At 44.3% G+C, this 144,179-nt stretch overlaps 2 protein-coding genes across 3 annotated transcripts in view; both read left to right on the top strand.

Moving 5' to 3' along the window:
* The first annotated feature begins 49,001 nt into the window (after positions 1–49,001).
* mvb12ba (multivesicular body subunit 12Ba) lies at positions 49,002–95,773 on the top strand. Of its 2 annotated transcripts, none has more exons than XM_029648182.2 (10): positions 49,002–49,245; positions 58,954–59,076; positions 68,321–68,428; positions 72,579–72,675; positions 73,543–73,672; positions 73,959–74,102; positions 82,192–82,286; positions 87,131–87,186; positions 87,452–87,511; positions 89,992–95,773. In XM_029648182.2, the coding sequence occupies exons 2-10, from the start codon at positions 58,963–58,965 to the stop codon at positions 90,076–90,078; spliced, it is 891 nt and encodes a 296-aa protein (XP_029504042.1). In that variant the 5' UTR covers positions 49,002–49,245; positions 58,954–58,962; the 3' UTR covers positions 90,079–95,773. The 2 variants fall into 2 exon arrangements, with proteins under 2 accessions (XP_029504042.1, XP_029504040.1); XM_029648180.2 differs by lacking the exon at positions 49,002–49,245 and adding an exon at positions 49,291–49,438.
* A 21,386-nt stretch (positions 95,774–117,159) lies between these two features.
* Positions 117,160–144,179, top strand: part of LOC115117078 (LIM homeobox transcription factor 1-beta-like) — a 129,389-nt gene continuing 102,369 nt past the window's right edge. Inside the window, exons 1-2 of the mRNA XM_065017199.1 lie at positions 117,160–117,749; positions 118,247–118,433. Of these exons, the coding sequence (XP_064873271.1) occupies positions 117,611–117,749; positions 118,247–118,433 (326 nt within the window). The 5' untranslated portion in view covers positions 117,160–117,610. The remainder of the gene's footprint in view (positions 117,750–118,246; positions 118,434–144,179) is intronic.

Below are 144,179 nucleotides of genomic sequence, written 5' to 3'. Positions count from 1 at the left end.
TGTCGATCAGTGGTCGCTAACCGGTCGACATTCCTAGTCGATCACCAAATATTTCTGTATAAAAGCCAACGATAAAGGCGTGCACTCCTTTTTTGAAATTGTGTTGAGCTGTTGCCGGTAGGTGCACATGATTCAAAAGTCCTGCGCCACAGGTGGGGAAAGTGTTCCCATGAGACAAACTCCACGTACCCCGGCGGACCGGCAACCCTGTGACTACATCGAGTGCACCTACTGCTCTGCCCAATCGGATAGCTCAAATCACTGTGGCTACAGAGCTCCGACTTTTCGACTTGAAGATCATTGACATCGTGATTTGACCTCGTTAACCGTCAGATAAAGACACCATCAGTCCAGTAAAATAAAAAAAGCAAATTATTTCAATTCATGCTCCACAGTGGTCAAAAAATTGTAGTCCATGCCAGACAAGTGCTAAACCAACTGATCTATTTTGTTATCAAAGCTTGAGTTTTGAAATATAATATGGACCGATTAACAATATTGGCAGGCCAATCATATAGCCAATATGCTGTGATAATGTATTAGTCCAACTGCCCAAACCTCATTCCTACAAAACTGTTTGTGTGAGGTTAATGTAACACATATATATATATATATATATATCTGAGCAGTAGATCTCAGCTTGCTTTTTGACAGTGAAAGTGATCTTGACTCAGAAAAGGTTGGTGACCACTGGTGTAGATGAAGGGGAGGAGACCGGTTAAAGAAGAATTGTTAAGGCTTGAGACAATAGAGACATGGATTGTGTATGTGTGCCATTTAGAGGGTGAATGGTCAAGACAAAATATTTAAGTGTCTTTGAATGGGGTATGGTAGGAGGTGTCAGGCGCACCGGTTTGCGTCAAGAACTGCAACACTGCTTGGTTTTTAACACTCAACAGTTTCCTGTGTGTATCAAGAATGGTCCACCACCCAAAGGACATCCAGCCAACTTGAACACAACTGTGTAAATCATTGGAGTCAACATGAGCCAGCATCCCTGTGGAACCCTTTCAACACCTTGCCTGACAAATTGAGGCTGTTCTGAGGGCAAACGAGGGGTGCAACTTAATATTAGGAAGGTGTTCCTAATGTTTTGTCCACTCAGTATAGATGCATAATACATGCTATCAGGTCATAACAAGGTCGACAGAGTAGGTCTTTAATCAGAAACAGTTACTTCTACTTATTTTGCATATTACCTACCTTCTCTCTCTCTTTCAGGTGAGATCATGGCCAGTATATTACCTACCTTCTCTCTCTCTCTCAGGTGAGATCATGGCCAGTATATTGCCTACCTTATCTCTCTCTCTCAGGTGTAACCGTGGCCAGTATATTACCTACCTTCTCTCTCTCTCTCTCTCTCTCAGGTGTAACCGTGGCCAGTATATGCCTACCTTCTCTCTCTCTCTCAGGTGTAACCGTGGCCAGTATATTACCTACCTTCTCTCTCTCTCTCTCTCTCTCAGGTGTAACCGTGGCCAGTATATGCCTACCTTCTCTCTCTCTCTCAGGTGTAACCGTGGCCAGTATATTACCTACCTTCTCTCTCTCTCTCTCTCTCAGGTGTAACCGTGGCCAGTATATTACCTACCTTCTCTCTCTCTCTCTCTTTCTCCTCTCTCTCTCAGGTGTAACCGTGGCCAGTATATTACCTACCTTCTCTCTCTCTCTCTCTCTCTCTCTCTCTCTCCTCTCTCTCTCAGGTGAGATCATGGCCAGTGTATTACCTACCTTCTCTCTTTCTCTCAGGTGAGACCGTGGCCAGTATATTACCTACCTTCTCTCTCGCTCTCTCTCAGGTGAGATCATGGCCAGTATATTACCTACATTCTCTCTCTCAGGTGAGATCATGACCAGTATATTACCTACCTTCTCTCTCTCAGGTGAGATCATGGCCAGTATATTACCTACCTTCTCTCTCTCAGGTGAGATCATGGCCAGTATATTACCTACCTTCTCTCTCTCAGGTGAGATCATGGCCAGTATATTACCTACCTTCTCTCCTTCAGGTGAGATCATGGCCAGTATATTACCTACCTTCTCTCTCTCAGGTGAGATCATAGCCAGTATATTACCTACCTTCTCTCTCTCAGGTGAGATCATGGCCAGTATATTACCTACCTTCTCTATCTCAGGTGAGATCATGGCCAGTATATTACCTACCTTCTCTCTCTCAGGTGAGATCATGGCCAGTATATTACCTACCTTCTCTCTCTCAGGTGAGATCATGGCCAGTATATTACCTACCTTCTCTCTCTCAGGTGAGATCATGGCCAGTATATTACCTACCTTCTCTCTCTCAGGTGAGATCATGGCCAGTATATTACCTACCTTCTCTCTCTCAGGTGAGATCATGGCCAGTATATTACCTACATTCTCTCTCTCAGGTGAGATCATGACCAGTATATTGCCTACCTTCCCTCTCTCAGGTGAGATCATGGCCAGTATATTACCTACCTTCTCTCTCTCAGGTGAGATCATGACCAGTATATTACCTACCTTCTCTCTCTCAGGTGAGATCATGGCCAGTATATTACCTACCTTCTCTCTCTCAGGTGAGATCATGGCCAGTATATTACCTACCTTCTCTCTCTCAGGTGAGATCAGTATATATGGGAATATGACACTGCATTGTACCTTGTAATATTAAAGCGATAATGTATTTCACATTTTCCCACAGTGCTTTACAACCCCCTCAGACTCATCCCTCTTGTCCCACTACCAACCAAGCAAGGGTTTCTCCAGGAACACCAGTGTAAATTGTTTGGTAGCAAACTTTTGCTCGTACAGAATGGCATACATTTAGCTCGTTACAAGTATTTTCCATTTCCCTGATGAAAGTTTAGAAATTAATATACAATTACATCAAATTAGAACCAATACTATGAACATTTGGTTTGGAAAGGCCATTGACACCTTTCAGTTATATTTATTTCTCCCATCAGCATCAACACTGCTGGAGTAACAGAACCGTGGATAAATTGGATTATTGCTGCAAAAACCGACCACATAAATCTTAGGTAAAAATCCACGTTTTGATTTTAATTCACAAGTAAAAACTTTACGAGTTAAAAGTGACTCCCCCCCCCCCAAAAAAAAAATACAATTACAACTGAACACTTGTAGAAGTTAAATAAAATACACATAAATGGCAGGACACATACAGCTAGAAATCAGCTCTCAGGGAAAAAGCCTACACGGTGCCGCCGCGGATCACAGAATGAGGCTAGTGCTCTCTCTCTCTCTCTCTCACGCTTCTCTCTCTCTCTCTCTCTCTCTCTCTCTCTCGTATCCCAGAATGAGGCTAGTGCTCACCACACACAGTAGCCTGGATTGACGACCCTATTTGTATATGTATTTATTATGGATCCCCATTAGCTGTTGCCAAGGCAGCATCTACTCTTCTTCAGGCCCAGCAAAAGGAATGCAGTTATATAACTTCATGTCACGACTTCCGCCGAAGTCGGTCCCTCTCCATGTTCGGGCGGCGTTCGGCGGTCGACGTCACCGGCCTTCTAGCCAATGCCGATCCAACTTTTCAATTTCCATTTGTTTTGTCTTTGTCTTACACACCTGGTTTCAATTCCCCAATTACTTGTGCATTATTTAACCCTCTGTTCCCCCATGTCTGGTTGTGAGTAATTGTTTGTATGTAGTACGGTCCGTTAATGTGGGCTCTCTTTTTGTATATGTTGAGTAAAGTATGTCTATTTACTCATATCTGCTGTCCTGCACCTGACTCCTCTACACCAGCTACACACAGACTGCATTACACTTAAAGAACATTCCAAAACATTCACAACACACTAAGTGTATGCCCTCAGGCCGCTACTCTACTACCACAGATCTACAACACAAAATCTATGTGTACGTGTGCGTATGTTATCGTTGTGTGTATGGACCTGTTGCCAGGTCACAGACCTGTAGGTTAAACAAAACTGTTATGTGTTGCTCCTGGTTCCCACCTTCACCCCCTTTCTAGGAGGCAATCAGAGCAGGTACGGCCCTGCTATAGAGGTTTAGTTCTATCTCGTGAATTTAAATAAAGTTGATTTGGTTGGTTTCGGGTGTAGCAGGTTGAACGTCACATTGACACAATGCCGATGACAACGTATGTAGCCGAAGGGTTAGGATGTTGGTCATCTATAGCTGACACGACAGCTCCATGTTATAGTGTGTATTATACAGTGCATTCGGAAAGTATTCAGACCCCTCAATTATTTTTCTCCACAAAGATGAACAGAGCAAAGTACAGAGAGATCCTTGATGAAAACCTGCTCCAGACCACTCACGACCTCAGACGGGGTGAAGGTTCACCTTCTAACAGGACAACAACCCTAAGCACACAGCCAAGACAACACAGGACAAGTCTCTGAATGTCCTTGAGTGGCTCAGCCAGAGCCCGGACTTGAACCCGATCGAACATCTCTGGAGAGACCTGAAAATAGCTGTGCAGCAACGCTCCCCATCATACCTGACAGAGCTTGAGGGGATTTGCAGAGAAGAATGGGAGAAACTACCCAAATACAGGTGTGCCAAGCTTGTAGCATCATACCCAAGAAGACTCGAGGCTGTAATCGCTGCCTAAGATGCTTCAACAAAGTACTGAGTACTTTGCAAACGCAAACATTTGCATTGTCATTATGGGGTATTGTGTGTAGATTGATGGGGAAAAAAACAATTTAATCAATTTTAGAATAAGGCTGTAACGTAACAAAATGTTGAAAAGGTCACAAGGTCTGAATACTTTCCGAATGCACTGTAGGTTGATATTGGGAAAACATTAAACAAATTGTTACTTCAGAAGTACATGGTACAATGCTAAACTGGTTACCGATCAGTGGAGGCTCCTCAGAGGAGGAAGGGGAGGACCATCTTCCTCAGTAAATTTCATAGAAAATACACCAATTTGAAACATTTTAAAAAGTAATCCTTTTTTAAATAGGACTATAGTAAATATATTCACGTCACCAAATAATTTATTAAAACACACTGTTTTGCAATGAAGGTGTACAGTCGCCTCGGCAGCACTCTGAAGGGGTAGCACCATGGTGTAGCTGGAGGACAGCTAGCTTCCGTCCTCCTCTGGGTACATTGACTTCAATACAAAACCTAGGAGGCTCATGTTTCTCACCCCCTTCCATAGACTTACATGGTAATTATGACAACTTTCAGAGGATGTCCTCTAACTTATCAGAGGTCTTGCAGCATGAACTGACATGTCCACCCGATCAAAGGCTCACAGAATTAATATTGTACTGAAAGTATAAGCTACAGCTAGCTAGCACTGCATAATATGTGGTTAGTATTTGACTTAAAGAGAGAGAGAAAGACAATAGTTGAACAGTTTTGAACAAATTAATTTATTAAAAAATTAAGGAGAAGCAAGAGAGAGAGAAAACTATATTCCCTTGCATTTTTTTCACTTCCACTTTCACTTACTTAGCTAGCAAATGCAGCTAGCTAGTTTAGCCTACTCAAACACCTGGCTCAAACAGAGAGATATGCTATGTTAGCTAGCTGGCTATCACTATCCAACACCGGAACTCTTCCAAGTCAAGGTAAGCGTTTGGTAGTATTAATTTATTGCCACTAGGTCCCGCAGGTGTAACTGCTAAACTGCTTGCTGACTATACACTGTAATGCATGATTGTAGCGGGTTTACTAACACGTTACTTCTATTAGCTATGTTGACTATGGTGTTTGCTAATATGGTGAACAACAATGTAGGCTATGTGTTGGGGATTAGCAGTTATGACATGAATGTTTGGCTTGGAAAGGTTTTTTCGCCAGCTCAAAGACAGCTAATGTGTTGTGCACTGAAGTCCACAAGCAACGGAAAAAGGTGAGAGGAGGAGAGCATGTAGATGCAAGTAGGAATTATACAAAGAGCAGTGGCTGCTATGAAAGTGAACTGTGTTTACGTGTGATCAGGGGTGTATTCATTCCTCCGTTTCTTAAATGGAAGCAAACGGAACAGGGATTAACATACCTATACCATACCACATACCATACCTTTGAGATATCAGCTGATGTACGAAGGGCTATATACATAAATTTGATTTGATTTGATACCTAACTTTGTCCAATAGAAACTCTTGTTGGCAACTTTTGGACTAGATAAAGGCAAGGTTGTGCAAGGCGGTCACGGTCTGTCACCTTGATTACTAAAATGTTTCTCTCAACTTGTTCACCTACTTTGTAAACTTGTATTCATAGGATAGGTTGTAGCAACCTCATGATGGATATTGGGAAAATTAGAGTATCATGTAGCAGCCTAAACCTATCGATGTTACAATGAACTGGGTGAATGGAATATGAATGACAGTCATCCAATAAACTGTAAAAGAAATAAGACCATACTCATGAAAAAAAATACTGTCCTCCCTCATCTTAAACGACACCGACCTCCACTATTATCAACGTAATTAAAACAGTACAAATTATTTTTCTATCATACGTGTATATGTTTTTTCAGTGTACTACGGCTAAGGGCTGCATCCAGGCACTCTGCGTTGCATGCCTAAGAACAGCCCTTAGCCGTGGTATATTGGCCATAAACCACACCCCCTCGTGCCTTATTGCTTAAATACACCCCACTGTATCTTGTCCATATGCCAAATAAACATTATAGTGAGAACGCACACACCACTAATTAATTCAAACACATCTTCAATGCTCTCCAGGGTTGTGAATCACCATCAATGCTCTGTTGACTACAGCTAAATGTGAGGTGGAAAGATATATTTACAACCAAACACAGTAAGTCGGTGTCCCAACAGTTTCCTTTACATACACAGGATGTGGTGTTATGCTGTAACCAGTGTACCGTGTCACGCTAGTGTCACCATCCTATTAATTGAAGGCAAATAGTCCATAAATATGTTCAAAAATCAAATGTATTTATACGGCCCTTCTTACATCAGCTGATATCTCAAAGTGCTGTACAGAAACCCAGCCTAAAACCCCAAAACAGCAAGCAATGCAGGAGTAGAAGCACGTTGGCTAGGGGGAAAACTGCCTAGAAAGGCCAGAACCTAGGAAGAAACCTAGAGAGGAACCAGGCTATGAGGGGTGGCCAGTCCTCTTCTGGCTGTCATGCAGATGAGCCATTGTTTATTTGACTCACCACGCTGGATATACTGTAGGCAGGTAATGTGCTGAACAGGCTAACATAGCTAACTATTTTGGTCAATTACATACCAAATAATTATTGAATCACAAAGCATAACAAAAAAAAGGTACAAGGCATTTCTTGCCTCTTTCGGTGTTGGTGTTTGCACAACTTGTACAGCCTCAGGTTCCCTCGAAGTCAGATCACCTCCACCAGTATCTCCCTGAGAAATACATGTTTGTGTGATGTTAACGTACCAAATTTTATAACTAGATGCATTTTGGGGGGGTCCTGTGCTGAAAATACTGTTGACCACCTAGAATTTCTTATCTACAAAACATCTAGCTAGCTAGTTAAAGTTAGCTATTTGAAATAAAGGCACTGGGCATCTTGTGTGGTTCATGCAGTGTAGCTACATGATGCTATCATTCGATTCCTTGGAGTACAAAACAGTTCGTATACAGAGGATGTTAGCTAGCTAGCTAGCTAAGTAGACGTGTTAGCTTGCTTGAACACTGAACACAGTGGTCAGGAGCAAACGTAGCTAGCAGGCTAAAAACACAATCCAACACTTACCAATCAGTCCATGAGAACAGTGGCCGTTTTGGCATCATTCTTCCAACTTTCAAAATGAATTCCCATATTTATTAGGTTTCTGGATTGGTCATGAGCAGCCTTTTTCTAGCTTGATTCAGATCCAAGAACCAAGAATGCTTGTTTCTGTTGTCCCTACTACAAGGACAGTTTATCTGCAAACAAGTTAGCTAGCTTGTTGGTTTCATCTGCTCTTTGTTTGTTTCTGTCGGCTTTAATGTTAGCTTTTATTAATTGCAAAACTGGCAAAATTGCTCAAATCTCTGAAGCTGGAGTCCTATATCTCCCTCACTAACTTTAAGCTGACAGAGCAGTTTACCGATCATTGCACCTGTACACAGCTAATCTATTAATAGCCCACCCAACTACCTCATCCCCATATTGTTCTTTTTTTGGCTCCTTTGCACCCCAGTATCTCAACTTGCACATTAATCTTCTGCACATCTATCACTGCAGTGTTTAATTGCTAAATTGTAATTATTTCGCCACTATGGCCTACGTATTGCCTTACCTCCCTAATCTTAATACATTTGCACACACTGTATATAGATTTTTCTATTGTGTTATTGACTGTATGTTTGTTTATTCCATGTGTAACACTGTGTTGTTTGTGTCGCACTGCTTTGCTTTAATCTTGGCCAAGTCGCAGTTGTAAATGAGAACTTGTTCTCAACTGGCCTATCTGGTTATATAAAGCTAAAATAAAAATGTTTTAAAAATGTAAATTACAATTTTGAAGCAAATTGAATGATGTTTACTTTAGGGGAAGCTTATCTTACCCCGAGCCTAATGGACGCGTTGCCGATGCCGACATCAATGTGAAAGTAACAGGAGTATAAAACAGCTGGCCCTTGAAGAATACAAGTACAAATGCCAACATCAAATTCAAAGCAATCAGCCCACTGCCTAAATGGCTGACCGGCAAAGCAAACTGTCTGGCACCGTCTCTGCTTTCTTAATAAAATGAGAGAAAGACAAACAGGCTGGCAGCTTCTCTCCGAGCGACGCTCCGCATGGTCCTAAAGCCATCCATCAATACTCGAAACAGTCATTGCATTTTGAAATCGGGCTTGGAATGATTGTAGTCAACTTTGATTTATTATAGCATATCCATACATTTTTGGTCTTGAGCCTCTCAGAAAATTGTAAACGTAGGATTTTTTTATATTTTTTTAACTGTGTAATAACACGTTCATTAGATGTCCATCGCCTCAGTTTAATCACACAACCACCACAATAATGCTAATAATAGCTTTTAGTTTTTAAGCTAATGGATCACCACCAATTGACACTCGTACTTGGATCAGGATGAAAACGTGAATTTAAAAGTGGCATTAAAACACATTCACACATTGAACTGTACAAACATGAAATATTTTAAGTCAATCATTAAAGATGTTTCAGCTTTTGGCTGAAGCAACCTCCCCTCAATGTATCAACAACTCTCCTAGTATACCACTGGTGTTCAACATCCACTGCTTTTTTCTGTGTTTCAAATGTACTTTAGCCAGTTACCTTATTAACATGAAACATGGAGATATCAAATCAGGGGCTCCCGAGTGGAGCAGCGGTCAAAGGCACTGCGTCTCAGCATCTCAAGAGGCGTCACTACAGTCCCTGGTTCAAATCCAGGCTGTATCACATCTGGCCGTTATTGGGAGTCCCATCGGGTGGCCCAGCGTCGTCCGGGTTAGGGTTTGGCCGGTGTAGGCCGTCATAGGAATTTGTTCTTAACTGACTTTATCCTAGTTGAATAAAAGGCTTCCTTAATTAAAATATGCCCCAAACACTGTAAACCATATTTAAAAGCTCTGCTGCCAAACCAGAGAGGCACGCATTGCGCTCTGGTGCCAATTATTCCTGGCCTCTTCCTGTTTCCAGAATGTGGGATCTGACTGCTCTCTACATTTCCGTAACATCAGAACTGAACATGCGGGAGTTCTACTGAAAGTGGGATCCGACTGCTCTCTACATTTCCGTAACATCAGAACTGAACATGCGGGAGTTCTACTGAAAGTGGGATCTGACTGCTCTCTACCTGTCCGTAACATCAGAGCAGCCAATCAGCAGCTGTCTTCAGGTTGTGGTAGACTACTTCTGCACAGGAAGGACAGTTGATAAGGGATACGTTTGTATTTCTGTCTCTTTAAAACCGTCTCCTCATCCACTCTGGTGACAGATCTAAAGCCTCGGAGAACAATTAAGGTACTCTCTGTTCTATTATAATGGACTTAGACAGTGTGGTGTGTTCCTATATCGTGGACAGTTTCTGAGGTGGGTATTGTGCTTCAAGGAGATGTCAGAATTCACACAGAATTCTCGATGCCGCCATCAATCTGACTGTGAACCCCCTAGAGGTTGGAAAATTTTCTTGACCCTACTCCTAAATTCTCAAAAAGGTCTGACTGGATAACTGTGCTTTTTCAGTCAAGAAAATAATCACTGGCCTTCAGCAACATACCTATGATGGACTAGGTTCAGGTGTCAATGATGACAATGACTTGGTCGCAGTCAGAGCATGGATGAACCGTACTCCTGCTGATGCTTCCTGGGGTGATGGGGAGTCGGTGAACGGAGGCGCTGGAGACTAGACAGGTGGGCCAGTAACGGAGGGTTGCCGGTTCAAAGCCCAGGCCTTTCGGAGATGAGCCGTGTGTAGTTTCAGGGTGTTGGGTACTGTGTCATCAGAATAACAAGTATGTTATGTCAGTATAACTGATATACACGGAATGCACAAAACATTAAGAACAGCTGCTCTTTCCACGAGACACTGACCAGGTGAATCCAGGTGAAAGCTATGATCCCTTATTGATGTTACTTGGTAAATCCACTTCAGTCACTGTAGATGAAGGGGAGGAGACAGGTTAAATAAGGATTTTTAAGGCTTGAGACAATTGAAACATGAATGGTGTGTGTGTGCCATTCAGAGAGTGAATGGGCAAGACAAAATATTTAAGTGCCTTTGAACGAGGTATGGTAGCACTGTAGGTGGCAGGAGCACCTGTTTGTGTCAAGAACTGCAACACTGCTGAGTTTTCCACGCTTAACAGTTTCCCAAGTGTATTACGAATGGTCTACCACCCAAAGGACAGCCAGCCAAGTTGACACAACTGTGGAAATAATGGAAGGTGTTCCTAGTGTTTGGTATACTCCGTGTATAAATATCTATCCCATTTCAACGCAAGGTGCTTAAAGTTGGACTTTTTTATTTATTTCTACAAGTCAAAAAACACAGGATACGTGGTAGTGTCTCCTCCATGGGTTGAGGTAGGATACGTGGTAGTGTCTCCTCCATAGGTTGAGGTAGGATACGTGGTAGTGTCTCCTCCATAGGTTGAGGTAGGAACGTGGTAGTGTCTCCTCCATGGGTTGAGGTAGGATACGTGGTAGTGTCTCCTCCATGGGTTGAGGTAGGATACGTGGTAGTGTCTCCTCCATGGGTTGAGGTAGGATACGTGGTAGTGTCTCCTCCATGGGTTGAGGTAGGATACGTGGTAGTGTCTCCTCCATGGGTTGAGGTAGGATACGTGGTAGTGTCTCCTCCATGGGTTGAGGTAGGATACGTGGTAGTGTCTCCTCCATGGGTTGAGGTAGGATACGTGGTAGTGTCTCCTCCATGGGTTGAGGTAGGATACGTGGTAGTGTCTCCTCCATGGGTTGAGGTAGGATACGTGGTAGTGTCTCCTCTATGGGTTAAGGTAGGATACGTGGTAGTGTCTCCTCCATGGGTTGAGGTAGGATACGTGGTAGTGTCTCCTCCATGGGTTGAGGTAGGATACATGGTGGTGTCTCCTCCATGGGTTAAGGTAGGATACGTGGTAGTGTCTCCTCCATGGGTTGGTAGGATACGTGGTAGTGTCTCCTCCATAGGTTGAGGTAAGATGCGTGGTAGTGTCTCCTCCATAGGTTGAGGTAGGATACGTGGTAGTGTCTCCTCCATGGGTTGCGGTAGGATACGTGGTAGTGTCTCCTCCATGGGTTGAGGTAGGATACGTGGTAGTGTCTCCTCCATGGGTTGAGGTAGGATACATGGTGGTGTCTCCTCCATGGGTTAAGGTAGGATACGTGGTAGTGTCTCCTCCATGGGTTGGTAGGATACGTGGTAGTGTCTCCTCCATAGGTTGAGGTAGGATGCGTGGTAGTGTCTCCTCCATAGGTTGAGGTAGGATACGTGGTAGTGTCTCCTCCATGGGTTGAGGTAGGATACGTGGTAGTGTCTCCTCCATGGGTTGAGGTAGGATACGTGGTAGTGTGTCCTCCATGGGTTGAGGTAGGATACGTGGTAGTGTCTCCTCCATGGGTTGAGGTGGGATACGTGGTAGTGTCTCCTCCATGGGTTGAGGTAGGATATAAGGTAGTGTCTCCTCCATGGGTTGAGGTAAGATACGTGGTAGTGTCTCCTCCATGGGTTGAGGGTAGGATACGTGGTAGTCTCTCCTCCATGGGTTGGGGTAGGATACGTGGTAGTGTCTCCTCCATGGGTTGAGGTAGGATACGTGGTAGTGTCTCCTCCATGGGTTGAGGTAGGATACGTGGTAGTGTCTCCTCCATGGGTTGAGGTATGATATGAGGTAGTGTCTTCTCCATGGGGTAAGGGTAGGATACGTGGTAGTGTCTCCTCCATGGGTTGAGGTAGGATACGTGGTAGTGTGTCCTCTATGGGTTAAGGTAGGATACGTGGTAGTGTCTCCTCCATGGGTTGAGGTAGGATACGTGGTAGTGTCTCCTCCATGGGTTGAGGTAGGATACGTGGTAGTGTCTCCTCCATGGGTTGAGGTAGGATACGTGGTAGTGTCTCCTCCATGGGTTGAGGTAGGATACGTGGTAGTGTCTCCTCCATGGGTTGAGGTAGGATACATGGTGGTGTCTCCTCCATGGGTTAAGGTAGGATACGTGGTAGTGTCTCCTCCATGGGTTGGTAGGATACGTGGTAGTGTCTCCTCCATAGGTTGAGGTAGGATGCGTGGTAGTGTCTCCTCCATAGGTTGAGGTAGGATACGTGGTAGTGTCTCCTCCATGGGTTGCGGTAGGATACGTGGTAGTGTCTCCTCCATGGGTTGAGGTAGGATACGTGGTAGTGTCTCCTCCATGGGTTGAGGTAGGATACGTGGTAGTGTCTCCTCCATGGGTTGAGGTAGGGATACGATGGTAGTGTCTCCTCCATGGGTTGAGGTAGGAGGATAGGATCGGGTGGGATAAGATGTCTCCTCCATGGGTTGTGGATCTCCTCCATGGGTTGAGGTAGGATACGTGGTAGTGTCTCCTCCATGGGTTGAGGTAGGATACGTGGTAGTGTCTCCTCCATGGGTTGAGGTAGGATACGTGGTAGTGTCTCCTCCATGGGTTGAGGTAGGATACGTGGTAGTGTCTCCTCCATGGGTTGAGGTAGGATACGTGGTAGTGTCTCCTCCATGGGTTGAGGTAGGATACGTGGTAGTGTCTCCTCCATGGGTTGAGGTAGGATACGTGGTAGTGTCTCCTCCATGGGTTGAGGTAGGATACGTGGTAGTGTCTCCTCCATGGGTTGAGGTAGGATACGTGGTAGTGTCTCCTCCATGGGTTGAGGGTAGGATACGTGGTAGTGTCTCCTCCATGGGTTGAGGTAGGATACGTGGTAGTGTCTCCTCCATGGGTTGAGGTAGGATACGTGGTAGTGTCTCCTCCATGGGTTGAGGTAGGATATGTGGTAGTGTCTCTCCTCCATGGGGTAAGGGTAGGATACGTGGTAGTGTCTCCTCCATGGGTTGAGGTAGGATACGTGGTAGTGTCTCCTCCATAGGTTGAGGTAGGATACGTGGTAGTGTCTCCTCCATGGGTTGAGGGTAGGATACGTGGTAGTGTCTCCTCCATGGGTTGAGGTAGGATACGTGGTAGTGTCTCCTCCATGGGTTGGTAGGATACGTGGTAGTGTCTCCTCCATAGGTTGAGGTAGGATGCGTGGTAGTGTCTCCTCCATGGGTTGGTAGGATACGTGGTAGTGTCTCCTCCATGGGTTGAGGGATAGGATACGTGGTAGTGTCTCCTCCATGGGTTGAGGTAGGATACGTGGTAGTGTCTCCTCCATGGGTTGAGGTAGGAGTGTCTCCTCCATACATGGTGGTGTCTCCTCCATGGGTTGAGGTAGGATACGTGGTAGTGTCTCCTCCATGGGTTGGTAGGATACGTGGTAGTGTCTCCTCCATAGGTTGAGGTAGGATGCGTGGTAGTGTCTCCTCCATAGGTTGAGGTAGGATACGTGGTAGTGTCTCCTCCATGGGTTGAGGTAGGATACGTGGTAGTGTCTCCTCCATGGGTTGAGGTAGGATACGTGGTAGTGTGTCCTCCATGGGTTGAGGTAGGATACGTGGTAGTGTCTCCTCCATGGGTTGAGGTGGGATACGTGGTAGTGTCTCCTCCATGGGTTGAGGTAGGATATAAGGATATATGGGTTGAGGTAGTGTCTCCTCCATGGGTTGAGGTAAGATACGTGGTAGTGTCTCCTCCATGGGTTGAGGGTAGGATAGGTAGTCTCTCCTCCATGGGTTGGGGTAGGATACGTAGTGTCTCCTCCATGGGTTGAGGTAGGATACGTGGTAGTGTCTCCTCCATGGGTTGAGGTAGGATACGTGGTAGTGTCTCCTCCATGGGTTGAGGTAGGATACGTGGTAGTGTCTCCTCCATGGGTTGAGGTAGGATACGTGGTAGTGTCTCCTCCATGGGGTAGGAGGGTAGGATACGTGGTAGTGTCTCCTCCATGGGTTGAGGTAGGATACGTGGTAGTGTCTCCTCCATGGGTTGAGGTAGGATACGTGGTAGTGTCTCCTCCATGGGTTGAGGTAGGATACGTGGTAGTGTCTCTCTCCATGGGTTGAGGTAGGATACGTGGTAGTGTCTCCTCCATGGGTTGAGGTAGGATACGTGGTAGTGTCTCCTCCATGGGTTGAGGTAGGATTGGTAGTGTCTCCTCCATGGGTTGAGGTAGGATACATGGTGTGTCTCCTCCATGGGTTAAGGTAGGATACGTGGTAGTGTCTCCTCCATGGGTTGAGGTAGGATACGTGGTAGTGTCTCCTCCATAGGTTGAGGTAGGATACGTGGTAGTGTCTCCTCCATGGGTTGAGGTAGGATACGTGGTAGTGTCTCCTCCATGGGTTGAGGTAGGATACGTGGTAGTGTCTCCTCCATGGGTTGAGGTAGGATACGGTGTGTGTCTCCTCCATGGGTTGAGGTAGGATACGTGGTAGTGTCTCCTCCATGGGTTGAGGTAGGATACGTGGTAGTGTCTCCTCCATGGGTTGAGGTAGGATACGTGGTAGTGTCTCCTCCATGGGTTGAGGTAGGATACGTGGTAGTGTCTCCTCCATGGGTTGAGGTAGGATACGTGGTAGTGTCTCCTCCATGGGTTGAGGTAGGATACGTGGTAGTGTCTCCTCCATGGGTTGAGGTAGGATACGTGGTAGTGTCTCCTCCATGGGTTGAGGTGGGATACGTGGTAGTGTCTCCTCCATGGGTTGAGGTAGGATATAAGGTAGTGTCTCCTCCATGGGTTGAGGTAAGATACGTGGTAGTGTCTCCTCCATGGGTTGAGGGTAGGATACGTGGTAGTGTGTCCTCCATGGGTTGAGGTAGGATACGTGGTAGTGTCTCCTCCATGGGTTGAGGTAGGATATAAGGTAGTGTCTCCTCCATGGGTTGAGGTAAGATACGTGGTAGTGTCTCCTCCATGGGTTGAGGTAGGATACGTGGTAGTGTCTCCTCCATGGGTTGAGGTAGGATACGTGGTAGTCTCTCCTCCATGGGTTGAGGTAGAATACGTGGTAGTCTCTCCTCCATGGGTTGGGGTAGGATACGTGGTAGTGTCTCCTCCATGGGTTGAGGTAGGATACGTGGTAGTGTCTCCTCCATGGGTTGAGGTAGGATACGTGGTAGTGTCTCCTCCATGGGTTGAGGTAGGATACGTGGTAGTGTCTCCTCCATGGGTTGAGGTATGATATGAGGTAGTGTCTTCTCCATGGGGTAAGGGTAGGATACGTGGTAGTGTCTCCTCCATGGGTTGAGGTAGGATACGTGGTAGTGTCTCCTCCATGGGTTGAGGTAGGATACGTGGTAGTGTCTCCTCCATGGGTTGAGGTAGGATACGTGGTAGTGTCTCCTCCATGGGTTGAGAGGTAGGATACGTGGTAGTGTCTCCTCCATAGGTTGAGGTAGGATACGTGGTAGTGTCTCCTCCATGGGTTGAGGGTAGGATACGTGGTAGTGTCTCCTCCATGGGTTGAGGTAGGATACGTGGTAGTGTCTCCTCCATGGGTTGAGGGGATAGGATACGTGGTAGTGTCTCCTCCATGGGTTGAGGTAGGATACGTGGTAGTGTCTCCTCCATGGGTTGAGGTAGGATACGTGGTAGTGTCTCCTCCATGGGTTGAGGTAGGATACGTGGTAGTGTGTCCTCCATGGGTTGAGGTAGGATACGGGTAGTGTCTCCTCCATGGGTTGAGGTGGGGATACGTGGTAGTGTCTCCTCCATGGGTTGAGGTAGGATATAGTGTCTCCTCCATGGAGTGTCGGGTTGAGGTAAGTGGTAGTGTCTCCTCCATGGGTTGAGGGTAGGATACGTGGTAGTCTCTCCTCCATGGGTTGGGGTAGGATACGTGGTAGTGTCTCCTCCATGGGTTGAGGTAGGATACGTGGTAGTGTCTCCTCCATGGGTTGAGGTAGGATACGTGGTAGTGTCTCCTCCATGGGTTGAGGTAGGATACGTGGTAGTGTCTCCTCCATGGGTTGAGGTATGATATGAGGTAGTGTCTTCTCCATGGGGTAAGGGTAGGATACGTGGTAGTGTCTCCTCCATGGGTTGAGGTAGGATACGTGGTAGTGTGTCCTCTATGGGTTAAGGTAGGATACGTGGTAGTGTCTCCTCCATGGGTTGAGGTAGGATACGTGGTAGTGTCTCCTCCATGGGTTGAGGTAGGATACGTGGTAGTGTCTCCTCCATGGGTTGAGGTAGGATACGTGGTAGTGTCTCCTCCATGGGTTGAGGTAGGATACGTGGTAGTGTCTCCTCCATGGGTTGAGGTAGGATACGGTGGTGTCTCCTCCATGGGTTAAGGTAGGATACGTGGTAGTGTCTCCTCCATGGGTTGGTAGGATACGTGGTAGTGTCTCCTCCATAGGTTGAGGTAGGATACGTGGTAGTGTCTCCTCCATGGGTTGAGGTAGGATACGTGGTAGTGTCTCCTCCATGGGTTGAGGTAGGATACGTGGTAGTGTCTCCTCCATGGGTTGAGGTAGGATACGTGGTAGTGTCTCCTCCATGGGTTGAGGTAGGATACATGGTGGTGTCTCCTCCATGGGTTGAGGTAGGATACGTGGTAGTGTCTCCTCCATGGGTTGGTAGGATACGTGGTAGTGTCTCCTCCATGGGTTGAGGTAGGATACGTGGTAGTGTCTCCTCCATAGGTTGAGGTAGGATACTCCTCCATGGGTGGTAGTGTCTCCTCCATGGGTTGAGGTAGGATACGTGGTAGTGTCTCCTCCATGGGTTGAGGTAGGATACGTGGTAGTGTCTCCTCCATGGGTTGAGGTAGGATATTGAAGGTAGTGTCTCCTCCATGGGTTGAGGTAGGATACGTGGTAGTGTCTCCTCCATGGGTTGAGGTAGGATACGTGGTAGTGTCTCCTCCATGGGTTGAGGTAGGATACGTGGTAGTGTCTCCTCCATGGGTTGAGGTAGGATACGTGGTAGTGTCTCCTCCATGGGTTGAGGTAGGATACGTGGTAGTGTCTCCTCCATGGGTTGAGGTAGGATACGTGGTAGTGTCTCCTCCATGGGTTGAGGTAGGATACGTGGTAGTGTCTCCTCCATGGGTTGAGGTAGGATACGTGGTAGTGTCTCCTCCATGGGTTGAGGTAGGATATGTGGTAGTGTCTCCTCCATGGGGTAAGGGTAGGATACGTGGTAGTGTCTCCTCCATGGGTTGAGGTAGGATACGTGGTAGTGTCTCCTCCATGGGTTGAGGTAGGATACGTGGTAGTGTCTCCTCCATGGGTTGAGTAGGATACGTGGTCTGTCTCCTCCATGGGTTGAGGTAGGATACGTGGTAGTGTCTCCTCCATGGGTTGAGGTAGGATACGTGGTAGTGTCTCCTCCATGGGTTGAGGTAGGATACGGGTTGAGGTAGGATACGTGGTAGTGTCTCCTCCATGGGTTGAGGTAGGATACGTGGTAGTGTCTCCTCCATGGGTTGAGGGTAGGATACGTGGTAGTGTCTCCTCCATGGGTTGAGGTAGGATACGTGGTAGTGTCTCCTCCATGGGCTGGATACGTAGGATGTCGTGGTAGTGTCTCCTCCATGGGTTGGAGTGTAGGGTTGAGGTAGGATGCGTGGTAGTGTCTCCTCCATGGGTTGAGGTAGGATACGTGGTAGTGTCTCCTCCATGGGTTGAGGTAGGATACGTGGTAGTGTCTCCTCCATGGGTTGAGGGTAGGATACGTGGTAGTGTCTCCTCCATGGGTTGAGGTAGGATACGTGGTAGTGTCTCCTCCATGGGTTGAGGGTAGGATACGTGGTAGTGTCTCCTCCATGGGTTGAGGTAGGATGTCGTGGTAGTGTCTCCTCCATGGGTTGAGGTAGGATACGTGGTAGTGTCTCCTCCATGGGTTGAGGATACGTAGGATACGTGGTAGTGTCTCCTCCATGGGTTGAGGTAGGATACGGGTAGTGTCTCCTCCATGGGTTGAGGTAGGATACGTGGTAGTGTCTCCTCCATGGGTTGAGGTAGGATACGTGGTAGTGTCTCCTCCATGGGTTGAGGGTAGGATACGTGGTAGTGTCTCCTCCATGGGTTGAGGTAGGATACGTGGTAGTGTCTCCTCCATGGGTTGAGGGTAGGATACGTGGTAGTGTCTCCTCCATGGGTTGAGGGTAGGATACGTGGTAGTGTCTCCTCCATGGGTTGAGGGTAGGATACGTGGTAGTGTCTCCTCCATGGGTTGAGGTAGGATACGTGGTAGTGTCTCCTCCATGGGTTGAGGTAGGATACGTGGTAGTGTCTCCTCCATGGGTTGAGGTAGGATACGTGGTAGTGTCTCCTCCATGGGTTGAGGTAGGATACGTGGTAGTGTCTCCTCCATGGGTTGAGGTAGGATACGTGGTAGTGTCTCCTCCATGGGTTGAGGTAGGATACGTGGTAGTGTCTCCTCCATGGGTTGAGGTAGGATACGTGGTAGTGTCTCCTCCATGGGTTGAGGGTAGGATACGTGGTAGTGTCTCCTCCATGGGTTGAGGTAGGATACGTGGTAGTGTCTCCTCCATGGGTTGAGGTAGGATACATGGTAGTGTCTCCTCCATGGGTTGAGGTAGGATACGTGGTAGTGTCTCCTCCATGGGTTGAGAGGTAGGATACGTGGTAGTGTCTCCTCCATAGGTTGAGGTAGGATACGTGGTAGTGTCTCCTCCATGGGTTGAGGGTAGGATACGTGGTCGTGTCTCCTCCATGGGTTGAGGTAGGATACGTGGTAGTGTCTCCTCCATGGGTTGAGGGTAGGATACGTGGTCTCCTCCATGGGTTGAGGTAGGATACGTGGTAGTGTCTCCTCCATGGGTTGAGGTAGGATACGTGGTAGTGTCTCCTCCATGGGTTGAGGTAGGATACGTGGTAGTGTCTCCTCCATTGGTTGAGGTAGGATACGTGTGTCTCCTCCATGGGTTGAGGTAGGATACGTGGTAGTGTCTCCTCCATGGGTTGAGGTAGGATACGTGGTAGTGTCTCCTCCATGGGTTGAGGGTAGGATACGTGGTAGTGTCTCCTCCATGGGTTGAGGTAGGATACGTGGTAGTGTCTCCTCCATGGGTTGAGGTAGGATACGTGGTAGTGTCTCCTCCATGGGTTGAGGGTAGGATACGTGGTAGTGTCTCCTCCATGGGTTGAGGGTAGGATACGTGGTAGTGTCTCCTCCATGGGTTGAGGGTAGGATACGTGGTAGTGTCTCCTCCATGGGTTGAGGGTAGGATACGTGGTAGTGTCTCCTCCATGGGTTGAGGGTAGGATACGTGGTAGTGTCTCCTCCATGGGTTGAGGTAGGATACGTGGTAGTGTCTCCTCCATGGGTTGAGGTAGGATACGTGGTAGTGTCTCCTCCATGGGTTGAGGTAGGATACGTGGTAGTGTCTCCTCCATGGGTTGAGGTAGGATACGTGGTAGTCTCTCCTCCATGGGTTGAGGTAGAATACGTGGTAGTCTCTCCTCCATGGGTTGGGGTAGGATACGTGGTAGTGTCTCCTCCATGGGTTGAGGTAGGATACGTGGTAGTGTCTCCTCCATGGGTTGAGGTAGGATACGTGGTAGTGTCTCCTCCATGGGTTGAGGTAGGATACGTGGTAGTGTCTCCTCCATGGGTTGAGGTATGATATGAGGTAGTGTCTTCTCCATGGGGTAAGGGTAGGATACGTGGTAGTGTCTCCTCCATGGGTTGAGGTAGGATACGTGGTAGTGTCTCCTCCATGTGTTGAGGTAGGATACATGGTAGTGTCTCCTCCATGGGTTGAGGTAGGATACGTGGTAGTGTCTCCTCCATGGGTTGAGAGGTAGGATACGTGGTAGTGTCTCCTCCATAGGTTGAGGTAGGATACGTGGTAGTGTCTCCTCCATGGGTTGAGGGTAGGATACGTGGTAGTGTCTCCTCCATGGGTTGAGGTAGGATACGTGGTAGTGTCTCCTCCATGGGTTGAGGTAGGATACGTGGTAGTGTCTCCTCCATGGGTTGAGGTAGGATACGTGGTAGTGTCTCCTCCATGGGTTGAGGTAGGATACGTGGTAGTGTCTCCTCCATGGGTTGAGGTAGGATACGTGGTAGTGTGTCCTCCATGGGTTGAGGTAGGATACGTGGTAGTGTCTCCTCCATGGGTTGAGGTGGGATACGTGGTAGTGTCTCCTCCATGGGTTGAGGTAGGATATAAGGTAGTGTCTCCTCCATGGGTTGAGGTAAGATACGTGGTAGTGTCTCCTCCATGGGTTGAGGGTAGGATACGTGGTAGTCTCTCCTCCATGGGTTGGGGTAGGATACGTGGTAGTGTCTCCTCCATGGGTTGAGGTAGGATACGTGGTAGTGTCTCCTCCATGGGTTGAGGTAGGATACGTGGTAGTGTCTCCTCCATGGGTTGAGGTAGGATGCGTGGTAGTGTCTCCTCCATGGGTTGAGGTATGATATGAGGTAGTGTCTTCTCCATGGGGTAAGGGTAGGATACGTGGTAGTGTCTCCTCCATGGGTTGAGGTAGGATACGTGGTAGTGTGTCCTCTATGGGTTAAGGTAGGATACGTGGTAGTGTCTCCTCCATGGGTTGAGGTAGGATACGTGGTAGTGTCTCCTCCATGGGTTGAGGTAGGATACGTGGTAGTGTCTCCTCTATGGGTTAAGGGTAGGATACGTGGTAGTGTCTCCTCCATGGGTTGAGGTAGGATACGTGGTAGTGTCTCCTCCATGGGTTGAGGTAGGATACATGGTGGTGTCTCCTCCATGGGTTAAGGTAGGATACGTGGTAGTGTCTCCTCCATGGGTTGGTAGGATACGTGGTAGTGTCTCCTCCATAGGTTGAGGTAGGATGCGTGGTAGTGTCTCCTCCATAGGTTGAGGTAGGATACGTGGTAGTGTCTCCTCCATGGGTTGCGGTAGGATACGTGGTAGTGTCTCCTCCATGGGTTGAGGTAGGATACGTGGTAGTGTCTCCTCCATGGGTTGAGGTAGGATACATGGTGGTGTCTCCTCCATGGGTTAAGGTAGGATACGTGGTAGTGTCTCCTCCATGGGTTGGTAGGATACGTGGTAGTGTCTCCTCCATAGGTTGAGGTAGGATGTCTCCTCCATAGGTTGAGGTAGGATGAGTGTCTCCTCCATGGGTTGAGGTAGGATACGTGGTAGTGTCTCCTCCATGGGTTGAGGTAGGATACGTGGTAGTGTCTCCTCCATGGGTTGAGGTAGGATACGTGGTAGTGTCTCCTCCATGGGTTGAGGGTAGGATACGTGGTAGTGTCTCCTCCATGGGTTGAGGTAGGATACGTGGTAGTGTCTCCTCCATGGGTTGAGGTAGGATAGGATGTCTCCTCCATGGGTTGGTAGTGTCTGTCTCCTCCATGGGTTGAGGGTAGGATACGTGGTAGTGTCTCCTCCATGGGTTGAGGTAGGATATGTGGTAGTGTCTCCTCCATGGGTTGAGGGTAGGATACGTGGTAGTGTCTCCTCCATGGGTTGAGGTAGGATACGTGGTAGTGTCTCCTCCATGGGTTGAGGTAGGATACGTGGTAGTGTCTCCTCCATGGGTTGAGGTAGGATACGTGGTAGTGTCTCCTCCATGGGTTGAGGGTAGGATACGTGGTAGTGTCTCCTCCATGGGTTGAGGTAGGATACGTGGTAGTGTCTCCTCCATGGGTTGAGGGTAGGATACGTGGTCGTGTCTCCTCCATGGGTTGAGGTAGGATACGTGGTAGTGTCTCCTGCATGGGTTGAGGGTAGGATACGTGGTCGTGTCTCCTCCATGGGTTGAGGTAGGATACGTGGTAGTGTCTCCTCCATGGGCTGAGGTAGGATACGTGGTAGTGTCTCCTCCATGTGTTGAGGTAGGATACGTGGTAGTGTCTCCTCCATTGGTTGAGGTAGGATACGTGGTAGTGTCTCCTCCATGGGTTGAGGGTAGGATACGTGGTAGTGTCTCCTCCATGGGTTGAGGTAGGATACGTGGTAGTGTCTCCTCCATGGGTTGAGGGTAGGATACGTGGTAGTGTCTCCTCCATGGGTTGAGGTAGGATACGTGGTAGTGTCTCCTCCATGGGTTGAGGGGATAGGATGTCGTGGTAGTGTCTCCTCCATGGGTTGAGGTAGGATACGTGGTAGTGTCTCCTCCATGGGTTGAGGGTAGGATACGTGGTAGTGTCTCCTCCATGGGTTGAGGTAGGATACGTGGTAGTGTCTCCTCCATGGGTTGAGGGTAGGATACGTGGTAGGTCTCCTCCATGGGTTGAGGGTGTCTCCTCCATGGGTTGAGGGTAGGATACGTGGTAGTGTCTCCTCCATGGGTTGAGGGTAGGATATGTGGTGGTAGTGTCTCCTCCATGGGTTGAGGTAGGATACGTGGTAGTGTCTCCTCCATGGGTTGAGGTAGGATACGTGGTAGTGTCTCCTCCATGGGTTGAGGGTAGGATACGTGGTAGTGTCTCCTCCATGGGTTGAGGGTAGGATACGTGGTAGTGTCTCCTCCATGGGTTGAGGGTAGGATGTCGTGGTAGTGTCTCCTCCATGGGTTGAGGGTAGGATACGTGGTAGTGTCTCCTCCATGGGTTGAGGTAGGATACGTGGTAGTGTCTCCTCCATGTGGTAGTGTCTCCTCCATGGGTTGAGGTAGGATACGTGGTAGTGTCTCCTCCATGGGTTGAGGTAGGATACGTGGTAGTGTCTCCTCCATGGGTTGAGGGTAGGATACGTGGTAGTGTCTCCTCCATGGGTTGAGGTAGGATACGTGGTAGTGTCTCCTCCATGGGTTGAGGTAGGATACGTGGTAGTGTCTCCTCCATGGGTTGAGGTAGGATACATGGTAGTGTCTCCTCCATGGGTTGAGGTAGGATACGTGGTAGTGTCTCCTCCATGGGTTGAGGGTAGGATACGTGGTAGTGTCTCCTCCATGGGTTGAGGTAGGATACGTGGTAGTGTCTCCTCCATGGGTTGAGGGTAGGATACGTGGTAGTGTCTCCTCCATGGGTTGAGGGTAGGATGCGTGGTAGTGTCTCCTCCATGGGTTGAGGTAGGATACGTGGTAGTGTCTCCTCCATGGGTTGAGGTAGGATACGTGGTAGTGTCTCCTCCATGGGTTGAGGTAGGATACGTGGTAGTGTCTCCTCCATGGGTTGAGGTAGGATACGTGGTAGTGTCTCCTCCATGGGTTGAGGGTAGGATACGTGGTAGTGTCTCCTCCATGGGTTGAGGTAGGATACGTGGTAGTGTCTCCTCCATGGGTTGAGGTAGGATACGTGGTAGTGTCTCCTCCATGGGTTGAGGTAGGATACGTGGTAGTGTCTCCTCCATGGGTTGAGGGTAGGATACGTGGTAGTGTCTCCTCCATGGGTTGAGGGTAGGATGTCGGGTTGGTAGGAGTGTCTCCTCCATGGGTTGAGGTAGGATACGTGGTAGTGTCTCCTCCATGGGTTGAGGTAGGATACGTGGTAGTGTCTCCTCCATGGGTTGAGGTAGGATAGTGTCGTTGAGGTAGTGTCTCCTCCATGGGTTGAGGTAGGATACGTGGTAGTGTCTCCTCCATGGGTTGAGGTAGGATACGTGGTAGTGTCTCCTCCATGGGTTGAGGTAGGATACGTGGTAGTGTCTCCTCCATGGGTTGAGGTAGGATACGTGGGGTTGAGGTAGTGTCTCCTCCATGGGTTGAGGTAGGATACGTGGTAGTGTCTCCTCCATGGGTTGAGGTAGGATACGTGGTAGTGTCTCCTCCATGGGTTGAGGTAGGATACGTGGTAGTGTCTCCTCCATGGGTTGAGGTAGGATACGTGGTAGTGTCTCCTCCATGGGTTGAGGTAGGATACGTGGTAGTGTCTCCTCCATGGGTTGAGGTAGGATACGTGGTAGTGTCTCCTCCATGGGTTGAGGTAGGATACGTGGTAGTGTCTCCTCCATGGGTTGAGGTAGGATACGTGGTAGTGTCTCCTCCATGGGTTGAGGTAGGATACGTGGTAGTGTCTCCTCCATGGGTTGAGGTAGGATAGGATGCGTGGTAGTGTCTCCTCCATGGGTTGAGGTAGGATACGTGGTAGTGTCTCCTCCATGGGTTGAGGGTAGGATACGTGGTAGTGTCTCCTCCATGGGTTGAGGTAGGATACGTGGTAGTGTCTCCTCCATGGGTTGAGGTAGGATACGTGGTAGTGTCTCCTCCATGGGTTGAGGTAAGATACGTGGTAGTGTCTCCTCCATGGGTTGAGGTAGGATGTCTCCTCCATGGGTTGAGTGTCTCCTCCATGGGTTGAGGTAGGATACGTGGTAGTGTCTCCTCCATGGGTTGAGGTAGGATACGTGGTAGTGTCTCCTCCATGGGTTGGGGTAGGATACGTGGTAGTGTCTCCTCCATGGGTTGAGGTAGGATACGTGGTAGTGTCTCCTCCATGGGTTGAGGTAGGATACGTGGTAGTGTCTCCTCCATGGGTTGAGGTAGGATACGTGGTAGTGTCTCCTCCATGGGTTGAGGTAGGATACGTGGTAGTGTCTCCTCCATGGGTTGAGGTAGGATACGTGGTAGTGTCTCCTCCATGGGTTGAGGTAGGATACGTGGTAGTGTCTCCTCCATGGGTTGAGGTAGGATACGTGGTAGTGTCTCCTCCATGGGTTGAGGTAGGATACGTGGTAGTGTCTCCTCCATGGGTTGAGGGTAGGATACGTGGTAGTGTCTCCTCCATAGGTTGAGGTAGGATACGTGGTAGTGTCTCCTCCATGGGTTGAGGTAGGATACGTGGTAGTGTCTCCTCCATGGGTTGAGGTAGGATACGTGGTAGTGTCTCCTCCATGGGTTGAGGGTAGGATACGTGGTAGTGTCTCCTCCATGGTGGTCTCCTCCATGGGTTGAGGTAGGATACGTGGTAGTGTCTCCTCCATGGGTTGAGGTAGGATACGTGGTAGTGTCTCCTCCATGGGTTGAGGTAGGATACGTGGTAGTGTCTCCTCCATGGGTTGAGGTAGGATACGTGGTAGTGTCTCCTCCATGGGTTGAGGGTAGGATACGTGGTAGTGTCTCCTCCATGGGTTGAGGTAGGATACGTGGTAGTGTCTCTCTCCATGGGTTGAGGGTAGGATACGTGGTAGTGTCTCCTCCATGGGTTGAGGTAGGATACGTGGTAGTGTCTCCTCCATGGGTTGAGGGTAGGATACGTGGTAGTGTCTCCTCCATGGGTTGAGGGTAGGATACGTGGTAGTGTCTCCTCCATGGGTTGAGGGTAGGATACGTGGTAGTGTCTCCTCCATGGGTTGAGGTAGGATACGTGGTAGTGTCTCCTCCATGGGTTGAGGTAGGATACGTGGTAGTGTCTCCTCCATGGGTTGAGAGGATACGTGGTAGTGTCTCCTCCATGGGTTGAGGGTAGGATACGTGGTAGTGTCTCCTCCATGGGTTGAGGTAGGATACTCCTCCATGTTGGGTAGGATGTCTCCTCCATGGGTTGAGGTAGGATACGTGGTAGTGTCTCCTCCATGGGTTGAGGTAGGATACGTGGTAGTGTCTCCTCCATGGGTTGAGGGTAGGATACGTGGTAGTGTCTCCTCCATGGGTTGAGGGTAGGATACGTGGTAGTGTCTCCTCCATGGGTTGAGGGTAGGATACGTGGTAGTGTCTCCTCCATGGGTTGAGGTAGGATACGTGGTAGTGTCTCCTCCATGGGTTGAGGTAGGATACGTGGTAGTGTCTCCTCCATGGGTTGAGGTAGGATACGTGGTAGTGTCTCCTCCATGGGTTGAGGTAGGATACGTGGTAGTGTCTCCTCCATGGGTTGAGGTAGGATGTGGTAGTGTCTCCTCCATGGGTTGAGGTAGGATAGGTAGTGTCTTCTCCATGGGGTAAGGGTAGGATACGTGGTAGTGTCTCCTCCATGGGTTGAGGTAGGATACGTGGTAGTGTCTCCTCCATGGTTGAGGTAGGATACGTGGTAGTGTCTCCTCCATAGGTTGAGGTAGGATACGTGGTAGTGTCTCCTCCATGGGTTGGTAGGATACGTGGTAGTGTCTCCTCCATGGGTTGAGGTAGGATACGTGGTAGTGTCTCCTCCATGGGTTGAGAGGTAGGATACGTGGTAGTGTCTCCTCCATGGGTTGAGGTAGGATACGTGGTAGTGTCTCCTCATGGGTTGAGGGTAGGATACGTGGTCGTGTCTCTCCATGGGTTGAGGTAGGATACGTGGTAGTGTCTCCTCCATGGGTTGAGGTAGGATACGTGGTAGTGTCTCCTCCATGGGTTGAGGTAGGATACGTGGTAGTGTCTCCTCCATGGGTTGAGGTGGGATACGTGGTAGTGTCTCCTCCATGGGTTGAGGGTAGGATACGTGGTAGTGTCTCCTCCATGGGTTGAGGTAGGATACGTGGTAGTGTCTCCTCCATGGGTTGAGGTAGGATACGTGGTAGTGTCTCCTCCATGGGTTGAGGTAGGATACGTGGTAGTGTCTCCTCCATGGGTTGAGGGTAGGATACGTGGTAGTGTCTCCTCCATGGGTTGAGGGTAGGATACGTGGTAGTGTCTCCTCCATGGGTTGAGGTAGGATACGTGGTAGTGTCTCCTCCATGGGTTGAGGTAGGATACGTGGTAGTGTCTCCTCCATGGGTTGAGGTAGGATACGTGGTAGTGTCTCCTCCATGGGTTGAGGGTAGGATACGTGGTAGTGTCTCCTCCATGGGTTGGTAGGGTAGGATGGTAGTGTCTCCTCCATGGGTTGAGGGTGGGTAGTACGTGGTAGTGTCTCCTCCATGGGTTGAGGTAGGATACGTGGTAGTGTCTCCTCCATGGGTTGAGGTAGGATACGTGGTAGTGTCTCCTCCATGGGTTGAGGTAGGATACGTGGTGTCGTGGTAGTGTCTCCTCCATGGGTTGAGGGTAGGATACGTGGTAGTGTCTCCTCCATGGGTTGAGTGGATCTGGTAGTGTCTCCTCCATGGGTTGAGGTAGGATACGTGGTAGTGTCTCCTCCATGGGTTGAGGTGGTAGGATACGTGGTAGTGTCTCCTCCATGGGTTGAGGGGTAGGATACGTGGTAGTGTCTCCTCCATGGGTTGAGGGTAGGATACGTGGTAGTGTCTCCTCCATGGGTTGAGGTAGGATGGGTTGAGGTAGGATACGTGGTAGTGTCTCTCCATGGGTTGAGGTAGGATACGTGGTAGTGTCTCCTCCATGGGTTGAGGGTAGGATACGTGGTAGTGTCTCCTCCATGGGTTGAGGTAGGATACGTGGTAGTGTCTCCTCCATGGGTTGAGGTAGGATACGTGGTAGTGTCTCCTCCATGGGTTGAGGATAGGTAGTGTCTCCTCCATGGGTTGACGTGGTAGTGTCTCCTCCATGGGTTGAGGTATGATATGAGGTAGTGTCTTCTCCATGGGTAAGGGTAGGATACGTGGTAGTGTCTCCTCCATGGGTTGAGGTAGGATACGTGGTAGTGTCTCCTCCATGTGTTGAGGTAGGATACATGGTAGTGTCTCCTCCATGGGTTGAGGTAGGATACGTGGTAGTGTCTCCTCCATGGGTTGAGAGGTAGGATACGTGGTAGTGTCTCCTCCATAGGTTGAGGTAGGATACGTGGTAGTGTCTCCTCCATGGGTTGAGGTAGGATACGTGGTAGTGTCTCCTCCATGGGTTGAGGTAGGATACGTGGTAGTGTCTCCTCCATGGGTTGAGGGTAGGTCTCCTCCATGGGTTGATAGGATACGTGGTAGTGTCTCCTCCATGGGTTGAGGTAGGAGGTAGGATAGGATACGTGGTAGTGTCTCCTCCATGGGTTGAGGTAGGATGTCTCCTCCATGGGTTGAGGGTAGGATGGTAGTGTCTCCTCCATGGGTTGAGGTAGGATACGTGGTAGTGTCTCCTCCATGGGTTGAGGTAGGATACGTGGTAGTGTCTCCTCCATGGGTTGAGGGTAGGATACGTGGTAGTGTCTCCTCCATGGGGTGGAGGTGGTTGAGGTAGGATACGTGGTAGTGTCTCCTCCATGGGTTGAGGTAGGATACGTGGTAGTGTCTCCTCCATGGGTTGAGGTAGGATACGTGGTAGTGTCTCCTCCATGGGTTGAGGGTAGGATGGGGTAGTGTCTCCTCCATGGGTTGAGGTAGGATACGTGGTAGTGTCTCCTCCATGGGTTGAGGTAGGATACGTGGTAGTGTCTCTCCTCCATGGGTTGAGGGGATAGGATACGTGGTAGTGTCTCCTCCATGGGTTGAGGTAGGATACGTGGTAGTGTCTCCTCCATGGGTTGAGGGTAGGATACGTGGTAGTGTCTCCTCCATGGGTTGAGGGTAGGATACGTGGTAGTGTCTCCTCCATGGGTTGAGGGTAGGATACGTGGTAGTGTCTCCTCCATGGGTTGAGGTAGGATACGTGGTAGTGTCTCCTCCATGGGTTGAGGTAGGATACGTGGTAGTGTCTCCTCCATGGGTTGAGGTATGATATGAGGTAGTGTCTTCTCCATGGGGTAATGGTAGGATACGTGGTAGTGTCTCCTCCATGGGTTGAGGTAGGATACGTGGTAGTGTGTCCTCTATGGGTTAAGGTAGGATACGTGGTAGTGTCTCCTCCATGGGTTGAGGTAGGATACGTGGTAGTGTCTCCTCCATGGGTTGAGGTAGGATACGTGGTAGTGTCTCCTCCATGGGTTGAGAGGTAGGATACGTGGTAGTGTCTCCTCCATGGGTTGAGGTAGGATACGTGGTAGTGTCTCCTCCATGGGTTGAGGTAGGATACGTGGTGGTGTCTCCTCCATGGGTTGAGGTAGGATACGTGGTAGTGTCTCCTCCATGGGTTGAGGTAGGATACGTGGTGTCTCCTCCATGTGTCTCCTCCATGGTTGAGGTAGGAAGGATGCGTGGTAGTGTCTCCTCCATAGGTTGAGGTAGGATACGTGGTAGTGTCTCCTCCATGGGTTGCGGTAGGATACGTGGTAGTGTCTCCTCCATGGGTTGAGGTAGGATACGTGGTAGTGTCTCCTCCATGGGTTGAGGTAGGATACATGGTGGTGTCTCCTCCATGGGTTAAGGTAGGATACGTGGTAGTGTCTCCTCCATGGGTTGGTAGGATACGTGGTAGTGTCTCCTCCATAGGTTGAGGTAGGATGCGTGGTAGTGTCTCCTCCATAGGTTGAGGTAGGATACGTGGTAGTGTCTCCTCCATGGGTTGAGGTAGGATACGTGGTAGTGTCTCCTCCATGGGTTGAGGTAGGATACGTGGTAGTGTGTCCTCCATGGGTTGAGGTAGGATACGTGGTAGTGTCTCCTCCATGGGTTGAGGTGGGATACGTGGTAGTGTCTCCTCCATGGGTTGAGGTAGGATATAAGGTAGTGTCTCCTCCATGGGTTGAGGTAAGATACGTGGTAGTGTCTCCTCCATGGGTTGAGGGTAGGATACGTGGTAGTGTGTCCTCCATGGGTTGAGGTAGGATACGTGGTAGTGTCTCCTCCATGGGTTGAGGTAGGATACGTGGTAGTGTCTCCTCCATGGGTTGAGGTAGGATATAAGGTAGTGTCTCCTCCATGGGTTGAGGTAAGATACGTGGTAGTGTCTCCTCCATGGGTTGAGGTAGGATACGTGGTAGTGTCTCCTCCATGGGTTGAGGTAGGATACGTGGTAGTGTCTCCTCCATGGGTTGAGGTATGATATGAGGTAGTGTCTTCTCCATGGGGTAAGGGTAGGATACGTGGTAGTGTCTCCTCCATGGGTTGAGGTAGGATACGTGGTAGTGTCTCCTCCATGTGTTGAGGTAGGATACATGGTAGTGTCTCCTCCATGGGTTGAGGTAGGATACGTGGTAGTGTCTCCTCCATGGGTTGAGAGGTAGGATACGTGGTAGTGTCTCCTCCATGGGTTGAGGGTAGGATACGTGGTAGTGTCTCCTCCATGGGTTGAGGTAGGATATGGGTTGAGGTAGGATACGTGGTAGTGTCTCCTGCATGGGTTGAGGGTAGGATACGTGGTCGTGTCTCCTCCATGGGTTGAGGTAGGATACGTGGTAGTGTCTCCTCCATGGGCTGAGGTAGGATACGTGGTAGTGTCTCCTCCATGTGTTGAGGTAGGATACGTGGTAGTGTCTCCTCCATTGGTTGAGGTAGGATACGTGGTAGTGTCTCCTCCATGGGTTGAGGGTAGGATACGTGGTAGTGTCTCCTCCATTGGTTGAGGTAGGATACGTGGTAGTGTCTCCTCCATGGGTTGAGGGTAGGATACGTGGTAGTGTCTCCTCCATTGGTTGAGGTAGGATACGTGGTAGTGTCTCCTCCATGGGTTGAGGGTAGGATACGTGGTAGTGTCTCCTCCATGGGTTGAGGGTAGGATACGTGGTAGTGTCTCCTCCATGGGTTGAGGGTAGGATACGTGGTAGTGTCTCCTCCATGGGTTGAGGGTAGGATACGTGGTAGTGTCTCCTCCATGGGTTGAGGGTAGGATACGTGGTAGTGTCTCCTCCATGGGTTGAGGGTAGGATACGTGGTAGTGTCTCCTCCATGGGTTGGGGTAGGTTGAGGGTAGAATACGTGGTAGTGTCTCCTCCATGGGTTGAGGGTAGGATACGTGGTAGTGTCTCCTCCATGGGTTGAGGGTAGGATACGTGGTAGTGTCTCCTCCATGGGTTGAGGGTAGGATACGTGGTAGTGTCTCCTCCATTGGTTGAGGTAGGATACGTGGTAGTGTCTCCTCCATGGGTTGAGGGTAGGATACGTGGTAGTGTCTCCTCCATGGGTTGAGGGTAGGATACGTGGTAGTGTCTCCTCCATGGGTTGAGGGTAGGATACGTGGTAGTGTCTCCTCCATGGGTTGAGGGTAGGATACGTGGTAGTGTCTACTTCGGGAAAGAGGACATAACGAGGTGATGACATCATCCATTTCAGAAGATGGAATATGGCACCGGTCCTAAAGACATTGGTTGGTGATTAGTTTAATGTTCGTTATAGAACTCCACTTCATCTACATGTGTTGAATGTTTCCCAAGCCACTCATATAGGGAGTATGAGCAGGAATACATTGTGTTTGCAGATGGCATGATATTGTTTGCAAGTCTATCATAATCAAAAAACAACAACAACAAAATGGAAGTAGATTGTTGTTTATACCTCACTGCTGGAGGGTTGAGGGTATGATACACCAGACAAGCTATAATTTACCTTCATTAATGAACATTACAATTCTACTCTAAGTACGGACCGTCTCCATAAAGTTAGGACATTTTGAAAGCTGCTACACATGGTAATTTTTCAAACCGTTGCATACAGACAGAAAACGAGTAGGCGGGGACAGAACACAGATGACACGCATACGAGGGCTGTGACAAACGTATGCGACAAGATAATAAAGTGACAAAATGATTCCGTGTCGGACACACTTACCAGAGCAGAAAGCGTCTGGAGGGAAGGAAGACATCTTGAGTCATCTATCATCCTTAAACACAGAAGCCTCGAAAGGTGGAAAAATAAATGATGATAAATGTGCAGATACATTTAGTCAATACCTGAGTTTCTATCCTTCGCCCCAACTCAGTTTTTTTTTTATTCCAAGTTACTCTGTTCAAGCTAATGCACTTGGATTTAATCAAGGGTCTTGTCTTTGTCTTTGTGGGAGTCTTTATATATAGTTTTAGTCATTCATTTTAGTTAAGCTCATTGGTGAAACCCACACTGTGACTGAAATGACAATGAGAACCTGATGGGTTCTACCCTGCAGGCTCTGTCACTGAGACAAATCACCCAGGGCTCTTTTACATGTCTTGTGTCTCCATTACACTCAAACGCACCTTCAAAATGGCAAAGATAGTCCTCTCTACTTACTGTATGTTCAAGCAAACAATGCCATCAATTATTTCACTGCCTCGTTTTCAATACAAGAACACAAGGGCTTTTGTTTAATGTGTGTGTGTGTGTGTGTGTGCGTGCGTGCGTGCGTGCGTGCGTGCGTGCGTGCGTGCGTGCGTGCGTGCGTGTGTGTGTGTGTGTGTGTGTGTTTGTGTGATAGAGAAATGCTGTTATCAACAGGGCTAGAATCTTGTTATCTTAATGAGTAAACAAAAAGAAACAGCATGGTTTTCTGTCTACAGGTTCATTCTTAAGATTGATTGAACATCAGCTTCATGGTTTTTAACCCTTTATTGTCATGGTTCACCAGTATCAGAGCTGTTGAGAATGTCAAGCAGGTTATCAAGACTATAATGTTAAGTCTGGGTTGTGTTCAGTAGCAAAACGCTTTGCAATTGAAAACACATCTGTGTTTTTATTTGACAAGGTCAGGTAGTACCTCCCGGCTTAACTTGGTTTCAAGAAGTTCTTCCTCATGAACACTACCCTGCCATATCACCATATCTCAATATTGTTGAGCCTATGTTTTCCCAGCATGCATAGGGATTTGCACATTTGACAGGGGCTGGAAGTGTTTGTCACCGGGGCGACATTACATAGCTTGTCAACATTTCTACTCTTGCCAATATACTTAAACCCCATACACTGGGGCCTAGACTTAGCATTATTGTTGTAACTACGTCACCCACCCCCCCACCCCACCCACACCACACACAATTATCTTGAATGCATCTCAGACCATGAAAACAATTGATAGAGAGCTATGGAAGACCGAGAGACTAGGCTCATTAGAGAGAGGAGAAAGGGCCATATCGTTATTCGACTGCTCCATCATAAAAAAAAAGACAACACCAGACACAGCTGTGATACTATTCATCTCCGGACAGCCAAGAGCTGGTGCGCACATCTGGTGCCAGATACTTAGCGCAATTATTTATGATTCCCTGGCTGATTGAAAAATCCCTGTGCCAAGCGGTAACTGATGGTGCCGCTAATGTCATTATGGGGAGATTATGATGCCCGTGTGGCGCAGCAGATGGTGGCACTCACCGCCACCAAGGGGTGGGGGGGGGGGGGGTCTGGCAGAGGGCTCGACTAGGGCACCATGGCAATGCCAGCCAGTCAAAAGATACTAGACGGGTGAGTGAGCGAGCGAGCGTGCACGCTTGTGTCAGCCACAAGAGCATTAGTGAGGTCGAGCACCTGTGGTGGACGATTAGGCCTGGCCCGCAGTCGGTGTTCCAATTCATCCCAAAGGTGTTCGATGGGTTTGAGGTCAAGGCTATGTACAGGCCAGTCAAGTTCTTCCACACCAATCTCGACAAACCATTTCTGTATGGACCTTGCATTGTGCACAGTGGCATTGTCATGCTGAAACAGGAAAGGGTCTTCCCCAAACTGTTGCCACAAAGTTGGAAGCACAGAATCGTCTATAAGGTAATTGCATGCTGTAGTGTTAAGATTTCCTTTCACTGGAGTTAAGGGGCCTAGAAGAATCATGAAAAACAACCCTAGACCATTAGTCATCATCCCACCAAACTTTACAGTTGGCACTATGCATTCAGACAGATTTTGTCCGTTGGATTGCTAGATGGTGAAGAGTGATTCATCACTCCAGAGAACGCGTTTCCACTGCTCCAGAGTCCAATGGCGGCATAACTCCAGCCGACACTTGGCATTGCGCATGGTATTCTTACAGGCTGACCAGACCGGACACGTCACATGCGCGAGTGTTGCGCAAAATACATTTAGTATATCCATGTTATTCTATTATTGCACCCACACTGCTCGCGTGCGCCAACGAGCGTCTGCGTTGCCAAGGGCTAAAATAGAAGTCAGTTCTATTTCTGACGCAGATTGAGCTGCAAGTCCTGCCTCTCCCATCTCCTCATTGGTTTATAGAAGCAGGTACCCATGTGCCATCTCCTCATTGGTTATACCCACGTGGGTGATTGGAAGATGAACTGTTTTGCCGGTTGTCGTGGTAATACTATGAAAGTTTAGATGTGATCACCATATAATTTCAACAATGAAAAAGCCTGGAAGGAGGACAGATGACTAGAAACTATTTGGTTGGCCATTTTATGTGTGGATTAATTGTCGGAGTAGAGGACCTTGTGCATTTCAGGTAAAATAACAACTCAATGTTTATATCCCAGGACAAATTAGCTAGCAACAGCAAGCTAGCTGAATATGACAAATTAGCTAGCAAGTGCAAGCTAACTAGATAAATTGCCATACATGTTTAATGCTTTTCGACCTGTCCCCAAATGAAATGTTATTGCTTCAGATCTTTTTGTGGTTATTTTAACCTACGTGTCCTAATCGCGTTTGGTGTATGGGGACAAAATAGATGTATGCACGAAAGCGCACGATGGCGCACGCAGCCATTTTGGATTCCGTGTTAGGCCTGTGTGCTGCTGCTCAGCCATGGAAACACATTTCATGAAGCTTCCGATGAATAGTTGTGCTGACGTTGCGTCCAGAGGCAGTTTGGAACTCAGCAGTGAGTGTTGCAACTGAGGACAGACGACGATTTTTACGCGTTACGGCACTCGGCGGATCCCATTCTGTGAGCTTGTGTGGACTACCACTTCACGACTGAGACGTTGTTGCTCCTAGACGTTTCCACTTCACAATATCAGCACTTACAGTTGACCGGGGCAGCTCTAGCATGGCAGACATTTGGCAAACTGACTTGTTGGAAAGTTGGTATCCTATGACGGTGCCACGTTGAAAGTCACTGAGCTCTTCAGTATGGGCCATTCTACTGCCAATATTTGTCTATGGAGATTGCATGGCTGTGTGCTCGATCGTATACACCTGTCAGCAACGGGCGTGGCTGAAATAGCAGAATCCACTCATTTGAAGGGGTGTCAACATACTTTTGTATATATATATATACAGTAGTGTGTGTGTGTGTGTGTGTGTGTGTGTGTGTGTGTGTGTGTGTGTGTGTGTGTGTGTGTGTGTGTGTGTGTGTGTGCGTGTGTGTGCGCACCTTGGAGTTCTATGTGGACCAACAGATCTACCCGGCTCTTCCAGACAATGTTTCGGGATGTTACTTCAATTCTGACATGTTGTAAAGGTAGGGTGCTAATCGTCATTATTTTATCCATAGTACACATTATAGCTAACGACAATGTCAAGTGTCCCCTCAATTAATATGTTTAATTTCTCCCAAGAGAAAATCAAAGTATGCTTATACATAGAGTAGTTAACAAAATGTATCTAAAATGTTGCCTGTGTTTAAATAAAAAAACATGTAGATAGTCAAATGCAGCAACATCTTAGTTGTTGTTTAAATAAAAGTACAGTATTTTAACATGCTGAGACAGAGGAGATTCTAGCAACCCGTAACACCGGTCTGTATAAAAGCAGCAGTGTTTTAGCTTGAGACTGACTCTGACATTAGCCACAGGGTAGATTACACCAATCCTGTTAGTGCTGAATGGGATCCGAAGAATACACCTTCTGTTGATGAGATTATCAACAGTTAGTAAAGAGATTGTAAAGGATGAGTGAAGGTTGCCTGGTGTTCACATCTCTCTCCTACTCCCATGCACTCAAACACACACACACACACACACACACACACACACACACACACACACACACACACACACACACACACACACACACACACACACACACACACACACACACACAGGGCGGCAGGGTAGCCTAGTGGTTAGAGCATTGGACTAGTAACTGAAAGGTTGCTAGATCGAATCCCCGAGCTGACAAATAAAAAATATGTTGTTCTGCCCCTGAACAAGGCAGTTAACACACTGTTCCTAGGCAGTCATTAAAAATAAGAATTTGTTCATAACTGACTTGCCTAGTTAAATAACGGTTGAAAAATAAAAATGTACGCACACAATCTCAAAGTAATAACATAATACAATAATGTTCATAGTAGAGAGGGGTGGAGTCAACGTCATAGTATAGGGAGAGAGGGGTGGAGTCAACGTCATAGTATAGGGAGAGAGGGGTGGAGTCAGAGAGGGGTGGAGTCAACGTCATAGTATAGGGAGAGAGGGGTGGAGTCAACGTCATAGTATAGGGAGAGAGGGGTGGAGTCAACGTCATAGTATAGGGTAGAGAGGGGTGGAGTCAACGTCATAGTATAGGGAGAGAGGGGTGGAGTCAACGTCATAGTATAGGGAGAGAGGGGTGGAGTCAACGTCATAGTATAGGGAGAGAGGGGTGGAGTCAACGTCATAGTATAGGGAGAGAGGGGTGGAGTCAACGTCATAGTATAGGGAGAGAGGGGTGGAGTCAACGTCATAGTATAGGGAGAGAGGGGTGGAGTCAACGTCATAGTATAGGTAGAGAGGGGTGGAGTCAACGTCATAGTATAGGTAGAGAGGGGAGGGGGGAGTCAACGTCATAGTATAGGGAGAGAGGGGTGGAGTCAACGTCATAGTATAGGGAGAGAGGGGTGGAGTCAACGTCATAGTATAGGGAGAGAGGGGTGGAGTCAACGTCATAGTATAGGGAGAGAGGAGTGGAGTCAACGTCATAGTATAGGGAGAGAGGGGTGGAGTCAACGTCATAGTATAGGGAGAGAGGGGTGGAGTCAACGTCATAGTATAGGGAGAGAGGGGTGGAGTCAACGTCATAGTATAGGGAGAGGGGTGGAGTCAACGTCATAGTATAGGGAGAGGGGTGGAGTCAACGTCATAGTATAGGGAGAGAGGGGTGGAGTCAACGGCATAGTATAGGGAGAGAGGGGTGGAGTCAACGTCATAGTATAGGGAGAGAGGGGTGGAGTCAACGTCATAGTATAGGGAGAGAGGGGTGGAGTCAACGTCATAGTATAGGGAGAGAGGGGTGGAGTCAACGTCATAGTATAGGTAGAGAGGGGTGGAGTCAACGTCATAGTATAGGGAGAGAGGGGTGGAGTCAACGTCATAGTATAGGGAGAGAGGGGTGGAGTCAACGTCATAGTATAGGGAGAGAGGGGTGGAGTCAACGTCATAGTATAGGGAGAGAGGGGTGGAGTCAACGTCATAGTATAGGGAGAGAGGGTGGAGTCAACGTCATAGTATAGGGAGAGAGGGGTGGAGTCAACGTCATAGTATAGGGAGAGAGGGGTGGAGTCAACGTCATAGTATAGGGAGAGAGGGGTGGAGTCAACGTCATAGTATAGGGAGAGAGGGGTGGAGTCAACGTCATAGTATAGGGAGAGAGGGGTGGAGTCAACGTCATAGTATAGGTAGAGAGGGGTGGAGTCAACGTCATAGTATAGGGAGAGAGGGGTGGAGTCAACGTCATAGTATAGGGAGAGAGGGGTGGAGTCAACGTCATAGTATAGGGAGAGAGGGGTGGAGTCAACGTCATAGTATAGGGAGAGGGGGAGAGAAGGGTGGAGTCAACGTCATAGTATAGGGAGAGAGGGGTGGAGTCAACGTCATAGTATAGGGAGAGAGGGGGTGGAGTCAACGTCATAGTATAGGGAGAGAGGGGTGGAGTCAACGTCATAGTATAGGTAGAGAGGGGTGGAGTCAACGTCATAGTATAGGGAGAGAGGTGGAGTCAACGTCATAGTATAGGGAGAGAGGGGTGGAGTCAACGTCATAGTATAGGTAGAGAGGGGTGGAGTCAACGTCATAGTATAGGTAGAGAGGGGTGGAGTCAACGTCATAGTATAGGGAGAGAGGGGTGGAGTCAACGTCATAGTATAGGGAGAGAGGGGTGGAGTCAACGTCATAGTATAGGTAGAGAGGGGTGGAGTCAACGTCATAGTATAGGTAGAGAGGGGTGGAGTCAACGTCATAGTATAGGGAGGAGTCAACGTCATAGTATAGGGAGGAGTCAAAGTCATAGTATAGGTAGAGAGGGGTGGAGTCAACGTCATAGTATAGGGAGAGAGGGGTGGAGTCAACGTCATAGTATAGGTAGAGAGGGGTGGAGTCAACGTCATAGTATAGGTAGAGAGGGGTGGAGTCAACGTCATAGTATAGGGAGAGAGGAGTGGAGTCAAAGTCATAGTATAGGTAGAGAGGGGTGGAGTCAACGTCATAGTATAGGTAGAGAGGGGTGGAGTCAACGTCATAGTATAGGGAGAGAGGGGTGGAGTCAACGTCATAGTATAGGTAGAGAGGGGTGGAGTCAACGTCATAGTATAGGGAGAGAGGGGTGGAGTCAACGTCATAGTATTGGGAGATAGGGGGGGAGTCAACGTCATAGTATAGGTAGAGAGGGGTGGAGTCAACGTCATAGTATAGGTAGAGAGGGGTGGAGTCAACGTCACAGTAGAGATAGAGAGGGTTGGAGTCAACATTACAGTAGAGGTAGAGAGGGGTGGAGTTAATGTCACAGTAGAGGTGGAGAGGGGTGGAGTCAATGTCACAGTAGAGGTGGAGAGGGGTGGAGTCAATGTCACAGTAGAGGTGGAGAGGGGTGGAGTTAATGTCACAGTAGAGGTGGAGAGGGGTGGAGTCAATGTCACAGTAGAGGTGGAGAGGGGTGGAGTCAATGTCATAGTAGAGAGGGGTGGAGTTAATGTCACAGTAGAGGTGGAGAGGGGTGGAGTCAATGTCATAGTATAGACAGATGAAAGCATGAGGCAGGGAAATGGAAAGAAATGGAGGATCGAGAGAGAAATTGATTTAATACTGAGCTCAGTAAATGTGTCCTGTTGAGGGATTAGAGTCTAAGTGACAAGCTAATATGGGTACCCACATTCAGGGGTGTGTGACGGGTGTCATGTTTATTGTTTGGCCTACATTTCTGGATGGGGGGGGGGATCATCCATTGTGATTTGTGCGTGTCAGTCTTACTCCGCTTACAGGTGCATTGTTCTCCTGACACTATCCTTCTCCCTCCATTAGTTTTATTGATCATTTTTCTATCAATCATCATAAAGGGTTTTACATTTCTGAAGGGCATGCAGTGTAGATGGATTGGGACATTTATGCATTGTATACTATAACCTACCTATTCTACCATTTTTTCTTAGTAGGAGACATACTGTTAATAGTGCTGTAATTATAACATTACCCAGCTAGCACATTTGATTCCTTGGAAGTTGTAGGAACGTGCGTTTTTGGTTTCCCATTGGAATTGTGAACGAAGCCATACGTTTTTACGTTCTGAGAATGTTAATGAAAATTGCACCTGCTCTGGGATTGTACATTTCTAGGTTGCAGGAATGTTCTGAGAATGCTTTTCTATGGTTCCCTGAACGTTTTCCTGGGAGGTCTTTAGTAACGTTCTGAGAAAGGAAATTATAGGTTATTTGAAGGTAATTAAAATAACGTTCTGAGAACAGACTTTCTATAACACTGCTAGCCTGTTTGGGTTAACTGTTTCGAACAGTCGAGGAAAAAGTACCCAATTGTCATACTTGAGTGAAAGTAAAGATATAATTTTTTTACTAGGCAAGTCAGTTAATTACAAATTCTTATTTTCAATGACAGCCTTCCCGGGGAACAGTGGGTTAACTGCCTTGTTCAGGGGTAGATTTTTACCTTGTCAGCTCAGGGATTTGATCTTGCAACCTTTCGCTTACTAGTCCAACGCTCTACCTGCCACCCCATACTTAAGTATCAAAAGTAAATGTAATTCCTCAAATATATTTAAGCATAAAAAGTACAAATAAATTCCATATATGAAGCAAACCAGATGGCACCATTTTCTCATTGTTTATGTATTTAGCCAGGGACACACACTCAGACATAATTTACAAACAAAACATGTGTTTAGTGAGTCCTCCAGATCAGAGGCAGCAGGGACCAGGGATGTTCGGTTGATAAGTGCGTGAATTGGACCATTTTCCTGACCTGCTAAGAATAAAAAAATGTAATGAGTACTTTTGGGTGCCAGGGAAAATGTATGGAGAAAAATGACATTGTCTTAAGGAAAAGTTGTCAAAAATATAAATAGTAAAGTAAAGTACAGATACCCCAAAAAACTACCTTAAGTAGTACTTTAAAGTATTTTTACTTAAGTTCTTTACACCACTGGTTTTGAACTCCAAGCACAGGACACATGGAAATTAATTTGCTTAGGCCAGAGATCTCCAACAGGTCGATCGTGATCTACCAGTAGCTTGCAGCACACCTATCAGTAGCTCCCTAACAATTTTGGAAGTACATGCAATTTTAAGCAAAATCTGCTTAAAAAGCCAAACCTAAAACGATATCTGCTAATTTACTTTCCAGCATTATTGCCCTCACGCATTTGTTTATCACTGTCCATGTGTGTAGCCAGTTGATGTGATAACCATCCTGTGGGTTGACAGAAATACGTTCCCCCAAAACCTTCTCGATTAAATGTTAACGGCAAAGTAGTCTTACCTGGCAGAAGTATATCATGAGAAAGTATATAATTTGTATATGTCACGTGTGCGTCCTCTGGCACACACCTGTCACCATCGTTACGCGCACCTGTGCGTCGTCAGACTCACCTGGACTCCATCACTTCCCTGATTACTTTCCCTATATATGTCACTCCCTTTGGTTCCTTCCCAAGGCGTCATTGTTTCATTTCTGTGTGCTGTTAGTGGTCTTGTTCTGTATTATATTGTGTTTAGTTATTAAAACACTCCCTCCCTGAACTTGCTTCCCGACTCTCAGCGCACATCGTTACAGTATCTATTATTTGTAAACTCTGTCATTTGTGGGCCGTCATTGTAAATAAGAATTTGTTCCTAGTTTGCTAATTTTCCTAATTTGTTCCTAACTGACCGGCACATTAGACAGCACATTACTCTCGCTGCTAGATGTGCAATTAAAGGGGAATTACACTCAAATCAAAATGTGTTCGTTTTCTACAAGACCTATTAAAAAAAAGGTATTCTGGTGTGATTTAAGCATTTACATGGACTCCGAACAGCCAATGTTTCTCTATGAACGAGTGTCAATTTCAGAGTGAAAAACAAATCTAAAACCAGAAAAAATGTAACTGAGAAAAAATGATTTGGGAAAATATTCATTATATTGACAAAACATAGTGTACTACTTTCTCTTGTACACACTAAGGACCTGAGGAAGAGTTGCAGGGAGAGAAGAAGAATGTGCCTATTTGAAGCTGGCTCACACTAGAAAAGGTTGGAGACCCCTGGCTTAGGCAAACACATTCATTGTTTATTGTGTCAGTGAGATTTCAAACAATATGCTCTTCTGCTCTCCATCTATGGAATTAGTCCACTTTGCCACCAGGATGGAGTTAACATGCCATGTTTTAGTTTTTTTAACTAACACAAAGCGGTTCATTTCAGCCTATTCAAACAGACCCCATTTCAAAGCACACATTAAGATCAAGTGTGGCCAATAACACACCTAACAAGATAGAGGCCATAGAGTGTTTTGTTGATGTTGACAACGGAATGTATATGTCATAAAATAACATTCTTAGAATGCTCTTTGAACATTATACTGTTTTTTTGTGTGTTTTTTATGGAAAGTTGTCTTTAATTTTCCCGAGAACATGCATTTAAATATAACCATGAGGAAACCTGTAGAAAACATTATGTTGAAGTACTGAAATTCCCACAGAAGAACGTTGCTTCTTTAACGTTCTCTGACCAATAAGTCATTACTTTAAATAGAACAAATAACGAAACGTTATAGGAAGGTTCTAATCTAAACATGAATCAATTCTCAATTGCGGTATGGTTCTAGAAACATAAATCCCTTTACTTTCATATCACATCAAAATCTGCTTAACAGTAATATAAATGCAACAATTTCAATTTTTTTTGTTTATCACTGTCCATGTTACAGATCAAACTGACATAAGTTAATTAAAACCTTCTAATTAAATGTTAACGATTTCTTACATGACTGGTTAGGGGTGCAGTCATGGGGCCTGGGAGGGCATAGGCCCACCCACTTGGCATCCAGGCCCAACCACTAGGGAGCCATGCCCAGCCAATCAGAATTGGTTTTTCCCCACAAATTGTTTCATTTCTGTGGCTGTTATGGTCTTGACAGAAATATTGTTTTAGTTACCGCTCCTGAATGATCCCGCAGGTGAAGTATCTAGATTTGGAGGTCCATTTGGGCTGGCAGGTTTAACGAATTTGTTCTGTGGATGTTCCTAGGTCCTGGGCTGGCAGGTTTAGACAGCACATTACTCTGTGGATGTGGAGGTCCTGGGCAAAATGGCAGGTTTACAAGACCTAGTCTGTGGATGTGGAGGTCCTGGGCAATGGCAGGTTTAAAACCAGTGGTCTGTGGATGGGCCAATCAGGTCCTGGGCTGGCAGGTACTTAGCACCGTATGATCTGTGGATGTGGAGGTCCTGGGCTGGCAGGTTTACACGTGGTCTGCGTTTGGGAGGCCTGTTGGATGTACTGTCAAATTCTCTAAAACGACAATGGAGTCAGCTTATGGTAGAGAAATGAACATTAAATTCTCTGGTAGACATTCCTGCAGTCAGCATGCCAATTGAACTCTTCCCTCAAAACTTGAGACATCTGTGACATTGCGTCATGAGACAAAACTGCACATTTTAAAGTGGTATTTTATTGTCCCCAGCACCAGGTGCACCTGTGTAATGATCATGCTGTTTAATCAGCTTCTTGATATGCCACACCTGTCAGGTGGATAGATTATCTTGACGAAGGAGAAATGCTCACAAACAGGGATGTAAAACAAATTTGTGCACATCATTTTAGAGAAATAAGCTTTTTGTGAATATGGAACATTTTATGTGATATTCCATTACAGCCCATGAAACATGGGACCAACATTTGTTAATGTTGCATTAATACTTTGTTAAGTAGTAGTAGTTGCAGGCAACAGTATTTTTCAGTGACAAAACATTTGTGATGTGAATCTTCCGTTTACACACAGGTGTTCGGAGACGCAGATAGCTAATTAGCACAGGTAGTCCCTTCTGTCTTCCGTAAACAAGCGTCAAATCAAAAATCAAATCAAATCAAATGTATTTGTCACACACACATGGTTAGCAGATGTTAATGCGAGTGTAGCGAAATGCTTGTACTTCTAGTTCCGACAATGCAGTAATAACCAACGAGTAATCTAACCTAACAATTCCAAAACTACTACCTTATACACACAAGTGTAAAGGAATAAAGAATATGTACATAAAGATATATGAATGAGTGATGGTACAGAGCGGCATAGGCAAGATGCAGTAGATGGTATCGAGTACAGTATATACATATGAGATGATTAATGTAGGGTATGTAAACAAAGTGGCATAGTTTAAAGTGGCTAGTGATACATGTATTACATAAAGATGCAGTAGATGATATAGAGTACAGTATATACATATACATATGAGATGAGTAATGTAGGGTATATTAAATTAAGTAGCATTGTTTAAAGTGATGAATATAAGGCCGTGTGGGAACCCTAACCCTATGAATCAAATCAAATGTAATTGGTTACATACACATATTTAGCAATGTTATTGCAGGTGTAGCGAAATGCTTGTGGTGCTAGATCCAACAGTGCAGTAGAATCTAAAAATACACTACAGTACACACAGCTAAATGTAAAATAATGGAATTAAGAAATATATAAATGTCAGGATGAGCAATGTCAGAGTGGCATTGACTAAAATACAGTAGAATAGAATACAGTATATACATATGAGATGAGCAAAGCAGTATGTAAACATTATTCAAGTGACTAGTGTTCCATTATTAAAGTGACTAGTGTTCCATTATTAAAGTGACTAGTGTTCCATTATTAAAGTGACTAGTGTTCCATTATTAAAGTGACCAGTGTTCCATTATTAAAGTGACCAGTGTTCCATTATTAAAGTGACCAGTGTTCCATTATTAAAGTGACTAGTGTTCCATTATTAAAGTGACTAGTGTTCCATTATTAAAGTGACTAGTGTTCCATTATTAAAGTGACTAGTGTTCCATTATTAAAGTGACTAGTGTTCCATTATTAAAGTGACTAGTGTTCCATTATTAAAGTGACCAGTGTTCCATTATTAAAGTGACTAGTGTTCCATTATTAAAGTGACTAGTGTTCCATTATTAAAGTGACCAGTGTTCCATTATTAAAGTGACTAGTGTTCCATTATTAAAGTGACTAGTGTTCCATTATTAAAGTGACTAGTGTTCCATTATTAAAGTGACTAGTGTTCCATTATTAAAGTGACTAGTGTTCCATTATTAAAGTGACTAGTGTTCCATTATTAAAGTGACTAGTGTTCCATTATTAAAGTGACTAGTGTTCCATAATTAAAGTGACCAGTGATTCCGTGTCTATGTCTATAGGGCAGCAGCCTCTAAAGTGCGGGGCTGAGTAACCGGGTGCTAGCCGGCTATTTAACAGTCTGATGGCCTTGAGATAAAAGCTGTTTTTCAGTCTCTCGGTCCCAACTTTGATGTACCTGTACTGACCTCGCCTTCTGGATGAGAACAGGGTGAACAGGCAGTGGCTCGGGGTGGTTGATGTCCTTGAGTATCTTTTTTGGCCTTCCTCGCTGATATGAAAGAAAAGGTACCACAGGTGATGCATGTTGATGTTGAGATCGAGCGTCGGGGCTCTTAACAAAACGCTGGGTTATGGATGTAACCTTGGTTTTAATGGGTCGCCAAACAACCTACGGGAACTCCTTCCCCTTCACAAGATGTGATGGAGATGCTTAATATCAAAGATGTTCACAGTCACGCCACACACTTACTGTACCCATGTGACCTGTCACTATAAAAGGCCGTGTGGAATGACATACTGTCTATTACTTCACTCGAACCCCACGGAGGCGGAAGAACAACATGAAAGCTTGGCGACTTGTTACTCTTCTCAGAGAACTGAGGTTACATCCGTAACCCAACGTTCTCTTTCGTTCTTGTAACCAAACGACCTATCAGAGGCTGTGTGAAAGAGGTGGTTCGGACAACAGAGTAGGATAACTCACCATTTAAATTAAACCCAGATGAATCTCTGGGACGTCCTTGTATCCTACACAGGATGTAACGGAATATAATTACCCCAAGAGAGTAACACAAAATTAACACAACATTTCAACTGTGGTATACACACGGCAAGCTGAAAGCTAGAACTTACAACACGAGGTGCAACAGCACCAAGAGTGGAAAGCCTTTGTATAGAACATCCAATCTCACTGATGGTTGATAAGTAAGTAAGTACAAGGTTCACGGTACGCTCACTTATCTGAGTTGAGAGAGTGTGCCAGAACCACAGATCCCACTGATGGTGTGAACATAACATTGAGTCTGTAGTACCTCATGAAAGTCATGGGTGTTGCCCAACTTGCAGCAGCACAGATAGAGTCTAGGGGAGGCCCCTCTGAACGAGGCCCATGAAGTGGCCATACCCCTGGTGGAGTGTGCTACCATGCCATGTGGAGTTGTTCTACCTGCTGCAGCGTATTCATTTTGACACTGCGTTGGTAATCCAATGTGCCGGTCTCGGCTTCGAGACAGCGCCCCCTTTTGATGTTATCCCCACGAAAACTGTTCTGTTTGACAAACAGTTCTTGTTGCAGCAAAGTAGGCACTCGACACCCTAACCGGGCAAGGTGTATGCAACTCAAGACTTTCCTGTGAGGAGTGGGGAGGCAAGTGAAATGTTGCTATGATTAAGGGCTGGTTAGCATGTGATGATGAAAACACACTAGGCCGAAGGGTAGAACGCAAAACAAAAAAAACATGTTTTTAAAAAGTAATCTTGTAATGTAAAACACGTTAAAAAAATATATATTTTACCTTTATTTAACTAGGCAAGTCAGTTAAGAACAAATTCTTATTTTCAATGACAGCCTAGGAACAGTCATTCTGCCTGTTCAGGGGCAGAATGACAGATTTGTACCTTGTCAGCTCAGGGGTTGGAACTTGCAACCTTCCGGTTACTAGTCCAACGCTCTAACTACTAGGCTACCCTGCCACCCCTCCACTCTAACTACTAGGCTACCCTGCCACCCCTCCACTCTAACTACTAGGCTACCCTGCCGCCCCTCCACTCTAACTACTAGGCTACCCTGCCGCCCCTCCACTCTAACTACTAGGCTACCCTGCCGCCCCTCCACTCTAACTACTAGGCTACCCTGCCGCCCCGACATGAGTGAAGAAAAGACAGTATGTCACGCCACACTGCCTTTTATAGACAGGTTGGTTGTTTAGCAACAACCGACACGTGCAACTATGGGGCAAAACAGATGGATGGCATAGAATGTTGACAACATGTAAACTTGTTGTCTCTCAAATACATTGTTACAGTTGTTGGTTAAAAATCAAATCAAATGTTATTTGTCACATACACATGGTTAGCAGATGTTAATGCGAGTGTAGCGAAACGCTTTAGCTAGCTAGCTAGCTAGGGATTTTTTGCATGTTAGCATTGACATGAAATCAGTCAAAACACCTCATAACAAGAAATGGTATCAAGAACAAGATTAAACTAGCTGAAACGAGTCACTTACGATTCCCCACATGGCAGTTTCTTATCATTGTTGGTAGCTATCTGGCCATCCAGAACCATGGCAGTTTCTTATCATTGTTGGTAGCTATCTGGCCATCCAGAACCATGGCAGTTTCTTATCATTGTTGGTAGCTATCTGGCCATCCAGAACCATGGCAGTTTCTTATCATTGTTGGTAGCTATCTGGCCATTCAGAACCATGGCAGTTTCTTATCATTGTTGGTAGCTATCTGGCCATCCAGAACCACAACTCAAGCAGACTTTTGGGCTCCTGAGTGGCGCAGTGGTCTAAGGCACTGCATCTCAGTGCTAGAAGCGTCACTACAGACACCCTGGTTCAAATCCAGGCAATTGGGCGGTGCACAATTGGCCCACTGTCGTCAATTTTAGCCGGTGTAGGCCATCATTGTAAATAAGAAGTTGTTCTTAACTGACTTGCCTAGTTAAATAAAAATAAAATACTTCTGCCCCCCCATTGAAGCTGTCCTTCCATGTTTTACTGATGTTGTCAGCTGACCCGTCCATAGTGACAGGTCACGTGAATATTTTTATTTTTATTTTTTATTTCACCTTTATTTAACCAGGTAGGCAAGTTGAGAACAAGTTCTCATTTACAATTGCGACCTGGCCAAGATAAAGCAAAGCAGTTCGACACATACAACGACACAGAGTTACACATGGAGTAAAACAAACATACAGTCAATAATACAGTAAAAAAAAAAACAAGTCTATATACAATGTGAGCAAATTAGGTGAGAAGGGAGGTAAAGGCAAAAAAGGCCATGGTGGCAAAGTAAATACAATATAGCAAGTGTATAGTATATACAATATAGTAAGGGTGTGACGTGACTGTAAAGTTCTTTGATATTAAGCATCTCAATCACATCATGTGAAAGGGATGTTCCCATAGGTTGTTTGGCGACCTGTTACAAAACACAGTAACTCCCCCATACAGAAGATGCCTTTGTCCAACGACTCTTATGTGTAATGGAACTGAGTCATGATCAAAGGCTAGGTCTAACTCAGATTGTAGCTGAATATGGACATAAACTAATAATGGGGAAGGAAATTATTAGGACTCATCTCTTCAGTAGGTCCTATGATTGAGTGTAGTCTGGCCCAGGAATGTGAAGGTGAATGGAAAGGCACTTGAGCAATGAACCGCCCTTGCTGTCTCTGCCTGGCTAGTTCCCCTCTCTCCACTGGGATTCTCTGCCTCTAACCCTATTACAGGGGCTGAGTCACTGGCTTACTGGTGCTCTTCCATACAGTCCCTAGGAGGGGTGCATCACTTGAGTGGGTTGAGTCACTGATATGATCTTCCTGTCCGGGTTGGCGCCCCCTCTTGGGTTGTGCTGTGGCGGAGATCTTTGTGGGCTGAACTCTGCCTTTTCTCAGGATGGTAAGTTGGTGGTTGAAGCTATCCCTCTAGTGGTGTGGGGGCTGTGCTTTGGCAAAGTGGGTGGGGTTATATCCTGCCTTTTTGGCCCTGGGGTCTCCCGACCCCTCCTGTCTCAGCCTCCAGTATTTATGCTGCAGTAGTTTATTTGTCGGGGGGCTAGGGTCAGTCTGTTATATCTGGAGTATTTCTCCTGTCTTATCCGGTGTCCTGTGTGAATTTAAGTATGCTCTCTCTTTTACTCTCTCTTGGAGGACTTGAGCCATAGGACCATGCCTCAGGACTACCTGGCCTGATGACTCCTTGCTGTCCCCAGTCCACCTGGCCGTGCTGCTGCTCCAGTTTCAACTGTTCTGCCTGCGGCTATGGGACCCTGACCTGTTCACCGGACGTGCTATCTGTCCCAGACCTGCTGTTTTCAACTCTCTAGAGACAGCAGGAGCGGTAGAGATACTCTGAATGATCGACTATGAAAAGCCAACTGACATTTACTCCTGAGGTGCTGACCATCCTCGACAACCACTGTGATTATATTATCTGACCCTGCTGGTCATCTATGAACATTTGAACATCTTGGACATGTTCTGTTATAATCTCCACCCGGTACAGCCAGAAGAGCCTGGTTCCTCTCTAGGTTTCTTCCTAGGTTTTGGCTTTTCTAGGGAGTTTTTCCTAGCCACCGTGCTTCTACACCTGTATTGCTTGCTGTTTGGGGTTTTAGGCTGGGTTTCTGTACAGCACTTTAGGACATCAGCTGATGTAAGAAGGGCTTTATAAATACATTTTATTTTATTTTTAAATTAAAAGGAAAACAATATGACTACATTTTTCATCAGAAGCAAATAATTTATAGCCGACACATTTATAGTTCTTAACTACATGCACTGTTGATATGTCCGTCACAAAACAAAACAAACATGAGCAGGGAGGGAGGGTGTATTACCATATCACTTCTGTTTTGGTACACTCCCTCATTCTCTCACTGCAATGTCCACAAATGGCAGCTATTAGAATCCGCTAGCTATAATCTCAGTCACCTAAATGCTCAGTAAATCAACTCGTTGGGGGGGGGGATTAGCTAACATCCCACAAAGGATGCATTTCTTGCGGCTGTAATTCCCGAAAAAGGGGGAGAAGAGGAAAAGAAGACAGAAAGTCTAAACCAAGATTGTTAAAAAAAAAAAAAAAATCTGAATTGTTGGGCCTCACTGGGTAAGAAATCGATTAGTTAGCTTGCAAACTAGCTAGTTAGCTTAGCTGCTTAAGTAGTTAGCATCTGCTTCTCTCCGCGGTGGCCTCGAACGAGACCGCGGCTTGTAGCACTACTGCTAGCCCCCCTGCTGCTTCTGTGGTCATGAAAAGATGCTTTTGTCTGAAAAGGAGGGACACTGTGCCGCGAGTAACAGTTAAGTCTATACGAGAGATTTAACGAGATGATGACACATTTGGAGTAATATATATGGATTGTATATTGTTACTAATTTTGCTTTGCATAATTAACCTGTTAACGTAACTAGCTACCGATGGTGCATGCTAACTTTGTCTTTCGTTGTCTTTTCTTTCGGAACGAAAGATGCTAACGTTCGTTAGCTTGCTAGCTTTGTTTACTAACTTAATTAACCAGTTCTACTGTTACCATATTATGGCAAGCCGTGTTGGTTATTTTAATAGACTTTTAGTTACCTCGTTAAGTTAGAAATGTGAATGAACACGTTAGCTAAGTAGCTAGCTAGCACTGGCTGTGTTCGTTAGCTGCCTGCCGATGTTTTGCTAACGTTAAGCTATGTGCCAATGTCAAGGACTCACACAATCAGCTAGCAAGCATTCTCTTACCAAAGAGTAACTTTCGCTGCTAGTTAGCAGCGTATGTCTTTCTACTGCCATATATATTTACTAACGTTACCTAGCTAATGAACTAACTATATTTAGTTGGAGGAAGCTAGCTAGCTAGGTCTCTAGGTAGGCTAGGTTCCCAGTCAATACAGCAGGCCACTTATTTAGCTAGTTTCCTACACAGTGCATTCAGTCATACCACATTGTTGTTTTTTTTCATCCAAGGAAATTGTGCTGGCTACACACCCAATGAAGATATTTACTCTCATGCACACCAAGCAAGGTATTTTGCAATCTTGTGCCTATTTGTTGGCAAGAAAGTGTATATAGATTTATTTTTTATTTCACCTTTATTTAACCAGGTAGGCTAGTTGAGAACAAGTTCTCATTTGCAACTGCGACCCGGCCAAGATAAAGCATAGCAGATAAGCTATAATGGTATTCCTTTGCATGGGATTCGGGTCACTCAGAATATTGTTGAGGCCTCAGATTAAATAGTAAACAGCCAAGAGATGCAGGCATTTACTCTTGAGTTGAGTGAGTCTACAGCTAAGTATAATTGCAGTTTAGTCTCAAACTCTTTGTATCAGCCACCTAACTTTTAAAAACAGAAATGCATACTTCTTCCTATCTAGGCCTATTGAATGTGATTGGCACATTTTGTAAACAGTTTTGTAAGAATTTAAATGTAATAGCCAAATTGGAGTCATTAAATTTGCAAAATGCAGGGATAGCTGGTAAATTCGTTTTTGGTCTGGTATCTGTAGTCAGTGCTTGGTGCTCTGCCAAGGCATACAGAATACCTAGTTACTATATTAATTTGTTCTGGGATGTTGTTGCTGGATTTGTTCAGTTTGAAAGGTTTGATCATCTTTACTGGGGTGTACGTGTTAACTTGTCCTACATGAGGTAGGCAAGGCTAAATGCTTGAGAACCATCTCTGTGCAGAAAAGTAATTAAAATCTGATGATGGACCTTGCTAATTTTAGCTGACACTTGTTCAGCAATTCATTGGATTTAGCCTCAGACATGATTCTTACATGAAGAGAGAGGAAGTTGTGCGTCTAAGTCATTGTCTGGGATTACAAATGGGTAAATAAATATGAGTTACACATTGAAATACCTCAATATACAGATTTTAAACAAAGTAGCCACTACTTTCAATTAAGATGTTTTGGTAGCCTAGGCCTTTTTGTTTGGAATGCTGAGACATTTTGGTATTCCTCCCCTTCCATCTTGCGCGCGGTAGTTTTCTTTATGTTAATTTTAATAATATGCGAGAGGAGGGAAGCTAAATGAAGAACTGGTTCTTGAGGAAGTGACCCATCATTTCACATACCTGCTTTGAGCTAAATGAGGAACTGGTTCTTGAGGAAGTGACCCATGATTTCACATACCTGCTTTGAGCTAAATGAGGAACTGGTTCTTGAGGAAGTGACTCATGATTTCACGTAACTGTTGTGGGAGCATAACATTTGGGTAGTTTCCGTTTACTACATTTGCCCAAGCAGTTGACGTAACACTTAAATTGATGTTTGTTTGAGTTTCTCTTCAGAAAAAGGGGGCAAGGAAGCCAATTGTTGGAAAGTCCTACTGTATTAGGGTATGTAGGCTGTTTTTGTTTTCTTCATGTGAGGACCAAAGCTAGCCTAATGCAAGCTGACTACTTAACTCACTACCTATTCTAACTGTCCTTGCTCTCAAACTAATCTAGGCCTGTTAATGACACATTCCAGGCTCTCTCTGTGTGTGTGTCTCAAGTGTGTTCACTTGCTGTTCAGCTCATGTTACTGTAAGCAGAGATACCGCGCCTGGATGGTCTCTGCAATCTTGGCAGTCGTGTTCCTCCCTGTCTCCTTAGCAATGTCTTTTTTCACAAGAGGAATTCAGATAGGACTCTGCTCGGTATGGACCTGCTTCGCCCCATTAGCAGCCACACATGTGAGTGGTATGTACATAGTGAACAACAGTGTAATGTGTGGCGACCATGGTCGGACCCCCCCGCTTGTGCATGTATGGGTGAGTTGTGCATTTGAGCTTCTTGGCTAGCCCAGTGACCCACCTAACCTCTGCTGTTGACAAATGCTGGATTCCTACATGCTATACCAGGCACTAGGCATTTGTTCTCACTGTTTAGGCACATGCTTGTGTGTACGGCTATGATGTCCGGCTTCTCCTGGTTCTGTGAATGAGTGAGTTAACTGGTTGTACAGTAGCCTAATATATTTGTCACTGTCAGGTGCCTGCCACCAAGTCACTTGTCAGGTTGCTTTCTCTAGCCTGTCACCATCAGCTGCTTCAACTCCAGTGACTTGGGGGGGGGGGGGGGGTCTGTCTGTCCCCTCCTAAACCTGTGGTATACATTTCACATCAGTTGTTCCCTTTGCCTCGAACTGCTTCTGTTTACCTCACCAAGTTGACACAGCCTCTTTATGTCAGTTGTTTTGGCAAGGGAGCCGGGTAGCCAAGGAGATGCCAGGCGGGAGGGCCCCGGGTTGCCTAGGTAGCCTCCAGAGTGTGTTGCCTGCTCTGTGCAAACTCCAAAGAGTTCAGCTCTCATTAATATGCTGCTATGTTTGATGCCCCCCCCCCTCCCCAAGTCTCAATATTCAGCCCACTTAAAAAGAGAGGACAAAAGGGAAAATCCAACATAAAGTATGTGAAATCCTATTGCCTGGAATGACAGCTGGGATGAAGTACTACCACAGGCATACAGTAGGCTTGTGCATCTGGACACTGCTTCGACAACTGACATGAAAAATAAACCTAGCCAAGTGTTCACAGTTCTTCTCCCTACATTCTCCTTTTCCCCTCCGTTACGTGTCTCAGTCAGATTGGATCTGACCACTCCCTCTACAGACACCAGCGTGCTGCTCACCCAACCTCCCATTGGGTCTCTAAGAAAGGATGGGATACACAAAGAACTGTAGACGAGCTACATTTCTACCAAATCACCACAGCTTTAACTCCAATTAAAAATATACTGGTTTATAAAAGTAGGGAAATATGTGTTCCAACTAAGAGCTGTGGTTTTGGAATATTTTAGGCTTTTTTTGTGTAAACTGCTCTAGTGTGCCTTTTTTGGAATAGGTGACAACCCCCTCCCCCTAAACCTAGACAGGTTCCAGACTGAAATATGCAGCAAAAATGTTTTGAAGGCAAATACCGTTTTCATTCGTCAAGGAGCCTACGTTGTTTCATGTTTAACAAAAGACCATCAAGATTAAACTCCCAAATCAAACGCAGGGCAAAAGAAACCGCCAGATGTGGGTATCTACTGATTTAAAAAAGGGGGAAGAATATTGGCTTTCTAATGCTGTTTTTGTCTCAACTCCCATTTTGGTGAAGACTAATAACAACCTGTTGTTTCAGAGTAAACGGTGCACAGTGATATTGATGAGGAAGACACACTTGTTTCAGAGTAAACGGTGCACAGTGATATTGATGAGGAAGACACACTTGTTTCAGCAGCACGAGTCGCAGCTCAAATGGCACATACAGTCCTTCATTTAGCAAATTACCTCAACTCACAAAGGCCATTGACAATGGCTGCATATCAACTGCAGTGATATCTGTAATCAGTGGATTTCCCCCCCAACTTTTAACCACGGTAAACACAGAGGACTTTATATCCGTGGCAGACAACTAGAAAGATGCATATCCCCTCTTACTAACGGTACAGCGTTATTGCGTTAGGTAAGACATGTTTGTTGACGTTTTCTCCCTTTACGATGATGATGATAATGATCGGGACCTGTTCGCAGGGCTTTAAATTAAAAATAAATATTGGGAGCAATGATGCGCCTAACTTAGTTATGAAAACCACAGAAAATATATTTTTAATTTGATTGAGATACAGCCTATATGAATTCGATCTAGGCTATGTTTAAAGCACGTGTTGTTCCTCCAAAACTAATATAAATATTATATAATATAAAAATATTAGTTAACTATGAAAGCCTGCCCACCAAGATTAAACTCACAAAAAATATATTAGTTTACTATAAAAGCTAAAATGTTGATACGAATTTCTGTCATTGAAATATCATATTAGGTTTCTACATTGTATCAAAGCACTATTTTCCTATTGCGATGCAGGTCATTGAAAATTGAACACGGTCCCCTTTAAAAACGTTAAGTTTGAGTGATGACATGCAAGACATCAGTCATTCATTCATTCATTGATCTATGATCATTGATCTCCTGAAGAAGATATCCCCTTTCCTTTCTCTCTGTGCCACCAGATGTTTGGATGTACTGCTAAAGTTCCCAGGTTGTTAGCTAGCTAGCCAATGAGGTAACGTGACTGAACAAAGTTCAAATAAATGGTTAACAAAGTCGATGCACGAGTAGCTTTTCTTAACTTCGTTGTTGGTTAAGGGCTTTTAAGTACGCATTTCACTGTAAGGTTGGATTTGGCGCATGTGACAAATACAATTTCGATTTTTATAGAACGGCCCATAACGTGGTTTATGAATGTAAAATGCTTTCCTGGTTATCTGCTACTGCTATAGGAAGATAATGTTGCGCGGGTAATATGGGTCAGATCTTTTGAGCTTTTTGGGCTAGAAGCAACCCGTTTCGCTGTAGAGTATGGTGTGAACATTGCGCTAACGAATCTGCACTTGCTTGTTTATCTGGGGCGCTCGGAAACAACCGAACAGTGAAGCCTGACACAGACCCCAAACCGGCTGAGCGCGTGCGCCATCGTGCATACATCTATTTTGTCCCCCCACACCAAACGCAATCAGGACACGCAGGTTAAAATATCAAAACAAACTCTGAAGCAATGACATTTAATTTGGGAACAGGTCGAAAAGCATTAAACCTTTATAGCAATTTAGCTAGTTAGCTTGCACTTGCTAGCAAATTTGTCCTGTTTAGCTAGCTTGCTGTTGCTAGCTAATTTGTCCTGGGATATAAACATTGAGTTGTTATTTTACCTGAAATGCACAAGGTCCTCTACTCCGACAATTAATCCACACACAAAATGGTCAAACGAATCGTTTCTAGTCATCTTTCCTCCTTCTAGACCTTTTCTTCTCTTGACTTTATATTGCGATTGGCAACTTTAATAAATTAGGTGCATTACCGCCACCGACCTCGTTCGTCTTTCAGTCACCCAAGTGGGTATATCCAATGAGGAGATGGCACGTGGGTATCTGCTTCTATAAACCAATGAGGAGATGGGAGAGGCAGGACTTGCAGCTCGATCTGCGTCAGAAATAGAACTGACTTCTATTTTAGCCCTTGGCAACGCAGACTCTCGTTGGCGCACGCGAGCAGTGTCGGTGCAATAATTGAATAACATAGCTTTCTACATTTATTTTGCAGCGAGCAGTGTAGTCAGCTTGTTATGCCCGTTTACATCGTGACGTATTTCATTATGTACAGGGGTAAAAAAAAAAGATATTTTTATGTTATTTTCACTCTACTGAACAGACAAGTGTAGTGTTTGTAATGCAAGATGGAGGAGAGACTGTCTCTCGTCAAAGATCACATTTATTTTGGAAGTTTGCAAAATTACCTTTTTCATTAACGACAGGATAAATATATTGTTTCAGGTGATAATAAAACATGTTTTGTTACTTGTTTCTCTAAGAGCAGCTAGCTTGCTAAAAGCTAGGCTAGGTTGAAGATACCATTGTAGCTAGTGACCACCATCCAATAATTATAATTTAAAAAACGTCATTACCATCACAATAAACTTAAACGGGAGGCAACGGTCAATATAATTGGCTGAACAGCCAACTAGTACTCGTATAGGAATGGGTAACTGTTTACAAGTTGCTAGCTATCCCATAAAGCCATAATCGAAAACCAAATGTTTTTATTCTTCTGTGGTAAGTACCTGTTCTTCAATGTGATCTGGTTGGCCTGAAGACGAAGGGAACAAAATGTAAGTATGCAGTGTCCGTCCCGCAACGCAGCCTTCAACCGCCGTTGCGTTTCCACTCCGTTGTGGACGTCTCCATTGACATGCAGGACATCCGACGAGTGCTTATGGGTGTTAGTGCTCCCAAAATAAAACTTATGGTCACCCAGGAACATATTTTGGAGAGATTACATTTTTTTATGTTTAAACCGTCATACACAGACTGTCAGGTCCTCCATTTCATGTCCTATCTGTGAATCAGTGGAACCCGTTTTTGCTGCGCTGTTCGAGGCAGTGTTCTTTGCAATCTCTAATTCTCGCCAAGCATTTACAAAGCAATCTGATTCTGTTTGTTATTAAGGAGGCCAGGTTACCCTTTTTACCTCTGAGTAATTTCTGTCCGGAGCATTGGAATCAGCTTTTCCTTAATACATGTCAGGACCAATGTTGTTTCTCCAACAATCCAACTAACATTTTTGTCTTGTTTTGTTAACTAGCATTTGATCAAGTTTGCTTTCAGATAAACATCAGTGAAATCCTGCTGGTCTTGTCTATTAGGCAGTGGTAAATGGTCATAATCAGGCCACATCCTCTCTGTGAAACTGAGCTCTTCTCTGCTGACGAGGTCAAAACTAGTACCCTGTCTCCTCCTACTCATATTTGTTGCACTGTTGTGTCTGCAACTGGTGAGATGGTGTTCAAACATGTTCAGGTGCCGTTTGGCTCTAGTGGCTTTAGGTGCCTGTCTGGAACATAGGATTTAATGTTCTGTTCATTGTTTCTGAGGTGCTGTCGTGAATCTTTGTTTTGCTGTATGAAGTCAGATTAGGAATGAGGCTGTGGGATTCTGTGGTCTGCACAGAGGAAGGGAGCAGTTTGTGTAAGGACCTCGGTAATCTATTTGTCAATGCAGACTGTTGAGACCAAAGATTAATATGATTTTTTTGGATCAAATTTCTCTTGGTTTGAAACCTGTCTTCTGCAGTCTGCTGAATTGAGGAGAAGCAGAGAGAATAGTGTGATCCAAATATTTTTTGTTGTTGTAGTTTTTATCGTTTCAAAATGCTCAAACAGTAACTTCAGAAAGTATACACAGCACACCCATTGACTTTTTTCTACATTTTGTTGTTTTACAGGCTGAATTTAAAATTGATTACGTTTAGATTTGTCACTGGCTGGCCTACACACAATATCCCCATAACGTCAAAGTAGAGTTTTTCAATATTTGTACAAATGAATTAGAAATGAAAAGTCTTCGATGTCTTGAGGCAATAAGTATTCAATCCCGTTGTTATGGCAAGCCTAAGTAAGTTGAGGAGTAAAAATGTGTACCAAGTGATATATAAGTTGCATGTCAATAATAGTGTTAAACATGATTTTGACTACCTCATCTTTGTACCCCACAGACATAATTATCTGTAAGGTCGAGCAGTGAATTTCAAACACAGATTATACAACAAAGCCCAAGGAGGTTTTCCAATGTCTCGCAAAGAAGGGCACCTATTGGAAGATGGGTGTAAAAATACAAAAGCAGACATTGAATATCCCTTTGAGCATAGTGCAGTTAATTACATGTTGGATAGTGTATCAAAACTCCCAGTCACTACAAAATATAGGCATCCATCCTAACTCAGTTGCCGAAGATGAAGGAAACCGCTCCAGTAATTCACCGTGAGGCCAATGGTGACTTTAAAACAGTTACTGAGTTTAATGGCTGTGATAGGAAAACAATTAGGATGGATCAACAACATTATAGTTAAACCACAATACTACCCTAATTGACAGAATGAAAAGGACACTTTTATACAGGATTAAAATATTCCAAAACATCCATCCTGTTTGCAACAAGGCACTAAAGTAAAACTGCAGAAAATGTGGTAAAGCAAGTCACTTTTTGTCCTGAGTACAAAGTGTTATCTTTGGGGCAAATGCAACACATGAGTACTGAGTACCACTCTCCATATTTTCAAGCATAGTGGTGGCTGCATCATGTTATGGGTATGCTTTTAATTGTTAAGAACTAGTGAGTTTTTCAGGATAAAAAAATAAACTCAATAGAACTTAGCACAGGCTACATCCTAGACACTGGGATATGAATTTACCTTTCAGCAGTACAATAACCTAAAACATAAGGCCAAATATACAGTGGAGTTGCTTACCAAGAAGACGGTGAATGATCCTGAGTGTCTCAGTTACAGTTTTGACTTAAATCTGCTTGAAAATATATGGCAATACCTGAAAATGGTTGTCTAGCAATGATCAACAATCAATTTTGACAGAGCTTGAATAATTTGGAAAATAATAATGGGTGAATATTGTACAATCTACACACAATCCATTGCTGCCAAACATGATTCTAAATATGTTCACTTTGTCATAACTGCCTCTGAACAGGCAGTTAACCCACTGTTCCTAGGCCGTCATTGAAAATAAGAATTTGTCCTTAACTGACTTGCCTAGTTAAATAAAGGTAAAATAAAATAAAAAATGGGGTATTGTGCGTAGATGGGTGAGAAACAAAAATCAATTTGAATCCAATCAGGCTATAACAAAACAAAATGTGGAATAAATCAAAAAGGTGTAAACACTTTCTGAAGGCCCTGTATAATGAGTCACTGCCTGGTCTAACAGTGGGCTAATTCCAATCCCCTTAATGTAAAATGGGATCATCATTCTATGAACCTGCTGGTTCAACACTCCAATTGAATAATTTATTCTGGGGTTGATCTTCATAATGATAATGGCAGTTCGCTTTCTCTCACACCGTCTCTTGTCAGGTTTTTTTTTTAATTATTAGAAAATTGTCTTTGGATGTGATTCAACCATTGATATGGACATCACATTTTAGTTCTCTATGAATAATTGTAAAATTGAGAGTAAAAAATACAATTAAAAAATATACAGAGAAGGTCATACTGGAAAATACAAAGACTGCCTATTTAAAAGCTAGGAAAACATTTTATGAGTAGCTCGTGACATGTTTCATAATTTTTTTAAGTAGCCCTCATGCTAGAAAAGGTTGAAGACCCCCCTGTAATCTTTAACCACAGACAGTGTGTCTTGCTACTAGTCATTAGCACTGGGTCCATAACCATAGATCTATGCTTAGGGGCAACTTTTACATTAGACCTGTTTTCGCTTGACCTTTTCAGCCCAATCAGACAGTTCTTGAGGCACTGAACTCTAGCTGTGTTTTTTTCCCCCTTCCTCAGAACTCTCCCATGATGCCTGAGGTTCGGGAGCTTTCAGACGCACTGCCGGAGTTGCCCATGGACCCCATCACTGGTGTGGGGGTGGTGGCCTCGCGAAACAGAGCGCCTACTGGCTATGATGTGGTGAGTACATCACGGAGGTGCAGGACTCAGGAAAGATGTGTTAATTAAAAAGAATATCGAATCAGCCTGTTTGATGAAGGTTTAGCCACACAAGCTATTCTTGGCTTGTGATGTTAATCACACATGTACTGCGTTGATTCTAACACTGATGTAGGCTTATACAGTTGAAGTCGGAATATTACATACACTTAGCTTGGAGTCATTAAAACTCATTTTTCAACCTCTCCACAAATTTCTTGTTAACCAACTATAGTTTTGGCAAGTCGGTTAGGACATCTACTTTGTGCATGACACAAGTAATTATTCCAACAATTGTTTACAGACAGATTATTTCACTTATAATTCACTGTATCACAATTCCAGTGGGTCAGAAGTTTACATACACTAAGTTGGCTGTGCCTTTAACCTGTTGCTTCTACCCGGGACGCTTGCGTCCCAACTAGAGCTCTGGAAATGCAAATGCGCTACGCTAAATGCTAATAGTATTAGTTAAAACTCAAAAGTTCATTAAAATACACATGCAGGGTATCGAATTAAAGCTACACTCGTTGTGAATCCAGGCAACAAGTCAGATTTTTAAAATGCTTTTCGGCGAAAGCATGAGAAGCTATTATCTGATAGCATGCAACACCCCAAAAGACCCACAGGGGACGTAAACAAAATAATTAGCATTTCGGCGTTACACAAACCGCACAATAAAATAGAAAACATTCATTACCTTTCACCATCTTCTTTGTTGGCACTCCTAGATGTCCCATAAACACTATTTGGGTCTTTATTTCGATTAAATCGGTCCATATAAAGCCTAGATATCGTTATATGTAGACTGTGTGATAAACTAAAAAAACATTGTTTCAAAACGTAACGTCATTTTTTAAAATTCAAAAAGTCGACGATAAACTTTCACAAAACACTTCGAAATACGTTTGTAATGCAACTTTAGGTATTAGTAAACGTTAATAAGCGATAAAATTCATCAGGAGGCGATGTAAAGATCATTAGCTGTCCGTCTGGAAAAATGTCCGGCTAGAAACTCAACGAAAATATCCGGTCCTAGACCGGATTAGATACGGTGTCCTGTATGTGTTTGACCAAGAAAAAACTCGAAGGGAAATGACAAGACTCTAGACACCCTGTGGAAGCTGTAGGTACTGCAACCTCAGTCAATTAATTGTGGTTCACGTTTATCAATGGGTTCAAGTAGCGCATGGATATATTTTCCCCATTTTCAGTGATCAGTTTTTCCTGTGCTTTTCGATGTAAATGCCGTTCTGGTAAAGCCACAGCAGTGATTTAACCAGTTTTTTAAACGTCTGAGTGTTTTCTATCCACACAGACTAAGCAAATGCATATACTATATTCCTGGCATGAGTAGCAGGGCGCTGAAATGTTGCGCGATTTTTAACAGAATGTTCAAAAAAGTAGAGGGTCGACTGAAGAGGTTAAACAACTTGGAAAATTCCAGAAAACGGTGTCATGGCTTTAGAAGCTTCTGATAGGCTAATTGACATCATTTGAGTCAATTGGAGGTCTACCTGTGAATGTATTTCAAGGGCTACCTTCAAACTCTCTTTGCTTGACATCATGGGAAAATCTAAAGAAATCAGCCAAGACTTCAGAAAAAAAATTGTAGACCTCCACAAGTCTGGTTCATCCTTGGGAGCAATTTCCAAACGCCTTAAGGTACCACATTCATCTGTACAAACAATAGTACGCAAGTATAAACACCATGGGAACACGTAGCCTTCATACCGCTCAGGAAGGAGACCCGTTCTGTCTCCAAGAGATGAACGTACTTTGGTACGAAAAGTGCAAATCAAAGGACCTTGTGCTGGAGGAAAACGGTACAAATGTATCTATATCCACAGTAAAAACGAGTCCTATATCGAGAACCTGAAAGGCTCACTCAACAAGGAAGAAGCCACTGCTCCAAAACCGCCATAAAAAGTCAGACTGCTGTTTGCAACTGCACATGGGGACAAAGATCATACTTGTTTGAGAAATGTGTCCTCTGGTCTGATGAAGAAAAAAAAAATTGAACGGTTTGGCCATAGTGTCCATCGTTATGTTTGGAGGAAAAGGGGGAGGCTTGCAAGCCTAAGAACACCATCCCAACCGTGAAGCACGGGGGTGGCAGCATCATGTTGTGGGGGTGCTTTGCTGCAGGAGGGACTGGTGCACTTCACAAAATAGATGGCATCATAAGGAAGGGAAATTATATGGATATATTGAAGCAACATCTCAAGACATCAGTCAGGAAGTTAAAGCTTGGTCGCAAATCGGTCTTCCCAATGGACAATGACCCCAAGCGTACTTCCAAAATTGTGGCAAAATGGCTAAAGGACAACACAGTCAAGGTATTGGAGTGGCCATCACAAAGCCCTGACAAAGCCCATCACAAAGCGTGTGCGAGCAAGGAGGTCTACAAACCTGACTCCATTACACCAGCTCTGTCAGGACGAATGGGCCAAAATTCACCAAACTTATTGTAGGAAGCTTGTGGAAGGCACTCAAAACGTTTGACCCAATTTAAGCAATTTAAAGGCAATACTAATTGAGTGTCTGAACTTCTGACCCACTGGGAATGTGATGAAAGAAATAAAAGCTGAAATAAATCATTCTCTACTATTATTCTGACATTTCACATTCTTAAAATAAAGTGGTGATCCTAATTGACCTAAGACAGGGAATTTTTACTAGGATTAAATGTCAGGAATTGTGAAAAACTGAGTGTGAATGTATTTGGTTAAGGTGTATGTAAACCTCCGACTTCAACTGTAGGTAGGGATGTAACCAGTCACAGATTTTTTTCAAATGTTTAAGATGCAAGTGCATCGGATCCCAAACCAATGCAAATGTAGAATGCCAAGTCTCTCTTATGGCTCAGTTCAGGTGCCTACATGCGCACACACACACACACACACACACACACCTCGTTTCAAATTAAAAATGTATGGCTCCTGTATCGGAGCCCATGTATCTATACGTATTGAATCATCTGGAAAGGGAAAGATGCACATCCCTAGGCCTAGTTGTACTTTTCAATGTGAAACAACATCCTGCAGTTTGAGTCTCCTTGAGCGTTGCAGCCAGCAGCCTTGTGTTTATGATTCAGAAGGTGGCCATCTTGTTAGCCTGTTGAAGTTCTCTAGGCCTCCACACTGATGTAGCCTCTCGGCTGTGCCTCATCCTTTCTGCTGGCACCCAGAGGACCTAGGCCTAACTCATAGTGTGCCCAAGTTGAACTGGAGAAATTTGCAGGTGCAAGTTTACATGGACACAGGCTCACACTGCAGGGTGGATGGGCAGCAGAAAGTCTAGCCCTGTGGGCACTTGGGAAGGCAGGAGTTTGTTTGTGAACTCAGCAAAGCTCAAACCAAACATCGGACTAGCGTAGGCTGGAGGGCATCTATCGCATGCCTTCCTTTACCAACAACAACGATATCTCCTCCCTGGGTATGGAGAAATTTATAAGAAAATTGACTGTTAGATTTCAGTGCAGCCTTTGATATTATTGACTATAACCTGTTGGAGAAAAAAAACGTATGACCTTTCAACCTCAGCTCGGGATCTACGATATGGCAATCGATCCAATAGAACTGTTATTTTTTTTGTAATGGAAGCTTCTCTAATGTCAAACATGTAAAGTGTGGTGTACCGCAGGGCAGCTCTCTAGGCCCTCTGTGTGTCCATGTCTTCTGCTGATGCAACCATATAAGCATCAGCAACCACAGCTAATGAAGTCACTGAAATCCTTAACAAAGAGTTGCAGTCTGTTTTGGAATGGTTGGCCAGTAATAAACTGGTCCTGAACATCTCTAAAACTAAGAGCATTGTAATTGGTACAAATCATTCCTTAAGTTCTAGACCTCAGCTGAATCTGGTAATGAATGATGTGGCTGTGGAACAAGTTGAAGAGACTAAATTACTTGGTGTTGCCTTAGATTGTAAACTATCATGGTCAAAACATATAGATTCAATGGTTGTAAAGATGGGGAGAAGTCTGTCCGTAATAAAGAGATGGGGAGAAGTCTGTCTGTAATAAAGAGATGGGGAGAAGTCTGTCCGTAATAAAGAGACACTCCAAAAAGCGAGTCCTGCTCTAGTTATATCTGATCTTGATTATTGTCCAGTCGTGTGGTCTAGTGCTGCAAGGAAAGACTGACAGCTGCAGCTGGTCCTGAACAGAGCGGCACGCTTTGCTCTTCATTGTAATCAGGGGGCTGATATAAATACTATGCATGCCAGTCTCTCTTCGCTGGGAGTTGAGGAGAGACTGACAGCATCACTTATTTTTATAAGAAACATTAATGTGTTAAATTCCTAATTGTTTGCATAGTCAACTTACACACAGCTCTGACACACACACTTATCCCACCAGACATGCCACCAGGGGTCTTTTCACCGTCCCCAAATCCAGAACACATTCAAGGAAGAGTACAAAATTATATAGAGACGTTATTGCATGGAATTCTGTTCCATCTCATATTGCTCAAATGAACAGAACATGTTTGTTTTTTAAACAGATAATGCAACACCTCACGGCACAACGCCTCTCCCCTATTTGACCCAGATAGTTTGTGTGTATACATTGATATGTAGACTACGTGTGCCTTTTAATTTTTTTTATTTATTTAGTTCTGTTATTGTCTATTAATTATCTGCATTATGTCATGTTTTGTGTTGGACCCCGGGAAGAGTAGCTGCTGCTTTTGCAACCGGTAATGGGGATCCAAGTAAAATACCAAATATGGAAATTAAATTCAGCATTCTGCACTTCTGTAACTATTGACAAGTTAGTTTCTGTTCTGAATACACATCGTTAAACATTCCTTTATACTCCCTGAGTGCTCTCCAGCCTCGTTCCCCGGGTGCTCTCCAGCCTCGTTCCCCGGGTGCTCTCCAGCCTCGTTCCCCGGGTGCCCTCCAGCCTCGTTCCCCGGGTGCCCTCCAGCCTCGGGTGCCCTCCCCGGGTGCCCTCCAGCCTCGTTCCCCGGGTGCCCTCCAGCCTCGTTCCCCGGGTGCCCTCCAGCCTCGTTCCCCGGGTGCCCTCCAGCCTCGTTCCCCGGGTGCCCTCCAGCCTCGTTCCCCGGGTGCCCTCCAGCCTCGTTCCCCGGGTGCCCTCCAGCCTCGTTCCCCGGGTGCCCTCCAGCCTCGTTCCCCGGGTGCCCTCCAGCCTCGTTCCCCGGGTGCCCTCCAGCCTCGTTCCCCGGGTGCCCTCCAGCCTCGTTCCCCGAGTGCCCTCCAGCCTCGTTCCCCGAGTGCCCTCCAGCCTCGTTCCCCGAGTGTAGTCATTGACTCAGGCTTGTCATTGATGGTCACGCTCTCCTTCTCACCATCTCAAAGGAAAGGCACCCGCTGACTCATTGCCATGGAGAAGAGACTCATTTCTGTGTGCGGGCAGATGGCGCAAAGCCACGACCCGATGTCACGAAAGTCTGGGAGTGGCGCATAGATCCGAATATCCCCCAAGATTATAACAGCTTGTGATTGGCTGTTGGCCATCGTTACCAGCTGCCACAGTGAACCCTTCCCTAGTAACAGTTCTTCTCAGCCTGGTCCTCTGCTGCTTGGGATTTCCATTCTTGGGAGGCCCCAAGATGTGAATTTCTAACACAGATTCAACCACAAATACCGTGGAGGTTTTCCAATGCCTCGCAATATAAAAAGCAGACATTGAATGTTCCTTTTGAGTATGGTGTATGGTGAGTATTAATTACACTTTGGATGGTGTATTAATACACCCAGTCACTACAAAGATACAGGTGTCCTTCCTAACTCGGTTGTTGGAGAGGAAGGAAACTTCCCCATGAGGCCAATGGGGACTTTAAAACAGTAACAGAGTTTAATGGCTGTGATAGGAGAGAATGGAGGATTGATCAACAACATTGTAGTTATTCCACAATACTAACCTAATTGACAGAGTGAAAAGAAGGAAGCCTGTACAGAATAAAAAATATTCTGAAATATGCATCATATTTGCAACAAGGCACTAAAGTAATACTGCGGCAAAGCAATGGTTGTCTAGCGATGATCAACAATCAATTTGACAGAGCTTGAAGAATTTTTTAAAATAATGGCAAATGTTGCACAATCCAGGTGTGTAAAGCTGTTAGACTTACCCAGAAAGACTCACAGCTGTAATTGCCGCCAAAGTTGCTTCTACAAAGTATTGACTCAGGGGTGTGAATACTTATGTATATTAGATTTTTTTAAATAAATAAATGTAATACAAATTTGTTTATGTTCTTGTTAGTGAGCATTTCTTCTTTGCCAAGATAATCGATCCACCTGACTGGTGCGGCATATCAAGAAGCTGATTAAACAGCATGATCATTACACATGTGCGCCTTGTGCTGGGGACTCTAAAATGTGCAGTTTGGTCACTGCTACAGATGTCTCAAGTTGAGGGCGCATGCAATTGGCATGCTGGCTGATGACGTCAACCAGAGCTGTTGCCAGATAATTTAATGTTAATTTAACCACCAACATCGTTTTAGAAAATTTGGCAGTACATCCAACCGGCCTCACAACCACAGACCACGTGTGTATGCCTTCGTGTGGGTGAGCAGTTTGCTGATGTCAACGCTGTGAACAGAGTGCCCCGTGGTGGTGGGGTAATGTTATTGGCAGGCATAAGCTACGGACAACGAACACAATTGCAATTTATCACTGGCAATTTGAATGCACAGAAATACCATGCCGTGATCCAGAGGCCGTTGTGAGACCTTCAGTTTGTGATCAACAGGTGCATAGCTGTATTTCCAGTCATGTGAAATCCATAGATTAGGCCCTCATTAATTTATTTTAATTGACTGATTTCCTCATATGAACTGTAACTCAGTATAATCTTTGAAATTGTTGCGTTTGCTTTTGTTCAGCATATTTGAAGATACTTTTTTTTTTTAAGTCAAATTCACAAAGTAAGTATTTTAAAATGCAAATACTTAAGCTAAATACGCTGGTCTAGTGCCTAATGGTAAACAGTAGGCCTAGAAATTCCTGTCATGTGACAGGATATACAGTAGATATTGAGCGGCACTGAGAAACGTGGAGAAGAGCACACTTTGAATTAAACGAGTTATCCTGAAAATATTCCTCGGTTGTCAGTTCTGATCCATTCTTAGAATATTGTGATTGTTGTTTTGGCCTACCGGCCCTCCACACCTGGGCAGAGATCTAACAAAACTCCTAGTCTCGTTAGCTGGCATTTGGCTAGCGCTTTTAGTGTGGACTCTTCACCTAGATAGTCCAGTCGTTTACTTTTTTATTGATTTTCTTTTCAACTTCCTTCCGCCGAGCTTCTTTGAAAGCAGCTGGATGAATTTGCGTACAGCTAGTCTATTGCTATCCAGTCATAGGTCTGTACGTCTCCTGTCTTCAATGGGATTGGCACAGTCTCTACTTCACTCGTAATGTTTGCGGCTACAGCTCTGCAAACACCACACTCTGACACACTAGTGAATTTGTTCAGGGTTGGATTTTTACCTCTGAATGCCCACAATTTTATCTGATTATATTATCAGGACTGCAGGGATGTGTTATTTCTGTATTGGTGCGTTTGCCCCCATCAAATGTACTTTTTAGCAGCACAGGCTATCTGTTCAAGGGCACACACACACACACACACACACCATACTTGTTCAGTATGTTCCTTCAGGCGTGCTCATTCCAAACTGCTCAATGACCCTTCCATGACCCCTGAACAGAGGCTACATATACATCACAACAGAGGGCTGACTTAGCATATCAACCCCCCCCCCCCCCTCCCACAAATATACACCGACACACAGGGTGGCGTCCCTCCAGACTAGTGCCCAGTCCGTGTCAGGGTGGCGTAACCCCACTTCTCTTTGTCACGAGTACCCCTCGTCCTTAATCTTACACTGGATCTCTCCCATGGGCCCTCAACAGGATCAAATCAAATCAAATTTATTTATATAGCCCTTCGTACATCAGCTGATATCTCAAAGTGCTGTACAGAAACCCAGCCTAAAACCCCAAACAGCAAACAATGCAGGTGTAAAACCAACAGGATGCGGTGGGCACTGACCCTGGAAAAGAGGCTGAGAAAAGATGTCTTGTACGTTTCCTAAACCACCAACTTCAAACCCCAGGCATTTTCTCTCTTTCTCCTTCCATGTATGGTCCTTGCCAGTTGGTTAGTAGTACTCGGTCCATTAACTGGCTCGCTCCATCAAAACTCATTTTTGGAAAAGCAGTCCCCCACCACCACCAACGTTTTTTATCTCTCTGTGGTAGAGAAAATATCATTGTCGAGGCTTCGCTGACCTCTGGTCTGACAGGGAATCTACATTTCTCACTGATAGCCAAGTATAGACACTTCCCTCTGAACTCAATTATACATCATTGGGGTGGCAGTGGCTTCCAAACCAGCCTTGGTGGACCACAGAATTCCTGTTGCCACGGAGAAACCCAAGAATGTGTTGCTTTTGCGTGAGGGTCGCTTATCCAGCAGGTCGCTTATCCTGCAGGTCGCTTATCGCTTATCCTGCAGGTCGCTTATCGCTTATCCTGCAGGTCGCTTATCGCTTATCCAGCAGGTCGCTTATCGCTTATCCAGCAGGTCGCTTATCGCTTATCCTGCAGGTCGCTTATCGCTTATCCTGCAGGTCGCTTATCGCTTATCCTGCAGGTCGCTTATCGCTTATCCTGCAGGTCGCTTATCGCTTATCCTGCAGGTCGCTTCCTGCAGGTCGCTTATCGCTTATCCTGCAGGTCGCTTATCGCTTATCCTGCAGGTCGCTTATCGCTTATCCTGCAGGTCGCTTATCCTGCAGTTTTTGTCTTCTTCTTCTCTCTCTCAAGTTAACAGGCACTGCTGGATTGGCCGGATACAGAAGACCTACTTACATGAGCAGTGGTGTAACACCCCAATATCCCACAGGTTCAAATATCCTCAGAGTTACTGAGAGGTGGATCCCTCAATTCCCGTTTGCTTAATCCTATTTTTTTGACATGAGTTTAATGTCAATGTTTAGTATTTGTGTTCACGTCTTTTCAAGTGTTGTGTTTTGACAATAGGTGTCAGTTTTCAGTCTGGAACTTAAGTAGAAAACTGCCATTGTCTGTCTCCAAGCTTGACCTGACCTCGTGTCAATCGGCCAGTAAAATCCTTTTATTTGCCAGCATCAACAGATTCATCACGATCTTCCCTCAATGGTGATAGGTCCACACTGACTAGCGACGCCCCTCTAAATGTCTATCCCTCTCCAACCAACAGGTCTCCCAAACAACAGATGGTCTTGACGCTGACTTGTGGAAAGACGGCCTGTTCAAATCCAAGGTGACACGCTACCTCTGTTTCACCAGGGTCTTCTCTAAAGAAAACGTAAGTGATGGAAGTCGACATACATTAATGATACCACACTGCCACTCTAATGCCCACTGTGATGAAAATCTGTGCTCCTGAATGGTTTGTCTACTAAATCGAATCACAATTTATTGGTCACATACACATATTTAGCAGATGTTATTGTGGGTGTAGCGAAATGCTTGTGTACCTAGCTCCAACAGTACAGTAGAATCTAAAAATACACGACAGTACACACAGCTAAATGTAAAATAATGGAATTAAGAAATATATAAATGTCAGGACGAGCAATGTCAGAGTGGCATTGACTAAAATACAGTAGAATAGAATACAGTATATACATATGAAATGAGCAAAGCAGTATGTAAACATTATTCAAGTGACCAGTGTTCCATTATTAAAGTGACCAGTGTTCCATTATTTAAGTGACCAGAGACCACATGTCTATGTATATGGGGCAGCAGCCTCTAAGGTGCAGGGTTGAGTAACCGGGTGGAAGCTGAATAGTGATGGCTGCTTAACAGTCTGATGTCCTTGAGATAAAGCTGTTTTTCAGTCTCTTGGTCCCCGCTTTGATGAACCTGTACTGACCTCACCTTCTGGATGATAGCGGGGTGAACAGGCAGTGGCTCGGGGTGGTTGATGTACTTGATGATCTTTTTGGCCTTCCTGTGACATCAGATGCTGTAGGTGTCCTGGAGGGCAGGTAGTTTGCCCCCGGTGACGCGTTGGGCAGACACCCTCTGGAGAGCCCTGATGTTCAAATAATTACTGTAGGGAGGAGGAACCTGTTTCCCAACACAACAATACAATAAGCCACTCTAATCAGAAACTCAAACAGCAAGCATGACTCACTCTCTGTGATGGGGAAAGAGACCAAAATATCTCATCTGAAGCACCTTGTTTTCTGGCAGCTTTTTTGTACCATAATTTATGTTACCTGACAAACATATTCTGCAAGAGTCACCAGTTTCTCTGCTTAGGCTAATTAGCCCCAAAAAATAAGAATTTGATTTATATAACGCTTTACCAGGTGCTATAACATATGCCAAGCACCTTTTTATCCAAAGCGACTTAACCATGTGTGCGTATATTTTTCATACTGGTCCCCCGTGGGAATTGAACCCACAACCCTGGCATTGCAAGTGTCCTGCTCTACCAACTGAACCATACAGGACAGTGTCCTGCTCTACCAACTGAACCACTATGGTTGGAAACTTGGCACAAAGTAACAAAGGCAAAATCTACCCTGGTGGATCCTGGAACTGTGATACTTTTTAAAATTTTACCTTTTATTTAACTAGGCAAGTCAGTTAAGAACAAATTCTTATTTTCAATGACGGCCTAGGAACAGTGGGTTTAACTGCCTGTTCAGGGGCAGAACGACAGATTTGTACCTTGTCAGCTCGGGGGTTTGAACTTGCAACCTTCCGATAACTAGTCCAACACTCTAACCACTAGGCTACCCTGCCACCCCGATTACCTGGCGTAGAGAACTGTGATACCGAGGACCTTATTTAGGCGTAGAGCCTATTGGTAGAGAACTGTGATACCGATGACCTTATTTAGGCGTAGAGCCGGTTGGTAGAGAACTGTGATACCGATTACCTTATTTAGGTGTAGAGCCTGTTGGTAGAGAACTGTGATACCGATGACCTTATTTAGGCGTAGAGCCTGTTGGTAGAGAACTGTGATACCGATGACCTTATTTAGGCGTAGAGCCTGTTGGTAGAGAACTGTGATACCGATGACCTTATTTAGGCGTAGAGCCTATTGGTAGAGAACTGTGATACCGATGACCTTATTTAGGCGTAGAGCCGGTTGGTAGAGAACTGTGATACCGATTACCTTATTTAGGCGTAGAGCCTGTTGGTAGAGAACTGTGATACCGATGACCTTATTTAGGCGTAGAGCCTGTTGGTAGAGAACTGTGATACCGATGACCTTATTTAGGCGTAGAGCCTGTTGGTAGAGAACTGTGATCCCGATGACCTTATTTAGGCGTAGAGCCTATTGGTAGAGAACTGTGATACCGGTGACCTTATTTAGGCGTAGAGCCTGTTGGTAGAGAACTGTGATACCGATGACCTTATTTAGGCGTAGAGCCTGTTGGTAGAGAACTGTGATACCGATGACCTTATTTAGGCGTAGAGCCTATTGGTAGAGAACTGTGATACCGATGACCTTATTTAGGCGTAGAGCCGGTTGGTAGAGAACTGTGATACCGATTACCTTATTTAGGCGTAGAGCCTGTTGGTAGAGAACTGTGATACCGATGACCTTATTTAGGCGTAGAGCCTGTTGGTAGAGAACTGTGATACCGATGACCTTATTTAGGCGTAGAGCCTGTTGGTAGAGAACTGTGATACCGATGACCTTATTTAGGCGTAGAGCCTATTGGTAGAGAACTGTGATACCGATGACCTTATTTAGGCGTAGAGCCTGTTGGTAGAGAAAGGAGAACAGTTTGACCAGCTCCATGGAGAACATTGGACAGCGGTCCTTGGGCGTAGTTGACAGGCGTTCTCACAAAGGCTTTCCCAAACAAACATCTCCGAGTTACAAAAGATTTTCTCCTTCGCCGCAGGGATGTTATTCTGGAATGATTCCAGTGTTCCATTTGACTCTTTGACCTCTTTGGTCTGTTGCACCGTTGTCAAATCAGGAATTCCTTACTCATACTGATGTTCTTTTTCTTATACTTTTGAGATGATGGCTGCTTTGTGAGGTCTGTTTTTTTAAGTAAATCCAGTTTGAACAATTCCTGTACGAACTTGATCTGTAGAGTTGCTGTGAAAAGCATAGGTCTGTAACATACAACTTGGTCTGATCACTTGATGGGGCCAGTTGATACACATCCTGGAAGGTAGAAACCAATATACACTGATGATATTCATCCTTGACAGAAACACAATTGAAGTCTGAAATAAATAGCCACATAGCAAACAATTACCCCCCCCACACACACACACCCCCCTCCCATGTCTGTCCATCAAGCCCAGACTAACTTCCGTTTAGTTTCCTGCCAGTTTGAGGTGTGATCAGATGTGACCGTGCCATCAACAGAAGCTATTTTGTCTGCCAATCAATACGGCCCGCAGCGTAATTGTCTGTGACAAAAACAGATACTGTGAAATTAGTCCGCAAAGTGTGCAACGGAACCACAGGCGTTAGTGATTTATAACCCTCTGTGGAGGTAGGGAGATGTCTTCTCTGTCAGGGAAGAATCCCCCCCCCCCCCCCCCCCCACACACACTGCTAACACTTCTTGCACATACACAAACATTCTACTGGCACATACACAAACATTCTACTGGCACATACACAAACATTCTACTGGCACATACACAAACATTCTACTGCCACATACACAAACATTCTACTGCCACATACACAAACATTCTACTGCCACATACACAAACATTCTACTGCCACATACACAAACATTCTACTGCCACTGTCAAGGCTTTGGAATGAACTGTTGACTGATCATTAGCTAACGTGGATGTGGTTTCTATGTCTCTCTCTCGCTGCCTGCCTGTCTCTCTCTCTCGCTGCCTGCCTGTCTCTCTCTCTCGCTGCCTGCCTGTCTCTCTCTCTCGCTGCCTGCCTGTCTCTCTCTCGCTGCCTGCCTGTCTCTCTCTCTCTCGCTGCCTGTCTCTCTCTCTCGCTGCCTGTCTCTCTCTCTCTCTCGCTGCCTGTCTCTCTCTCTCTCTCGCTGCCTGTCTCTCTCTCTCTCTCGCTGCCTGTCTCTCTCTCTCTCTCGCTGCCTGTCTCTCTCTCTCTCTCGCTGCCTGTCTCTCTCTCTCTCTCTGCCTGTCTCTCTCTCTCTCTCGCTGCCTGTCTCTCTCTCTCTCGCTGCCTGTCTCTCTCTCTCTCTCGCTGCCTGTCTCTCTCTCTCTCGCTGCCTGTCTCTCTCTCTCTCGCTGCCTGTCTCTCTCTCTCTCGCTGCCTGTCTCTCTCTCTCTCGCTGCCTGTCTCTCTCTCTCTCGCTGCCTGTCTCTCTCTCTCTCGCTGCCTGTCTCTCTCTCTCTCTGCTGCCTGCTCTCTCTCTCTCTCTCGCTGCCTGTCTCTCTCTCTCTCGCTGCCTGTCTCTCTCTCTCTCGCTGCCTGTCTCTCTCTCTCTCGCTGCCTGTCTCTCTCTCTCTCTCGCTGCCTGTCTCTGCAGAGTCATTTAGGTAATGTGCTGGTGGACATGAAGCTTATCGACATCAAGGACACTCTGCCTGTAGGTTTTATTCCCATCCAGGAGACTGTGGACACACGTAAGCACTGATCTTCTCCTCTCATATCCTACAGCTCTCCTTCTCCTCTCATATCCCACAGCTCTCCTTCTCCTCTCATATCCCACAGCTCTCCTTCTCCTCTCATATCCTACAGCTCTCCTTCTCCTCTCATATCCTACAGCTCACCTTCTCCTCTCATATCCTACAGCTCACCTTCTCCTCTCATATCCTACAGCTCACCTTCTCCTCTCATATCCTACAGCTCACCTTCTCCTCTCATATCCTACAGCTCACTTTCTCCTCTCATATCCTACAGCTCACCTTCTCCTCTCATATCCTACAGCTCTCCTTCTCCTCTCATATCCTACAGCTCTCCTTCTCCTCTCATATCCTACAGCTCTCCTTCTCCTCTCATATCCTACAGCTCACCTTCTCCTCTCATATCCTACAGCTCACCTTCTCCTCTCATATCCTACAGCTCTCCTTCTTTACCTCCCGGGTCTATTTTAAGCTTCTCTGACTAAACATCAAGGTAGTCAGTGCTACATAACAGCATGTGTGATTTTTATTTAAAATTTCCCTACAAATGTGAAAAGCAAATGATGTGTTTTTATGAGTCAGACTTTGTGGACTCTGGGAGATAGGATACTGGTGACATGGTTAGTTTTATTATTTATAGACTGTAACATGATCAGAGACCTTTTACAGTGCACTGACTCTCTCTTTTCTCTTCATGTCTCTCTTTCTTTCTTCTCTTCTCTCTCTTTTCTCTCCATGTCTCTCTTTCTTTCTTCTCTCTCTCTCTCTGCTTTCTCTCTCCTCTTTTCTCTTTATTTTCTCTTTGTCTGTCACCCTCCTGCTTCCTCTTTGTCTGGCTGTCTGTCTCTTTCTGCTGGCCACACACAGAGGAGCAGGCCTTCCGGAAGAGGAGGCTGTGTATCAAGTTCATCCCGCGGGACTCCACAGAGGCAGCCATCTGTGACATCAGAATCCTGGGCAGGTCCAAGCAGGCCCCACCGCAGTACACTTTCATAGGGTTAGCAGCTGTGATGTTATTAACATGCCCTGCCTTTTTAGATATCGTAGAGCCAGATGATATAGAGCTAGGGTTTTTCTGAGTAAGCCAGCCACCAGGAAATGGGGTTTAGTTTACTTATAAAATGGGAGGGAAATTGGGGTTTCACACAATTTTGAGTTCCTTCAACAGGTTATGAGTTGAGGTGAACAGGCGTCAGAATGTTGTACTTCTAGTCTGTCTACGTGGTGCGGCTGTATGCAGGAAATGGATGATGATGCTAAAAGAGGCTGTGGTTGTGTTCCAGAGAGCTCAACAACATGGGGATCTGGTATCGCATGGGTAAGGTCCCGCGTGCCCAGGAATCTTCGCCAACTCCAACCACCAATAACATCCAGAACATCAACTCGACGGCCAACACCACACCAACCCCAGCAGCCCCTCTGCCCAAGTATGCTACATTTTCCATATTGTCTCATTTTATTTACTTTATTTTACCTTTTTTATTTAACTAGGCAAGTCGGTTAAGAACAAATTCTTATTTTCAATGACTGCCTAGGAACAGTGGGTTAACTGCCTTGTTCAGGGGCAGAACGACAGATTTTGACCTTGTTAGCTCTGGGATTTGAACTTGCAACCTTTCGGTTACTAGTTCAATGCTCCAACCACTAGGCTACCTGTCGCCTCATTCAGGACCTCTTGCGTGTGTGTGTGTGTTCCACTTCCCATAATTCAGAGTGGTTTCTATTTCAAGTCTGCAGCCAAGTAAGTTAAAGAACAGGCACGTTGTGTTGAAACAGAGTTTACTCAAGAGAATGGGGAAAATGAACTGCCTATAGCCTGCAGCTAAAGAGTAAAACAAAGGGAAACTGTGTCTAAAGCTTCTGCAAGAGAAGGAGAGGAATACTAGTCAGCAGCTAGAATAGTGAGTTTTCTTCACATCTGAAGTGTACATGTATCTTCTCCCGACTGCCACCAGGACCCGTCTTGGTGGTTTTCTCCCGACTGCCACCAGGACCCGTCTTGGTGTGGTTTTCTCCCGATTGCCACCAGGACCCGTCTTGGTGTGGTTTTCTCCCGACTGCCACCAGGACCCGTCTTGGTGTGGTTTTCTCCGACTGCCACCAGGACCCGTCTTGGTGTGGTTTTCTCCCCGACTGCCACCAGGACCCGTCTTGGTGTGGTTTTCTCCGACTGCCACCAGGACCCGTCTTGGTGTGGTTTTCTCCGACTGCCACCAGGACCCGTCTTGGTGTGGTTTTCTCCCGACTGCCACCAGGACCCGTCTTGGTGTGGTTTTCTCCCGACTGCCACCAGGACCCGTCTTGGTGTGGTTTTCTCCCGACTGCCACCAGGACCCGTCTTGGTGTGGTTTTCTCCCGACTGCCACCAGGACCCGTCTTGGTGTGGTTTTCTCCCGACTGCCACCAGGACCCGTCTTGGTGTGGTTTTCTCCCGACTGCCACCAGGACCCGTCTTGGTGTGGTTTTCTCCCGGCTGCCACCAGGACTTGTTTTCTCTAACAATGGTTAACCACTGGAGTTGCGCTCCTATCTGAGGGTGGTTTAGTGTCGAGAACGGGCCAGCATTGTTAGTAGTGCTGAAATATCTGAACCAGATGGAACCTGTTATTGTAACAAAACTCCACATTTAATTAAAAACGATGTACACTTGAAATCCTAAAAATGATTTTTTTTGTGCCTTTCTCTAAGTTAAAATAGTCTAGTGTAATTATTTTCTTGTTTACAACAACGGCTTTGCACTTTGTTGTCGTGTGTTTTATGTATTATACCAATAAAGTTTTTACTATCAATTTGACTTAAACACCATAGTTGTTTTGAGATTTAAACTCTGTAATACTAGGTCATGCTATATAAATGGACGTTCTGCTATATCCCCCGGAGGAAAAAGCATTACACCATGATCCCACTGTCCGTGCTATCTGGGATCCTTGGGATGGCCCTAACCTTAACCACAGGAACGCATAGAGACCATTGGGATTCCTCTCACACTGTTGTTCTCAGACAATGCTCCACTGCACTAGCAGCGCTACCCCAGCCAGGCTAGCGTGTAACTCCACTGGACTACACCAGCCAGGCTAGCGTGTAACTCTACTGGACTAGCAACGCCACCCCAGCCAGGCTAGCGTGTAACTCCACTGGACTAGCAGCGCCACCCCAGCCAGGCTAGCGTGTAACTCCACTGGACTAGCAGCGCCACCCCAGCCAGGCTAGCGTGTAACTCCACTGGACTAGCAACGCCACCCCAGCCAGGCTAGCGTGTAACTCCACTGCACTAGCAGCGCCACCCCAGCCAGGCTAGCGTGTAACTCCACTGCACTAGCAGCGCCACCCCAGCCAGGCTAGCGTGTAACTCCACTGGACTACCCCAGCCAGGCTAGCGTGTAACTCCACTGCACTAGCAGCGCCACCCCAGCCAGGCTAGCGTGTTAACTCCACTGCACTAGCAGCGCCACCCCAGCCAGGCTAGCGTGTAACTCCACTGCACTAGCAGCGCCACCCCAGCCAGGCTAGCGTGTAACTCCACTGGACTACCCCAGCCAGGCTAGCGTGTAACTCCACTGCACTAGCAGCGCCAGCCAGGCTAGCGTGTTAACTCCACTGCACTAGCAGCGCCACCCCAGCCAGGCTAGCGTGTAACTCCACTGGATTAGCAGCGCTACCCCAGCCAGGCTAGCGTGTAACTCCACTGGACTAGCAGCGCTACCCCAGCCAGGCTAGCGTGTAACTCCACTGGACTAGCAGCGCTACCCCAGCCAGGCTAGCGTGTAACCTCCACTGGACTGGATGCTCTGTAGAGGCAGCGTAGCCTCCTACTGCTGCCAACAACAGTGTTGTGTATTTTTTGGGGGGCTGGATTCAGGATCATTAGGATCGTTATCCTAAGCGTTGGTAGCATTTATAGTTGGTAGCATTTATAAACGCGGTAGCCAGAGCCCTGAATGCTTATTGCTTGCAAGACATGAGACAATATATCATGGGTATGTAAAACCACTTGTTTATTGTTCTAATTATGTTGGTAACCAGTTTATAATAGCAATAAGGCACCTCGGGTTTGTTTTTTGCCAATATACCACGGCTAAGGGCTGTATCCAGGTACTCTGTGTTGCATAACATCCCTTAGCTATGATGTATTGGTCATATACCACACCTCCTCGGGACTTATTGCTTAAGTATACTTTCCCTGTGAAATTAAATGCGTTTTTGTGTAATGCATTTCAGCCATTTCTAAAAGAGACAGGAAGCTGCTTCCTCCTCTCCCCTGAGTCTTTCCCTCTTTTCTTTCAGCCCTCTTCTCTCTGATTGGTTGGAACCAATCATTTCGTTCTGAACCAGTTCGAACTCCTTTGTTCTTTTTTTAAACCTTTTGAAATCTTTAAAAAAATATACATTTAGCTCTACATTAAATTGGGGGAGAATTTTTTTTTTTTTTCCTAGTCCCCGCCAAAAACGCAACAAACCACCTATGCAAATTACTCCCTCTGTCGATCAGAATTTTTCTCACAGCATCTGCCTGCCTGCTGAACATCTTTGCCAGTGAGTGTGCGCGCGGTCTAAGGCATTGCATCGCAGTGCTTGAGACGTCGCTACAGACCCAGGTTCGATCCTAGGCTGTGTTACAACCGGCCATGAACAGCAGTCCTATAGGGCGGCACACAATTGGCCCAGCGTCGTCCGGGTTAGGGGAGGGTTTGGCCAGGTCGGCTTTACTTGGCTCATCATGCTCTAGCGACTCCTTGTGGCGGGCCGGGTGCCTGCAGGCTGACTCCGGTCGTCAGTTGAACGGTGTTTCCACTGACAGATTGGTGCAGCTGGCTTCCGGGTTTAGCGAGGGGGTGTTAAGAAGCGCAGCTTGGCGGGTCATGTTTCAGAGAACGCATGACTTAACCTTCACCTCTCCCGATCACGTTACAGCAATGAGACGATCGTAATCAAGAAACTGGGTAAAAATGACACGTAATAATTATGAATAAGGTGTACCTTATTTACATAACCCCTTGCTCTGAGACTTGAAATTGAGCTCAGGTGCATCATGTTTCCATTGATCAACCTTGATGTTTCTACAACTTGATTGGAGTCCACCTGTAGTAAATTCAATTGATTGGACATGATTTGAAAAGGCACATACCTGTCTATATAAGGTCCCACAGTTGACAGTGCATGTCAGAACAAAAATCAAGCTATGAGGTCAAAGAAATTGTCCATAGAGCTCCGAAACGACAGGATTATGTCGAGGCACAGATCTGGGGAAGGGGAACAACATTTTTTTTTGCAGCATTGAGGGTCCCCAAGAAAAGTGGCCTCCATCATTCTTAAATGGAATAAGATTGGAACCACCAAGGCTCTTCCTAGAGCTGGCCACCCGGTCAAACTGGGGGAGACTGTCCTTGGTCAGGGAGGTGACCAAGAACCCGATGGTCACTCTGACAGTGCTTTATAGTTCCTCTGTGGAGATGGTTGTCCTTCTGGAAGGTTATCCCATCTCTGCAGCACTCCACCAATCAGGCCTTTATGGTAGTGGCCAGACGGAAGCCACTCCTCAGTAAAGGACAATTGACAGCCTGCTTGGTGTTTGCCAAAAGGCACCTAAAGGACTCTCAGAACATGAGAAACAAGATTCTTTGTTCTGATGAAACCAAGATTGAACTATTTGGCCTGTATGCCAAGCGACACGTCTGAAGGAAAGCTGGCACCATCCCTACAGTGAAGCATGGTGGTGGCAGCATCATGCTGTGGGGATGTTTTTCAGCGGCAGGGACTGGGAGACTAGTCGGGATCGAGGCAAAGATTAACGGAGCAAAGTACAGAGATCCTTGATGAAAACCTGCTCCAGAGCACTCAGGACCTCAGATTGGGGTGTAACTCCCTTCAGTAACCACGAGCACAACCGTTCCTTGATTTTAACTGGCGGCTTTATTCTGTAGTTTTAGTCAGAATTATCACCTTCCGTGAGAACTATAAAGTAAATGAAAAATACAGTTAAGCACACTCTTACAACCTTATCTTACGAGTGACTTATTAGCTTGGTATAACTCTGAAGTGCTTACATACATAACAGTTTAACCGGCGTTATAACGGGTTCAGATTAAACACATGAATAAAGGAACAAATACCTCATTGGCTGCTTATTACAGAAGGGAGGAAATCAAACTTCACACTTATTATTCCTGGCATGAATTCACACTTCATCCTAACATACACTCTTCAACCTTTATGAACTACACCCGATGACATGAAAACTTAGCTAACGCAGCGCAGGATTGCCTTCCCTCCAAAAGTGCGTTGCTACAATAAGGATCCCCGTTACAACAGTATTAGCTACGTAGTTCCGCTTGTATTATCATTTCCCCCGCACAGCGGACACATAAACAATTCAAACAAAAGACAACGACATAACCTGTAAGTCTAACTGTCAGTTACATGGGGCGAAGGTTCATCTTCCAACTGGACAATGACCCTAAGCACACAGCCAAGACAGCGCAGGAGTGGCTTCAGGACAAGTCTCTGAATGTCCTTGAGTGGACCAGCCAGAGCCCAAACTTGAACCCGATCGAACATCTCTGCAGCGACACTCCCCGTCCAACCTGACAGCGCATGAGAGGATCTGCAGAGAAAAATTGGAGAAACTCTCCAAATACAGATGTGCCAAGCTTGTAGCATCATTTCCAAGAAGACTCTAGGCTGTGATCGCTGCCAAAGGTCCTCCAAGTACTGAGTAAAGGGTCTGAATACTTACGCTATTGTGATTATATATTGTGTGTAGATTGAGGGGGGGGGGGGGGGTTTAATCCATTTTAGAATAAGGCTGTAACGTAACAAAATGTGTAAAAAGTCAAGGGGTTTGAGAACTTCCTGAATGCACTGTATATATATCTGAAATGTCAAATGTTAACAGAATGTGTAATTAAAAAACTAAAACAGTGTTAAGTGAGAATTAGGCTGTAGTGGGGGGGAAAGTGGTGGAGTTACAGTATTTAGCTACACGGCAAAAAAAGTTATTAACTACTGTAAACAGTATCTAGATTTTAATTTAGTTCAATGACTACCAAGCTACTGCAAAATATAGTTGAATCACTAGTTGACCCCAACACTGGCTCCAACATACTTACAAAGTGGTAGCGAAGATTAAAACATCTTTTCTGTGTGCCTGACAATATTACTTAAATTCGCTCCAAAAGACTGGATTGTTACGATGCATAATTGTTTCATTTCCCTTGCCTCCCCACAATGTTCTCTTCTGTAATTTACTAAAGCATTTCAGCACACCACAGTCAGAACCTCGGCAGAGAAACAAGAGGAGTGGCATCTTGTTCCCCACAACGATGATAAATTGGATTCCAAACTCCAGTGGCCACTGTAATCCAATCCCTAACCACCGCAGTCAGTTTTTCTGTGCTTTTGTTCACTGAGTAACGTATTGCCTATATGTCAATTGAGTCACCAGTCTAAAGCCTTGTAGCTTCTCTGACATGTGGCTGATTTTTCTGAGTTTAATAAATGCAGTTTTTCATTTGAGAAAAGTTTGACAGCCACAGAAGGACCATGGATGCTTGTTAGTGTAACATCTTGCCTGTGAAGTGGCTCTGCAGAAGGGCTCTCGAACCCTGTTCCAGGGGAGCTACCGTACCATCCAGGGTTCGGTTTCCAAAAGGCATCTTAAGGCTAAGTTCGTCGTAAGAACCTTCACAGGAGCATCGTTACATCTATGAGCTGTTTCCCCCAAAAACATTGTTACCAAATTTGCACTTAAACGCTTATTTACTAATTGCCTCATACCACTCAAACAGCTAAGTGCTTCGTTAGATTTTTTAATTATTTTTTTAACCTACTGCGTGACTTTATACACAGAAGATCTCCGCTAAACATATAATTAATGTGTTTATCTGTCTCTGTGACCACCGATAATTTCACAGTGAAGTTGACTACAAATACAAAGTTGCCAATGTCTTTGCAATTGTTAAACAAGTGGGGGGAAAAAAGGCTGTTTATTCAAGATAAATAGCCTACAGTATAGGCCTATATAATTAAATATTTAAATACATTTCTTGTTCATTCAATTGAGTTCTGTTTTGCTAATTGTAGGCTGTCTGTAATTATTATAATTATAAATGTCAAGGTAAGATTTGAACGGCAAAATCTGATCCGTGAGCAGTGCCTTTTTTATTTAGATCCCGGCAGTATCAACACTATGCTCCCAACGCACTTAGCGAACGTTCTCCCAACGCACTTAGCGAACGTTCTCCCAACGCACTTAGCGAACGTTCTCCCAACGCACTTAGCGGACGTTCTCCCAACGCACTTAGCGGACGTTCTCCCAACGCACTTAGCGGACGTTCTCCCAACGCACTTAGCGGACGTTCTCTCAACGCACTTAGCGGACGTTCTCTCAACGCACTTAGCGGACGTTCTCTCAACGCACTTAGCGGACGTTCTCCCAACGCACTTAGCGGACGTTCTCCCAACGCACTTAGCGGACGTTCTCCCAACGCACTTAGCGGACGTTCTCCCAACGCACTTAGCGGACGTTCTCTCAACGCACTTAGCGGACGTTCTCTCTGCGTGGTGTTTCAGGAAAGCCGTTGTAAGGAAAGCTGCATCGTTAAAACACTCGTAAGGCCTATAAATTCCATCGCTATCGGGAAACTGAGAGCTGTAGATGTTCGCTCCATCTCTAATCTAGCACACCTGATTTCTAATAATGAACTGTTTGATAAACTGGTTAGTTTCAGCTGGGGGGTTGGAGCAAAAACCTACATTAGCGGTAGCTCTCTGGGAACAGGGTTGGAGAGCCCTGCTATACACTATTCAAAAGCTTTTCATTTTGATCAAAAGCGACTGTTCTGGTTTCTGATTTTGACTCTAGACGCAACTCCTGAGTACGTTGGTCGTCCTGGTCCGAGAGAGTAGACCTCTCCAAAAGCAGCTTATTTACTGCATTAATTTCTGCATATTGATGGATGTTTTGTCTAGTGTGGCCAAAGGCAGGCATACTCAGAAAGAGCACCCAAACAATATCTGTCAGGTCAATCTGTGTTTGAAATATCACACCCGCCATCGGAATCCTATCACCGACATAATTCCCCTCCACTTCCTCAGTCAACCTTTTTGAAGATGAGCTGGAAAGGAGATCTTCATTAAAGCTGTCCGTGGCCCAATGCCTAGATTAACGATTGTCGTCAACCTTTTTTTAATAAAAAAAATCCTCCGCTGTCCTGTCTAAGAGGAGCGTATCCACACGCTGATGGAATTGAATGAGGTTAAAAGGTCGACCCCCATCATGGCAGAATAAACCCGAGAGAGAGAACCAGACGTCTGTTTGTAAATATCACTGACTGTTTTGGGGCGACGAGGAAGTGTCAAAGTCTTGTTTTGGTATCAATCGCTTCTACCTGATTTTTGTCTGTAAAATCTCTCTCTCTATATAGATCTATCTATCTATATATCTATATCTTTATATATATATATATATATATTTCTTTACTAAACATGGCTTTTTAAAAATCTGTTTGTCCCCTACAGACATATATCCATGACACTCCCCGCCAGTTTCAAAAGGCAAACCACTACTAGACCAGATTTTGAACACCAGAACTCCAACCTGTACGCCATATCAGGTGAGCTACTGTCTATGTTTCTTCCCAATTGCAAAAAATCTTCTGGAATATATTCAATGTTTGTTTGTTGTTGTTGTTGTTTTTTTCCCCTTCAGCCATTGCATAATATTCATTTTGAATTTAGTGTTATCCCTCAGTTTACTCTGAAGTCACCTGTGGTAGCTACCCCTTAAGGAGTGTATTCCCTCAGTTTACTCTGAAGTCACCTGTGGTAGCTACCCCTTAAGGAGTGTATTCCCTCAGTTTACTCTGAAGTCACCTGTGGTAGCTAACCCTTAAGGAGTGTATTCCCTCAGTTTACTCTGAAGTCACCTGTGGTAGCTACCCCTTAAGGAGTGTACCTCAGTTTACTCTGAAGTCACCTGTGGTAGCTACCCCTTAAGGAGTGTATTCCCTCAGTTTACTCTGAAGTCACCTGTGGTAGCTAACCCTTAAGGAGTGTACCTCAGTTTACTCTGAAGTCACCTGTGGTAGCTAACCCTTAAGGAGTGTATTCCCTCAGTTTACTCTGAAGTCACCTGTGGTAGCTAACTGAGTTGAGTGTAGGAAACACCTTTGGGTAAAGCAGGACATTTTTGAGTTTTACCCAAAAGTTTTCCTTCTGTTCTCTAAACTCCGGGTGACCCCCCCCCTGCACAGTTGAGAAAGGCTGCGAAACCAACCAACCAATGACCGCGCCACTCATCAACACTGCAGTAGACATCAGTTTGTTTCGACGGATCTCTTTCATTACTCCCACGTTGTTTGAACGGACGCGATGTCGGTCGGGAGAGAAGTTCAGTAACCAATTTAAGACGAGTCATAACCGTCAGTCGGGTGCCGGCGCCGGTCCCCTTTTTGGATAGCCGCTGAAACAAATATCAGATATCAGCCATTTTAAGGAGTTGCACCTGCCCTTTAAAAAAAAAATATTTTATAATTTGCCCCTAATAATTGTAGCTCGAGAACTCAGCGTCGCTTTCCAATTAAAACCCACGCTGGCTCCTTGACGGAGGTCGCAGTAATGACACCCCTGCAGCATTAGAGGCTGAAACTGACAGGTGAGTCCCCGAATGAATTAAACATGAGGTGGTGGGGGGGGGGGGGGTTACAATGAGAAGCGGAAAAGCCTCAGACAGAAGTTGTCTTTTGAGGGGAGGAAGGGGGAAGGGTATTCGAGGCTTGTAAATGCTCAGTGTAATTTACATATTCATCTCTTTGCCGTTCAGCCTTATCGAGAGCTCACCCCCCTCCTGGTGACGTCTCTAAAGCTAAAATAGCAGTGACAGACGAGGGTGCGCTTCATTTTCCCCAGGATTTATGACTTGTGTAATTTAGGATATTTTATTAATACGCTTAGACGATTGATCCCCCCCCCTCGTCACTCTGTGTGGAATACGCTTAATAGTTCCAGATGATGCCTGGCTCACTGATTATGGAAAGGACTTTTCTTCTTCTCTACTTTTCATTTCCTCCCATTATTTATTTTTTGCTCTTTTTTAAAATTGAGTTTCATCCTTTCGACACACTAGTTTTAGTTCACTATTTACACAGTGAAAATGATCGCCTTTTGACAGTTGAGGTTTCCAGTCAAATCCATCCGGATATTTGGGATCATTTCGAATGGAGGAATATAAACAAATGACATAGAAGAAGTATACATTTGAGGCACCGTGGGCTCTAAGCTTATTATCCAAACACATCCCCAGACTCCTCTTCTCAAATCCTCCTCTTGGTTTTACACTTTATTAGGTCAAAGAGCACAAGTAGTCAACAAGCTACATGACACAACAGGTCTCCATCACCTTCAGTTCAGTATGCCCCATTGGCCCTCACTACATCTCCCATAACCCCCTGTTTCGGGTTGCAAAATTCTACTTACTTTCCCAAAATTCTGGTTTACCAGAAGTCCTGGTTTGGGTTGGAAAATTTCTATATTCCTTCCTTATTCTCATCATTTCAGTTTTCTTCCAACCCGAATTTCTGGAAAACCGTGGAAAAGTTAATGGAATTTTGAAGCCCTACCCCTGTTGCAACACATGGCCTGAGGAGACGGCGACATACTGTCCATCCATCCCATCCCATGGAGGAGTGTGGCCGTGCTATACATCCCCAGCTAATTACAGCCAGATGAAATTATGCCCTCCACATCCAAGCCATTTAAAGACCATTTATAAAGATTCATCATCCTAATGTCCCTTAAAAGATCTTCTGCGGGTTATTTAAGTAAGTTATTAATGAGCTTCTAATGCTCTGCTTGAAGGAAGCGGCCTTCCTTCCTTGTCTCCTCTCCTTCGTTGATCTGAAAGGGGTGGGTTCTATGCCCTACGGAGTTTTAAGGTTAGTTAGGAAGGACGAGGCACTAGACAAGGAGGTTGAAGGACAAATCTGTTTTTGTTTGGATGAGATTTATTTACATTTTGTATTATATTGGAGGAGTAACGTCATACGAATTAACCTGTGCCAGCTTGTCACGTGTCAACAGGTTTAAAAGGGATTGTTGAATGCATTTAGGCTCTTTCATTGGAGAATTCTCTCTCTGTCTTCACCCCATCCTCACCTCTAACCCCTGGCCTTCACCCCATCCTCACCTCTAACCCCTGGCCTGTACCCCATGTCATCCTGAACCTCTAACCCCTGGCCTTCACCCCATCCTCACCTCTAACCCCTGGCCTGCACCCCATCCTGACCTCTAACCCCTGGCCTTCACCCCATGTCATCCTGAACCTCTAACCCCTGGCCTTCACCCCATGTCATCCTGAACCTCTAACCCCTGGCCTACACCCCATGTCATCCTGAACCTCTAACCCCTGGCCTACACCCCATGTCATCCTGAACCTCTAACCCCTGGCCTACACCCCATCCTCACCTCTAACCTCTGGCCTGTACCCCATCCTCACCTCTAACCTCTGGCCTGTACCCCATGTCATCCTGAACCTCTAACCCCTGGCCTTCACCCCATGTCATTCTGAACCTCTAACCCCTGGCCTACACCCCATCCTCACCTCTAACCTCTGGCCTGTACCCCATCCTCACCTCTAACCTCTGGCCTGTACCCCATGTCATTCTGAACCTCTAACCCCTGGCCTACACCCCATGTCATTCTGAACCTCTAACCCCTGGCCTACACCCCATGTCATCCTGAACCTCTAACCCCTGGCCTACACCCCATGTCATCCTGAACCTCTAACCCCTGGCCTACACCCCATCCTCACCTCTAACCTCTGGCCTGTACCCCATCCTCACCTCTAACCCCTGGCCTGTACCCCATGTCATCCTGAACCTCTAACCCCTGGCCTACACCCCATGTCATCCTGAACCTCTAACCCCTGGCCTACACCCCATGTCATCCTGAACCTCTAACCCTTGGCCTACACCCCATCCTCACCTCTAACCCCTGGCCTACACCCCATCCTCACCTCTAACCTCTGGCCTTCACCCCATCCTCACCTCTAACCCCTGGCCTGTACCCCATGTCATCCTGAACCTCTAACCCCTGGCCTGTACCCCATGTCATCCTGAACCTCTAACCCCTGGCCTGTACCCCATCCTCACCTCTAACCCCCTGGCCTTCACCCCATCCTCACCTCTAACCCCTGGCCTGCACCCCATGTCATCCTGAACCTCTAACCCCTGGCCTGTACCCCATGTCATCCTGAACCTCTAACCCCTGGCCTGTACCCCATCCTCACCTCTAACCCCTGGCCTTCACCCCATCCTCACCTCTAACCCCTGGCCTTCACCCCATCCTCACCTCTAACCCCTGGCCTGTACCCCATGTCATCCTGAACCTCTAACCCCTGGCCTGTACCCCATCCTCACCTCTAACCCCTGGCCTTCACCCCATCCTCACCTCTAACCCCTGGCCTTCACCCCATCCTCACCTCTAACCTCTGGCCTTCACCCCATCCTCACCTCTAACCCCTGGCCTGTACCCCATCCTCACCTCTAACCCCTGGCCTGTACCCCATCCTCACCTCTAACCCCTGGCCTGTACCCCATCCTCACCTCTAACCCCTGGCCTGTACCCCATCCTCACCTCTAACCCCTGGCCTGTACCCCATGTCTTCTGTACACGATTTTAAATAAGATTTCAATTTCAGAAGTGTGATACATGCAATCGTTGATGGCCAGAAGGCCTGTCATTTTAAATGTGGTGAAGACTACATTACCGCAGAGGGAAGGTTGTAACTAACACTTTAGTCTGACTTCTTCAGTTTAAACACACACCCTGTTTTGTACTCATTCGGCTGAACCAAAAGCCATACACTGGGGTCAAACAAACTTTGGTCAAAGAAAACTATGCAGGCCTGAGTCTTTTGTGTTGCTGTTGAACGATCACCACGGTTCCACATTATAGCTAAGCCTTCACGCCTCAAGACCAGGAATTTGTCCTCGTGGGCTAAAGAGCGATTTAAATAGAGGTTTTTTAATCTAGTGTATATATTTGGTTTCTTTGCAGATGTATTGGAACTTGAGGGAGGTTGAGCACAAAGAAGGCAACAGTCCCAGTGGCCTCGACAGAACCTTCTGACCGAGGGTTTTAGGTGTTAATACATCATTTTTAGGGGTTGGTTATATTTGTCCTGTTACAAGTTTATAATGGAAATGTATTTTCTGCATATCCCAACTCCTCCTGATACACCCTCAGGGAGTGAAGTAACATCCAGGGTCACCATTATACAGCGCCCCTGGAGCCATTGAGGTTAAGTGCCTTGCTCAAGGGCACAGCGACAGATTTTTTTTTACCTCGTCAGCTCTGGGTTTTCAAACCAGAAACCTTTCGGTGACTGGCTCAACGCCCTAACCTCGAGGCCAGACATTTGTATCTTGTGGCCGTAATGAGTCTTCTTTGTCTCTTTCAGCAATGGATGGAGTGCCTTTCATGATCTCTGAGAAGTTTGCCTGCGCTTCCGATGATGTGAGTCTGTCTTTCGGGTTGGTTCAGAAAACAAAATGTAATCTTGACTGTTTGAGCATCATAGTTGTGAAGAGAGAACTAAATGCAACGGGCAATATTCTTGCCTCTGATGTAGATATCAGCTTGATAAGATTGTTGCTGGAGTATGTGTGAAACTGGTTGATGAAGAGTAGGCACAGACTGAGAGAAGAAGTCTGTGTTCCATGCATTCAACATGCTCGCTCAGCCTGTCAACTTCCTGTCCTGTCGGCCATCTGTATTGCAGCTGCAGCAGGTGGATCTGATGGGCATCACGATCAAGTCGCTGACGGAGATTGAGAAAGAGGTGAGTCTCACCCCGGGCTAACTCGTACTGGCCTGGTTCCAGATCTGTTTGTGCCGTCTTGCCAACTCCTGTGGTCGTTGTCATGCCGAACACCATAGGAGTTGGCAAGACTCCACAAAACCGGAGCCTGGGGACCAGGCTAAACTCACACCGCCATGTTCACTGACATATGACGTCATCGACTGCCTTCAAAACGGGTTCTAGCATTTTGATAGAGGCAGGGTGATTATGTAAAAGGGGGTTTACACGTGGAGTTTAGAGGGGCTTTTCCAGGCAGAGATGAGCCCTCTCTGAATTAAACCACACCCAAGCCTCTCTCTGTCAGAGCACTGAGCATTGCCAAGGGTGTGTTTGTCCCTCTTTAAAAAATAATAATAATAAACGAGCAGACGTTGCCCCTACCTAGTGTGCGAGGGCTCACAGTAAGTCGTAGTGTCTAATCCACATGATCAGTGGAATGGAAGGAACCCAGAGAAAATGAGTTCAATTAGTATGGAGAGGAGGTGCATAGCTTATTTGTTAGTGCTTTGTGAAGGCAGCATTTTCAGCAATGTTGTGTCGCTGTATTTCTCCAACTGTCCACTAGAGGCCTGTAATTGTACCTATTTCGCCCTCTACTCTCTACTCAAACTGTGCTGTTTGTCCTGTGGAAGGGTTGCATACAGTAACTAAGAGGAAGACCTGTTGAGTAAATGAAAAGGCATGATCCAGTAATGAGAATGGATCCTGTAATCATATACAGCAGGGGGGGGACTGGTGCTACATGCTTTTCTCCCCTCATTGCTTCGGATGGTGTCGGTTCCAGCCATTAGGCTCCCATTTCCCCAATGACTAGAGGAACCTGCGAACATAAGTAATTGGTGTCTCTTTTAAGTGTTGATTAGCCCACAATTTGAGTTGACGTCTTCATCCTGTGGGGGGCTGCAACTGGAGATGATGGACGAGGGATGAGGGAGATGATGGACGAGGGATGAGGGAGATGATGGACGAGGGATGAGGGAGATGATGGACGAGGGAGATGATGGGCGAGGGAGATGATGGACGAGGGAGATGATGGGCGAGGGAGATGATGGGCGAGGGAGATGATGGGCGAGGGAGATGATGGGCGAGGGAGATGATGGGCGAGGGAGATGATGGGCGAGGGAGATGATGGGCGAGGGAGATGATGGGCGAGGGAGATGATGGGCGAGGGAGATGATGGGCGAGGGAGATGATGGGCGAGGGAGATGATGGACGAGGGAGATGATGGACGAGGGGTGAGGGAGATGATGGACGAGGGGGATGATGGACGAGGGGTGAGGGAGATGATGGACGAGGGATGATGGACGAGGGGTGAGGGAGATGATGGACGAGGGATGATGGACGAGGGGTGAGGGAGATGATGGACGAGGGGTGAGGGAGATGATGGACAGGATGGATGAGGGAGATGATGGACGAGGGAGAGGATGGACGAGGGATGAGGGAAAGGATGGACGAGGGATGAGGGAGAGAGGGAGATGATGGATGAGGGAGATGATGGACGAGGGATGAGGGAGATGATGGAAAGGGGAACAACCTGGAATGTCGGCGAATGAACATGGCAGAGAAACAATATTGTCTCAACCACATACCCATCGGACCAGGTGAGTCTCAGTTGAGACTATAGACCGGACCAGGTGAGTCTCAGTTGAGACGATAGACCGGACCAGTTGAGTCTCAGTTGAGACGATAGACCGGACCAGTTGAGTCTCAGTTGAGACGATAGACCGGACCAGGCGAGTCTCAGTTGAGACGATAGACCGGACCAGGCGAGTCTCAGTTGAGACGATAGACCGGACCAGGCGAGTCTCAGTTGAGACAAGGGTTAGTTTCAGTAAGGTAATAAATAAAGGGTCAGGGTTAAGACGACTACAAGATGCTTTGTTGAAGCCATGAATTGGTTGGTGAACCTTAGTCCTGTGGTATGGAGGAGATCTGTCAACTAGTAGTCACACAGCATCACCTAGTGCCCTGCTTTCTTACCACACAGCAAATCAACTGAAATTATTTCATTTTAAACTTGGAATGTAATCTCTTCAGTTTGTTGTAATAGATCTTTTTGGGGGGGGTCGTTCAGGTATTGCAACACACTGTTGGCAGTCCTCTCTTAACCCAAAACACTATTGAGCTCTCTTAATTCAACATTTTAATAAGCATTTGTTTGGATTTAAATGAGTTCGATTTGATTCCAGACCTCAAGCATCTATCAGTGGGGAACGACATTGTATTTTTGTGGTGGATAGAATTTGTGCTGATTTTCGCCACAAGGGGGAGTACTTTGACCAAAAGTCCAGTCAGAGACGGGTAACTGCGTGAGACTAATGGGTGGCCCTAACAGTTTTCAACGGTGTGTTAAACAAACGCACTAAATATGCTTTATACATTTATTTAATGTTGTCCTGATGATAGTTGATGACATGTTATCTTTCTTTCCATCTCTCTCCATCTACTTTTTCTCTCAGTACGAGTATAGTTTCCGCACAGAGCACAGCGCAGCAGCGAGGCTTCCCCCCAGTCCCACACGGATCTCCCTGGGCTCTGAGGCCTGAGCCCCCCCCCAGTCCCACACAGTTCTGAGCCCCCCCCCCCCAGTCCCACACAGATCTGAGCCTCCCCTCCAGAGAGACCTGAGCCTCTCCCTCTTCCCCTCCAGAGAGACCTGAGCCTCTCCCTCTTCCCCTCCAGAGAGACCTGAGCCTCTCCCTCCTTCTCCCTCCTCCCCTACAGAGACCTGAGCCTCTCCCTCCTTCTCCCTCCTCCCCTACAGAGACCTGAGCCTCTCCCTCCTCCCCTACAGAGAGATCTGAGCCTCTCCCTCCTCCCCTACAGAGAGATCTGAGCCTCTCCCTCCTCCCCTACAGAGAGATCTGAGCCTCTCCCTCCTCCCCTACAGAGAGATCTGAGCCTCTCCCTCTTCCCCTACAGAGAGGTCTGAGCCTCTCCCTCCTCCCCTACAGAGAGGTCTGAGCCTCCCCCAGTCCTCCAGCAGGAGAGGAGGAGAGACTCACACTACTACTACTACTACTACTACTACTACTGAGAACCATCCCACACAAACCAAGCCAGAGAGAGAGAGCGACAGAGGAAACTAGGTCTCCCTCTCTCCCTTTGGCCTGCCTGCCTCCACTCCTCTCCCTCTCTCCACTCCTCCCCGCCTCCCTCTCTCCACTCCTCCTTGTCTGCCTCCCTCCACTCCTCCCCGCCTCCCTCTCTCCACTCCTCCCCGCCTCCCTCTCTCCACTCCTCCTTGTCTGCCTCCCTCCACTCCTCCCCGCCTCCCTCTCTCCACTCCTCCTTGTCTGCCTCCCTCTCTCCACTCCTCCTTGTCTGCCTCCCTCTCTCCACTCCTCCCCGCCTCCCTCTCTCCACTCCTCCCCGCCTCCCTCTACTCCTCCTTGTCTGCCTCCCTCCACTCCTCCCCGCCTCCTCGCCTCCCTCCCTCCCTCCTCCCTCCCTCCACTCCTCCTTGTCTGCCTCCCTCCCGCCACTCCTCCCTCCTCGTCTCCCTCCACTCCTCCTTGTCTGCATCCCTCCACACCTCCCACTACTCCTCCCTCCACTCCTACCAAACAAAACAATAAGGTCATTGGGACAGCTTGGTCCACTGTCCAAATGGATGGTCCTTTTTTCTTTTGGAAAAAGAAGAAAAAAATGAACAAACAGAAGTCCTTTGGTTGCCCAGTCGTTTCTTCTTCTTCTTTGTTTTTAAAGTTCAGTACTGCTTATTTGAGGAGGGGAACGATCCATGGGAAAAAGGGACCCGTTGATGCATTAAGGCTTTCACAGACGTGTGATCGAGACGAGCTCCGCTGTGCATTCAGGATGGAAAGACCTGTGAACCTGATGGTTGTGTGATTTTGGACCCTTGGTGGTTAAGGGAGGAGAGAGAGAGAGCAAGGCTTGCCCATTCAACCCATGAACCATAATGGCAGAGGCACCAGTTTAGTCTAGAAATGCACATTTGATCCATCCCTCGTTTGGGGAAACTTTAAAGCACCCACAGAGACTTGGGATGGTTGGAACAAACCGTGCTCTATAATACCCTATTGGATATAAGCAGTGCGTAACCCACTGGTCTCGCCTTCGTTCCATTGGTCGTCTGTGGATATTTCTGCATTAAAGAGCAGCTTAGCCAGTCGTTGACTACAGTCCCCAACCACCTCCCTGTACACTAGATGTAAGCCCAGGAAGAGGAGCCAGCTTACATGTTACTGTAAAAGAAATGTCCCCCGACAATATTGATTTGGACAGTTCACCAAATGCTTTGAGGTTGTTCTTTTCTCTCGTCATTCTTTAAGTCATTTCAGTTGTTCTTACTCTTTGCCTCGGCTGTTTGTGTCACGTTTCAACGACTACATCGATGTGCTTTCTGGTCTGAGACACTCCCTGGATTAAAATCAGAACCACTAGTAAATGGACTGTTACAGTCAGAAAGGTCCTGCCGTTAGCTGGACAACACACCACTTTATTTTGTTGTGTTTTTTTTTTTTTTCATTTTTTTTTTCAAAGCCAGATGTTTGCATCTGTTACCAGTTTCTGTTTACTCAGTCTTTTGTCATGGTTTTAGTATTTCTTATCTTTTAAAAGCTGTATTTTCTATTTCTCGCTGGAATGAGTTTGACAGAAACGTACTGTTTTGTTTTGAAGGAGCCAGTTACCAATGAGAGCCCTGTCTTTCTCTAGTCAGGTTACAATGGCCAGCATTGTGATAGTATTCATTTGCCACTTTCGTTTTCTTAATAATGAACAAAATTAGATTTTTAAGTGTTTTAATTATGTGTATAATATTGTGTTTTGAACTAAATGGGATGTTCTTGTATCAAGAAGAACACACTTAATAATTTGGGCTCAAGTAAACGGTCTTTTGTTTCACGCATAAAGCTTATATGTGTGGTCTTCTAAACGGTCTGCTTTTTTGGGGGTATTTTCAAAAACGAGTAATCGTAATTTAATAAAGTGTTCCTGATGTTTTGCCTGTCCATTGGCATACGGGGGGGGGGGGGCTATAACTAATAACACCCCCATCTCCTCAGTTTTCTCCAAACTCTTACACAATTCCCTCTAAACCTTGGGGTTGTGTTCACCATATCAAAAATGTTTTACAACAGGGAACAACTGAAAGCTGTGTTCAGTTTAGTACCTTCCGGTTTCAAAAACGTTCTCTCTCTGTTGAACACCTTACACACTCCAAACTATCAGGAAACACACATCTTCTGCGATAGTGTTTTTTCAAACACTTTAGTCTCTTTTTGTTTGTTTTTGTCTTAATGCCTCAACTGTGCTACAACCAACTGTGATCAAACCACTCATTGATATGACTTTCAGTTTGTTGTAGTTGCTTGATATTCTTTTACCCACACATGCTTGATATTCTTTTACCCACACATGCTTGATATTCTTTTACCCACACATGCTTGATATTCTTTTACCCACACATGCTTGATATTCTTTTACCCACACATGCTTGATATTCTTTTACCCACTCATGCTTGATATTGATGGTATTAATATTGAGAATGTTTTTTTTTTCTACAACAGTATTTGTCTTAAATGGCATCCAGAGTTGCTCCTTTTCGACATAAGCTTTTTAAACACTGCCTAGAAAATCATGTCAACTCTGGAGAACCTTTTTTATTTTCTAGCATTCCTGGTACTGATGTATTCTATCGCTGTAGTTTTTAAGCATCCAGTTTCAACATAATTTAATTGATCTTTCTATGCTTGGCAGAAGTTATTTCCTCAGAGCAGCTCTTGGTGCCCTTTGGGGGGAAAACAGCCCTTTATTTTCTCTTTGTCTAATTGCTCATTTAAGGTCTGAGGATTATTCTGCCCCTTTTCTCCCCAGAATAATTGACCAATACATTTCAGTGTTGTATTTTTCAGAAAATCACAAAAAAAAGGTCAAATCAATGTAAAAAAAAAAAAAAAGATGGATTGTGTTATTGCACTGCCTATATATTGTGATCATGCTAAGTAGTTTAGCTAGTTCAACTAGACCAAACGTCCATTCAAAAACGATGCTTGTAAAATGCTCCCACGTTACAGCTTGTTTTGTTCTGCCTGCATCATGGTAACCTGTACTTCTACATCTGAACTGTGGCGTGTAAATATCTTCAGATGGTCATGATAAAAAATACATTGTTAACTAATATGATTTGTCTGTGTATTAACATTTTAATGTGAGATCAAGTTCAGTCCTGTATTGTTTTCAACATGGACTCCTTTTTTTAAGACAGCCGCGGATTCCTTCCAGCTATGAGATACTGTTCAACCAGCTGTAGCTCAACTGGGATTTGTAGATTTTTAAATGTTGTTTTGATTTGCAACTCTTCTCTCCTGGATGGAGTTTGGGTTATTCTACTTTGAATGATTGTCATCCCACCATTAAACAAAACTTAAGTTGACGACGAGAAGCTTCCACCGTTTATATTATTAGTTAAATCCTCAAATGTATATTTTAGTGTTAACTAACAATCGAACCACCCAAACAACGTGAAGCTCTGTACTACCGGAGGTAGAGCCTGTACGATTTGATGTTTTGTTTGTCTTCCTGGGAACTCTTAATTTGTAAATGCTTGTGAATTCATTATGGCTCTGAGGATCCTGTTGGTGATAACTGATGTTTTAAAAGGTCGATTTTGGACCTAAAAAAAAAGCAACAACAAAAAAACATGTTTAAACTGTATAACTGATCAATGCACGATCATACAAGGTAATTTACTGCTTAAACAAAATGGACAAATAAGATATTTGGCTACAGAAAGGTACGGATCTCAACAGCTTCCGTCCAAAAACAAATCCTGTTAAACGATGTCAACACATACTGGAGGAGTTACTGACAAACTACGAGTGGCTAGCTTCGATAACGAGCTAGCTACGTCTGGAGGAGTTACTAACTACGAGTGGCTAGCTTCGATAACGAGCTAGCTACGTCTGGAGGAGTTACTAACTACGAGTGGCTAGCTTAGATAACGAACTAGCTACGTCTGGAGGAGTTACTAACTACGAGTGGCTAGCTAAGATAACGAGCTAGCTACGTCTGGAGGAGTTGCTAACTAAGTCTGTCGCGGCGCTCCTTGACCAGAATGTCACGTCGATGAACCACCAAAGGCACACCCAATTTCTGTTTGAAAATTGATAAAGACGTGATGTTAGACCAGTTTTTATTTTTGTTTTTTATATGACCAAAGTCGGTCTTTAAAAGACCAACCTTGTATCCCAGTTGCAAAACCTAATCTGTTAGGGATCAAACAGTTCAAATCGATATGGACCTATTATTATGGCAGTCGTATGTTAAAATGTTTACCCTGTGTGTCATTGAAGTGTATTTGTTTGTGTGTGATTACACACAGAGTACCAACCAAACTACTGGTGACTAAATCCACAGGACCAACCTTTTTATTGACTGTTTCTCAGAAGCATCCTACATTTGATTTCAATTTCAACCCACTGCTCTTCATTACTTCCTTCCATTCTATAAATGTTATTTTTATTTTTTATTTTTTTTGGTGGTCGGTTTGCTCCCTCAATCATTAGTTATCCGGCAGTGTGCAAACATGCGGGTTCTCTCATCTCGGTACCACCCCAGTCGTTTTAATGGCGACTAGTAAAACAACAGAGAGAGACCTCTTAACTAGCTACTTCAAAACCCACAAGTTACTTTCCTCTCAAGATGTGTCGGCAACAGAGAAATCTGGCACGCACAGCCCACTGTCACCAAATGGTACCTGTAACGAAGCAATTTGTCCTTTCCCTGGATATAGACTACTTATAATCCCATTTTTTTAATGAGATATTTACCATCTTTATTAAGACATTTAATCAGAAACGCGGAGTGCCTGTCATGATGCCATATACCTGTCAAGACCTCTGTTGTCTGACTTCTGATTCCTCTCCATTTTTGTTTTTTTGTCACAAAATATAAATCTTCTTTCATCTTATCCGATATGAGTTTCTGCAGAGAATGGACTAGGGTCCCATGGAAATGACATGGAAGTTTGTCAGGCAGACTTTTGCATGTTGCTTGTATGCCAGCGTACTGGGTTAAGTGTAATGGTACCATGGATTACTTTAGTCAATGTCAAGTCAGTGGATCTCTTCAAAATGATAACTAATTATAAAGAAAAGTAATTGTATCATTTGTATTAATTTATTTAACATTGTCTTTTAATATTGACAAATCAGTGTGCTTGTTTGTTTGTTTGTCTGTATTAACACATTTTGAATAAAACTTTTAAAATGGTGGCTGATTTGTCTCTGATTTTAAAACAAGAGATATGTTGACTAAATTTAACAGTAAGATTACAATTATATCCAGTGTTGTGACAGTATTTTTGTCAGACGACCAGGTACAACCTGCCCCAGCACATTATGTATGCAGCCTGAGAGGTATGGTTCTGTAATGCATCATGGGGGTGTTGTGGTATTTCGTACACTTCTAGAGAGAAAAGGGTATTGGAATAAAGATTTCAATTCAACTACATCGGATTACACCTTGCACCACATTGTACATTGTGACACTTGTTTCATTTTAAAAACATGGTTTAAACTATAATTTTGATATCATGGTTGGTCGGTCATTGCATCAGCCCTTGCATCCAGTGCTCTCTCTATGAATTTGAGTGGTTACTTTTTCTCCAGCCCCATTCCTTAGCTTTTTTACCAAAACAGTGGTGGTTTGACTGCGTTATTGTTTGAACTGCAGATTGCAGCTTTAAAATACAGTGTGAAAGTTGTCTCAATGTCGTCAAACTGAACTTGGAGCAACGGATATCAAAACTAACTACAAAATACAAAATGGCATCTCACTTTTAAATCTTGTTCCCTACTATTTAACCAGAAGGGTCCCATTTAGGTAAAAAAAAAATCTCCCCCTTTCATCCTCAAGGTTTCTGCTGGTGGCCATGTGAGGCCGATTAGGACGATTGGGTTGTGATGACGCAAGGTGTGAGCTGATCCCTCCCTCTGATGGGCAGATGTTGAGGAGAGATGACCGGCCAGGCTCCGGCGTTGCCTTGCGAATGTCATTTAAGTGGCCGGAGCAGGAAAACAAATGGATTCCTTTCTGGTGAGATCAAAGGAGCGGCCATCGCACAGACTCCTGGGGAACCTGCCTCCCTAACTACCCCCCGAGGAGGGTGGTTGTTTGATGGTTGGGGGTGCGATGGAAGGGGTCAGGTTTTGGGGAAGGTTGTTTCTGGCTTGTTTTTTTTTACTCCCTCAGGACCACGTTGTTGCCGGGTGACGCTCCCTCAGGACCACGTTGTTGCCGGGTGACGCTCCCTCAGGACCACGTTGTTGCCGGGTGACGCTCCCTCAGGACCACGTTGTTGCCGGGTGACGCTCCCTCAGGACCAGGTTGTTGCCGGGTGACGCTCCCTCAGGACCACGTTGTTGCCGGGTGACGCTCCCTCAGGACCAGGTTGTTGCTCAGAAAGTGAGAGGGATCCGTGATGAAGTGGCGTGTTGTCTGAAACGACGGTTGAGGGCCAGCAGGTGGAGTTCCTCTGAGCCACTGTCATGGAAGATGGCATCCTTTCTCCATCAAAAGTTTAATAACTAACTTTTGACTGACATAGTTGGACAAGTACTAATGGAGAAAACATCAACAGCATAGAAAATAAGTAATTGTATGAATGTTTAAAACCTTCAGGCTGGTATTCTGTGTGTCTTTCAGTGACATCCAATGATTTTAATTGATGAAACCCCTGAGAGGTTATTGAGTCATGATACCTGAGATCATTCGAGGTAATGCCATTCTTAGTTTAGAGCAGGGCTGTCCATACATTTGCAGGAAAGAGTGGCCAGGATATGGCCAATTGAAAAGAGAAGGTCTCACGACAGGTGTGCTGACACTGCACACCCTTGGAGGTGCTATGCGTTCTGGACATTTTATAGCCGTCTTTCTCCTTTCATCAGAGCCAGATGTGCTCCGTAAAGGGCTGAGCATCCACAAGGGAAACTAGGGCTGCCAACATGGAGACGCTGACGGTTCAAGGGGCACAGGAGCCAACAGCTATCAGTTATTAATGAAAAAGTCAGCATTGCACAAAGTAAAACGGTAATATCTGGCCAGCTTCCACAACTAAGAGGGCGAAGTGTGAGGCCAAACGTCTCTACTGTTTTGTGTTTGTCCCACTGCTATCATGCTGCAGCTGGATGAAGCAGGTCCATGCAGATATCTATCGCTGCGACGTTTAGCACCGTGGCTGTTTATCTGCAGTGTAACGCGTGGCAACGTCATATCAATGAGTCTCAGTTCAAATTTTTAAAAGGGATAGTTTGAAAAAAATATACAGTGTCTTTTGGAAAGTTTTCAGACCCCTTGACTTTTTCCATTTTGTTACATTACAGCTTTATTCTCAAATTTGATTACTGAGTTTTCTTTAAACAAATTTAATCTACACACAATACCCCAAAATGACAAAGTAAAAACAGGTTTAGACATTTTCGCATATATATATATATATATATATAAAAAATAACATACCTTATTTGCATAAGTATTCAGGCCCTTTGCTATGAGACTCTAAATTTAGCTCAGGTGCATCCTGTTTCCACTGATCATCCTTGAGTCCAACTGTGGTAAATGCAATTGATTAGAGTCCACTTGTGCTAAATTCAATTGATTGGACATGATTTGGAAAGGCACACACACCTGTCTATATAAGATCCCACAGTTGACAGTGCCTGTCAGAGCAAAAACCAAGCCATGAGGTCAAATAAATTGTCTGTAGAGCTCTGAGAGAGAGAGAGAGAGGATTGTGTCACAGGTCTGGATTGTGTTGAGGCATCTGGTGAAGGGCACCATTCTTAAATAAAAGAAGTTTGGAAACACTAAGACTCTTCTTAGAGCTGGACGCCCGGCCAAACTGAGCCATCGGGGGAGAAGGGCATCGGTCAGGGAGGTGACCAAGAACCCGATGGTCACTCTGACAGAGCTGCAGAGTTCCTCTGTGGAGATGGGAGAACCTTCCAGAAGGACAACCATCTCTGCAGCACTCCACCAATCAGGCCTTTTCTGGTAGAGTGGCCAGATGGAAGCTACTAATCAGTAAAAGGCACGTGACAGCCTGCTTAGAGTTTGCTAAAAGGCACCTAAATGACTCTCAGACCATGAGAAACGAGATTGAACTCTTCGTCCTGAAAGCCAAGCATCACATCTGGAGGAAACGTGTCACCATCCCTACAGTGAAGCATGGTGATGTTTTTCAGCGGCAGGGACTGGGAGACTAGTCAGGATCAAGACAAAGATGAATGGAGCAAAGTGTAGAGAGCTCCTTGATGAAAACGTCTCGAGAGCGCTCAGGACCTCACACTGGGACAAAGGTTCACCTTCCAGCAGGACAACAACCCTAAGCACACAGCCAAGTCGCTCTGGATAAGAGCGTCTGCTAAATGACTTAAATGTAAATGTACACACAAGGATAGGTAGGAATAAAACGGGTGGAAAAATAAGAGGTAGTGGGTCGGTTAGTTGGGAAACTAAATTTTACACAAAGAAAAGAGAAATGCTTGTATGCTGACATTTCATTTCCATGGCAAGGTGCGAGGGGTCTGTCACCTTTGAGTGAGTGACTCAAATAGTGTCTCTCTCTCTGTTTCTGTCTCTCTCTCTCTCTCTCTCTCTCTCTCTCTCTCTCTCTGTGGTCGGGATGAGTAAGACAGAAGAGATGGATTGTCAGGATGTTCTATTGTCAGTAATTACTCTAAAACTAATGCAATGGCCATCTCAGTCTCTGGACTTAAACCTGTGTTTTGAATTGAAGAGGGTAGTTCCTAGGTGCAGGCGAAGGATCTGGATGGATGCTGTATTACAACAGGTACCAATCATTTTGACCCTTTTTTTTAAGATTTGTTTTATTACTTGTTTAACAAAATCTCTCTGAGCGATTGTATTCGTAAAAACAAATACTTTTTTTTTTTGGAGCATACAATATAGCAGTATTTATTTATTTTTGCTCATTATTCAAGAGTGTCGATAATAATTATGGACCTGGCTGAACATCATCCAGGTTTCGTGCAACATGTCACACTCACCTGGATGATGCATGTCAGTCTCACCTGGATGATGCATGTCACACTCACCTGGATGATGCATGTCAGTCTCACCTGGATGATGCATGTCAGTCTCACCTGGATGATGCATGTCAGTCTCACCTGGATGATGCATGTCAGTCTCACCTGGATGATGCATGTCAGTCTCACCTGGATGATGCATGTCAGTCACTCTGTGCCAATATGTTCACCACACATCTTAGCACAGTAGCAAGGTTAAGAGTGCATCTTGACAATTGGCAGGGATGGAAAGACTAGCTTTTTTAATTAATCTTATCAAAAACACATTGTAATGAGGTTTACTCGCTAGCCTGCAAGAAAAATAAGTTTACGAGTGAACTAATTATTGACAAAAATTAGTCATCTAACTAACCCTTTCTCAAATCCTACAAATCAGGCCTGTAAGTAATTGTGATTCCTCGTTACCACTGTCATACCGTCATGGAAAGAAAGTGGGTGAATTGCTGTCACAAGTTTACAATGCGCTCCAAAGACAGCAGAGTTCCATTAGCTTGTATCTTTTATGGTTGGTGGACTCTTTTGAAGCTTGCGTTTTTCTATTCGTTCCAGAACACAGCAAATCCCCTTAGTTTTCATAAAGAGCAGTCCGTTTAAAGCGAGCCAAGGGGTGTCTCATCACAAAACAACATACAAAAAGGGCCTGATATAAGAACTAAGCTCATGCATACATCAGTGAAAAGGTCAGGGTAAAGTTCTAGTCAGAGGCTAATGTTATGGACAGTTACCAGGGCTTCTGAGTGGCGCAGCGGTCTAAGGCACTACATCTCAGTGCTAGACGCGTCACTACAGACCCTGGTTCGATTCCAGGCTGTATCACAACCGGCCGTGATTGGGGAGTCCCAAGTGCGGCGCACAATTGGCCCTGCGTCGTCCAGGTCTGGATTTGGCCGATGTAGGCCGTCATTGTAGATAAGAATTTGTTATTAACTGACTTTCATAGTTAAACATTTTTTTTAAACGTAGTGAATGTGTAATTGCTCGCTCGATTGCATAATATATGGACATATTCAATAGTTTCTCTGTTATAGTGCGAGGTACCTTTCTGATATGTATAACTTAAGGCCATAATGTTATGCGTTTGATCCTACTTTTCTTAATGTTTATTTTACAATTTTTACAATTCTATATTTACGTAGTCTAGTACAGTGTTTCATCTAAGTTATATGTAAGTTCAATAATGTTGCTTGTTGTGAAAAGTCTTGCCTAGAGGCATACAGACGTTTAAGTGTTCATTTTGTCTACATGAAAGGTACGACGATTTAATAATTACCAGAGGATAGTGACAAATGACAGTATTCAATGCAAGTACAGAGGTACATGAGATCATTGGCATGGCTCAGACAAGTACAGAGGTACATGAGATCATTGGCATGGCTCAGACAAGTACAGAGGTACATGAGATCATTGGCATATTCAGAAAACCACCAAAGCTGAATTTACAAATCTGGATAGTCCAAACAAATAACAAAATGTCATATGGACAGAATATAGAGTTTGCCTACCTAGCCACTGCTTGTGCTATAGACATCTGCTAACTTGACTGACATTTTCCAACTGAAAAAAAAAAACAAGTTAATACCTGATATTAGCATTTTTCAATTTCATGCCCAATTCATCCCAAGGTATTGTCTCTGCGTCGATAACTTTTGAAGTTACTTTGGTGTTTGGTTGGGAAATGCTAATGATAGTGGCAGTGTCTATGTAAAAAAAACTCAAATAAAAAGCTGAACATAGAATGATAGCCTCTAGTAGCCAAAAGGCTGTATTAGCAGGGGCAACGCCGCTGAGGGTTTCCACCATTCTAATATAGTCAACTGGGTGGAACTTCCAACTTCATTGGCTGATCCCTCCCTGGTGACCATGTTGGAGTCATGTCCAACCGGGTCATCAGGAGGGATCAGCCAAAATCATGAAGAAAATGTGCTACGTTTAAATTGAGATCACAGACACTATAATGGCACGGATACAGTTAAGTATTCAGACCCCTTCACTTTTTCCAGGTTTTGTTAAGTTACAGCCTTATTCTAAAATGGATGACATTGTTTTGTTTTTTTTCTCATAAATCTACACACAATACACCATAATGACATCACAATACATCACATAATGACCAAAGCAAAAAACTGGTTGTAGAAATGTTTGTAACATTGAAAAAAAATAAAAACTTAGTTGTCGGAAGTTTACATACACCTTAGCCAAATACATTTAAACTCAGTTTCACAATTCTTGACATTTAATCCTAGTAAAAATTCCCTGTCTTAGGTCAGTTAGGATCACCACATTATTTTAAGAATGTGAAATGTCAGAATAATAGTAGTGATTTATTTCATCTTTTATTTCTTTCATCACATTCCCAGTGAGTCAGAAGTTTACATACACTCAATTAGTATTTGGTAGCATTGCCTTAAAATTGCTTAACTTGGGTCAAACGTTTTTAGTAGCCTTCCACAAGCTTCCCACAATAAGAGAAGGAATGGGTCAAACTTCACCGGACAGAGCTGGTGTAAGGCCTCCTTGCTCGCATAAGCTTTTTCAGTTCTGCCCACAAATGTTCTATAGGATTGAGATCAGGGCTTTGTGATGGCCACTCCAATACCTTGACTTGGTTGTCCTTAAGCCATTTTGCCACAACTTTGGAAGTATGCTTAGGGTCATTGTCCATTTGGAAGACCCATTTGCGACCAAGCTTTAACTTCCTGACTGATGTCTTGATCTTCACACTTCAGCGAGCAGGCCTTTCTAATCGACCTGGCCGGGTATCATGGAAGGATATTGATCTCATCCCGTCAGTAGAGGATGCCTGGTTATAATTTTTTTTTTTTAAATGCCTTCCTAACCATCTTAAATAAGCATGCCCCATTCAAGAAATGTAGAACCAGGAACAGATATAGCCCTTGGTTCTCCCCAGACCTGACTGCCCTTAACCAACACAAAAACATCCTATGGTGTTCTGCATTAGCATCGAACAGCCCCCGTGATATGCAGCTGTTCAGGGAAGCTAGAAACCATTATTCACAGGCAGTTAAAAAAGCCAAGGCTAGCTTTTTCAAGCAGAAATTTGCTTCCCGCAACACTAACTCAAAAAAAGTTCTGGGACACTGTAAAGTCCATGGAGAATAAGAACACCTCCTCCCAGCTGCCCACTGCACTGAAGATAGGAAACACTGTCACCACTGATAAATCCACTATAGTTTTTTTAAACCACTAAGCATTTTTCTACGGCTGGCCATGCTTTCCACCTGGCTACCCGTACACCGGTCAACAGCACTACACCCCCCACAGCATCTCGCCCAAGCCTTCCCCATTTCTCCTTCTCCCAAATCCAGTCAGCTGATGTTCTGAAAGAGCTGCAAAATCTGGACCCCTACAAATCAGCCGGGCTAGACAATCTGGACCCTTTCTTTCTCAAATGATCTGCCGAAATTGTTGCCACACCTATTACTAGCCTGTTCAACCTCTCTTTCGTGTCATCTGAGATTCCCAAAAGATTGGAAAGCAGCTGCGGTCATCATCCCCCTCTTCAAAGGGGGGGACACTCTTGACCCAAACTGCTACAGACCTATATCTATCCTACCCTGCCTTTCTAAGGTCTTCGAAAGCCAAGTAAAAATTTAAAAAAAAAAAATTAAAAAAAATTGAAAAGTAAACAAACAGATTACCGACCATTTCGAATCTCACCATACCTTCTCTGCTATGCAATCTAGTTTCAGAGCTGGTCATGGGTGCACCTCAGCCACGCTCAAGGTCCTAAACGATATCTTAACCGCCATCCATAAGAAACATTACTGTGCAGCCGTATTCATTGATCTGGCCAAGGCTTTCGACTCTGTCAATCACCACATCCTCATCGGCAGACTCGACAGCCTTGGTTTCTCAAATGATTGCTTCGCCTGGTTCACCAACTACTTCTCTGATAGAGTTCAGTGTGTCAAATCGGAGGGTCTGCTGTCCGCACCTCGGGCAGTCTCTATGGGGGTGCCACAGGGTTAAATTCTTAGACCGACTCTCTTCTCTGTATACATCAATGATGTCGCTCTTGCTGCTGGTGAGTCTCTGATCCACCTCTATGCAGACGACACCATTCTGTATACTTCTGGCCCTTCTTTGGACACTGTGTTAACAACCCTCCAGGCAAGCTTCAATGCCATACAACTCTCCTTCCGTGGCCTCCAATTGCTCTTAAATACAAGTCAAACTAAATGCATGCACTTCAACCGATAGCTGCCTGCACCTGCCCGCCTGTCCAACATCACTACTCTGGACGGCTCTGATTTAGAATACGTGGACAACTACAAATACCTAGGTGTCTGGTTAGGCTGTAAACTCTCCTTCCAGACCCACATCAAACATCTCCAATCCAAAGTTAAATCTAGAATTGGCTTCCTATTTCGCAACAAAGCATCCTTCACTCATGCTGCCAAACATACCCTTGTAAATCTGACCATCATACCAATCCTCGACTTCGGCGATGTCATTTACAAAATAGCCTCCAATACCCTACTCAACAAACTGGAAGCAGTCTATCACAGTGCCGTCCGTTTTGTCACCAAAGCCCCATATACTACCCACCATCACGACCTGTACGCTCTCGTTGGCTGGCCCTCGCTTCATACTCGTCGCCAAACCCACTGGCTCCATGTCATCTACAAGACCCTGCTAGGTAAAGTCCCCCCTTATCTCAGCTCGCTGGTCACCATAGCATCACCCACCTGTAGCACGCGCTCCAGCAGGTATATCTCTCTGGTCACCCCCAAAACTAATTATTTCTTTGGCCGCCTCTCCTTCCAGTTCTCTGCTGCCAATGACTGGAACGAACTACAAAAATCTCTGAAACTGGAAACACTTATCTCCCTCACAAGCTTTAAGCACCAGCTGTCAGAGCAGCTCACAGATTACTGCACCTGTACATAGCCCACCTATAATTTAGCCCAAACAACTACCTCTTCCCCTACTGTATTTAATTTATTTATTTATTTTGCTCCTTTGCACCCTGTTTTTATCTCTACTTTGCACATTCTTCCACTGCATATCTACCATTCCAGTGTTTTACTTGCTATATTGTATTTACTTTGCCACCATGGCCTTTTTTTTTGTCTTCACCTCCCTTATCTCACCTCATTTGCTCACATCGTATATAGACTTGTTTATACTGTATTATTGACTGTATGTTTGTTTTACTCCATGTGTAACTCTGTGTCGTTGTATGTGTCGAACTGCTTTGCTTTATCTTGGCCAGGTCGCAATTGTAAATGAGAACTTGTTCTCAACTAGCCTACCTGGTTAAATAAAGGTGAAATACATTTTTTAAATAAAAGGTCCTTTGCTGTTGTTCTGGAATTGATTTGCACTTTTCGCACCAAAGTACATTCATCTCTAGGAGACAGAATGCGTCTCCTTCCTGAGCGGTATGACGGATGCGTGGATTCATGGTGTTTATACTTGGGTACTATTGTTTCTACAGATGAACGTGGTACCTTCAGACGTTTGGAAATTGCTCCTGAGGATGAACCAGACTTGTGGAGGTCTACATTTTTCTTTCTGGGGTCTTGGCTGATTTCTTTAGATTTTCCCATGATGTCAAGCAAAGAGGCACTGAGTTTTAAGGTAGGCCATAAAATACATCCACAGGTACACCTCCAATTGACTCAAATGATGTCAATAAGCCTATCAGAAACTTCTGAAGCCATGACATCATTTTCGGGAATTTTTCAAGCTGTTTAAAGGCACAGTCAACTTAGTGTATGTAAACTTCTGACCCACTGGAATTGTGATACAGTGAATTATAAGTGAAATAATCTGTCTGTAAACAATTGTTGGAAAAATGACTTGTGTCATGCACAAAGTAGATGTCCTAACCAACTGTTCAAAACTAGTTTGTTAACAAGAAAGTTGTGGAGTGGTTGAAAAACACGTTTTAATTGACTCCACCCTAAGTGTATGTAAATTTCAACTGTATATTACATTTACACAAGTATTCAGACCCTTTACTCAGTACTTTGAAGCACCTTTGGCAGCGATTACAGCAGAGACTTCTTGGGTATGCTACAAGCTGGCACACAGGTATTTGGGGAGTTTCTCCCATTCTTCTCTGCAGAACCTCTCGAGCTCTGTCAGGTTGGATAGGGAGCGTCCCTGCACAGCTATTTTCAGGTCTCTCCAGATGTTAGATCGGGTTTAAGTCCGGGCCCTGGCTGGTCCACTCAAGGACATTCAGAGACTTGTCCTGAAGCCACTCCTGCGTTGTCTTGGTTGTGTGCTTAGGGTCGTTGTCCTGTTGGATGGTGACCCTTCGCCCTAGTCTGAGGTCCTGAGCACTCTGGAGCAGGTTTTCATCAGGGATCTCTCTGTACTTTGCTCCGTTCACCTTTGCCTCAATCCTGACATGTGTCCCAGTCTCTGAAAAACATCCCCACAGCATGGTGCTGCCACCACCATGCTTCACCGTAGGGATGGTGCCAGGTTTCCTCCAGATGTGAGGCTTGGCTTTCAGGCCAAGAGTTCAATCTTGTTTTCATCAGACCAGAGAATCTTGTTTCTCATTGTCTGAGAGTCCTTTAGGTGCCTTTTGACAAACTCCAAGCAGGCCGTCATGTGCCTTTTACTGAAGAGTGGCTTCCGTCTGGCCACTCTACCATAAAGGCCTGATTGGTGGAGTGCTGCAGAGATGCTTGTCCTTCTGGAAGGTTCTCCCATCTCCACAGAGGAACTCTGGAGCTCTACCAGAGTGACCATCGGGTTCTTTGTCACTTCCCTGACCAAGGCTCTTCCCGGACGGTTCCAAAGAATGATGGAGGCCACTGTGTTTGGGATCTTCAATGCTGCAGACATTTTTTGATACCCTTCCCTAGAGCTTTGCCTCAACACAATCCTGTCTAGGAGCTCTATGGACAATTCCTTTGACCTCATGGCTTGGTTTTTGCTCTGACATGCACTGTAATCTGTGGGAACTTATATAGACAGCTGTTTGCCTTTCCAAATCATGTCCAATCAATTGAATTTACCACATGAACGCCAATCATGTTGTAGAAACATCTCAAGGATGATCAATGGAAACAGGATGCACCTGTGCTCAATTTATAGTCTTATAGCAAAGGGTCTGAATACTGTTTTTTTTACATAAATTAGCCACATTTTCTAAAAACATGTTTTCAGTTAGTCATTTTGGGGGGTTTTGTGTGTAAATTGACGAGGACAATTGATTTAATCCATTTTAGAATTAAGGCTGTAATGTAACAAAATGTGGGAAAAGTCAAGTGGTCTGAATACATTCCGAATGCACTGTACAAAGATTAGTCCTCCATCTAGTTCTAGTAATAACAAGGTAGGAGGAAAAATATTACATGTTGTTGTGATTTGAGTAGATTGTCCCTTTTTAATGGCATATAGCTGGGCTTTCACTGCGGGTACGGATCTTGCACATATCCCATGCACCAACATCAGTGATCAGGTAGGGCAATGTTTGTCATGTATAAACAGCACATTTTGAAACTGCAATATGTTGTACATTCAATCAAATTACCCTGAATGCTTTTTTGTTTGTTGTTGTTAACCACCAAAACCATGTTAAGACTGTGGCGGGATGAGTTTCCATGCTACTTTTTAAAAGGCCTCCAAATGTCCTATCATCCATTCGAGTAAAGTCAAACACCATAAACTAGCTTGGAAAGAACAAGAGTCATCTCTCTCTCTCAGTGGATTCATGTTTTTACAACGGCTTTGATGAGACACACGACCGATGAAAATGTAATAGATTGTGATCCGCATGTGGGCCATATCCTAATAAAGCTCCCGCATCATATAGCTGCACCGTACCTAAACACAGTATTGCATGTGAACAGAACACAGAACACATGCCGGAGACAGCAACATGTGTCTGATCTTAACAAGGATCTCTCTCCTTTGCTCCTGTTTTTACAGGGAATCTGTTGTCAAATTAGTCATTCCCAGTTAATTGGGTCTTCCAAAAACGATTGACTTGGCGTCTGTGAAAACCACCATGACATTTGTCTTTTAAAGAGCAACAATTGAAAAAAAAAAAAAAAACGTATCTGGTTGAATACAGCCTATGTGGCATCAATGTGAGTCAAACCTTTATTCTAGTGTCAAAATGTACAAAAAGGTGTAAATAAGATAATTTTGGTCATAAAGTCAGTCTCGTCCAAAGCAGAGATGTGTGAGATAATTAGGGAAAAAAAGGGTATGTTATGGAATGAAGGGTACGTAAACAGTTTTTCTTGGGTTGGGTTTATTCCAATCCTGCCCACAGCTGGCAGAACCCAAGTAATCATACATTCGGAGCGCAGCTGCATGCGATAGGCTATCCAAAGTCAAACCAACTTTGTCATGGCCAGCCAGCTGAAGCTAATACGCGAAAGAAGTTGGCTAGCTTGCGAGCTGGTCTAGGCGACTTCCAGACGCAAGAACTGATTAGGCTGTAGGCCTTTATCTTGAAGGGTGAGGGACTGTAACTGTGTACTGTTTTGGCAGAGTGAATGTACAAACGCCCCCCCGTGCAAACACAACAGACAACACATTCAACCACACCTCCATAGATCTGTCTTTATACTATGGTCCTTGCTATCCGGGATCCTTGGGACGTCCCTAGCCCATTGAAGTTGACATTTTAAATGGGCACCGACTGATAACGAGCAGCAATAGTTCTGGTGCCTAGGTTTTTCTTTGCTTGTTTGTGTCACTGGTCATCTGGACAAATCCCGATTTCGCAGGTGTTAGTGTCTTTCGAATTTTGGAAGGGGACATTTGTCCCGTAACCATGTTCCTAGCTCGTAACTTACAAATCGAGAGGGTGGAGCTCCTCATTCTAGAATCTCTTAACATGTATGGATCTAGAACATAATCAAGCATCTGACCCAATTACACAAGACTTCAGTTCTGGGTTTACTGAGATGTTGTTGCTAAAATGGAGTCCCCCAAATAGCAAGTGACATTGAAAGCCATTTAGGGATTGTGTGGAGGTAATTGATAGGCAATATATCCCAGTACAGGGGAGCTCTTGAACTTGACTCAGGCTAACCTCCAATCACGTGCTTCTAAGCCTCATTAAAGTGGATGCCTTTTCAAAGAGAAAGCATTCCTCTCTAAAGTGAAACAGGCAAGGAAGCCCCCAGCAGTAACCAAAAGGCTCATTAGAATGGCTATGGACAGCTAGCGTTCACATTAGACTCTCTCACCTGCATTTCAGTCAGGCAATAGTTTTATTTCACCGTGGCTAAACAAAAGACTTGTCTTGTACATATGTTTTCAGAGTTCATAGCTGATCAACAGCTTTCCATCTTCGAGGGCAATTATTTACCATTATTTAGTGGCGGGATTGGGACCCTTGTAATGATTTATTGTTCCGTTTTGAAGAATACTGAAGAGTAGTTTGCAAACACCTAATAAGTTTTAATGAGAGGGAGTGCTCCTAATATGACATCCTGAGAAGTTAAAGCTAGATGTTCATTTTGACAAACAATACGTTCTGTTTTACATGCTTGTTTTCCTCCACGGTGAAAAGCTGTCACACTATACAGTACATTTGCTTTTCTTGAGGATTGGTTAAGGTAGTTCAAGCCTTTACATTAGGTTTTAAAATGGATCGACTTGCAAATCAAAATGAATTACATGGTCCCCCCCTCTCTCCTTTCCTCAGCCTGATGCCTGTGATGCTTGAGTCATGTCTCATCAAATAGCAAAACATATTTACCTGCCATTCAAGTTGTTTCTTCTGTTCAGACATTTGAGTATTGCTCTGTATGTAACACTGACAGGTTTCAGATTGAAGTGGTAAGCCTACAAATTAATTAATTAATTCATTCATTCATTCTAGTTAAATGTCATATAGCTGGATTTAATCCAGATGTTATGTATGCAATTGTATAGCATACTTTCAAAACAGGCTTATGCTATAGTCCATGAAAGATAAGTTGTGCAAGCACAAAAGTTTTAATGATTAATAGTCAATACAAATCTAATGATCTAATACATGTATAATTTTTTATCCCCCCATAACATATTTCGGGTTATTTTATTTGCATATTAAAACAACCCTTTAATTTTAGACCTCTCACAATTCCACAGCACATAAAAAAAGGTTTTATCTACAGCCCCCTTAGCTATTATTTCCCATTTAGTATTAAGACAACTTTAAGGTAGAAGCCCTACTGTTAGTCAAGTGTATCTAGTTTTGCGCACAAGGTTTACAACTCCCAGAGGACAAAACAGTAAACATGTTATTTCTCTGCATTGCCTATTGAGAAGGGCCATAAACCTGGTAAAGGGACTAACATAAGAGATCATTACTGCAGTTTAAGCAACTAATAGGTGCCCAATAGAGTGAAATTGTGTACTCAAGGTGTTGATTTATAGGTTCATCACATTATCCTCGTGTGTGTGTGTGTGTGTGTGTGTGTGTGTGTGTGCTTGCACCAATTACATACAAGTTCACTTACATTTTTTAATTGAATATGCAATTGCTTTTCTTTAATAATATACTGCGATTGTTACATACATTTTTGGACTATTCAATTCATAAAATGTACCCTTGATTCTTGAAGAAAGGTATCATGTATCAAGAAATGTCTCATGAGCTTAGTTCAACTGTGTACCCCTTCAGAACCCAACATATATACACGTTTGTTCAGTGTACAAATATAAGTTTGTCAACAATTGTACAACAACAAAAAAACACTGTATAGCCTCAAAACATGTTTAAGACTATGTTGATATCATGGATGGTTATTCTTTGCATCCATAGCTTTGTCAATGAATTTAATTTGAGAGTGGTTGCATTTGTCAACCCAGTTCCTCGGCTGTACCAAAGTGTTGGGGTGGCCAACTCTTGTTATAGTTTGAACTGCAGATTGCACCTTTTTAAGGTAGAATTATGATTCACAGTGAGTTGTTTCTTTGTTTCTAGATATCCTGTGATAAAGAGAAACAATCATTGCACCTTTTTAAGGTAGAATTATGATTCACAGTGAGTTGTTTCTTTGTTTCTAGATATCCTGTGATAAAGAGAAACAATCATTGCACCTTTTTAAGGTAGAATTATGATTCACAGTGAGTTGTTTCTTTGTTTCTAGATATCCTGTGATAAAGAGAAACAATCATTGCACCTTTTTAAGGTAGAATTATGATTCACAGTGAGTTGTTTCTTTGTTTCTAGATATCCTGTGATAAAGAGAAACAATCAAACGTGTAATATTGTAAATGTGTCCACGCACAAACTATAAAGCACAGACCTAATGTTGGGATAGATTAAAAGAAAGAGGAAAAAGTGGGATACCTCGTCAGTTGTAGAGCTGAATGCGTTCAACTTGAATGTGTCTTCCGCATTTAACCCAACCCCTCTGAATCAGAGAGGAGTGGAGGCCTGCATTAAATCGACGCCCAAACTACTTAAAAGGGCAATATTATATATTCAAGGTAATTGTATGGCTACTTTTAGCGAAAATATTGAGTTTATCTAGTTAGCCTAAAGAATAATTATGTCGATAGTATCTTTAGGCTTTGTTTTCACACCAAATTACCAGCACATTTTTATAAAAATCGATTCACCTAATTAAATTGCTATTGGTCCTAATCTCTTGAATATTATGAGAATATAACTTTGTTAAACATTTTTTTTTGTAATAAACTTTTTAATGTATTATTTTAGTATTGGAACAGGTAGATTTGACACGAGCCTTAGAAAACGAACGTTCTCTCTTTGCAAAGAAACATGCTAAATTCAAGTATGGTGGGCTATTTTCATTATTAACAATACCAAAGATAGAGGCAACGCCTATCGAGAATCAGGGAGTGGCAACTGAATATCACATATACAAATTCCAGATGTAACAGAATTTGGCTTAAACTCAACTGTTGCATGTAGGCTATATCCAAATTTAGTTTGTCTACAGTTTGGAAGTTGACTTAGCCCTTTTTATATTGATGAACCATAGCAAAGCCAACATTTAAACTGTAAAGCGTGCCGGTTTATATGGTAATAGACCTGTTTTATTATTCGATCATGAAAATTCTCAATTATTTATACTTAGGTATGCGTAAAATGTTCAAGCCTGCTCGAGATGTAATCGAAAAAGATGGAATCATGCAGTCCTTTCTAGCTGTTTTACAAACGTAGGCCTAAAAGGTATTGCATATAGCCTATCTCCAAAATTGTGCATAATGTTATTTATCATTGATCATTAAATCGTAAAAAATAGATACAGAATTGACTTCATTTCCCATAAGGGCTATTCTTTACGAAATAAAGTATATTTTAAGCCCAACAGCATTATCCGAAATATAATTACTGTACTCTGTTAAACTTTCCAAAAAACGAAAAACACCTGTGAAGGCTTCATCAGACGAACTTCATCGAAGCAATAAGACTCCAAATATAGGCTTGGATTAAAAAGCCGAACGTTTTGTTTTATCCCATCTGGTTAGCTATCACTGGATTTGGAAGTCATCCAAATTGATGGTAAAAGCTTTTCAGACCACAGCCGAACTATAAAAAAAATGTAAATGATTGAATTATGCTTACCAATACCATCCTTGCTGCTTCTTCTGACACAGGAAGGAAACGTAGAAGTAGGTTCATGCAGGTTTATTCAGTATAGGTCGTGTTTTGTTCCCATTATCCAGCCCTGCAAGGAGCACGTGCAGCTGTTCTCACACCTGTTCTACAAAATGATCTCAGATTCGTTGGGAAGTGTTCACATATATTGCTTTACAGACGTTGGGGTTTCACCTGGTGAAAGTGAAATGTAGCCTACGAAATTATAATATATTTTGGTTTTCAAGTCATGTATAAGGCTACATACTTGATGATAAAGTATATTATCTATATTATAAAGTGGCTGGAAGGCCTCGTCATTGTCGACGAGCCATATGTGTTTGGGGACATTGCTTATTCACATTAGCCCATTGCCTGCTAACCATTGACATGTGATAGATTTAATTGCGTTTCGAAGTATTTTATGGCCATGGTGCAAAGCATTGCTTTTATGAAACACTTCGAAAGCCAATGACATAGTTTCTAACTTCTAACCCAACATTATACTAGGCCTATATGTGGTTAGAACATTTGAACTCAATAGACGTAGGTTTATTGGCATAAACGGCCAGACTATGGTAATAATTTCACGTTAGAAGTAGGCCTGAGCATATCGTGTTGAATAAATCTAGTTCAGCTGGGCTATCGCGTTCAATGACAGTCGTTTTAAACTAAAGATATCGATATAATGGCCAAATTCATTAAACGTTCACATCAGTTTCGTCATCCTTTTCAATGAGAATGTCAACCAAGATATTCGATAGACTATTTGAAGCCATCCATACATTACAACCATTTTTTAAATCACGAAAAGATGTGCATGCAGTCACTGTAGGCTACTGCAGTGACTGAAACTGTAGCTTCTTCAACAGCACTGGTGCACTACTGATCGTAAACACTAGGGGTCAGTATACTCCAGAATATCAAAGCACTGAGACAGGGGCATTACAGAAGTCTCAAAGGTCATGAAGTTTTGACTGCAATTTTCTGCAGTTGCTCTTCGCCAACTTCACATATTTAGAGCCTCCTCTGCATTGTGGGAGGCTCTAAAATAAATCAACCAATCATTATAGTGTTTTTGTTTGACCCACGCCAACGTGACCAAAGACGTGACTGAAACAGGAACTGATTTTGCGCCAATTCATGTAGGCTATACATTGGATGTACAAATGCATGTGATATTTGAAGCTCTTTCACCGAATGATAGTACAATGTACACACATCGTTTTTGAGTGTGAGATATGGGGGTTGGGGACATGTTTATTTCGACAGTACAAATTCCAACTTGCATAAACAATGACAACACTGAGTCTTGCTGTTGGAAATCCACATCAGTGTTTACCTTGGGCAATCACAGATGCACCTCCCCTAATTTCCAATAGTAGCCAATCCAGCTTCAACCCCACAGCATAGGCTAGCTAGCCTGTCACTAAAACCAATACTACCGCCCTCTACTGGCCGTGGTTAAGCTACCACATACTGTACACGTCAACTCCTCTTTTTCTTTCCAAGATTCCTTTCCTCACTCCCTTCCCTTTCCTCCTTTCATAGATTCCTTTCCTTTTCTCTGCTAGTTGTGGTTAATCCCTACCACATAGAAGTGAACTCCTTTTATTTTGTAGATTCCTGTCCTCCTTTCTTCACTGACTTTCCTTTCCTCCTTTCCTAGATCCCTGTATTTTCCTCCTTCCTAGCTTCCTCTCCTCCTTCCCTGTCTCACTTCCTTCCCTAGCTCCTTTCCTCCGCTACTAATCCCTTTCCTAGTTTATTTTCCTGGAGTTAACCATGGCCAGTAGAGAGATAAGGGAGCTAGGCAAGGCGATAGGGAAGGAGGAAATGGAGGTAGGGAAGGAAAAGTGAGTTAGAAAGTGAGGATAGAAGGAAAGGAATCTAAGAAAGAAAAGGATGTGTGTGGTAGGGATTAACCACAGCCAGTAGATGGTGACAGTATTGGTTTTAGTTACCGGCTATGCTGCTGGGCTGCAGCTGGATGCATCTCCCAACTTCACTCCTTGACTTTCGTCTGAAGGTTGGTTGCTTCAACCTTACCACTCAAACATCCCAAATTCTTGACATATTTATTGCAATATGGTGCACAAGCCATCCTCTATTTTCCCTAGCCTGTTCTGCTTTACAGGCTAAGCTGTTTGTCATTTTAGTCTAGGATGCATTTATTCATATAAAATAGATTTTCTGATGTTCTCTAGAGAGTAGACAGGCCCATCTTTTCATAACACTGATGCAGGGAGTGAAAGTTATGCTTGTTTAGGCTACTCATTACAAAAGTAATATGTATTTAATAATTATAATAGGCTAATCATAAGAATAATACAATGTTATTATTTAAAAAGTTAAGAAAACATATTTGTCTTCGATATTCCTACGTTTTTGTATTGTTTTGAGGAGTATCTGACTGAATCCGAACTCTATCAATCTGGCCTCTGGACTATATCATGGGACCTCATGAAGAATGCTGCAATCGTTCAACTAATAATCCATAATAATAATAATTAGCCTAATAATAATAATAATAATAATAAAAAAAATAAAAAGTCAACAATAGAAAGTCAATAAAAAATTTTAAAAAAAGTTTCCCCTGTCAAGAACCTGATAATGCAAGCGTCAGTATAGAGGAGGCCTAATGATCTCCAACAGAGTTTCTATCCCGATTACACGCTCGACTGCTACACTGAGAACTTAACTGTGGAGTGCATGGGGAAGCAGTCCATTTAGCTCAGTGGATCAAAATAACACCGTAAACCATACTGTCAGTGACCTGTCTGTCCTGTCAGCTCCGTCTTGAATGACACACTCGTTTTGGTGGGGTCGCTCAACATTATTTTTGAAAGAGATTTTCTTAGGAAAACAATGGAGGGGAGGGGATGATGAACCTAATAACTCGCTAGCCCGAGGTACACTGCCCTAGAGGCCGAGACTGGGCAGCTGTAGCCTGATTTATAGCCTCACTTGTCCACTGAGCCACATTCTATTCTCATATATCTCCGAGAATTGAGGGGACACAGATGATCAACGGTAACATATAGGCCTATTAGCCGTAATAGTAGACACTACGTTTACAATGTTGAATGTAAAACGTTAAAATATGTTGGAATGGCGATTTATTTTAGTGTTGACAATGCAGAATATTCTTTCACGCTAATTGTCAAATAAATTGATGGTTCGTAACCTAGGCTACATCTGTACTGTATTTTTTATCCCTGCGTATATAGTTGGTTTGGTGGTGTTGTTATTATTATTATACCCTACAATTTTTTGCAACCTTTGTTATTGTATTTGCTGATGAGGAATATTAATTATTATTTCGGGGGAAATATGTATTATTTTGTGGGGATTATGCAATGGCATTGTTCATACATCTGTAAGTGCGACAGACGTTAGACCCTTCGGGTTGACAATAATACGATCCTAACGGGAATAGACACAGTATATAGACCTTTATAAACGTTTTACGTGGTCTGGACTAAATAATTAGACCACCTAGATTACATTAATTGTTTTCGCTCTTGACAAATGCAAAAAAAGTAGCCTAAAAACCTATGGCAATAAATACATTTTTTGTGGAAAAAAACACAAAATTAACTTCATTATTTAGTCTCGGTTGATTGATTCGTGTTAAACTAATGCCAATATTATAGCGATCAAATGATCTGTCTGTGGCTTTATTCCTACAAAATGCTTTTCAATCCATTGGCGCGCAGGTTGATTTAATGAATTCATACAGGAAAATATAGGCCTACGAAATAGCCTATACAATCCCTCTTCTATTGTCATAGATAGCCTATAGATTGCTATCTGTGAAATGAATTTTAGTGCATTTTAAGGACAAAGGAGACAACTTATGAATATTACATTTTTAGAGACGATATGATTCAGTGGAATAAAGAAGTGATGAAGGGAAAGCATTTCATTTCATAAATCTCCCGTTTTATCTGTGGGTTTATTAATCATGTAGATATGCCATTTCATATAGCGCGAGAGGGGCCCCCACCACCACCTACTACCACTTATGATGGCTCTCCTCCGCCGGTGACTTCCAATTGGTCCAGGCCTTTGTTGTTATCGGGACCAATCGCCAGGTGAGTCGGTTGTGGGAAGCGGCGGGCTTGATGCTTTGCAATAGACAATGCAATGGTGGTAAAAGTTTGACTTTTATAAAATAATAATGATGAATAATTGTAGAATTTTCTAAAGTATTGACAACACATCATCCTCAATGTGGGATATAGCCTATAGTAATGAAGTGATAAAAATAATAATGACAAAAATAATAAAATTAATAATAATAACAATTATAATAAACGAAATTTAAAAATAAAATGACTAACCATATTCCTATAGTATTTCCAAATGGTCCAAAGTTGGATAATGCCCTCACAGCACCAACATCTGTTGAATAAAAGCCAATGTCAAAATTTATTCATAATTCCTGTACGCCTTACACCCTTAGAAAAAAAGAGTTCCGAAAGGGTTCGGCTGTCCCCATAGGACAACCCTTTTTGGTTCCAGGTAGAGCCCTTGTTGGTTCCAGGTAGGGTTCGACCTGAAAAAGAACCCATTTGGAACCAAAAGGGTTCTACCTGAACAAAAAATGTTATTCAAAGGGTTCTCCTATGGGGACAGCTGAATAAACCTTTTAGGTTCTAGATAGCACCTTTTCCCCCCCTAAAAGCGTAGCTATACATTATGCATTGAAGTGCATGTTTGTTTTGGTCCTATACTTAGCCTACATACTTAGCTTCAAATCACCACAGACACGTAGCCTTGTGTTCCATTTAACTTCAAGGGTTCTCTGATTCTCCTTTGGAGGCGGAACGATTCAGTTCCATGGCACTGAACACACAAACAGTGCGCACCAATAGCATCCCACAGCAGCAGAATAGTGCAGAAAAAGTGGTACTGGGAGGGCAAGGGGAGGGCTTCTCTCCAGTTGGCTCAATCTCGGCTTCGCCCTCTTCAAGAGACTGTTCACTCGGCATGGCACATTAACTTTAACGCTCACTTTGGAAGGAACCTCTCCACTCGACGTCTCTGGATTTACAGCACTTGCTTATTACTTGAATTTCTCTGCAATATTGTTATTTGGGAGTCGGAGAATTCACCAGAAACTCAACGCTTTGCGTCGACGCTATTATATATGTTTCCATCCCGCACGATATAGGGACACGCTAAACCACTCTAAATTGAGCAGGTGACAACCTTAAACCGTTCTTGACAAATGTGTTCCTTCGCTATGTCACGAGTTAGTCTGTAACTTAAAACGTTTTTCATTGAACAAACACCAATAGGCTATTTATCACCGCGCAGTAAAAGTACAACAATCCCAAGTCGTGTCTATTAACTACTCTTTCCCCTGGTTTTGCCTCTGCATAGAAGCTCAGTGTGCAACAAGGAGGGGTTTGGGGTGGAAAAGACCACACTGTCTGTGACCATACATTGTTATGGAAATTGCAACAGGTCTCGAATCATTGGAGGGACGCTTCTCGGCAAGGAATCATTCTGCCTGTTCAAAGATGCTGGACGGTATTAAAATCGAAGATCATTTTAGAACGGGAGCGGCCACTTTGGGCGTTATGATCGGTGAGTTTACGGACGGATGGGACCATATTATCTCTTAATATTCGAAAGTAAAGATACCATATGATATTTTGATTTAATGGATTCATTCTCTTAGTCTCATATGCCAGCGACGGCAAGGCCTTACAGAACACTTGGCATGCACCTGTAGCAATAAGCTACAAATAAGACGCATTATAGAAATTCATATTTCATATTGCCTATTCAAATTATGTATGCAAACCCAACAGTAACTTTAACCTAACTATTCTCCTGACATCGATGTTAGTGGCAGGTTTAACTAGTGGCAGGTTTAACTGTTGCTTATGCATTATATTTGTGAGTAATTTAGTAAGTTTGAGCAACAAAGCTACGCCTACTAATATTGTTTTTATCTCCCTAACATACATTACAACTGTTTTATTGAGTAGAAAATCCTTGCAGTGTGTGCACTCAATATTATGACATTATGTATGTGAATCTGAAAGGTACAGACATTCAAATGTTCGTTTATCACCCAGGTGCTGAATGCCATCATCAGGCCGTCTGCGAGGGATGTCAGCGGCCTATATCCGACCGATTTCTGATGCGGGTCAACGAATCGTCGTGGCACGAGGAGTGTTTGCAGTGCGCGGTGTGTCAACAGCCGCTTACCACAACTTGCTACTTCAGAGATAGGAAACTCTACTGCAAAATTGACTACCAACAGTAAGCACATATATCTTTCTATTTTCATTGGTAATTGGACCATGGTCGACAATCGAGTGGACTATATAACACCAAACTCGTTTGCCTTTAGCGCGCTCCACATTGGCGCAACTCTTTCTCTTCGCATTTTGTATCAAATACATAGTGGGGATTTTTATCTTATACAATCTCTTACTCATGTTTGTGTTCCATAGCTATGTAGCTATGTTTTTTTTAAATGATCATAGTGTTTGACAATTGTGCTATGTTTGGGCCTATGCACCTACTTCATAATTCTTCGAATTAGCCTTTGGAAACTAACCTAGGTTTAGGCCTATTTGCCAGAGAAGTTATATATTTAATGTTAACGATTATTTAAAACACATTTCTGTGTAATTTTAACAATAAAACAGACCTAATTTAGTCTTCAGTTAACGATACATTCTGTTTCATATTGAAGTCATGCGTTATTATTTGAAGGCCTTCTAAATATATATTTTAAATGTCTTCGTATTTGGTTTTAGTGACTGGGAAATATCACATAGCTATTTTTGGTTTTGTGGTATTGTCATTGAAGTCAAAATCTTAAGGTAAAGATTTTGCACAGTGTATGTAGAAATGAAAGTTAAATGAAATCTAATCAGACAGTTTTGACGTGGGGGTTCTATGTCTATAAACCTTGGGAAACTATATGGGGGAAAAATGTGTCTGATATAAGATCAATAACCTATAATCACTGCATCAATTTTTTTAAATATATGGTGTGTTTTAGAAATGTATATAAGATGATCTCTGCAATATAACATTTCTATATTGCCCGTGCTATTCGGGATCCTTGGGACGTCCATACCCCATTGAAGTAGACGTTTTAAAATCGTTAGGTTATAGGTAGTGGTTAGGTTTAGGGAAGAGACGTCCCAAGGATAGAACTAACCTTTTCTATACTCGCTGTTGAGTAATTGTCTTTTGTACTTTTCAGAACGAATTCTATGATTATAAAAACCACAATACGAGGGATAATACTTTCTGTCATTGTCAGTAATATTTTATCAAGCTGACAACGCCTTTTATTATTACAGACAATAAAGTACAAGTATTAGGCTATAACTATTATAACTATTATTACTATATTATAATAATTATATCCTCTTACTATTACCATGCTATAACCTTTGTGCAGTTATAGCCTAGTTTTATAATTGTGTAGGTTTATGTGGGGTGTTGTGGTGCTGGGTGCGGTTGTCTCTATGTATCAAACTATTGGGATTGAACATTTAGTTGTATGTTACATGGTCTAGTTGCATGGTCTCAATAGTTATGAGGTAACAGAATGGTAGAAATGATCAAAACGAAACAAATCAGAAACAATTAAGACCTTATATCGTGTTCAATGTGTGTGTGCCTTTACTTTGATCGCCATGGAAACACAGTTGTGATATTAGAAGATATAAATAATGATATTAGCAAGTATAAATCATGTGTAGTTCTGAGGGGCTGCCTCTGGTGGGGTTAGCAGTTAGTATATGTGGGGGCCGTGTGCAGACAGTTTGGGCAGTGTGTAGACAGTGTGGGGTGTTTCTCGTTCTCAGCTCACTGCACTGTTGCTCTTCATGCCTGTCAGTAAGTTTTAAGGGCTCTTTGTCCAAGGGCTTTAAACATTGCTACTTCAATCACTGCGACATTATCGCTCCCTGCTAGAAGTCTGGCAAGGAACAATGGGCGACATCCATTGCCTGTGTCTGTCTGCCATTCAGCAGCCTTCCCCCGACACGATGGCAAGCAGTTTGTAGGAACAATGGGAATTTTCATAGCCGCAGCTCGGAATTCCTTCACCTGAGAAACGCACAGATTCAAGGGCTTTGGCGCATGCATGTTTTTTTTAAAATATTTTTAAAATATTTTTTATTTTTACGGCAGGTCAAGAGTGGTGTACTAACGTTACTAGAAGCTATTGCTAGTGTTTTGATGACGTAAGTCATTGAGGTATATGGGGGAGATATTGTAAACGTGTTAGTGGGAAGCTTGCCAATAATATGAGTGTGCAAATCAAAAGGTCATGAGATTTATTTAGATGTACTATTTTTTTTTTGCCACGTGATTTATTTTTTTAATGACCTGCTGTCATTTTATAGTGTCATATTTGAGGTTTTGGGTAGGCTTTTCTCCTAGAATTTTGTCATTGCGTTCCTACATTTGCTCCTACGAGGATGTTGTTGATCAGCTGAAAGATAGTGCCTTGAGTCTACATTCAGCCTGTGTCGCTGCTGTGAATATTTGTAGTTTCATTCTGGGGTAATGCAAACATTGGCTTAGGCCACGATCAGTCAAAACTAAATCAGATTTTTAAAAAGTTAATATCTGGGCTTGGTGCCCAAACCATAATGAAATGATTTGTAGGCCTCTCTTCAAACTCAAAATCCTCATTTATTGTCAAAAAGTTAACTGACTGTATTTTGTATCCCTGTAAGTCTCAATTTAGGATTTAAGGTGATTCACACATTTAATGTAGACTAATAGGCCCACATTGAAAACATGATATGTGAATGTTTCCATTAGTTTTCTACTGGGATTTTTTTCTTGAGAAGTAGTTTGAATAGATTTACATGTCACCAAAAGGTGACATAAAAAAAAGAAGAAGACATCATTACAATAAATAATTACAGCATTTTAAACTTAACTTCCAAAACATTCAAATTGCTTATAACAATAATTTAGAAATATTTATCAGAATAGCTTTGTGTTATGCCAATTGTTGCTTTTAAGTATATATTTTTTCTCCACATGTTGATGTAATTTTAGACTTGTTTATGTGGGTATTGAAACAAAAACAAATTGAATGATGGATTGTAATAACATTATAGTATGCATTTAATGTTGTTTTATCCAGTATTTTCCTTTGTGGTAGTCTAGAGCAGCTAAAAGCAGTGCCCGTCACTGGTCAGGCATGCTAGCTGTGTTCCTGGGGGCTAGTCCAATGGTGAGCAGGATGCCTCTGCATGTTTAACCCTCTGTTAAACCTCTCCATTTGAAGACACATCTTTAACGCTCACACAGCCTTGTCGTAGTACTTGCAGCCTCTTTCAAACACATGACAAGAAATACACTTATCAATTCTCTCGCCTAACTACAAAATAGTGTTTACTCACAATGATGGGATACTTAGAGATGTCATTCACACTCATTCTCACTTTTTATGGCACTCATTTAAGACACATTAGTCAGACCTAAGGCAAAGCCGGCAGCCCCTGACAGGACGCTGGGGAGAAGGAAGCACACAACACACGGTGCACTGTAATTATCTGTAGGCTACTGTAAATACTCATATTTCCATCCCTCCCCAGCAAACTAAAGTTGGTTCTGTGAAAGTTCCAAGAACATTCGTTAGGTCTCGGCAAATGTTCTCATAACACAACAACTGTCCAGTTTTGGGGATGATTATAGAATATTTGCATAAAACATTTGCCTTATGTCGCAAGAATGTTCCTAGAATGTTCCTAGAATGTTCCTAGAATGTTCCCAGAACACATTTCATCTGTTCTTTTAAAGGTTCCCAGAATGTTTCATTAGGTTGTGGTAACATTCTGATGGGAACATTAGGTGAACATCACAAAAGATATCTTCCCAAAACACAAACTGTCCAGTTGTGTGGATTATTCTACAATGTTTTATTTTAGGGTGTAAAAAAAAAAAAACATTCACCTGATGTTACAAGAATGTTCCCAGGATACATTTAATATGTTCTATAAAGGTTCTCAGAATGTTTCATTAGGTTGTGGGAACAGTCGGGTGGGGATATTGTGGGGAAATCACAAAACATAAGTTCCAAAAACACAAAAAAACTGTCCAGTTGTACAGATGATTCTTTTAGGATGCAAGAACGTTCCCAGAGTCTTCTTCTTTATGGTCAATCAGGAATTCCATCCTTCCTTTAGACATAGCTAACTTTTTATTTTTTTTATATATATTTTTATTTGATTTTTTACCTTTGTTTAACTAGGCAAGTCAGTTAAGAACTCTTATTTACAATGAGGGCCTAGGAACAGTGGGTTAACTGCCTTGTTCAGGGGCAGAACGACAGATTTTGACCTTTCCGGTTACTGGCCCAACGCTCTAACTACTAGGCTACCTGCCGCCCTACTCAGGGAAATACGGGTAACTGGGTTGTTCACCCAACCTCTTTATATACTGCATACTTCTGGACCATATTTACAAGGTATCCAAAACTATCAGTTCTTATCTAGGATCACTTTTGCTTTTTAAAAAGTACATTTTTACACAATGTTTTATTTTTTTGTGAGTCTAAATTCTGTATTTCTGACCGTATTTATACGTTTGGATGAAATAAAGCCATCCTTTCTTTTAAAATAGTATATCTGAGCTTTAACATGAATATGTGGGATTGAACCTGCAAATCTTCAGCTCTGCAGTCAGATCATTAACCCTCTGCGCCAACAGGGGATAGCTGTGGCCTTGTGGGGTTTTCAGCCAAATATGGTCAATCAGGACACAGGACACAATTTCTGAGTTGTTAAAATGTTCCCATCCCATATGCTGTGATTTTATAACACTATTTTATCGTTTTCTTTCTTCATCATGTGTTGAAAGTCTTAAGAGATGGGATATTAGTTGAATAGAGATTCCTTTAAATAGCTTGTATTCATGCTTTTTAAAATAAAGATTCAGAACCTTCAAACTAAATAAGAAAACTTCTTGACTTTTTTTTCTGCATTTCAAAATCACAGCATATGAAGAGGATGGTCACATTTTAACAACTCAGAAATGGTGTCCTGTGTCCTGATTGACCATGTGGGTCTGAAAACCCACAAGGCCACAGCTATCCCATATGGTTGCGCATGGGATAGTGAAGACTGTACAATACAGGTGTCCTGTGCATGTGTCATGTTCCAAATATGCCAATTGTCATGTCCCCACAATGTTACCACAACCTAATCAAACATTCTGTGAACCTTTTTAAAGAACAAGCTAAATGTGTTTTGGGAACACTTGTAACATCAGGTGAAAGTTTTTTTTGTACTCAATAGAAACATTGTTGAATTATCTGCACAACTGGACAGTTTTTTTTTTGTGTTTTGGGAACATATATTTTGTGATTTCACCCACAATGTTCCCACTAGATTGATTTCCCCCACATAGCCTGGTTCCTCTCTAGGTTTCTTCCTAGGTTTTGGCCTTTCTAGGGAGTTTTTTCCTAGCCACCGTGCTTCTACACCTGCATTGCTTGTTGTTTGGGGTTTTAGGCTGGGTTTCTGTACAGCACTTTGAGATATCAGCTGATGTACGAAGGGCTATATAAATAAATTTGATTTGATTTCTTTAGGTTGTGGAAATATTTGGGGAACCTTTAAAGAACAAATGAAATGTCTTACAGGAACGTTCTTGCAACATCGGGTGAATGTTTTACACAAGCATTCTATATTATTCACTATGAATGGACAGTTTTTTTTGTGTTATGAGAACATTTTCCGCAACCTAGCGAATGTTCTGGGAACTTTTCAGATAAGTTATTTTGGTTTGCTGGGAAAACATTACTGGTACATTGTGTTATTACGTTACCTGGAAACCTAATGAGAACGTTTGGGGAGCGTTCTGTGGTGGTTGTTACAAATGTTGTTTACGACGTTTTAGTGAACGTTAGGAGAACACTATTTTTTGTTGTAAAAATATAAATATTTATCAAAAACATCTGAATTGGGATGTTATCATCCTGATGTTAAATAAAACTTAAATAGGAAGTTTATGTTCCTGCTTTGGCTGTGTTGACACCTCCATTCACTCTGTAAATGGTTTTAATTCACAAGTGGCTTTTTTGTTTTTTTTTCTGAACATTTTACTTCATGTGTTTTATGTTGTTGTGTGTGTTCCTTTTGAGCCGACAAATGATTTCTGATTAATTCCACTATGCTATTTCTCGACCACACTGTGAGCTTCTTTTACAAGTTGTGTCAAATGGAACATTTAGTAGCTGCCTAAATACTAGAGCAGCTTTCTACTCACAGGCGGAGTCTACTCTTTAAACTAGTTCTGCAGCTGTTGCAGTTCTAGGCTAATTGCAATACTATTATGTGTCGAAAATATATTTTGTTTCTGGACTTTATACCTGGATAATGTTTGTCAACAGGCTACTTTTGAAAATGTGTTTCGTAACATTATTTCACCTCTGGGGATAATGTGTTCTGGGACATTTCTGGGAAGTTGTACCCCTGGCAACATAATGATTTGCATGGATTGAAACTTTGATGAAATACCTGCATCTTATTCAATATAACAATAATACTAATAATATATGACAAACAATTGTATTTGTGCATTTTACGTATGGGTGGCCCCAGCGGCGATCAAACCCGTGGCCTTTGGCGTTGGAAATGCCTTGCTCTACCTACCTAGCCGCACAGCGCCACATATTTGATTGTAATCTTGTGAGAAAATGGCAATACATTTTAATATTTTTACGTGAGCATGAGATGAGACTGTGTTCTGGGGACTGTGTGCTGGGGGAAGAGTAGACAGTGATGTCATTTCACCATAGAATAACACAGAGCTGCTCCAAACCTCACCAAGGCTAACATGTGGGCTCCAGCCAATTGGGGTTTAGGATGTCTCCCTGGCAACCAGGCGACTATGCAGCAGGCTTTGCGTGAAATTTGGAGAGGAATTCCGTGTGTGTGTGTGTGTGTGTGTGTGTGTGACTTTGAGAGTCATTTATTTGTTTTCAGAACAAAGGGAGAAAGCAGAATAATCCTAATAATACATTCAATACCAGTATTTTTGGTCACCATCTTTCCAGAACACAAAAGCAGATCGTTCGTTGAGAATAATAGTTGAAGTGCATCTCAATGGATTCAATGATTGTCTGTAAATGTTGGATGGTATCCCATTAAACATTTCCAACCTCCATGTACAGTACAGTGCCTTCAGAAAGTATTCACACCCCTTGTTGTTAGAAAGTGAGATTAAAATGGATTTCATTGTCATTTTTGTTGTCAATGATCTACCCAATATACTCTGTAATGTCAAAGTGGAAGATAAACTCTATAGCATTTGTAAAACAAAAACACTAATATGTCTTGATTAGATAAGTATTCAACCCCCTGACTCAAACACATGTTAGAATCACCTTTGGCAGCTATTACAGCTGTGAGTCTTTCTGGGTAAGTCTCTAAGAGCTGTGAGTCTCTCTGGGTAAGTCTCTAAGAGCTGTGAGTCTCTCTGGGTAAGTCTCTAAGAGCTTTGGAAACCTGGATTGTACAATATTTGCACATTATTATTTAATACATTCTTCAATCTCTGTCAAGTTGGTTGTTGATCATTGTTAGACTCTAGTCTTGCCATAGATTTTCAAGACTATTTAAGTGAAAACTGTAACTAGACCACTAAGGAACATTCAATGTCATCTTGGTAAGCAACTCCAGTGTATATTTGGCCTCGTGTTTTAGTTTATTGTCCTGCTGAAAGGTACATTTGTCTCCCGGTGTCTATTGGAAAGCAAACTGAACCAAGTTTTCCTCTAGGATTTTGCCTTTGCTTAGCTCTATTCTGTTTCTTTTTATCATAAAATAAACTCCCTATGACAAGCATACCCATAACATGAAGCAGCTACCATCCTTGAAAATATGAAGAGGTACCCATCAGTGATGTGTTATGTTGGATTTGCCCCAAACATAACGCTTTGTGTTCATGACATAAAGCTCATTGCTTTGCCACGTTTTTAGCAGTTTTACTTTCGTGCCTTATTGCAAACAGGATGCATGTTTCTAAATATGTTTTATTCTGTACAAGCTTCCTTCTTTTCACTGTTAGTTAGGTTAGTATTTTAGAGTAACTATAATGTTGTTGATCCAACCTCAGTTTTCTCCTATCACAGCCATTCAACTCTGTAACTGTTTTAAAATCACCACTGGCCTCATGGTGAAATCCCTGAGCGGTTTCCTTCCTCTCCGGCAACTGAGTTAGGAAGGACACCTGTATCTTTGTAATGACAGGTTGTATTGATACACCATCCAAAGTGTAATTAATAACTCAAAGGGATATTCAATGTGTGTTTTTTTTTATTTTTATACCTATCAACCAATAGGAGCCCTTCTTTGTAAGGCAATGGAAAACCTCCCTGGTCTTTGTGGTTGAATCTGTTTTGAAATGCACTGCTTGACTGAGGGACCTTACAGATAATTGTATGTGTGGGGTACAGAGATTGCACACACAGTGAGTCCATGCAACTTATTATTTGTTAAGCAAAGTTTACTCCTAAACATATTTAGGCTTTGCCATGACAAAGGGGATGAATACTTATTGACTCAAGACATTTTGGGATTTTTATTTTTTAATTAATTAGTACAATTTTCTAAAAACATAATTCCACTTTGGGGGTATTGTGTGTAGGCCAGTGAAAACAAATCTACATTTGATCTATTGTAAATTCAGGCTGTAACATAACAAAATGTTTAAAAAGCCAAGGGGTGTGAATTCTTACAGAAGGCACTGCATTTCCTGGTTGTGACTGATCCTGACGTGGAAAACTGTAGCTCCTGACGATTGTTCCCCTGGCGATGGAATTCTAGGGGCGCTTTGTCCGTTGGGACAGGGCTCCGAACCCAACGGACTCTCTTTTAGCTATGTTTATATTACTTCTGCTCAGAAAATATTTCTCAGTTTACAGAGACAACAGAGCAACCCTCCTTCTAGAACAGTAAATAAAATATTTTAAAAAGCTTAATTAATAAGGAGGAAGAGCTCTGAGATTTTTTTTTTTTGCAGTTTTCTCTGAATGAAATGCCATATTCGTCACTCATTTCAATTCAGGCAGATTTGACAGGGCACGTTCAGTTTTAGTAAACCCTCAACACGTCTTGAGTGGTTGATGCTGAAAAGAGCAAGCGAACACAGTTGTTCAGTCCTGAACACACACATCCCTCGTGGGTGATGATGTTCTTTGTTGTGCTGATGGGGACTTTTTTTGGTCAGTGGCCATTAGCGAATCCTTTTTTTTAAATGTTGTTTTTTAATTAACTAGAGCTCAGGACCCCGGTTTAAAATGCTGACTAAGAAGATTTTTTTGACCTGCATGCATGTTTTTAAGACGACACTATCCTTGACCCCCCCCCCCCATGTCTTATCCACCCACAGGGGGAGAAACAATATTTATACATCTACTGTATTTGAGCGTGGTAGGCTTTTGACTATGGTCCATCAACCAATTCAGGCCCTTTCTTAGGGACTGTTGGGTTCTATGGTTATGTGGAGATTTTCAGGGATGTTCTCTTTACGTGAAGAGATTAGAGCGTCTCCTGTACTTTTTGGCCAGTTGTACTGGATTGTTAGCAAACACAGAAAGCCCTGAGGTATTTGCACATCAGTCTATGAGAGGTTATTTCAGAAAGAGCAAGTGGAGAGCATTTAGCTGTTAAATCAAAGAATTACACAGAGTGATTTGAAGAAAAAGTTATCTTTTTAATGTATATATATATATATATATGTATATATATGTGTGTGTATATATATCTATGTGTGTATGTAGGTGTGTATGTATGTATGTGTGTGTGTGTGTGATCTATCTATCTATCTATCTATCTATCTATCTATCTATCTATCTATCTATCTATCTATCTATCTATCTATCTATCTATCTAAATAACATTTTAGTAAACCCTCAACATGTCTTGAGGGTTGATGCTGAAAAGAGCAAGCAAACACAGTTTAGCAAAATGCTCTTTTCAGCATCAACCACTCAAGACATGTTGAGGGTTTACTAAAATGTTATTTATATATATATATATATATATATGTATATATTCAGAAGAAAATAGCCCAAGTTAGCAGCTTGTACAATATTGACAAGATATTGCTTCAGCTTGCCTGGCCTCTGGCTCAGCAGTGTGTTTAGCGTAGCTTTAGCTTGGGCGTGCTCAGCAAGGAAGTATCTAGTTTCATATCAACACATCCTTCTCAGTCCTACCATCCAAGTGTGGTGATGCAATTATCTATCATTCCATAATGTGCATAGTTTTCACTCTTCTATTTTTTTATTGAGCTGTTTTTCTGCTTCTGTACCAAACCACTCAGTTGTTTTGGACGCCATGTTGTTGGTGACAAGATTATCCTCACGTTCTTTTCTTTGAGTTAACAGGATACATGCATTTTTATTTTATTTTAGTGTGCAAGGTACAATTTTGTTGACAAATCGTTGGCTGGTCTCCAATTTATTTTTATTTTTAAAGACACTCCAAAATTTACTAGTAAGCATCATCCAAAATACGGTGCTGGATGTTTACAGATTTGGGCAGTAATGAGAATCAGTTTCAGAAGCCACTTTTCTTTTATGTTTTATTACAGTACAAAATTATTCAAGACTTTTTTTTTTTTTTTTGCGCTTTTCTCAAAATTGTCTGTCACAGAGCACTTAACTAAAGGTCCAGACCTGAACCCCCCTGAAGTCATTTGACGCTCGAAACAACACAGCCTCTTCCTCCCTGAAGGCCTGACAACCTCAACGTGACTGTTTATGTGTTAATACAATAGTTTGAATAGCCCATTCCTGACCCTGTCAGCGAGAGCGATCCATCCCTCTAACGAGAAAAGGAGCGCGGTGTCACAGATACAGGATGAAGAATCCCATGTAATATTGTACCAATTGTTTTACTGTAAAAATATATATATTTTACCAGGTAAGTTGACAGAGAACACATTCTCTTCTACAGCAACAACCTGGTGAAGAGTTAAATGGGGGGGAGGAGAGGGGGGATGAATGAACCAACTGAAAGCCGGGGATGATCAGGTGGCCACGATGGGGATCAGATTGGGAATTTAGCCAAGACACCGGGGTTAACACCCCTACTCTTACGGTACGTGCCATGGAATCTTTAGTCACCACAGAGTCAATCAACAAGTACATGACACTCAGCTTAAATGCACACAAGATATTCAAGAGTCCACTGTTCATTATTTTATTCAATTTCACAATCTTGACTGGGTAGTGAGTTGTCTTCTGTAGAAATATTGAGCAGGAATGCAACCCTCGATTCCTGTGAAGACAGACAATGGCGTACAAAGCTCCTACCTCTGGAAGTCACTCTTACTTACAGGCAAATATTAGTCAAATGACTTGGATCCCCCCCAATATCATTCAGGCAACGTTTCTGTAAGATTCTGTAAGATCTTCCTGTTCTCTCTGGATGGCCCTTTTTCGAACACACATGTGGAATGGAGTCAGGGAGCTAGCCTCCTCCCACTTCCTGTACGTTATCCCCCCCCCCCGTAGTGGAATGCTTCTCCAAATACAGCGGCCCACCTCTTCTTCCACCGGGGCGCGAGGAGTAGCTGTCACCACTGTGGCAAGTGCTGCCATGCCGACGCTGTGGACCCAAAGCCCCGTTCTCGCGCCCAGACGCCACATTCTACCAGCGTGTGGAGACGCAGGCGCAACCTGACAGAGCCCCCCCCACGAGAGTATTTGAGTAGAGGGACTGCTCCTTGCCCATAGCCACGTAACTACGGGTGGCATAAACACTTAACTGTGTGTGGCATAAATTGTTTGAGATTAATGACAATCCACTGTCACCATAAAAGCAGAGTGAAGCTACTTGAGTTACATGTTAACCCATAAGAGACTGGGTAACATGTTAACTAACCCATAAGAGACTGGGTAACATGTTAACTAACCCATAAGAGACTGGGTAACATGTTAACCCATAAGAGATGTGAGAGAGACTGGATAACATGTTAACTAACCCATAAGAGACTGGGTAACATGTTAACCCATAAGAGACTGGGTAACATGTTAACCCATAAGAGACTGGATAACATGTTAACTAACCCATAAGAGACTGGGTAACATGTTAACCCATAAGAGATGAGAGAGAGACTGGGTAACATGTTAACCCATAAGAGACTGGGTAACATGTTAACTAACCCATAAGAGACTGGGTAACATGTTAACTAACCCATAAGAGACTGGGTAACATGTTAACCCATAAGAGATGAGAGAGAGACTGGGTAACATGTTAACCCATAAGAGACTGGGTAACATGTTAACTAACCCATAAGAGACTGGGTAACATGTTAACTAACCCATAAGAGACTGGGTAACATGTTAACCCATAAGAGATGTGAGAGAGACTGGGTAACATGTTAACCCATAAGAGATTAGAGAGAGACTGGGTAACATGTTAACTAACCCATAAGAGACTGGATAACATGTTAACCCGTGAGAGAGACTGGGTAACATGTTAACCCATAAGAGATGTGAGAGAGACTGGGTAACATGTTAACCCATAAGAGATTGGGTAACATGTTAACTAACCCATAAGAGACTGGGTAACATGTTAACTAACCCATAAGAGACTGGGTAACATGTTAACCCATAAGAGACTGGGTAACATGTTAACTAACCCATAAGAGACTGGGTAACATGTTAACCCATAAGAGATGAGAGAGAGACTGGGTAACATGTTAACTAACCCATAAGAGATGAGAGAGAGACTGGGTAACATGTTAACCCATAAGAGATGAGAGAGAGACTGGGTAACATGTTAACTAACCCATAAGAGACTGGGTAACATGTTAACCCATAAGAGATGTGAGAGAGACTGGGTAACATGTTAAATAACCCATAAGAGACTGGGTAACATGTTAACCCATAAGAGACTGGGTAACATGTTAACTAACCCATAAGAGACTGGATAACATGTTAACCCATAAGAGACTGGGTAACATGTTAACTAACCCATAAGAGACTGGGTAACATGTTAACTAACCCATAAGAGACTGGGTAACATGTTAACTAACCCATAAGAGACTGGGTAACATGTTAACTAACCCATAAGAGACTGGGTAACATGTTAACCCATAAGAGACTGGGTAACATGTTAACTAACCCATAAGAGACTGGGTAACATGTTAACCCATGAGAGATGTGAGAGAGACTGGGTAGCATGTTAACCCATAAGAGACTGGGTAACATGTTAACTAACCCATAAGAGACTGGGTAACATGTTAACTAACCCATAAGAGACTGGGTAACATGTTAACCCATAAGAGACTGGGTAACATGTTAACCCATAAGAGACTGGGTAACATGTTAACCCATGAGAGATGAGAGAGAGACTGGGTAACATGTTAACCCATACGAGATGAGAGAGAGACTGGGTAACATGTTAACCCATAAGAGACTGGGTAACATGTTAACTAACCCATAAGAGACTGGGTAACATGTTAACCCATAAGAGATGTGAGAGAGACTGGGTAACATGTTAACTAACCCATAAGAGACTGGGTAACATGTTAACCAATAAGAGATGAGAGAGAGACTGGGTAACATGTTAACCCATAAGAGACTGGGTAACATGTTAACTAACCCATAAGAGACTGGGTAACATGTTAACCCATAAGAGACTGGGTAACATGTTACCTAACCCATAAGAGACTGGGTAACATGTTAACTAACCCATAAGAGACTGGGTAACATGTTAACTAACCCATAAGAGACTGGGTAACATGTTAACCCATAAGAGACTGGGTAACATGTTAACCCATAAGAGATGTGAGAGAGACTGGGTAACATGTTAACTAACCCATAAGAGACTGGGTAACATGTTAACCAATAAGAGATGAGAGAGAGACTGGGTAACATGTTAACCCATAAGAGACTGGGTAACATGTTAACTAACCCATAAGAGACTGGGTAACATGTTAACCCATAAGAGACTGGGTAACATGTTAACTAACCCATAAGAGACTGGGTAACATGTTAACTAACCCATAAGAGACTGGGTAACATGTTAACTAACCCATAAGAGACTGGGTAACATGTTAACCCATAAGAGATGAGAGAGAGACTGGATAACATGTTAACTAACCCATAAGAGACTGGGTAACATGTTAACCCATAAGAGATGTGAGAGAGACTGGGTAACATGTTAACCCATAAGAGACTGGGTAACATGTTAACTAACCCATAAGAGACTGGGTAACATGTTAACTAACCCATAAGAGACTGGGTAACATGTTAACTAACCAATAAGAGACTGGGTAACATGTTAACCCATAAGAGACTGGGTAACATGTTAACTAACCCATAAGAGACTGGATAACATGTTAACTAACCCATAAGAGACTGGGTAACATGTTAACCCATAAGAGACTGGGTAACATGTTAACTAACCCATAAGAGACTGGGTAACATGTTAACTAACCCATAAGAGACTGGGTAACATGTTAACTAACCCATAAGAGACTGGGTAACATGTTAACTAACCCATAAGAGACTGGGTAACATGTTAACCCATAAGAGACTGGGTAACATGTTAACCCATAAGAGACTGGGTAACATGTTAACTAACCCATAAGAGACTGGGTAACATGTTAACCAATAAGAGATGAGAGAGAGACTGGGTAACATGTTAACCCATAAGAGACTGGGTAACATGTTAACTAACCCATAAGAGACTGGGTAACATGTTAACCCATAAGAGACTGGGTAACATGTTAACTAACCCATAAGAGACTGGGTAACATGTTAACTAACCCATAAGAGACTGGGTAACATGTTAACTAACCCATAAGAGACTGGGTAACATGTTAACCCATAAGAGATGAGAGAGAGACTGGATAACATGTTAACTAACCCATAAGAGACTGGGTAACATGTTAACCCATAAGAGATGTGAGAGAGACTGGGTAACATGTTAACCCATAAGAGACTGGGTAACATGTTAACTAACCCATAAGAGACTGGGTAACATGTTAACTAACCCATAAGAGACTGGGTAACATGTTAACTAACCCATAAGAGACTGGGTAACATGTTAACCCATAAGAGACTGGGTAACATGTTAACTAACCCATAAGAGACTGGATAACATGTTAACTAACCCATAAGAGACTGGGTAACATGTTAACCCATAAGAGATGTGAGACTACTCTGAGCTATCACTGATAACCCCTGCCCCCACCTTCCCACTTTTTCATATACCCCCTCTTCATCTTCTAATGAGATTAGGTTACCCCATGTTTCTGTAGCAGCTGACTGACACTGATCTGTAATTTTATCACTAACTGTGACACTAAGCTCCCCTCCGCTTTGTCCTCAACGGAGGGGCAACGGAAGACCGGGCTCCTAATCCCCTTATTTGTGTCAAGCACGGAGGAAAATGGTGGAAAGAACAGTTCAGAATGGGATGGGGCTCTATAATTACGCCCCCACACCCCCCAACCAACAAAACCCTCCTTGGCCAAATGAGCATGAGAATTATATCCCCTCCGGTGCACTTCCAACACCCAGCTCTGCCAAGAGTATTGATTTGGCAAAATTCCCGTAAGTATCTTTTCATCGTTTGGTGTCGGGGCCTTTTTCATATTTCCAGTTTTAAAAAGTCAGTAGTTGCCAGTTCTGTCTGTTGTTCTTTTCACTTAGACTCTTCTTTTTTTTTCTTAAAAAAAAAAATCCTGGCTTTGCCAATATTGCTTTTAAATTCTAGATCTCCCTCTTTCTCTCTTCAGGTTGATACGGTGTACTTGAAGGATGAAAGGAAGGAGTTTGCTCTCACTCTCTGTGAGAGTGTATTTGATGATTCCACTCTCTGTGAGAGTGTATTTGATGATTCCACTCTCTGTGAGAGTGTATTTGATGATTCCACTCGGTTCACACGGTTCATTGAAGGCCAACCTCCTCTTCCACGGTTCATTGAAGGCCAACCTCCTCTTCCACGGTTCATTGAAGGCCAACCTCCTCTTCCACGGTTCATTGAAGGCCAACCTCCTCTTCCACGGTTTCATTGAAGGCCAACCTCCTCTTCCACGGTTTCATTGAAGGCCAACCTCCTCTTCCACGGTTCATTGAAGGCCAACCTCCTCTTCCACGGTTCATTGAAGGCCAACAGCGAGAAATATCATGAATTCATGAATTCAAATTATTTTAAGGTAAAAAAAAATGAACAGGTATATATATACTTTTTTCTTTTATTTTTACCTTAAAATATATATATATAAAAAAATCTGTTGCTGGAAATACTGGTGTTAAAGTGAACAGAGGTGTATAGGGAGACGTGTTTGGATAGTGGTCAACGGTCTGCCATCACCACATTTGGCAAATATCATGAGAAACACAAAGGCCTTGCCCCCCCCCACCTGTCGCTTCCAGGAATGCCGCAGGAAAGCCCCCCCCTCGCTGGTTTTCCTTTGAGTACAGTGCCTTGAAATGGACTGGAAGGTGTCTCTTCAAGATGCCACTCTTTCTGTACAGACCCTCTGCAGTCTGCACTCGCTGTACGGTCCTATACTCCCCTTTATGGACCTGGGCATTGTACATTCCTTTGTGCACACACCCTGGTTGGTCATGTTTCCAGGTGGGGGAGTCCACCCATGGAAGGGGTTTTATGGGGGGAGTTTATTTATTTATTTGGCCTTTCTAGAGAGTTTTTCCTAGATTTTCACCTCCAAGTGTTTTGAAAGTCAGTTAGGGCAAAAGACCAGATACACTGAAACAAATGTCGTTACTCTAAAAGTCCCATCAGGTGGCCTGATTTTCAGATACGTCACGTGAACAGGACAATCAGTTGAAATGGTTCTTATTGCAAAGCATGTAAACGTTATTGAAACAAACTATTTATATTCATCTGACTATACACAATAATTGTATTATTGTGTCTCATGTAACCCGTGAGCTCATTGGCTTCCTCTCAGTTCTGTTGGGGAAGCAGGTGGTCTAACGGAGCCTTGGTCTGGCATCTACCTCCCCAAACCCTCTGCACCACCGACTCCTACGCATTGAGCTTCAATTCTTCTTCGTGTGAGTTAAAGAGACAACGTTTTTTTGAGAAAAGACGTAGTTGCAAAAACCTCTTTATCGTACGTCATTATTGCACATTTTAGACTCAAATAAAAGAGAAGTTAAGGAGTCTTAATGGAGGAATTTATTGTGAAATCTTTGTAGCTTTTTGGAAAATGATCCGCGTAGCTGTAGACTTCACATGACTAGTGAGGATATACGGCCTCTGACACCTTTTTAACTTTTTATATATTACGGTGGATTCCGTTGCTAGGAAATCGGTGTAGGTTTCTGCACAAAGCGTCTCCTTGCGACCTCAGACACTCCACTTTATCTTCCTTCTGTCTGGCTACGTGTTCCTCCCTGTTACACAAGACGATAAAGCCTGTCAGTGAAACTGTGGAGCCTCTTAAATGTTTTGCTATCTGCCCCCTCTGTCCAAGCCAACCATAATTCATTAGTAAACGAGAAGGCATGCAGGGTGTCACATTGTAAAAATTAACAGCTTTGTTTTATTAGAAACCAAAAGATCTAGAGTGTTCTCCATCTATCAAAGGGAAGGAAGTGTACCAGGGAGTACATCCAGGACCCGGGCACAGCGGGCTGTCGGTAACTCTAAATATGCTCCATCCCTCTTGGAGTGCGAAGCAGAGGGGAATAAACGCTCAGTAAACCCAAAGAAACAACACTGGGACCAGCAATAGCTCCTTTAAACTCTCTCTGTTTGGGTATTACAGAACTCCATTAAACTCTCTCTGTTTGGGTATTGCAGAACTCCTTTAAACTCTCTCTGTTTGGGTATTACAGAACTCTTTTACACTCTCTCTGTTTGGGTATTGCAGAACTCCTTTAAACTCTCTCTGTTTGGGTATTACAGAACTCCATTAAACTCTCTCTGTTTGGGTATTGCAGGGCTTCTTAAGTATTGCAGCTGATCACCAACCACTCTCATGGCAAAAAAAACAAAAACAACCCTCAGTGAACATTTTGCAGATAGGCTTTCATCGCCTCCCGAGCCACTTCAGTCAACCCTTGCCCCGACACCACTCCTCCTCCCCTCACCCCATGCTCCTCTAACTAAAGTGATTTGTGCCACAGGTCCTCTGACCCCAATGGAGCTTGAAAAATAAGAGTTTTTATTGAGCAGATCTAAATAAATAGAGCTGCATAGGGAGGGAGGGGCTTGGTGTCTGGTTAATATGGGGAGGGAGGGGCTTGGTGTCTGGTTAATATGGGGAGGGAGAGGCTTGGTGTCTGGTTAATATGGGGAGGGAGGGGCTTGGTGTCTGGTTAATATGGGGAGGAGAGGCTTGGTGTCTGGTTAATATGGGGAGGGAGGGGCTTGGTGTCTGGTTAATATGGGGAGGGAGGGGCTTGGTATCTGGTTAATATGGGGAGGGAGAGGCTTGGTGTCTGGTTAATATGGGGAGGGAGAGGCTTGGTGTCTGGTTAATATGGGGAGGGAGAGGCTTGGTGTCTGGTTAATATGGGGAGGGAGAGGCTTGGTGTCTGGTTAATATGGGGAGGGAGAGGCTTGGTGTCTGGTTAATATGGGGAGGGAGAGGCTTGGTGTCTGGTTAATATGGGGAGGGAGGGGCTTGGTGTCTGGTTAATATGGGGAGGGAGGGGCTTGGTGTCTGGTTAATATGGGGAGGGAGGGGCTTGATGTCTGGTTAATATGGGGAGGGAGGGGCTTGGTGTCTGGTTAATATGGGGAGGGAGAGGCTTGGTGTCTGGTTAATATGGGGAGGGAGGGGCTTGGTGTCTGGTTAATATGGGGAGGGAGGGGCTTGGTGTCTGGTTAATATGGGGAGGGAGGGGCTTGGTGTCTGGTTAATATGGGGAGGGAGGGGCTTGGTGTCTGGTTAATATGGGGAGGGAGGGGCTTGGTGTCTGGTTAATATGGGGAGGGAGGGGCTTGGTGTCTGGTTAATATGGGGAGGGAGGGGCTTGGTGTCTGGTTAATATGGGGAGGGAGGGGCTTGGTGTCTGGTTAATATGGGGAGGGAGGGGCTTGGTGTCTGGTTAATATGGGGAGGGAGGGGCTTGGTGTCTGGTTAATATGGGGAGGGAGGGGCTTGGTGTCTGGTTAATATGGGGAGGGAGGGGCTTGGTGTCTGGTTAATATGGGGAGGGAGGGGCTTGGTGTCTGGTTAATATGGGGAGGGAGGGGCTTGGTGTCTGGTTAATATGGGGAGGGAGGGGCTTGGTGTCTGGTTAATATGGGGAGGGAGGGGCTTGGTGTCTGGTTAATATGGGGAGGGAGGGGCTTGGTGTCTGGTTAATATGGGAAGGAGGGGCTTGGTGTCTGGTTAATATGGGAAGGGAGGGGCTTGGTGTCTGGTTAATATGGGAAGGGAGGGGCTTGGTGTCTGGTTAATATGGGAAGGGAGGGGCTTGGTGTCTGGTTAATATGGGGAGGGAGGGGCTTGGTGTCTGGTTAATATGGGGAGGGAGGGGCTTGGTGTCTGGTTCGTATAGGGAGGGAGGCGCTTGGTGTCTATGGTTCGTATAGGGAGGGAGGCGCTTGGTGTCTGGTTCGTATAGGGAGGGAGGGGCTTGGTGTCTGGTTCATATATGGAGGGAGGGGCTTGGTGTCTATGGTTCGTATAGGGAGGGAGGGGCTTGGTGTCTATGGTTCGTATAGGGAGGGAGGGGCTTGGTGTCTGGTTTGTATAGGGAGGGAGGGGCTTGGTGTCTATGGTTCGTATAGTGAGGGAGGGGCTTGGTGTCTATGGTTCGTATAGGGAGGGAGGGGCTTGGTGTCTATGGTTCGTATAGGGAGGGAGGGGCTTGGTGTCTGGTTTGTATAGGGAGGGGCTTGGTGTCTATGGTTCGTATAGGGAGGGAGGGGCTTGGTGTCTATGGTTTGTATAGTGAGGGAGGGGCTTGGTGTCTATGGTTCGTATAGTGAGGGAGGGGCTTGGTGTCTATGGTTCGTATAGGGAGGGGCTTGGTGTCTATGGTTTGTATAGTGAGGGAGGGGCTTGGTGTCTATGGTTCGTATAGTGAGGGAGGGGCTTGGTGTCTATGGTTCGTATAGGGAGGGGCTTGGTGTCTATGGTTTGTATAGGGAGGGAGGGGCTTGGTGTCTGGTTTGTATAGGGAGGGACTTGGTGTCTATGGTTCGTATAGTGAGGGAGGAGCTTGGCGTCTATGGTTCGTATAGGGAGGGAGGGGCTTAGTGTCTATGGTTCGTATAGGGAGGGAGGGGCTTGGTGTCTATGGTTCGTATAGTGAGGGAGGGGCTTGGTGTCTATGGTTCGTATAGTGAGGGAGGAGCTTGGTGTCTATGGTTCGTATAGTGAGGGAGGAGCTTGGTGTCTATGGTTCGTATAGGGAGGGAGGGGCTTGGTGTCTATGGTTCGTATAGTGAGGGAGGGGCTTGGTGTCTATGGTTCGTATAGTGAGGGAGGAGCTTGGTGTCTATGGTTCGTATAGGGAGGGAGGGGCTTGGTGTCTATGGTTTGTATAGTGAGGGAGGGGCTTGGTGTCTATGGTTCGTATAGTGAGGGAGGGGCTTGGTGTCTATGGTTCGAATAGGGAGGGGCTTGGTGTCTATGGTTTGTATAGGGAGGGAGGGGCTTGGTGTCTGGTTTGTATAGGGAGGGACTTGGTGTCTATGGTTCGTATAGTGAGGGAGGAGCTTGGTGTCTATGGTTCGTATAGGGAGGGAGGGGCTTAGTGTCTATGGTTCGTATAGGGAGGGAGGGGCTTGGTGTCTATGGTTCGTATAGTGAGGGAGGAGCTTGGTGTCTATGGTTCGTATAGTGAGGGAGGAGCTTGGTGTCTATGGTTCGTATAGGGAGGGAGGGGCTTGGTGTCTATGGTTCGTATAGGGAGGGAGGGGCTTCTCCAGCGATGACAGCTGCTGAGTATGTATGCCACTGTTAGTCTGTGTTGCAAGCCTGGCCTCTTCTTAGTCCACAGAGACTATGTTTACGCCCTTGTATGCTCACAGGGGGATTATGGAACCTGACAGTTGTGAAGAGTATATCTTCCATTCGTTGTATAGAGGTTAATTAAGGATACATGCTTGAAAGGTTTTTCATCACTTTAGCAATGAAAAAATGCTGTGTACGGGGATCCTGTTTGCCATTTTGTTGTCTTAAGTATGAAATATGAATCTTCGCGTTTTTTTGTGTCTTTGTATCTTAAATACTAACTTGTCAAGGACTTTGCCTCCTACTGCATTAGAACAAAAATTATTAGCCCAGGTTCAGTGCTCAGAAGGATTTAGAGGCATATAAAATATTGCCCTTCCTTGGCACGCTTCTAAGTCTCTCCCCAGTGACCTCAAAACATCTTACTTGGCACGAGAAGAACATCAGCCAGTAGCAGGATAGGAGGCTGAAAGTGGAGCACATCTCTGTCCACGCATCCTTTATAAATAGCAACCTAGCCTTGCTCTGTTAGATTCAGAGGTTGTACGTGGAAAGTGATACTTACAGGAGAAAAGCCAGTTGATGGAGACGTGTGTTTTCTTCACACCGTATCGCCCCCCTTTCGAAAGGAACCCTCTGCGTTCGACCACCCCGGGGGGTCCACAGGGGCTTGGGCAGGGTTGGGCGGTCTCAGACGCATGCCGAACATTCTAAGTGGATGATGTGAATGTGGTGCCAACTTTGGGCGGCTGACTATTCTATTCCCTGGCTCCAGCAGGTGGACGGATCCTGCCGTTCCCTTGCTCTTAATTCCCTCCTAACCATAACTTCCACTCGCTTGTACTTTTTAATTAATAAAAAAATAATATATATATATATATATATATTTCTTGCCACTCTTGGCTCAGTCTTCATTAGTTTTGTGCGTCAATAATTTTTCATTAAATGTAATTTTTCTCATGGAAGGGCTTCTGAAATGTAAGGCCTAATTCTAACTTCACATCAATATGTGATTCACGTGTAAGCTTCATGCCTGTTTAGGTAGAATTCAGCTCTTACTTTTAGGTAGAATTCAGCTCTTACTTTTAGGTAGAATTCAGCCCTTACTGTTTAGGTAGAATTCAGCCCTTACTGTTTAGGTAGAATTCAGCCCTTACTTTTAGATAGAATTCAGCCCTTACTGTTTAGGTAGAATTCAGCCCTTACTGTTTAGGTAGAATTCAGCCCTTACTGTTTAGGTAGAATTCAGCCCTTACTGTTTAGGTAGAATTCAGCCCTTACTTTTAGGTAGAATTCAGCCCTTACTGTTTAGGTAGAATTCAGCCCTTACTGTTTAGGTATAATTCAGCCCTTACTGTTTAGGTAGAATTCAGCCCTTACTGTTTAGGTAGAATTCAGCCCTTACTGTTTATGTAGAATTCAGCCCTTACTGTTTAGGTAGAATTCAGCCCTTACTGTTTAGGTAGAATTCAGCCCTTACTGTTTAGGTAGAATTCAGCCCTTACTGTTTAGGTAGAATTCAGCCCTTACTATTTAGGTAGACTCCCCCTGTGCTGGTAGACTCCCTCTGTGCTGGTAGACTCCCTCTGTGCTGGTAGACTCCCCCTGTGCTGGTAGACTCCCTCTGTGCTGGTAGACTCCCTCTGTGCTGGTAGACTCCCCCTGTGCTGGTAGACTCCCCTGTGCTGGTAGACTCCCTCTGTGCTGGTAGACTCCCCTCTGTGCTGGTAGACTCCCCTGTGCTGGTAGACTCCCTCTGTGCTGGTAGACTCCCCCTGTGCTGGTAGACTCCCTCTGTGCTGGTAGACTCCCTCTGTGCTGGTAGACTCCCTCTGTGCTGGTAGACTCCCTCTGTGCTGGTAGACTCCCCCTGTGCTGGTAGACTCCCTCTGTGCTGGTAGACTCCCTCTGTGCTGGTAGACTCCCTCTGTGCTGGTAGACTCCCTCTGTGCTGGTAGACTCCCTCTGTGCTGGTAGACTCCCTCTGTGCTGGTAGACTGCCCCTGTGCTGGTCAACGCCCTCTGTGCGGGTGACTTCAGACTCCCAGCGTGCAAACGGAGCCTTGCTTTCGGCCCAGGCTGTGGATGGCAGTCTGTTTTAGTGGGTTGTCTCTTGCCCCAGCAGTAGGTAGTGCTCAGGGTAAAGCCATACACCCCAGCAGTAGGTAGTGCTCAGGGTAAAGCCATACACCCCAGTAGTAGGTAGTGCTCAGGGTAAAGCCATACACCTCAGCAGTAGGTAGTGCTCAGGGTAAAGCCATACACCCCAGCAGTAGGTAGTGCTCAGGGTAAAGCCATACACCCCAGCAGTAGGTAGTGCTCAGGGTAAAGCCATACACCCCAGTAGTAGGTAGTGCTCAGGGTAAAGCCATACACCCCAGTAGTAGGTAGTGCTCAGGGTAAAGCCATACACCCCAGCAGTAGGTAGTGCTCAGGGTAAAGCCATACACCCCAGTAGTAGGTAGTGCTCAGGGTAAAGCCATACACCTCAGCAGTAGGTAGTGCTCAGGGTAAAGCCATACACCTCAGCAGTAGGTAGTGCTCAGGGTAAAGCCATACACCCCAGCAGTAGGTAGTGCTCAGGGTACAAGCCTCCCCTCCACCCAGCATTACTGCTGCTTTGACACAGCCCAGCAGGGGGTGCTGGCGAGGGAGAAGAGGTGCGCTCAGGCCTTCGGCTGGGCTCGACGCCTGGGATGGCATGATACAAAGATTCCCTCTCCATGCCTGAACACATGGAATCTCCTACTCTGCTCTACGTCCAATTGGCTGATCTGAACCCAGTGTAAAAGTACCTCCTGCCACTGCACGACATGTCATGAAGCATCTCCACATAACTACAGTATTAGAAGGGTTGGCTCTGACCGAAATACTGCAGACTGACTGATCTCCACATAACTACAGTATTAGAAGGGTTGGCTCTGACCGAAATACTGCAGACTGACTGATCTCCACATAACTACAGTATTAGAAGGGTTGGCTCTGACCGAAATACTGCAGACTGACTGATCTCCACGTAGCTACAGTATTAGAAGGGTTGGCTCTGACCGAAATACTGCAGACTGACTGATCTCCACGTAACTACAGTATTAGAAGGGTTGGCTCTGACCGAAATACTGCAGACTGACTGATCTCCACATAACTACAGTATTAGAAGGGTTGGCTCTGACCGAAATACTGCATGCTGTTGTTTAGCCTTCTCTTTTGATGCATTTAATGCCTTTTATTGGCCATGATTTCAATTATCTGGAAGGCTTGTTAGGTACCCATAAAACTTTAGCATATACTTATTCTTCGGGTCGGGGGGAGGAGGTTCAGAGATGCTAGTATCTCTTTACACTCCATAATGGCCTGACGCTGCATCTGAACTTTGCTCTGGAAGACGGATAATTCAATTTCCTCTTGTTATTGTTTTTTTGCTTACCCAGTATCCCATTGCTTTCTTTGTGTGGTGTCTCCCCAAATATTTTCCCTTGACTCTGTAGTGATTTATAGCGTCTCTCTCTCTCTCTCTCTCTCTCTCTCTCTGTAGTTGGATATTGTTTGCAGTCATGTAAGACTTGAGGGATGGCCTTTTGCTTTGACTTCACTTTTGATCTGTAAATCATTAAGACTGCAAACCACATGATTACGTGGTACAGTATGACGGTGACACCACTTACATTTTTTTTTGGGGGGGGGGTGTCCTGTCCTGTCCTGTTTAAGTTTATTGATTGTCGCTCATAGATAAAACAGAAGAAGTGGGAAATTTACATCGTAAAAAAATGGCATAGTAAATAGCTAAAAAAACAAGCACATACATAGTACATTTTGAGTGGTTTAAACACCAAACTCACTCCTTTTTTATTTTATTTGAGGCAAATCACCCTGATACCTTCCTCCACCTCTGCTGTGTGGTTTGAAGTGAGTCCTGTGTCTTCACCATGAGCAGCACTCCACCCCTCAGCTTGGAATGGCATGTGTGTGTTAGTGAGAGCACTGTCAACACGGCGGTGCGAGCCGAGCCTGGACCGGGCGGCCTGGGAGAGTTTTCGAGAGCAGGCGTGACCACATGACGCCCTCTCACCTCACCGCACTCGTGGCTGACACATCCATGCGGGAAAAGAAGTGTCCATCGCCCACCCATGCACACACTTCCATGCATGACAGGTTGACCTATCAGGTTGACTTAACAGGCCGACTTAACAGGCCGCGTTAACAGGTCGACTTAACAGGCCGCGTTAACAGGTCGACTTAACAGGTCGACTTAACAGGTCGACTTAACAGGTCGACTTAACAGGCCGCGTTAACAGGTCGACTTAACAGGTCGACTTAACAGGTCGACTTAACAGGTCGACTTAACAGGCCGACTTAACAGGCCGACTTAACAGGTCGACTTAACAGGCCGACTTAACAGGCCGACTTAACAGGTCGACTTAACAGGCCGACTTAACAGGTCGACTTAACAGGCCGACTTAACAGGCCGACTTAACAGGTCGACTTAACAGGTCGACTTAACAGGTCGACTTAACAGGTCGACTTAACAGGCCGACTTAACAGGTCGACTTAACAGGTCGACTTAACAGGTCGACTTAACAGGTCGACTTAACAGGCCGACTTAACAGGTCGACTTAACAGGTCGACTTAACAGGTCGACTTAACAGGCCGCACACACGCACACTTTTTATTATATTGCAAAACAAATTGGTCAGTTTAATTCTGCCAGAATGAGGAATGCCTTCCAATGCATTTTTAGTTTGAGTGAACTCCCTAAATGTAAACTGCTGTACCAAAAGGCTTGGGGCCCAGAACATGGCTGCTCAGGTGACCCACTGTGAGTTAAGGGATCTCAGAGAGCCGTTGGGAGCTAACATGTTTGAGCTCTGTGGGAGGCAGCTTGATGTGCACTGTTTGGGGAGGAACGTTAGGACACACCCACTCAGAGAGAGAATAGGCAGGTTTACACACCTCAGGGAGAAAATAGGCAGTGATTGGTCAACAGTAGGGATTCTTCCAAAAAAAGTATTTGTTGTCATTCAACGAGAGACAACTTGTTTTCATGCACATTTTTTCACTGAGAAATACTGCTCCAAGCATCTTAGTTAGATTTAAAATTGAGCTACTAAG

Source organism: Oncorhynchus nerka, linkage group LG4 (genome assembly GCF_034236695.1).
Source record: "Oncorhynchus nerka isolate Pitt River linkage group LG4, Oner_Uvic_2.0, whole genome shotgun sequence".
NCBI lineage: Eukaryota > Metazoa > Chordata > Actinopteri > Salmoniformes > Salmonidae > Oncorhynchus > Oncorhynchus nerka.
This window is presented reverse-complemented; position numbering and strand designations above follow the sequence as displayed.

Coding starts and splice junctions, on each gene's coding strand:
- mvb12ba (XM_029648180.2), top strand. CDS start 49,388: ATGAAAAGATGCTTTTGTCTGAAAAGGAGGGACACTGTGCCGCGAGTA. Junction 74,103..82,191: donor CCAGCAGCCCCTCTGCCCAA/GTATGCTACATT, acceptor TGTCCCCTACAG/ACATATATCCATGACACTCC. Junction 87,512..89,991: donor TGACGGAGATTGAGAAAGAG/GTGAGTCTCACC, acceptor TTTTTCTCTCAG/TACGAGTATAGTTTCCGCAC.